This window comes from Eretmochelys imbricata, chromosome 12 (genome assembly GCF_965152235.1).
Source record: "Eretmochelys imbricata isolate rEreImb1 chromosome 12, rEreImb1.hap1, whole genome shotgun sequence".
Lineage (NCBI taxonomy): Eukaryota > Metazoa > Chordata > Testudines > Cheloniidae > Eretmochelys > Eretmochelys imbricata.
In genome coordinates, this window is record NC_135583.1 from 1,082,827 (window position 1) to 1,225,578 (window position 142,752).

At 49.7% G+C, this 142,752-nt stretch overlaps 1 protein-coding gene across 4 annotated transcripts; it reads left to right on the forward strand.

Moving 5' to 3' along the window:
- Nucleotides 1–1,897: 1,897 nt before the first annotated feature.
- On the forward strand, nt 1,898–117,291 carry CFDP1 (craniofacial development protein 1). Of its 4 annotated transcripts, none has more exons than XR_013347697.1 (7): nt 1,898–2,086; nt 9,336–9,444; nt 10,472–10,712; nt 14,416–14,534; nt 46,504–46,614; nt 103,364–103,644; nt 107,841–107,965. XR_013347697.1 is itself a non-coding variant. In XM_077831305.1 (7 exons), exons 1-7 carry the CDS (start codon nt 2,032–2,034, stop codon nt 116,507–116,509), a joined length of 885 nt encoding a protein of 294 aa, XP_077687431.1. In that variant the 5' UTR covers nt 1,904–2,031; the 3' UTR covers nt 116,510–117,291. The 4 variants fall into 4 exon arrangements, 3 of the variants coding, with proteins under 3 accessions (XP_077687432.1, XP_077687433.1, XP_077687431.1); XM_077831305.1 differs by lacking the exon at nt 103,364–103,644 and adding an exon at nt 116,419–117,291 and having other exon boundaries at nt 1,904–2,086; nt 107,841–107,999; XM_077831306.1 differs by lacking the exons at nt 103,364–103,644; nt 107,841–107,965 and adding an exon at nt 79,419–80,128 and having other exon boundaries at nt 1,899–2,086.
- The last annotated feature ends 25,461 nt before the right edge of the window (nt 117,292–142,752 follow it).

Here is a 142,752-nt window from a genome sequence, read left to right on the forward strand (position 1 = left end):
ACAAGCTGAATTCACCTAAGAGCTGAAATCACTGAGTGTTGTGTTAAGTAGTGGGGAAGCCTGAAGATATATTGTGGAGCAGTTTGCGGGACGGCTGGTGAAGCAGTTCGACGTGGAGCAGTGTGTGGATGGCAGGAGCTGCTTGTGGGTTGTGGAGCTGAGCGAAGGAGTTCGTGGGGCAGCTGGCGGAGCGGAGCGCAGCTGAGCGAAGGAGTTCGTGGGGCAGCTGGCGGAGCGGAGCGCAGCTGAGCGAAGGAGTTCGTGGGGTGGCTGGCGGAGCGGAGCGCAGCTGAGCGAAGGAGTTCGTGGGGCGACTGGCGGAGCGCAGCTGAGCGAAGGAGTTCGTGGGGCGGCTGGCGGAGCGGAGCGCAGCGCAGCGGAGCGAAGGAGTTCGTGGGGCGGCTGGCGGAGCGGAGTGCAGCTGAGCGAAGGAGTTTGTGGGGCGGCTGGCGGAGCGGAGCGCCGCTATGGAGCAATGGGGCGGTCAGCTTCAGATCATGTAAGGTGCCTCTTACCCCCGTCCCATTTCCACCCAGGTTGGGAGGTAAAGCTCCGCAGATAAACTTTCGAACTCTGGGGCTGCCCTGACCAGGGACAGAGACTTTTGGGGCATTGGACTTTTGGGATTTTGGGTGATTTGGGGTTGCTGGACTCAAGAACCAAAGGGAAAAGGGCATGCCCCAATTTGCCTGGGGTGGGTTTTTTTTTGCTCATGGGTTGTGTTATGAATCCTGTTGGTGGTGTTTCCCCAACATAATGCCACATTGTTTCTCTCTGTTATTAAAAGGCTTTTGCTACACTCAGACTATGTGCTTGCGAGAGGGGAAGTATTGCCTCTTGGAGGCGCCTAGCGGGGGTGGTATATATTTGTCCCAGGTCACTGGGTGGGGGCTCGAGCCGGTTTGCACTGTGTTATTGGAATGGTTCCCCTAGATATTGAACCCGGCCCTTGTTGCTGCCAACTCTGACGGGCAGAAGGGTTACATAAGCTATTACCAGCAGGACAGTGGGGTGGGAGGAGGTATTGTTTCATATTCTCTGTGTATATATAAAGTCTGCTGCAGTTTCCACGGTATGCATCCGATGAAGTGAGCTGTAGCTCACGAAAGCTCATGCTCAAATAAATTGGTTAGTCTCTAAGGTGCCACAAGTCCTCCTTTTCTTTTTGTCTGAATGGTGCGGCTCTTGCCGAGCGACAACTGCACAGACAGTGGCTAATTCAACCTCAGGCCCCTCTAGCAAGGTGAGCCAGTGTCATTATTCCCAAAGGAAACAGGAGCGGAGAGGCAAAGTCACCTGCCCATAGCCTCTGAAGAAGACAGCGACAGAGCTGGGCACAGAACCCAGGCGTCCGGCTCACGGCCACCTGCTTTAATCCACCGGACCCCACCCCCTTCCCGGAGCTGGGCAGAGAACCCAGGCGTCCGGCTCACGGCCACCTGCTTTAATCCACCGGACCCCACCCCCTTCCCGGAGCTGGGCACAGAACCCAGGCGTCCGGCTCACGGCCACCTGCTTTAATCCACCGGACCCCACCCCCTTCCCGGAGCTGGGCACAGAACCCAGGCGTCCGGCTCACAGGAAAGCGCACAGCCGTCAGGGCTGACGAGTCCCTAGGAACTACAGCCCTCACAGATGTACGGTGCCGACGGGGGCAGGGCGGCCGGCGCAACACATGCTAGGACGTATTGGCCCCAGCAGCCGCCGGTGCTTCTTTCGGACAGAGCGCCGCCCAGCGGAACAGCCACTTCCGCATCCCGCTACCGCCGGATGTTCCGTCTCTCCAAGTGCCCCTCGAGACGCTCTAGCCCCCCAGCTCTATGGTGCCCCCCATCGCGAGAGGGCGCTCTAAGCATTCCGAGCGTGGCTATATGGTACCTCTCCCACGGCCGCGAGCACCGGCGGGCGCTCTAGCCGATCCCCCTTGAGTCTGTAGCTCGGGCGCGAATCGCGGAGGGCGCTCTAGCCTGCGTTGTCACGTCTCTCTGGTGCTGAGTGGCTCGCTTGGAACCGGCGGCGCCGGCCGACAGCATGTCGGGCTCGGAGGAGTATTCCTCCGCCGAAGACGAGGACTATGTGCCCTCAGGTGGGGCGGGGAGCCTCCGCGCACAGCGCCCCGGCTTTGGGGAGCTGCACTGGTGGGGGAGGGGCATTGGGGCTGCGATGGCAGAGGGAGGGGTGGGGGGGCTGCGCTGGAGGAGAGGGGCATTGGGGGCTGCGATGGCAGAGGGAGGGGCGTGGGGGGCTGCGCTGGGGCATTGGGGCTGTGATGGCAGAGGGAGGGGTGGGGCGGCTGCGCTGGGGCATTGGGGGCTGCGATGGCAGAGGGAGGGGCGTGGGGGGCTGCGCTGGGGCATTGGGGGCTATGATGGCAGAGGGAGGGGCGAGGGGGGCTGCGCTGGGGCATTGGGGGCTGTGATGGCAGAGGGAGGGGCGTGGGGGGCTGCGCTGGGGCATTGGGGGCTGTGATGGCAGAGGGAGGGGCGAGGGGGGCTGCGCTGGAGGGGAGGGGCATTGGGGGCTATGATGGCAGAGGGAGGGGCGTGGGGGGGCTGCGCTGGGGCATTGGGGGCTGTGATGGCAGAGGGAGGGGCGTGGGCGGCTGCGCTGGGGCATTGGGGCTGTGATGGCAGAGGGAGGGGCGTGGGGGGCTGCGCTGGGGCATTGGGGGCTGTGATGGCAGAGGGAGGGGTGGGGAGGCTGCGCTGGGGCATTGGGGGCTGTGATGGCAGGGGGAGGGGCGTGGGGGGCTGCGCTGGGGCATTGGGGGCTATGAAGGCAGAGGGAGGGGTGGGGAGGCTGCGCTGGGGCATTGGGGGCTGTGATGGCAGAGGGAGGGGTGGGGAGGCTGCGCTGGGGCATTGGGGGCTGTGATGGCAGGGGGAGGGGCGTGGGGGGCTGCGCTGGGGCATTGGGGGCTGCGATGGCAGAGGGAGGGGCGTGGGGGGCTGTGCTGGGGCATTGGGGGCTGCGATGGCAGAGGGAGGGGTGGGGCGGCTGCGCTGGGGCATTGGGGGCTGTGATGGCAGAGGGAGGGGCGTGGGCAGCTGCGCTGGGGCATTGGGGCTGCGATGGCAGAGGGAGGGGCGTGGGGGGCTGCGCTGGGGCATTGGGGGCTGTGATGGCAGAGGGAGGGGCGTGGGCGGCTGCGCTGGGGCATTGGGGCTGTGATGGCAGAGGGAGGGGCGTGGGCGGCTGCGCTGGGGCATTGGGGGCTATGATGGCAGAGGGAGGGGCGTGGGGGGCTGCGCTGGGGCATTGGGGGCTGTGATGGCAGAGGGAGGGGTGGGGAGGCTGCGCTGGGGCATTGGGGGCTGTGATGGCAGAGGGAGGGGTGGGGGTGCTGCGCTGGGGCATTGGGGCTGTGATGGCAGAGGGAGGGGTGGGGGGGCTGCGCTGGGGCATTGGGGGCTATGATGGCAGAGGGAGGGGCGTGGGGGGGCTGCGCTGGGGCATTGGGGGCTATGATGGCAGAGGGAGGGGCGTGGGCGGCTGCGCTGGGGCATTGGGGCTGTGATGGCAGAGGGAGGGGCGTGGGGGGCTGCGCTGGGGCATTGGGGGCTGTGATGGCAGAGGGAGGGGTGGGGAGGCTGCGCTGGGGCATTGGGGGCTGTGATGGCAGGGGGAGGGGCGTGGGGGGCTGCGCTGGGGCATTGGGGGCTATGAAGGCAGAGGGAGGGGTGGGGAGGCTGCGCTGGGGCATTGGGGGCTGTGATGGCAGAGGGAGGGGTGGGGAGGCTGCGCTGGGGCATTGGGGGCTGTGATGGCAGGGGGAGGGGCGTGGGGGGCTGCGCTGGGGCATTGGGGGCTGCGATGGCAGAGGGAGGGGCGTGGGGGGCTGTGCTGGGGCATTGGGGGCTGCGATGGCAGAGGGAGGGGTGGGGCGGCTGCGCTGGGGCATTGGGGGCTGTGATGGCAGAGGGAGGGGCGTGGGCAGCTGCGCTGGGGCATTGGGGCTGCGATGGCAGAGGGAGGGGCGTGGGGGGCTGCGCTGGGGCATTGGGGGCTGTGATGGCAGAGGGAGGGGCGTGGGCGGCTGCGCTGGGGCATTGGGGCTGTGATGGCAGAGGGAGGGGCGTGGGCGGCTGCGCTGGGGCATTGGGGGCTATGATGGCAGAGGGAGGGGCGTGGGGGGCTGCGCTGGGGCATTGGGGCTGTGATGGCAGAGGGAGGGGTGGGGGGGCTGCGCTGGGGCATTGGGGCTGTGATGGCAGAGGGAGGGGCGTGGGCGGCTGCGCCTGGGCATTGGGGGCTGCGATGGCAGAGGGAGGGGCATGGGGGGCTGCGCTGGGGCATTGGGGGCTATGATGGCAGAGGGAGGGGCGTGGGGGGCTGCGCTGGGGCATTGGGGGCTGTGATGGCAGGGGGAGGGGCGTGGAGGGCTGCGCTGGGGCATTGGGGGCTGTGATGGCAGGGGGAGGGGCGTGGAGGGCTGCGCTGGGGCATTGGGGGCTATGATGGCAGAGGGAGGGGCGTGGGGGGCTGCGCTGGGGCATTGGGGGCTGTGATGGCAGGGGGAGGGGCGTGGGGGGCTGCGCTGGGGCATTGGGGGCTATGATGGCAGAGGGAGGGGCGTGGGGGGCTGCGCTGGGGCATTGGGGCTGTGATGGCAGAGGAAGGGGCGTGGAGGGCTGCGTTGGGGCATTGGGGGCTGTGATGGCAGGGGGAGGAGCGTGGGGGGCTGCGCTGGGGCATTGGGGGCTATGATGGCAGAGGGAGGGGCGTGGGGGGCTGCGCTGGGGCATTTGGGGCTGTGATGGCAGGGGGAGGGGCGTGGGGGGCTGTGCTGGGGCATTGGGGGCTGCGATGGCAGAGGGAGGGGCGTGGAGGGCTGCGCTGGGGCATTGGGGGCTGTGATGGCAGGGGGAGGGGCGTGGGGGGCTGCGCTGGGGCATTGGGGGCTATGATGGCAGAGGGAGGGGCGTGGGGGGCTGCGCTGGGGCATTGGGGCTGTGATGGCAGAGGAAGGGGCGTGGAGGGCTGCGCTGGGGCATTGGGGGCTGTGATGGCAGGGGGAGGGGCGTGGGGGGCTGCGCTGGGGCATTGGGGGCTATGATGGCAGAGGGAGGGGCGTGGGGGGCTGCGCTGGGGCATTGGGGCTGTGATGGCAGAGGAAGGGGCGTGGAGGGCTGCGTTGGGGCATTGGGGGCTGTGATGGCAGGGGGAGGAGCGTGGGGGGCTGCGCTGGGGCATTGGGGGCTATGATGGCAGAGGGAGGGGCGTGGGGGGCTGCGCTGGGGCATTTGGGGCTGTGATGGCAGGGGGAGGGGCGTGGGGGGCTGTGCTGGGGCATTGGGGGCTGCGATGGCAGAGGGAGGGGCGTGGAGGGCTGCGCTGGGGCATTGGGGGCTGTGATGGCAGGGGGAGGGGCGTGGGGGGCTGCGCTGGGGCATTGGGGGCTATGATGGCAGAGGGAGGGGCGTGGGGGGCTGCGCTGGGGCATTGGGGGCTGCGATGGCAGAGGGAGGGGTGGGGGGGCTGCGCTGGGGGGGCATTGGGGGCTATGATGGCAGACGGAGGGGCGTAGGGGGCTGCGCTGGGGCATTGGGGCTGTGATGGCAGAGGGAGGGGCGTGGGGGGCTGCGCTGGGGCATTGGGGCTGTGATGGCAGAGGGAGGGGCGTGGGGGGCTGCGCTGGGGCATTGGGGGCTGTGATGGCAGAGGGAGGGGCGTGGGGGGCTGCGCTGGGGCATTGGGGGCTGTGATGGCAGAGGGAGGGGCGTGGGGGGCTGCGCTGGGGCATTGGGGCTGCGATGGCAGAGGGAGGGGTGGGGGGGCTGCATTGGGGCTGCGATGGCAGAGGGGGGGCGGGGGGGTTGCGCTGGGGCATTGGGGCTGCGATGGCAGAGGGAGGGGCGGGGGGGCTGCGCTGGAGGGGAAGGGCATTGGGGGCTATGAAGGCAGAGGGAGGGGCGTGGGGGGCTGCGCTGGGGTATTGGGGCTGTGATGGCAGAGGGAGGGGCGTGGGGGGCTGCGCTGGGGCATTGGGGGCTGTGATGGTAGAGGGAGGACAGTCGGGGGCGCATTGGGAGGCTGTGGGGGCTGTACTGGGGGCCCCGAGGGCAGCTTTTGCTGGAGTAATAACAATAACTTAGCTCTTATCCAGGCCTTCTAGTGGGTAAATCCCGGAGAGCTTTATAAAGGAGGCCAGTAGCTCGTTGTGTTCAAGGAGCCACGTGAGACCTGCCACAATCCCAAACCGCGGCCCAGAGCGCTTGCTGGTAGCCGAGGAGGGCCAGATGGACTCCTGGCTGCTGCAAAGGGTGTTATTCTGTTGCTCTGTTCTTGGCCAGCCTCAGATTTTTAAGACCCTCAGTTATTGCCTTCAGCACCTCTTTGCTGCTGGTCATAACTCTTCAGAGCAGCTGCAGAGTGAAATTGGCTTCTTTCTAGTCAGTTTTCACTGTTGCCCAGGGCATTCTGAATAGCCTCTATGAATCAGTTTCATTATGCAGTTGCCCAAGGAAGCTCTGAGCACCAGTAGAGGTAGTCTTGTCTGCGGACTCAGGCAGGTATCACTGCATCATTACACTTGGTTCGCATCCGGAAGGATTTCTTGGCAACCATAGTGGCTAGAAACTTACTTTTTTAAAAACAAAAGCTCCGATTGTGCAGAGTGAGGGTGTACACCAATAATGAGATCTGCAGACAGCGTGCAGAGCATCACCTGCAACTCCAAGGTGAACTAGTCTCCATGTGCATCAGCATTTATACTGTGGTAGCACCAAATAAGCTGATGTTTTAGGGATCGTCCATCCGGATGAGATGTCTGTCACCCCCTGCCCTGTAACTTGGAGATGCCTTGGTGCCATGTGGCTGTGGTTCAGATCCCTGACTTTAAGCATATGGTCTCACCTTGGTCCTCACCAATCTCGTTACTTCTGGCAGGGTGACCCCAACAGCTTGGACTCTCCCCAAATCCATCTTCCAAGAGTTCTTAATTACCAGATACTCAGACCATTCTCCTGTGGTTCATCAGTTCTGAAGGTGTGAAACCAGCCCTCCAGTTATCAGTTCATTTTGGTGTATACGCTTCACACAGTTTGCACACCAGAACCTGCATGGGATAAAATTAAAACCAAAAGTTTATAGAATCATAGAATATCAGGGTTGGAAGGGACCTCAGGAGGTCATCTAGTCCAACCCCCTGCTTAAAGCAGGACCAGTCGCCAACTAAATCATCCCAGCCAGGGCTTTGTCAAGCCTGACCTTAAAAACCTCTAAGGAAGGAGATTCCACCACCTCTAGGTAACCCATTCCAGTGCTTCACCACCCTCCTAGTGAAAAGGTTTTTCCTAATATCCAACCTAAACCTCCCCCACTGCAACTTGAGACCATTACTCTTCATACTGTCATCTGCTACCACTGAGAACAGTCTAGATCCATCCTCTTTGGAACCCCTTTCAGGTAGTTGAAAGCAGCTATCAGATCCCCCCTCATTCTTCTCTTCTGCAGACTAAATAATCCCAGTTCCCTCAGCCTCTCCTCATAAGTCATGTGTTCCAGTCCCCTCATCATTTTTGTTGCCCTCTGCTGGACTCATTCCAATTTATCCACATCCTTCTTGTAGTGTGGGGCCCAAAACTGGACACAGTACTCCAGATGAGGCCTCACCAATGCCGAATAGAGGGGAACTATTAAGATCAGCAAGGATTTCACTGTGAAGTCAAGCTGGTCGCCTGCCATATTTACTATTCTTTCTACACATCGGGATGGAGTGTTCCTGCAACCTCAATAAGGATTCTTTAAAATACAGCCAGCTTTCCAGGACTCCTTTCCCCTCATGTTATTCTCTCAGGGGATCCTGCCCATCAGTTCCCTGAGGGAGTCAAAGTTTATTGAGTAGAAAACCTACAGACTCCAAGATGAACTAGTAAGGGAAAGCAAACATGCACAAGTTATAAAGAAAATAAACATATAGATGCAACCCTCAGGCTTTATACTTTTCTATTGTATAGAATCCCTTGTCTAATACAAGTTACTTATTGTCTTTTAATAGCTTTCTGGCGCTCCCACTAAGCTGTAGGGGGGATCTCGGGTTCATGAGTAGCTTCCCGTTGAGAAGCTGTGCCTCAGTTTCTAGATGATCAGCCTCCCTTCCAAGCCTCTTTTTAAAAGGCTTTTTCCTTTGTTTAATTCTCCTGGGTCTGATCTACACTACAGAGTTAGGTCAACAAAGGCAGTTTACATCAACCTAACTCTGGAAGTGTCTACACTAAAATTTTACTCCCACCGACATAACTGCCCCACACCACTGACTTAACTCCTCCAGCGACTTAGAGTCAAGGTTGGTGTAGTTAGGTCGACAGAGTGTCAGTGCAGACACTGTGTTGCTTACATCGACTGTTACTGGCTTCCAGAAGCCATCCCACAGTGCCCCATACTGTGACAGTACAATTGACATACACCACCAACACAATGAGGAAAGTGTGGGCACACACAGCAGATGTAATTACTGCAGCGGCTGTATGCCAATGTAAATTAGATCAACTTAATTTTGTAGTGTAGACATGCCTTTAGATTATGATTGACTCATGGTTATTCAGACTGGGGAAATTCCCTCTTGACATGATACCTGGGGATGTCTCATTGTCTTTCCATTAACTCAAATGGTCCATCATTGTCTTTTCCTGGGCTGGATAATGAATGGGTTTTTGCAGTGGTTTAATGTAAACAACTTGTTTGGGAGGTGCTCCTCCCTGCTTGACTGCTACACCAGTTTGCTGTGATTTACAGCTGAAGCTTATGAGTCCAGTTTTCTATATACATAAATATATAAATTAATCACAATGGTCTGTTACGTATCTAATAATGACTATTAGGTTAGAACTTTCCAAACTCTCATAAGAGATCTTACTTGATGTATTTATATAATATGATGACGAAGTATGCAAACAGTCGGTTTAATGGCTTATATTTTGGATTTAAACTTTCTGTTCTCACCTTGGTGTGTCTGGACATTGATTATCACATAGGCCAACTACGCTGAGGCCCAATTATGCTAGGTGCTGTGCAAACATAGTAAATGTTAGAGTCTAAAAGACAAGTCCTAACAGGTTAAGACAAACAAGTGGCATGAGCACTTCCCTCTGAAGCCTGGCTTCTAAGGAAGCCTTTGAACACAGTATGCCTATAGCTTGTTTCACCAGCATGCTTTCAGTGGGCAGGCCAAGGAGAAGGTTCCACTGGCAAGACTTGGATGTGCCATATACTTATGATTCTAATTTTGGCAAATGGGTTGTTTGAAATCATTTTTTCCTGTGGCAAGAGCAGAATCGTCTTTGTTTTCCTTTGTTTCTTGGGTGATTGTGGGTCCTGCTGCTGTGTGGTTCCAGGTGAGGAATACAGTGAAGATGATGTGAGCGAGTTGGTCAAGGAAGACGAGGATGAGGAGAAACCATACAAAGAAAAAGGCAAAAAAAGTTCCAAAGGCACTATGTGCAGGTAAATGCCAAATCCATCCCACCTTAATGGGATCATAACTGGTCTGTCAGTGGCTTCGCTGCTAAGCCACTGGGATCAGCTGCAGTCGCCCTCCCTTACTTCAGTTATGAAAATGCGGTGTAGTTTAAGCTTTGCTCTTTGGTTAGTATTAAAGGTTACCTGCAAAGACAGTACAAAAAGTGCCAAACTTATAAGGGAAGATTCTAAAAGAGCATTATCTCTGTTCTTCAGGCAGATGTAGAGACAGAGGTTAGATGATTCGCCCTAGGCCGTGCTGGAAGTCAGTGTCAGAGCCAGGAATAGAGCCCAGTTCCTGACTTCCAGGTCCAGGCTCTTTCCTCTAGAACAGTGGCTCTCAACATTTCCAGACTACTGTACCCCTTTCAGGACGCTGATTTATCTTCTGTACCCCAAGTTTCACCTCACTTAAAAACTACTTGCTTACAAAATCAGACATAAAAATACAAAAGTGTCACATGATACTATTACTGAAAAATTGCTGACTTTCTCATTTTTGCCATATAATTATAAAAGAAATCAGTTGGAGTATAAATATTGTACTTACATTTTAGTGTATAGTATAGAGAGCAGTGTAAATAGGTCATTGTATGAAATTTTAGTTAGTACTGACTTCACTAGTGCTTTATGTAGCCTGCTGTAAAACTAGGCAAATCTCTAGATGAGTTGATATACTCCCTGGAAGACTTCTGCATACTCCCAGGGGTACGCATGGTTGAGAACCACTGCTCTAGAATGCTAACTTCCTTACCCAAGTTTTCCAGCCTTTGTAGCATCGGCTTTTGCCATATAATGGAGCATTTAAAGAGATTCTTTGAACCTTGCCCTTCAACTTTCTGACCGGTGTGGGGTTGTGGCTCAGTGTCTCCCCTTGAAGGTAAATGGAAGCCTCATGGTGAGAATCCAGCAGTCTGTAAATACAGAATCGTTAAGTCACTTCACCCATGCTCATGTTTCTACTGGTGAGGCTTTGCCCTATCTCAGCATTTCTGTTGTCATCTGTTCCCAGGAAAAGGGAGAGAGGAGGCCTCTTGTTAGTGCCAGGGGAAAGAGAGGAATCAAAGGATCAACAAAGTGACAGTGAGGAAAAAGAGGAGGCCGACAGTCTAAGGCAGGTGAAAGGAAGCAGAGCGGAGGAGGAGGAGAAAAAGAAGAAAGAGGATGCTCTGTGGGCCAGTTTCCTCAGTGATGTGGGGCAGAAATCTAAAGCACCGGCTGCTGCTCAGCTGACCAGTCCACAGACTAATAAGGTAATGGAGAAACCTGGCTGGGGCAGTTTTTATTATATTGAGTGGGGGAAAGAATCCAGAGGGTTAAAATCTGCAGATGGTGATGAATAGTTGTAGTTAGTATTGAGTGTTGGGTTGAACAGCAAAACAATGGATTCCTCCTATCCCGAATGTGGCCTTGTAAGGCATGGGTGTCAGAAATGGGGTTGAGCTCTTGTCACAAGGTACAAGGCCTATCTCCTCACTGGCTTTGGCATGGACGCTCCATCTAGCCTGTTGCACTGGCTAAGAGTGGTGAAGTCCTGGCTAAACCCTTCAGTATGGTGGTGGGATGGGACGGTCTGGTCCAGCATGGGAAGGAGGGGAACTGGAGCTGCCAGCTGCCAATGGCTTGTCCGGTTCCTGTTAAATGTTGGGCAGGTTGACTCCCTCTACCGTGGGCTGCACACAGCTGCAAATGGCAAGTGTAATTTGCATGAATACTTCTAGTGCAGCACTCTTCCTCTTTGGTTATGTGTGCATTTCAAAAAAGGAAGATTAGGAGGAGGGGAAATACGGGGTGTAAACAGGGGCGGCTCTACAAATTTTGCCTCCTCAAGCAGTTGGTGCCAAATTGCCGCTGCCGCAAGAGCAGCAGAGCTGCCACTGAATTGCCGCCCCCTCCCCTCCCCTCTCCCCCGAAGAGCGTCCAAAAGCTGCCGCGGGACACAGACTGCTGCCCCACTCTCAATGCCGCCCCAAGCATCTGCTTGGAAAGATGGTGCCTGGAGCTGGCCCTGGGTGTAAAACATACCAATATCCTTCACTTCCCCCTGCAATCTAGGGTGTCCTGAAGATGCCACATGTTTGGATTGTCACTCTGAATGAAAGGGGATCTCATCTCTGTGACGGGTTGGATCACGGAAACCCCTGGGGTTGCCACCTGATGTGCCAAGAATACTTCTGCCCCTGCTTTCCCTGTCAGTTTGGGACTCCAGCACCCTGTCTTGTTGAGCCAGACACACCAGTCTGCTCCAGCACAGACCCAGGGTCTGAACCCCGTGCCCCAAAGCTGTAGACTTAACTGAAAACAGCTTAAGAAATGTTCCTGTCTTTGACACTCAGATGCCCAACTCCCAGTGGGGTCCAAACCCCAAATAAATCTGTTTTACCCTGTATAAAGCTTATACAGGGTAAACTCATAAATTGTTTGCCCTCTGTAACACTGATAGAGAGAGATACGCAGCTGTTTGCAGCCCCCCCCCAGGTATTAATATATACTCTGGCTTAATTAATAAGTAAAAAGTGATTTTATTAAATACAGAAAGTAGGATTTAAGTGATTCCAAGTAGTAACAGACAGAACAAAGTGAATTACCAAGCAAAATAAAATAGAACACGCAAGTCTATATCTAATACAGTAAGAACTCTGAATACAGGTAGAAACCTCACCCTTAGAGGAATTCCAGTAAGCTTCCTTTTACAGACTATACTCCTTCTAGTCTGGGTCCAGCAATCACTCACACCCTCTGTAGCTATTGTACTTTGTTCCAGTTTCTTTCAGGTATCCTTGGGGGTGGAGAGGCTATGCAAAGTTCAGCTCCAAGATGGAGTTTTGGAGTCACGTGGGCAAGTCACCTGTCCATGCTTGATTCAGAACTTATAGGTGGCAGCCATGGTTCACATGCTTCCTTGAACGTCCTCAGGTAGACTTCTTATGTGGATTGGAGCCTTACAAGATTCATTGCCCTTTAAGTGTTTCTTGATTGGGTACCTAATTTGCACATTCCTTTCTCAAGAAGCTGACCAAATAAATGCTCTACTAAGGCTGCCTAGAAATCAAGCCGGTATTCATAACGTCGAATACAAAAATGATACATGCATACAAATAAGATTAATAGATTCAGTAGATCATAACCTTTGCATAGATATGTTACAGGGCATATGTAGCATAAAACATATTCCAGTTATGTCATATATATATATATATATATATTCATAAGCATATTTTCATGGGGCACCATCACAATCTCCCTGCTGCCTTTCTTCAGGTTGGTGCTTTTTAACGTAAACTGCTTGGTTGTGTAGTCTCTGACCCAACTGTCCTCTCCATGGCAGAAGTCTGACATTATAAAGTCCATTGATCTTGGATCCTTTGGTCAGGATATACTTTGTTGTAAACATTTCAGCACAAGAACCTGAATGTGAAACTAACTAGAACTAATATTAACGTAATGAAATTGACTAATCCAAGTGGTTTGGCACTTCCTGGTAGCTGGTCACATGGAGCTAGCTCCACCTGGCTTTCAGCTGCTAAATTGCAATACAAAAATCCTTAAAATACATTATTTTCCTAATGTCACTTTTTCATGTACTTGAAGACAATAGGAATGAACAGGAGTCAGTGAGGGCACAGTTTGCCCCCAGAACCTTAAGTAGAAGTGGTGGTGAGTGAGAGGAAGGAACCCAGATTGACTCTCAGATCACAGTGTGAGTGTACAGGGCTGGCAACTAGAAAAAACATTTGTAAACTTGAGCATACGTGCGCTGGAGTCATTGAGAGACACTAAACACTGATCCCCACAAGGCCATTTATACAGAGCCACCCTTCAGAATACAGCTGCATCTGAAGGCTGCAAAATGGCTTCAGTTGTATAATCCTTCGTTTTCATTTGCTCATAACTTTTAGAAAAAAAATCTCCAGTTGGGTTGAAATCTTCATGCTTGGCCTCCCCCCAAAGGTAAAGTAGTGCCTGTTGAACATTTGAGTCTCTTACATTCAGGATCGTTTTAAAAATAAGATGGTGAAAAAAAAATACACTATTCTGATCGCTGCTTTTTTGCAGGCTCATTGCTAAATAATGGCTGGACTTTGAAAGTTCCGCATGCAGTTAATTCTCAGTGTAGAGCCTGGGCTAGATTTGGGAAATCTTGATTTAGGATTTCTTAAAGTCATGTCTGCTTTTAAATGTATGGCACGTGTACAGTGGATAGAAAACAAAGTGTTACAGGCGTGCTTGAAAAGTTGTCATTTGTGTGCACCATTGTAAATTGCAGTTGTTCCTGACTAGGGGGAAGTGCCTGACCAGAAGTTGACCCACTACCTGGTAGCTAACAATCTGGAGACTTCTTTAAAATGAATTATAATAATTAGCTAAGGCAATTAAATGCAAAAACCAGTGTTTATATAAGGATGAGAAATCAGTCATCGGAAAATTCTCAAGAGCTCTACTGCAACAGGAAAGTAACCATTTTGTATAGATGTATTTTCTCTTTGTTTTTCCTGTTTAAAAGCAAACTTTAGTACATTGCTTTTAGTTGATGAAAGGTTATGGGACAGGTGAGTGTAATTTGGTAGTAGAAAGCTTAATTTGGAATTTCCAGATGCTTGCCTAATTTCTGAACTTTATACTGATGCTAGTTTTTGCATTCGGTCCCATAAAAGACAGCCCTGGGATTCTTTGGGCTTTTCTGCTGGGTGTGCAGAAAAGTTTGAGGTTCCAATCCTGGCCCTGCAATGAGGGTTAGAATCCAAGTGGCGAATTTAAATCTGGCAGCTGAGCCACTAGTCTCCTTTGCCGTTATTGTGGGTGACTTGCTCTTCGATAGTGACCAGTGGAGTCAGGATCTGAGCTGTAAAGCCAGTGCCACCTGACTGATGGGGTGGTCCATAGGCCACTTGACATAATTAGGTGGTCTCACTGCAGGATTCAGTTTCTTTGATTTGTTATTGCTGTGTTTCTCAGACTACAGCGGAGAAGAGTTCGAGCAAACTCCAGGAAGAAGCAAAAGAGACAGAGAAGCCAAAAGACATGGCAAAAGTGACAATCACCAAAGTGTTTGATTTTGCAGGTGAAGAGGTCAGGTGAGTTTGCCTTGAGCTGGTATGTCCAAGTTATTGTATGTTGCCTTTGGAAAATGAGTGGCTAGAACATCTGTCTTCCTGCTAAAATGTTGGTGGTGCAGAACAGTGCTAGATGCTCCTTCTGTTCTCACTGTGAAGTTCTAGTTCCATAACTGACCATGGACAACTCTTGTAATGCAAATTGTACTGCAGTCCACTGTGGCTCTAATTTCAGATTAGCAGCCGTGTTAGTCTGTCTCCGCAAAAAGAACAGGAGTACTTGTGGCACCTTAGAGACTAACAACTTTATTTGAGCATAAGCTTTCGTGGGCTACAGCCCACTTCATCAGATGCATAGAATGGAACATATAGTAAGAAGATATATATATATAGATAGATAGATATAGATATATACACACTTACAGAGAACATGAAAAGGTGGAGTAAGGCTAATTAATTAAGATGAGCTATATCAGCAGGAGAAAAAAACTTTTGTAGTGATAATCAAGATGGCCCATTTAGACAGTTGACAAGAAGGTGTGAGGATACTTAACATGGGGAAATAGATTCATTATGTGTAATGACCCAGCCACTCCCAGTCTCTGTTCAAACCCAAGTTAATAGTATCTAGTTTGCATATTAATTCAAGCTCAGCAGTTTCTTGTTGGAGTTTGTTTTTGAAGCTTTTCTGTTGCAAAATTGCCACCTTTAAGTCTGTTACTGAGTGTCCAGAGAGCTTGAAATGTTCTCCTACCGGTTTTTGAATGATATGATTCCTGATGTCAGATTTGTGTCCATTTATTCTTTTGCGTAGAGACTGTCCGGTTTGGCCAACATACATGGCAGAGGGGCATTGCTGGCACATGATGGCATATAGCACATTGGTAGACATGCAGGTGAACGAGCCCCTGATGGCATGGCTAATGTGATTAGGTCATATGATGGTGTCACTTTAATAAATATATGGACAGAGTTGGCATTGGGTTTTGTTGCAAAGATAGGTTCCTGGGTTAGTGTTTTTGGTGTGTGGTTGCTGGTGAGTATTTGCTTCAGGTTGGGGGGCTGTCTGCAAGCGAGGACTGGTCTGTCTCCCAAGATCTGTGAGAGAGAGAGGGGGATCAGGTGACACATGAAGTCTTGTTAAAGACAAGACACAGGGGTAGTAGCACCTTGCTGCTAGCCAACCCCCTTATAAAGCTGACAGACTTAGGGCTGGACTAATGGGTTGTTTTACACTGGGTGTGCTTTGAGGAGCTGGCTCTCTTCAAAGCCTTCCATGAGCAAAGGCCTGACTATCTCTTGGACTGTGTCTCCTTTCACATCTCTGTGAGAGTGCTGGGATCAGCAAAGTAGGCTGCAGTTGCGGGAGCTTAGGACAAAGCTCATAGAATCATAGAACTGGAAGGGGCCTCGAGATCTTCTAGTCCAATCACCTGCGCTCATGGCAGCACTAAGTATTATCTAGACCGTCCCTGACAAGTGATTGTCTAACCTGCTCTTAAAAATTTTCAGTAATGGAGATTCCACAACCTCCCTCGTCAGTTTATTCCAGTGCTTAACTACCGTGTTAATTAGGAAGTTTTTCCTAATGTCCAACCTAAACTGCCCTGGTGCTGCAATTTAAGCCCATTGCTTGTTGTCCTGTCCTCAGAGGTTAACGAGAACAGGTTTTCGCCCTCCTCCTTGTATCAATCTTTTATGTACTTGAAAACTGTTATCTTGTCCCTTCTCAGTCTTCTCTTCTCCAGACTAAATAAGCCCACTCTTTTCAATCGTCCCTCACAGGTCATGTTTTCTAGACCTTTAATCATTTTTGTTGCTCTTTTCTGGACTCTTTCCAGTCTGTCCACATCTTTCCTGAAATGTGGTGCCCACAACTGGAAACAATACTCCAGCTGAGGCCTAATCAGCGCAGAGTAAAGCAGAAGAATTACTTCTCATGTCTTGCTTACAACACTCCTGCTAATATATTCCAGAAGGATGTTCACTATTTTTTTTTTTTTTTGGTGGAACAGTGTGACACTGTTTGACGCACGTTTTGCTTGTGATCCACTACAACCCCCAGTACTCTGTGGTACTCCATTCTGCAGTACTCCTTCCTAGGCAGTCATTTCTCATTTTGTATGTGTGCAACTGATTGTTCCTTCCTAAGTAGAGTACTTTGCATTTGTCCTTATTTGAATTTCATCCCGTTTACTTCAGACCATTTCTCCAGTTTGTCCAGATCATTTTGAATTTTAATCCTATCCTTCAAAGCACTTGCAACCCCTCCCAGCTTGGTATTGTCCACAGACTTTGTAAGTTTGCTCTCTATGCCATTATCTAAATCAGAGGTGGGCAAACTACGGCCCACGGGCCACATCCGGCCCGCGGGAGCGTCCTGCCTGGCCCCTGAGCTCCCAGCCGGGGAGGCTAGCCCCCGGCCCCTCCTCCGCTGTCCCTCCTTTCTTGCAGCTGCGCGGGCAGCACGGCTTGTGCCCGCCCACCTCCCAGGCTTTCCAATAAGCCTGTCCTGTCACTCTGAGCTGCATGGTAAGGGGGCACGGGTTGGATAAGGGGCAGGAGGTCCCAGAGGGTAGTCAAGGGGCGGTTGGATGGGGAGGAAGTTCGGGGGAGCAGAAACCAGGAGACAGGGAGCAGGGGGGGTTGGATGGGGGTGGGGTCCTGGGGGGGTCCTTGGAGGAGGGGATAGGGAGCAGGTGGGGGTTGGATAAGGATGGGGGTCCCGGGAGGGGGTGGTCAGGGGACAAGGAGTGGGGCGGGGGGGTTGGATGGATCTGGGGGCCTCTCAGGGGCGGGGGGTGTGGATACGGGTCAGGGCAGTCAGGGGACAGGTAGCAGGGGGGGTTGGATACGGGGTGGGGTCCCGGGGAGGGTGGTTAGGGGACAAGGAGCAGGGGTGGTTGGATGGGTCGGGGGTTCTGAGGGGGGCAGTCTGGGGGGCAGGAAGTGGGAGAGGACGGATAGGGGGCGAGGGCCAGGCTGTTTGCGGAGGCACAGCCTTCCCTACCCGGCCCTCCATACCGTTTCGCAACCCTGATGTGGCCCTTGGGCCAAAAAGTTTGCTCATTCCTGATCTAAAGCATTAATGAGGACGGGGATAATGGTAGTGGAGGCAGGTTTCTCCGTGCACAGTGATGGAACATCCTTCTGTGGAGCTTAGTCGTTGGCCATCTTCAGAGCACAAGGATAAACTCGATACTTTGCTTAGGCTTTCCCGCAATGAGGGATGCTGGCAAATGGCTTGCCAGCCCCTTCCCCATGGAATTCAACCACCTTGCAGGATGATGTGTCAGGAAGTGCAGGGCATTTGGTCATAGTGGGACAACGATGATGACGCTTACTCCTTATTTTGAATGCTTAGGTGCCACAGTGAGAAGCGTGTTAGCAATGCCCGAAGTTAGTATTGAGGAGCATTGGCTACCCTGGGTTGGTGAAACTTGCATAATGGCTGGCTGGATTATGGCCTGGTAAAGATAATGATGTTGGCAACAGAACAGAATCGTCACTCTGCATAATAAGACAAAATGCTGATTTCTAACCTCATGAAAAATTAAAACGTATGGAATTGAATTCTCCACCAGGGGGAGACAAACCCAAGCAATAACACCCCAGTGTTATCCAAGAAGGGAGGGGGAAACATAGATAAACTGCTCCCAGTGACATTGCTTTTAATTATGGGTGATGAGCAATATGTAAAGACAGTGAGCCGGTCACGTAACTTGGACCTATTTCTCAATGGAATTAGTACTGTTGAAATAATAGATACCTTGTATTTTCTGAAGGTAGCACCTTCTGTTGGAGAATCTCAAAGTGCTATTCATAAAAATGAGGTAAGCCTCCCAACTGCGGTGCCTCACTTTTCCTGTGTATAAAATGGAGATACTGACCTACCCTCTGGAGGGTGGGCAGGGGACTTTCCCAAAAGCATCTGTTGCAGAGTCACAAAGAGAACCTAGGTGCCCTGACTCCCAGTCCTCTACTCTAAATGCTAGGTTCCATTGCTTCTCTCCAGGACTGTTTTAAGACTTGAGCCTTTGCATATATCTTGACTTTAGCAAAGCTTTTGATACGATCTTCTACAGTATTCTTGCCAGCAAGTTTAAAAAGTATGGATTGGGTGAATGGACTATAAGGTGGGTAGAAAGCTGGCCAGGTTGTCTGGCTCAATGGGTAGTGATCAATGGCTCAGTGTCTAGTTGGCAGCTGGTATCAAGCGGAGTGCCACTTGGTCCTGGGGCTGGTTTTGTTCAACGTCTTTATTAATGATCTGGATGATGGGATGAATTGCACCCTCAGCAAATTCACAGATGACACTAAGCTGAGGGGAGAGGTAGATACAATGGAGGGTAGGAATAGGGTCCAGAATGACCTAGACAAATTGGAGGATTGGGCCAAAAGAAATCTGATGAGGTTCAACAATGACCAGTGCAGAGTTCTGCACTTAGGAAGGAAGAATCCCATGCACTGCTACAGGCTGGGGGCCGACGGGCTAAGCAGCAGTTCTGCAGAAAAGGACCTGGGATTACAGTGGATGAGCAGCTGGATATGAGTCAGCAGTGTGCCCTTATTGCCAAGAAGGCCAATGGCATATTGGGCTGTATTAGTAGGAGCATTACCAGCAGATCGAGGGACGTGATCGTTCCCCTCTATCACCACTGGTGAGGCCACACCTGGAGTATTGTGTCCAATTTTGGTCCCCCCACTACAGAAGGGATGTGGACAAATTGGAGAGAGTCCAGCGGAGGGCAACGAAAATGATTAGGGGGCTGGCGCACATGACTTGTGAGGAGAGGCTGAGGGAACTGGGGTTATTTAGTCTTCAGAAGAGAAGAGTGAGGGGTGATTTGATAGCAGCCTTCAATTACCTGAAGGGGGGTTCCAAAGAGGATGGAGCTTGGCTCTTCTCAGTGGTGGCAGATGACAGAACAAGGAGCAATGGTCTCAGGTTGCAATGGAGGAGGTCTAGGTTGGATATTAGAAAACACTATTTCACTAGGAGGGTGGTGAAGCACTGGAATGCATTACCTAGGGAGGTGGTGGAATCTCCATCCTTAGAGGTTTTTAAGGCCTGGCTTGACAAAGCCTTGGCTGGGATGATTTAATTGGTGTTGGTCCTGCTTTGAGCAGGGGATTGGACTAAATGACGTACTGAGATCTCTTCCAACCCCGATATTCTATGATACGTGCTTATTTCTTACCTGCACATATGAGAAATAGAAGTTTAGATGCAGTTGTGCTCTTAAATGAAAAGAGACTAATCAATGGCACTGCAGGTTGCCAGTTAAAAAACCCACGCTGCTACTTGGATAAAGCGGCTTCTCAGCCAAACGAATCATTGCAGAGCCATGTTCCCGCTCAGTTACCAAAGTAATCTTTCCTCCCTTCACATCACACAAAGATCTCGTATTCAGCATACAGCCTAATTAGAGGTATAAGAGGTTTGCTCACCAAGAAACTATTACTGAATTTTTCTGAAATCTGTGGGGTGTGGATCTGCAGTTGCTATTGCTGATTCAAGTCTCTTGTGCATATAGGTGGGTATGATAAGTGTATAGTTTAAAGGAGGACTTTGATTAATAGGCAAATGTACCTTGTAGGTTTTCTTAAGAACACAAGTATTCCATGGGTGGAAGAGTGCTTAAGCATTAATGCCTTTAAAGCAGGGATTGTCAAAGGAGCCTGGCAGAATTATGTGAACTTGTTCTCTTTTGACAATCCTAGCCTTAATTTTTTTCTCTTGTCCCTCAGAAAAGAGCATCTTGCTGAACGGCAGGAGAGTACTGTGAGGGAGACAAGGGTGTTGTAGGGTCTCCAGGCATGAGATCTCTCCCTAAATCTTTCTTGTGCATTTGGAGGGTGCCAATTACCACAATAGCTAGGTCTTGCAAAATGGATGTGAAAATTTTCACTTCCCTCCCTCACCATGTTGATAATAATTTGGGGGAGGAAGAGGGATTGGGCAGGGATTCTTTTATTCCTGCCTGTCAAAAGGAGTGACATGCCCTGGGGGAATAGAATTTAGCAAGGGTGCTCAAATACTGAGCTCAGGGCTTTAAACATCAATATCCACTCATTCCAGCTACAGTTTTTTAATATTACATGCTGAATGCCCTACATTAATTTAAGACCTCTTTTTCGTGCAGGTGCTGCTTTTCTAGCAGCCTCCCATTCTTCAGCAATGGGCTCATCTCCAGGGGGTCTGTTGGTGAAATGAGTTCAGTTACTAATTAAACTGTGACTTCTTTCTAGAATAAATCAAATCTGGGGATTTTGTGTAATCTTGGTGTAATCCTGCAAACCACCAAGGTTACCTTAATTTATATTGTTTAAAGCAAGCCCTGTATCAACAAGTCCCCAAAACTCAGGGTGGCTCGAGATAGACCAGCAGGGCGATGCCATCCATAGCTTGTGGCGATGTTGCAGTGGCATGCAGCTGATTCTTAGCTCCGTGGAACATCTTTCTAGTCTCCTGTCCCTGTTTTTATGAATAACCATGCCTGAAGCTCCAGCCGTTCTGGCATCAGAGTAATTGACACCTCAATCCCCCAGCTACTTGCATCTCAAAACATGCTATTCTGCAGGCTGCCAGTAAAGATTCTATGAACCATGGCTTGAGAACCACCCCTGTGAACACCCATCTGAACAGTGCTAGGTTGGGGAGCTGGGGGCATTATTTTCTTTAAAGGAAAATGATGTTGTTTGTGCACAATGAAACCTTATAGAAAGGGCCTGAAAACTAAACACTGGATTTTTCTTCCTGGGAGAAAGTGTCTGTTATGCTGCATTCTAAGTGGGCTGAGGCTGCATTTTGGGAATGGTTCCTTTTTTGAAAGCTATAGAATTTAGATCAAGATTTAGATTTAGATCAAGGAGGGTCCTCAAAGAATCAATCCTGAAGCACTTACATGAGAGGAAAGTGATCAGGAACAGTCAGCATGGATTCACCAAGGGAAGGTCATGCCTGACTAATCTAATCGCCTTCTATGATGAGATTACTGGTTCTGTGGATGAAGGGAAAGCAGTGGATGTATTGTTTCTTGACTTTAGCAAAGCTTTTGACACGGTCTCCCACAGAATTCTTGTCAGCAAGTTAAAGAAGTATGGGCTGGATGAATGCACTATAAGGTGTGTAGAAAGTTGGCTAGATTGTCGGGCTCAACGGGTAGTGATCAATGGCTCCATGTCTAGTTGGCAGCCGGTATCAAGTGGAGTGCCCCAGGGGTCGGTCCTGGGGCCGGTTTTGTTCAATATCTTCATAAATGATCTGGAGGATGGTGTGGATTGCACTCTCAGCAAATTTGCGGATGATACTAAACTGAGGAGAGTGGTAGATATGCTGGAGGGCAGGGATAGGATACAGAGGGACCTAGACAAATTGGAGGATTGGGCCAAAAGAAATCTGATGAGGTTCAATAAGGATAAGTGCAGGGTCCTGCACTTAGGACGGAAGAACCCAATGCACAGCTACAGACTAGGGACCGAATGGCTAGGCAGCAGTTCTGCGGAAAAGGACCTGGGGTGACAGTGGACGAGAAGCTGGATATGAGTCAGCAGTGTGCCCTTGTTGCCAAGAAGGCCAATGGCATTTTGGGATGTATAAGTAGGGGCATAGCTAGCAGATCGAGCGACGTGATCGTCCCCCTCTATTCGACATTGGTGAGGCCTCATCTGGAGTAGTTTGTCCATTTTGGGCCCCACACTACAAGAAGGATGTGGATAAATTGGAGAGAGTCCAGCGAAGGGCAACAAAAATGATGAGGGGTCTGGAACACATGACTTCTGAGGAGAGGCTGAGGGAGCTGGGATTGTTTAGTCTGCAGAAGAGAAGAATGAGGGGGGATTTGATAGCTGCTTTCAACTACCTGAGAGGTGGTTCCAGAGAGGATGGTTCTAGACTATTCTCAGTGGTAGAAGAGGACAGGACAAGGAGTAATGGTCTCAAGTTGCAGTGGGGGAGGTTTAGGTTGGAGATTAGGAAAAACTTTTTCACTAGGAGGGTGGTGAAACACTGGAATGCGTTACCTAGGGAGGTGGTAGAATCTCCTTCCTTAGAAGTTTTTAAGGTCAGGCTTGACAAAGCCCTGGCTGGGATGATTTAATTGGGAATTGGTCCTGCTTTGAGCAGGGGGTTGGACTAGATGACCTCCTGAGGTCCCTTCCAACCCTGATATTCTATGATTCAAGCCTGGATGGTTTTGAGGTACAGATCTCAATGGTCTTTTCTTGAAACTCTTACTTCCTAGGAAACCATTTAGTTTTATTCTTATACAGATACAGAGAAAACACATCTAATCTGCAACACAAGGTGTTTAATACATAATCACCCCAAGCTTCCTAGGGGATGGGGTGGGGAAGGCACCTCTATGTCCAGCTCATTGTGTCATGTAGGATTTTCCATGATCCCAGGCCCAGGAGAAACTACCCTTTTCTATATTAGATTAATTAATCTAATTAGACTAAGTCTGCTGTTGGATCACCCTTGCTAGTTTAGAGAAGCTTCTTAGTAAGTTCAGAATATTAAAAATGCCAAATAAAGGACCAAGTTTATGGCCTACTCTGTTTTCTAAATTAATAGTTTACCTATTGCATTCAGAGCTGAAGCGTCTCAGTCTTGGAATTATTATGATCATTCCTCGATACCTGATTTCCATTTCTCCTTGGCACCTATTCCCTTGTTCTGACACACTCTCTGTTGCTCATTGTCAGCTTTTCATATCCCTTTTGTGTGTAATAGGCACAGAGTAGCGGGCAATTGTCTCACAGAGAACTGTAAATCATGGACAGTGGGAGCAATTCGCAAATCCTGTTTACCTCTCAATGAAAGTTCAGTGTCATCTCGTACTGGGTGGATAGAAGCCCTTTTGAAGCGCTCTGCTTGTGAACTTGCCTCATGATGCAAGGCATGCGGCTGCATTAATAAGCAGCAGTTCTCTGATGCCAGGGGCTTTTATCTGTAATTGGACTATCGGGATGCTTGTGTTCTGTTTGGCTGCTCCAACTTCTGCGGCTCTTGTCCTTTCTGTCAATTACTGCTGGGCACTGGGTGCAGAAACCAATCTCCAGCTGAAAGAGAGCTGATCCTCATCCAGAATCTCAATGAAACTGACCTAGTGTGACCGGAGCTGGCCCATGGATCCACTCTATCACTGCAATGTGTCACGGGCCAGGTTAGAATCCAGGCGGGGGCGGGGGGGTGTGTGGTCAGAACAGAAGCCAGTTCTAATAACGATCAGAAACAGGGAACTAATCTGAGAGTTCATTTCAGAGGATATTAATTACAGAGAGGAAGGATTGTCTAGTGGGCAGGGCACTTCCCTATCTTACAAGGGTAGGAGGGTAACTGTATTGAAAGAGTCTGTGAGCACCTCACAATATGGTGATAAGGGCTGTAAAAGTACCTTCAGTAGAGGTGATATCCATGCAACTAGAGACATGATCTGGATTGACCTGCCTAGGCTTTGGAGACCAGCTTTCTAGACCCTTGGCTCTATCCCTTTGAGTTTCAGCCACGCAGCCTCCTTAACTTCTCCAGGCTCCCCACTACCGCCACCACTCCTCATCCTGTTCCCAGTCACGCATTTGTTTTAAATAGTGCACGCATATGGGCTATCGAAACAACTGCCTCCCTTAGCTCCCCAGTGGACACCCACATTCAGCTGCCCATGAATGCGCACCCACACGAGACAAGCCAATCGAAAGAACAAATGAGTATCCTGCAGGTCCCCAGTCATTGCAGTGGGCAGCTACCCCGCTTAATTCCATGCACCAGGTGGCTCCATGCAAGGTTATAAACAGTAGCAGTCACTGTACCCTCAGCAAGGAGTGGTGCCTGCTGGATCCAGAGGAATTCCAGAACAGGTGGGACAAAGTGCTCAGTGCTGCCCAAGGCTGCCCCTTCCTTGTGATGAGTGCCCAGGTCTCTGAACCACAAGGGCCAGATTTAAGCAATGTGTTCCCTGCAGTTGATTCCTCTTCCTACCTTCGCGGAGGTGCTCACTGTTGACTTTGTGGAATGCAATTAGAATCCATTTGTATTGCCCCTTGAGTAGTTCTCTTCCCACCCTTACCCCAAGGGACTCATCCTCCTTGGCAGATGGCTCCATCAGAGAAGCTGTCAGGGTTCCCTCACAACTCTGGACTCTGGGGTATAGATGTGGGGACCTGCAGGAAAGACTCCCTAAGCTTATATTCCACCAGCTTAGGTTAAAAACTTCCCCAAGGCACAAATTCCTTTCCTTGTCCTTGGACGGTATTGCTGCCATCACCAAGTGATTTAAACAAACATTCAGGGAGTGGCCACTTGGAGCCCTATCCCCCCCAAGCCCTTTCACCCCTTTTCCTAGGGAGGCTTGAGAATAATATACCAACCAATAGGTTAACAAAGTGAGCACAGACCAAATCCCTGGTTTTTAGGACACTGAAAACCAATCAGCTTCTTAAAAGAAGAATTTTATTTAAAAAAAAAGAAAAAGAATCGCACCTGCAAAATCAGGATGGAAGATAACTTTACAGGGTAAATAAAAAGATTTAAAACACAGAGGATTCCTGTCTGACTCTGCTTCCCAGTTACAAAACAGGAATAAAATTACCTCTTAGCATAGGGAAAATTCACAAGCTAAAACAAAAGATAATCTAATGCATTTCCTTGCTATTACTTACAATTTCTGTAATTTTAGATGTATTATTTCAGGATCTTTTAGGAGCTGGTTTACCTGCTTGATCTCTCTCTCTGTCCCAAGAGGGAACCATAAAAAAGAGAGCACAAACAAACCCCCTCCCCCTGACTTGAAAGTATCTTCTTTTCCCATTGGTTCTTCTGGTCAGGTGCCAACTAGGTTAATTGAACTGTTATATTCATAAATATAAAGGGAAGGGTAACCACCTTTCTGTATACTGTGCTATAAAATCCTTCCTGGCCAGAGGCAAAACCCTTTCATCTGTAAAGGGTTAAGAAGCTAAGATAACCTCGCTGGCACCTGACCCAAAATGACCAATGAGGGGACAAGATACTTTCAAATCTGGAGGGGGCGGGGAGGCAAAGGGTTCCTGTCTACCTGTGTGATGCCTTTGCCGGGAACAGATCAAGGATGCAAGTTCTCCAACTCCTGTAAAGTTAGTAAGTAATTTAGCTAGAAAATCCGTTAGGTTTTCTTTGTTTAATGGCTTGTAAAATTCGCTGTGCTGGAGGGAATGTATATTTCTGTTTTTGTGTCTTTTTGTAACTTAAGGTTTTGCCTAGAGGGATTCTCTATGTTTTGAATCGGATTACCCTGTAAAGTATTTACCATCCTGATTTTACAGAGGTGATTGTTTTACCTTTTATTTAAATAAAATTCTTCTTTTAAGAACCTGATTGATTTTTCATTGTTCTTAAGATCCAAGGGTTTGGGTCTGTGTTCACCTGTACCAATTGGTGAGGATATTATTATCAAGCCTTCCCCAGGAAAGGGGGTATAGAGCTTGGGGGAATATTTTGGGGGAATAGGACTCCAAGTGGTCCTTTCCCTGTTCTTTGTCTAAAACACTTGGTGGTGGCAGCGTTTTACTTAATCCCAGGGCAAAGACTTTGTGCCTTGGGGAAGTTTTAACCTAAGCTGGTAGAAATAAGCTTAGGGGGTCTTTCATGCGGGTCCCCACAACTGTACCCTAGAGTTCACAGTGGGGAAGGATCCTTGACACTGATTAACCCCTTACAGGTAAATGATTCTGTACCTCTGGCCAGGAGGGATTTTGTTACTGCACACATAAAGGTTGTTACCCTTCCCTTTATATTTACGACAGAGGCTCTTGGGACAAACTCAGTCATATGAAGTTTTTCCAAAGTTTGGAATCAAAGACACTTTCATTTGGACACACAGTGAGGAGGTGCATTTATTTTTTTTCCCGAAGCTCAGATCTAACCCACTCCTGGCAGGGATGCATGTGTAGGGAGCTTGCCCAACTTGTGCCTTTACTTTCTGACCGCTCAGCTGCAGCGGCAGGGATGCTGGAAGCTTTGCTGGCACTGCTGCATCAGGAATCCAGGACCATAGAGCTCTGGAAATGAGGCCCATTGCAGCTGCAGTTTTACTGCAGCCCTTGGCTGGGTGGAAATGGGGACAGTGGTTTCTTATCTGAGAAAATATTTGAAGAATCACTTAGTTGACAGCAAGAAAAGGAGTACTTGTGGCACCTTAGAGACTAACCAATTTATTTGAGTATGAGCTTTCGTGAGCTACAGCTCACTTCATCAGATTGACAACAGAAGATGGCTCAGATGTGGAGCAGTACTGACTCAAGATCACCATTTAAGGAGGGGCTCTACAATCTTCCTTAGATGTTCCTGAGCTGCACATTTGCTGATTAATTCAGGATGTTTCTGAAAGCACTTCCTCAGTGCTTTGCCCTGGCTGCTGGGCTGCTCATTAAAGCTTACCGCTGTTTTTAAGCCCATGCTAGAATGTCCACTGTAATGTCTAGGGCAGCGTTTCTCAGCCTGTGGGTTGGGACCCAAAATTGGGTTGCCGGAATGTTTCAAAGGGTTGTGTGGCAGCTCCCATGGAGCTGCTTGGGCTCACCTCCGTGCTCCAGGCACTGCAACCTCTGGGTTCCCAGCACCACTCAGGTTTGGCCCAGCTGTCATGATGACAGCAGTCCGGGTAGGCCAAAGTTGAGTGAGTAGCCCTGCAACTCCACGAGCCAGGTCACAACTCCATTCACACAAATTCGGTCCAATCAGGAGGGTGGGGCCAAACTTTAGCGCTGCAACCTCTGAGGTTGCAACACCCAGAGTGGAGAGCCAAGCCCACAGCATAGGAGCTACCACTGTGGGGTGAGTGCTGGACAGGATCCAATCCCCCCAGGAGGCAGGATCTGACCGAAACCACTCCAGGGCCTCCACCCCCAGACTATTTACTGGGTCAGGACAGGCCATAAACATTTACAACTGGGTCCTGAGCCCACAAAGGTTGAGAACCAATGATCTAGGGCAGTGGACAAGCTGACCCTACTGGCTCTTTCACCAAAAGAGCTGTCCTGTTAATTAAACAGCTGAAAAAAACACCTGCTGGTGCAGATTCTTTGCTCCCAGCGTCAGGAAAACCAGTCATATGGAGTCTGCTTTTTGACATTGTCCCTTTGTTGAGTTTATTAAAATATCACATGTGTGGATGTATAATAGAAGCATGGGTAACGGGCTCCCTGGTGTGTTTAAAACCCTTTCAGACAGGAGGTTTTGCAAATGCAAAAGGAAAAAATGCTTAGCATTTCTACAGAGCTTTCCATCTAACTATGTCAAAGCACTTTCTAAAGGAGTGTAATTCCTATTTTTATAGATGTGGAAACTGAGGCAGAGAGAGGTTAAGTGACATGGTTCAAGGTCACCCAGCAAGCCAGTGTCAGCACCTGGACCTCATGTTCCCCGGACCATATGTAACATGGCTGGATGCAGTCAGTTCTTTGCATCAAGGAGGAGTACAGAGCTGGGGTTGCACCTCTCAATGGGGCCAGTGGTATTTTTATTAAGGTAGGAATTCAGGGAGGAAGAAGGGTCAGACTGAGGCATTTATGTCTTAAAGGTGAAATACAAAGCTTTTTAAAAACTGCCTAGGAGTTCTGATCAGTGACCAAATAGATCTGTGAATTTAACTTTAAAATAATTCCTGAGTTTGGGATTGTCACCTGTGGCAGGTGAAATATCAGATCCTGAACTTAGGACTTGGTAAGTAAAAGAGGCTGATTTCCAATCAGAACTGTTTATAAATGTCTTTGTAACTTTCAGTCGTACACATGAATTTAGTCACTGAATGGGTAGCTCACGGCTTAACAGCTTTTAGTCCACCATAACGAAATAGTGCAGGGATGTTACTCTTGGATTGGGGTCCCTAGAGATGGGTGAGGGTTCTTTTGGAGGGTGAAGGAAGTCAGATTTGGCCATGACTTGTGGTAGGGAAAGCAAAGCCTGGGGGATAGTGGGACTGAGGATCTGAACCATTAAGGGTTTACCTGTTCTGATAAAACCACACATTGAGCCTGATGCTGCAGGCCCCTTGTGTGCAGGCTTGAGGTTGACGCTGGGAATTGTGTCTGCAGAAGTCCAGCATTAAGCCCAATGTATTTGACCCTTACCGAGATGGGGAACTAGAAGCAGGTCAGCAAACCATGGGACTTATGCATAATCACATTGACTAGTGAAGATGATTATGGACAGGTGTGTGGCTAAGCCCTTGGATGTGTTGCTGGTTAGCTCCAACCTTGCTCAAGGCTGTTAACTTTTCACCCATTTCCTGATTAGGCTGCTTAGGAGAGCTGTGCACAACTGCTGCAGGATAGATTTATTCCCCCTTGGTGGTAGGTCTGACCTAAACAGCAGTAGAGCTCGCGTTCTGATACAGGACATGACAATCGCTCAAAGCTGCTCGAATTCTTTCTGGTCTTTATCCTGCATCTTCTGTGGGCTTGGCAGCTAGAATAGATTATCCTCAGCTCCTCCCAGTGCAGGGGTGAGCCATTCATCTGCTCACAGCTGCTCTTGCTGGGCTCCTGCCCTCCTCTCCTCATCCTTCCCGCTTTCAGCCGTTCCCCAAAAGGGAGCAGCTGCAGAACAGTGGATCTGGCCTATGAGAGCTCTTAGCTTGCTGTCAAGAGCTGCCCTCTAGAAAGCACCTTCCCTGCTCCCTGCGTGGTTCTTTAGTTGCCACCATGCAGTAAACCACATCCCTGCTCAGCTCTGCCTTCCCTCTTGGTAACGGCAGTTTCACTTCTGCTGTGCTGGGATAGGGTGGTATCCCTTCTGCCTCCCAGGCTAGGCGGCTGAGTGAAGAGAGAGCCCAAGGGTATTTCTTCTCCCCCTGCCACAGTCCATAGGATGGAATTCTGCCTCTTGGTTCCGTTAGGCTATCCCGACACTTAGGGTGGCATGTAGCGTACAGAACTATACGTGTAGCTACACGCTGTGGTAAAAGGCTCTGAAGCTCCTTTCACTGCAGCAAGGAAAGGCTCTGGCAGCAGGGAATCTTCCCTCCTGGCTGCTGGAGACTTTCCCCCCACCTTCCCCCCCACAAGAGCCTTTCCTTGCTGCAGTGAAAGGTTCTGGTAGTGGGGAGCTACACTGCTAAAAGATAGCAGTGTAGACATAAGAGGTGCTCCTTGGTGTGCAGAGAGCGCTGCAAGGTATATAGCTGGATTTGTGGAGCGCTTGACTCGCCTAAGCCGTCTCACATCATCTACACTTCTGTTTATACCCATTCTAGCTGGCCCTCTACACACTGCCACAAGTGTAGACGTAGCCTTAGTCTGTCAGGACAGCATGCTGAACCCCTATCTTCTACCAGCAACTATAGGGAAGAGTTGGGAAATGCCAAGCATGAGCTATAAAATGAAACGATTTTTTTTTTAAAGTAGGGATTTACAGCAGTGACTTTCAGGATTTAGAGTGTTTTCCCCATCCCCAGTGTTTAAACCACCTGTAATTGTCCAGCCACCCTCCTGCCGTCCAACTCATTGGTCACTCAATATAGCTCAGCCAGATGCCCTCCAACTCTATGGTCACTCACAGTGTAGCTCAGCCAGATGCATCTCCTAAACCTGTCAGGATAGGCTGCGGCTAGAACACATGATTTTGTTGATTCTCTTCTTGCCATACCAGTCAGGCTTCTGACGCTCCTCTGGAAATCCAGGCTATTAGTAGGGAGAAGTTGAGAGAGCATTCAGAATTCTTGCCAGAGATGTTGGTGAGAGTCTTGACGCAGTGTGTCATTCCCAAGGTATTGCGCAGGGATGAATAGAAGAGAAGGACAGTGTCCTTTGATGCCATTCAGAAGTGGGGATCAGAGCTTTGATGTCTTTCCTTCAGTTGCTGATGCTGTAGATAAGGCGCACAAGGCTGATGTGTATTGCTGATCTTCATGCAGATTGGGTTTTTTCTGTAAAGCTTTTGCAGCATCAGTGAATGATGGGGCAAGTAGATGCTAACAGAATTGTTCTTTGTGTCCAAAAGTCTCTGATTCCTGTCACTTTATACAGAAAAGGTTGTAGGACCCAGGGCTTTACAAGGCCTACCTGCAAAAGTGGACCATTTAATTATTAAACCTGCTTCATGGGACTGATCTGAGCAATTTAATAGCAGCCCAGTGCATAGCCAGGCAAGGGTCACCCTCTGGAAACCAAACCCCTTGGCTTCCTTTTGAATTGGCAGGAGTTTGGAATGCCCTGAATTGTCCTAGTTATTCCCTCAAGGTGGATGGCAAGAGATGTATGGAGACAGCTACATACAGCTCTGATAGATGGAGATCTGCTGTTTACTGGAAAGAAGGGTAATTAACCATTGGAACAATTTACCAAGGGCCATGGTGGATTCTCCATCACTGACAATTTTTCAGTCATGTTTTGCTAAAAGATCTGCTCTAGGAATTATTGTGGAGAAAGTTCTATGCCCTGTGCTATAGAGGAGGTCAGACTAGATGATCACAATGGTCTGTGTGAAAACCTTGAAATAAAGCTGCATGGGGGCAATGGGAAGTGGGGGCAGGGGGCGGAGAGAGATACCCATCCTGATATTTATACTGTGCTCCTCACCGTAGCATTGAGTGAAGTGCTGCTAAAAGCAGGGTCATGAACCTCTATAGATTTCCATTGGGATTGAAGTCCTGGGTCTGCTTGGCCAAGCTTTGAGTAGGGTAAGCTCTGAGGACCATCAGGGTGACTAAGGATGCTTTGTCTGGATGGGAGAAGATTGGTCTGACTTGTGTCTGTTTTAATCCCAGATCCTCTAACCTGGTGAAGGGGATCTGGAAGAGCCTATTCTAGTCACTTCCTTGTTGTTTGTGTTTCCTGGGGTTGGTCTCTACATTCCTCACAAGAGCCCTAAGGATCTCCCCACTTGGAATGCCCTGATCCTCAGTCTCTTTGGGATCCGCAGCTCCCATCCTTCCTGCAGAGCGAAGCTAAATAGTATTTCCTTTGGAGCCTGCTCTATCAGAGCTGTTGTTCAGTGACATGTCACTTACCCCCACTGCTCCCCATAGCATCCCCAAAGCTGGGAGCTCTTTTTCTGTAGCACTTCCAAAAATTTGGCCTAGATAGTAAGAGACTGTTCTCTCTCAGAAATTGTGGGTCCTTACTAAAGCCATCCTGGGAATGAAGCCAACCCCAAGTAGGTTCCAGGAATGAATGCCTTCGGTATTGGTATTGCTCTTTAAAACAAAAAAATGACTAACAGCTTTGCTGCAGCTGATGCCTAACCCACTGATCGTGGCATTATGACGTGTCAGCAGCAGCGGTTCTGTGCTGTGTCTGTCCTTGCAATGTTTCAGAGTAACAGCTGTGTTAGTCTGTATTCGCAAAAAGAAAAGGAGTACTTGTGGCACCTTAGAGACTAACCAGATTGATGAAGTGAGCTGTAGCTCACGAAAGCTCATGCTCAAATAAATTGGTTAGTCTCTAAGGTGCCACAAGTACTCCTTTTCTTTTTGTCCTTGCAATGTTATTGCTCTTAGAGGTCAGAGGATACCTCAGACTTGTGCAGTTTATATTGGCTTTTTCCCATTTCAAAAGCAGCTATTGATTTTGGAACTCAGTAAGTGAAAGTATGATACCTCTGAGGAGATGCATAAAGGTTCTGAAAGGGTTTCCTGGCAAGTTTGGATAACCTTTCTGAAACTTCAGGAAATATAGACAAATAAGGAGATTTCCCTGGGGAGGAGGGTTGGGTCTGATTTTAGCTAATAATTGACAACTATTGACCAAAGCTGATGTCATTAAGTGTAGGCATCAGTTATTCTCCTATACATTATGCATGGGGTTCACTGGCGCTTCTTCTGCGAGTAGATGCAGCCGTATATTCCACATAGAGCTAGAGAATTTTGTGCACCGGAGCTAGAAAATTTTGCCTAGCAATACGCATAGGAGGCAATACACCTAGCGGCCATAGCCCTTCGCCTGGCTATATGAGGTGGCGCTGCCTTGACTCCCCTCAATTCTTTCTTACTTTTCCTAGTAACCTTTCATAATATCACCCAGAATTCATACATTCGTGCAAACGGTTTGCCAAATCACCAAAGCCAGTAATTAACCAGTGTGAGGAAAATGAAAGATCTCATGTGTGTGTGTGTAACCCTCAAGGAGGGAGTCTCAGAGCATCTTCAGAATTGTCAGCTGGATCTTTCCAACCTGTGTTGGGTATTTTGAGGGCTCCCATCACCATGACCTTGCACAGTGAACTTGATGATGAACTCTACTCCTCATCTCTCCCCTTTCAGTTACTTTCTGGTGGCGTGTTTTTATTTGCTGCTGGTGCCTTGTCTTCAGTCAGCACTGGAATATTGTAGGTGGTGGGGGGAGGAGAGGGGGGGTTTGAAAAGCATCTTCAGTGTAGTAGAGAGGGAATCTCCTCCTGTGGCTACGGAGGTATTTATACCAAACTCAGGACCACGGCAGCACCCCAGCTAAAGTACAAGGCGAACTTTCTACCCACCTTCTAGTGCATTCATCCAGCCCATACTTCTTTAACTTGCTGACAAGTGGCAGGTGACCCCTGAATCACCAATCTCACGTTTCTGGAAACTCCAGGCAACTCCCACCCCCCTTGTTTATATGGCTGAGAACATTCCCGCCCTCCTTCCCGTTTTCTTACTCCCCATGTTCCTCAAACTCCAGCCTCAGGCGTTTCCTTTCATTCCTGCCTGAGGTTGCACTGCAGTGGGAGTCTGCTTCTATCCCACTGACAGTAACAGCCTTGCATAGGCAGCTGGCCTATCCCGTCAGCACAGGAAGGCCTGAGTCCCTGGCCAGAGTCTGCTTCAGGCCCTCATCTCAGAGCTCAGCCTTTTTCCTTCCACATAAACCTAGTGCAGTGCATCAAGCAACCTGGCCTCCTAAACCAAGGCCCCCTTGCAGGGGCCGCTCAATTCCCTACAGATTTCCACTCCACAGGCCACTTGCCTGAGAGTCATCCACAAACTGGGCTCTGTCCTCCCCGGCCGGAGCTTCCAGCCAGAGGAACCCTGCTCCCAAATGTTCTGTACCAGTCCCCCTACAGGAAGTCCCCCTGCTCCATGGCCTGCCACAGGAGCAGAGCCAACCCACTCCCTTGTAGCTCTCCCCACTGCAGGAGCCTTCCTGCTCCTCCACCCCAACTGGCCTATAGTGCAGCTTTTATAATCACCTGATCCCTAGCTACCTCTCAGCTGAGACTGATCAGCTAACCAGTCACAGGTGAGGCTGGGCCCCAACTCCCCTTAAAGGGCCAGGTCCCAGGGATACCTCCCTAGCACCCATCAGACTCCCTGACCCTTCAAATCCCAGAGCTTCTCCCTCTGGACCACCTGCCAAGGCTCCTCACAAACAAAGCAATCATATACTACTGGGTTACTAGGGGACAGATTTTCAAAAGAGTTCAGCACCATGGGTTCTGAGCTGTTTGGAAAATCTGGTCTCTGTCAGACTTGGGGCAGCTGGGTGCTTTTTAGAAAATCTGGCCTGCTTTCTCAGTCTCCATGTAACTCAGCCACTTCTCCCCTACCTGTCTGACACAGAGCAGCCTTGTGCTTACGTGCAGAGATTAATCTTCAGTGATCCAGCCTGTGGGTCTTTTGTACCAACCACTCTATAGGAAAACAAGTGGCACGGATTTGCTTAGGAGTAAATAATTCCCAAACCACGTTCTAACTCATAAACCTTTAGGACAACTGTCACCTTGAGGGTTGCTTTTCAGAATCCCATTTTCTTCTGAACAGACAAGATCTAGCTGTTGAGGCAGATGGAATTTAAGGACTACATTATTTTCATAGAATCGTAGGACTGGAAGGGACCTCGAGAGGTCATCTAGTCCAGTCCCCTGCACTCATGGCAGACTAAGTATTATCTAGACCGGGGTAGTCAATAGGTGGACTGCAGGCCAAATCCGGACCACCAGAATCTTTTGAATGGAACGCAAAATCTTTTTATGTACTTTTTATTATCATTTTTTAAATTATGATTATTATTTTCTCTGGCGTCTGGATCTTGACTATACCTTGACCAAGTAAGTTAGACCGTGACAAAAAATAATTGACTACCCCCGATCTAAACCATCCCTGACAGGTGTTTATCTAACCTGCTCTTGAAAATCTCCAATGATTCCACAACCTCCCTGGCCAATTTATTCCAGTGCTTAACCACCCTGACAGTTAGGTTTCAGAGTAGCAACTGTGTTAGTCTGTATTCACAAAAAGAAAAGGAGTACTTGTGGCACCTTAGAGACTAACCAATTTATTTGAGCATAAGCTTTCGTGAGCTACAGCTCACTTCATCGGAGGCATGCAGTGGAAAATACAGTGGGGAGATTTATATACACAGAGAACATGAAACAATGGGTGTTACCATACAGACTGTAACGATCGTGATCAGGAAAGGTGAGCTAATACCAGCAGGAGAGCGGGGGAGGGGCGGGAGAGAAAACCTTTTGTAGTGATAATCACGGTGGGCCATTTCCAGCAGTTAACAGGAACTGTGGAAATAGTTTTACTTTGTGTAATGACCCATCCACTCCCAGTCTCTATTCAAGCCTAAGTTAATTCCCAGAGCAGTGTGCAGCGGGCAGGCAGGAGGCCACCGTAGGCTGTGTCTACACTGCCACCTTTCAGCCCTAAAACTTTAGTCATTCAGGGGTGTCAAAAAACACCCCCCAGAGCGACAAACGTTTTGGCGCTGAAAAGTGCCGGTACAGACAGCGCTTTATTACCGGGAACCGCGCTCCTGGCGATAAGCTGCCACCCCTCATTCGGGATAGTTATTTTTGTCGCTGGGAGAGCTCTCCCCGGCTTGACTACTCTGGCTACATCACAGCGTTGCCGCAGCCACTCCGTAACGTGGGCAGTCCCGCTGCACTGCCAGTGGTGAAGGCAGCGGCTGGGGGCCCCTGGGCCCTTTTAAATTGCCCAGGGGCAGCAGCAAGGGCCGGGAGGCACGCGGGGGTGGCAGGCAGAGGAGAGACCCGGCCCCAAACATTGGTGGAGCTGGGCCCCTGGGCCCTGAATATTCATGGAGCCTGGGCACCCCGGCCCCAACCTTTAGTTGGTTCCTTAGCCAAGCTGGGTGGATGCAGTTAGCTCTTGTAGATTTTCTTTGTAAGTCAGTGCAATATGGTGCTCTCATCTTGTAACCTGGATTTGAAAGGGGGTACAATAAAAGCCACAGATTGATCAATACTCTGCTAGTCTCTCTGATTCTTCCTGTACAGCAGATTTACTTTCATTATGGGAAACACCCCTCACCTGAGGGAGGGGTCTCCTGGGTCCAAAAGACCACATGCTAAAACTGCACCTTAAAACTACCAATGTCGGGACAAAGATGGTGAATGCTATGGTAACAGATGCTACATACTATAACCAGAGAGAAAAACATCACCCAAGGGAGAACAGACTAGGCCTGGTTTTTGTTTTTGCCTGACTAATCTAATTGCCTTCTATGATGAGATAACTGGTTCTGTGGATGAAGGGAAAGCAGTGGACGTGTTGTTCCTTGACTTTAGCAAAGCTTTCAACACGGTCTCCCACAGTATTCTTGCCAGCAGGTTAAAGAAGTATGGGCTGGATGAATGGACAATAAGGTGGACAGAAAGCTGGCTAGATTGTCGGGCTCAACGGGTAGTGATCAATGGCTCCATGTCTAGTTGGCAGCTGGTATCAAGTGGAGTTCCCCAAGGGTCGGTCCTGGGGCCAGTTTTGTTCAATATCTTCATAAATGATCTGGAGGATGGTGTGGATTGCCTCCTCGGCAAGTTTGCAGATGACACTAAACTGGGAGGAGAGGTAAATACTCTGGAGGGTAGGGATAGGATACAGAGGGACCTAGACAAATTGGAGGATTGGGCCAAAAGAAATCTGATGAAGTTCAACAAGGACAAGTGCAGAGTCCTGCACTTAGGACAGAAGAATCCAATGCACTGCTACAGACTAGGGACCGAATGGCTAGGCAGCAGTTCTGCAGAAAAGGACCTAGGAATTACAGTGGACAAGACGCTGGATATGAGTCAACAGTGTGCCCTTGTTGCCAAGAAGGCCAATGGCATTTTGGGATGTATAAGTAGGGGCATAGCGAGCAGATCGAGGGACGTGATCGTCCCCCTCTATTCGACATTGGTGAGGCCTCATCTAGAGTATTGTGTCCAGTTTTGGGCCCCACACTACAAGAAGGATGTGGAAAAATTGGAGAGAGTCCAGTGAAGGGCAACCCCCCGCTCAAAGCAGGACCAATCCCCAATTAAATCATCCCAGCCAGGGCTTTGTCAAGCCTGACCTTAAAAACTTCTAAGGAAGGAGATTCTACCACCTCCCTAGGTAACGCATTCCAGTGTTTCACCACCCTCCTAGTGAAAAAGTTTTTCCTAATCTCCAACCTAAACCTCCCCCACTGCAACTTGAGACCATTACTCCTTGTCCTGTCCTCTTCTACCACTGAGAATAGTCTAGAACCATCCTCTCTGGAACCACCTCTCAGGTAGTTGAAAGCAGCTATCAAATCCCCCCTCATTCTTCTCTTCTGCAGACTAAACAATCCCAGTTCCCTCAGCCTCTCCTCAGAAGTCAGCAGGTCCAGCAGGTCTAGGCTGGAGCAGTATCCCTCAGCAGGGCTGGCTGTTGTGAGATGTGACAGGCAAAAGAACGGTAATTTTCCAGCTGAGCCACTCTGAGCACAGAAGGGCGGAGGGAGGGTTAGCACAGCAGTTAGGGGTGTGGCTGGACTGAAGGAGTTCCCTTCTACCCCAGTGTTGGCACACACCTTCTCAGCCTATGCTTCTTTGTTCACCCAACACTTTTGTTGTTTTGAAGAAAGCTGCATTGGCCAGTGTCGCCAGCGTTGTTGTGCTGAGCTGCGTCGGGAAAGGCTTGTGTGCAAATTTGGAGCCCAGTAGCATAAGGGCTGGGCTGGTCATAACCCAGGCGCAGTGCAGAGATCCTCTGCATGCTCTCTTCATGGAGCTTTGCCCATGTGCTTCTCTCCTGGCCTGATGTTATCCTCCCTTTCTAGTGCTGGACACCTGTTCTGTGCCTTTCTTCCTCTCACACACACGGCTCTGCTCAATAGGGACCCCCTTGCTGTTCCAGTACTGAGCTTCATATGATTGCCAAAGCCCCTGAGTCCTGACCTGCAGCATTCTGCATTTCTGGCTCTCTGTGTCCCAGGGGCAGAAGGTCAGATTGTGTAACAAGGTGTGGGATGTGGTCCAGTATCTATCCAGGACCAGGTGGAGAGCACAAAACTTGTTTCACTTGTGCCTGAAGCCAGAATATGGACCAGAGAAGAGCTAGTATGTTATAGCCCCTCTCTCCTATTGAATTCAAGTACTAAGCTTCAGGGTTTAATAGATTAAGTTCAATGTTTTATCCAAACTGACTCAACGTTATAAAAGCAATATTGAAACTAGGCAGTATCGGCTTAGTTGCTGCTGTTGCTAAGAGGGTTGTTGTCACGAACAGATAGCTCTGAAACCCGGATTTATATTTGAAAATCTTCTACTCCCATTTCCCAGTTCGTCTGCTGAGGCAAGGGCTCCTTGGCATGGGAAATGATGGTGGTAGGGGGTCTCTTTTTCTTTTTTACAGCTGCTCAACAACTATGGGTAACTATGGGTATGTCTTCACTGCAGTTAACCTAGCTCTGATCCAGGTATTAGCCCGAGCTCCCCTTGTGTCCACACACACCAACCTTTACATGGTGTCACGAGGTGGCTGATCCCCTGTGATTGAAATAGGTCCAGTGCCCCTCTACCAGAGCAGGTGCTCCCAAAGGAGTCAGTTAACGAGGCAGGGCTGCACTGGGCTGTAAAGGGTCAGGGAGTTCAGTGAGATGAGAGCTAAAGGGGAGCTGCTGGGAGAGAGGGTCTCCTGCGGTTGTCCCTGAAGAAGGGAGATGGGGCTGGGGAAGAACACCCAACTGAACATTTTGTTTTCCTTTGGGAGAAGGTAAGGAAGGCAAGCCAGGCTTTGCATCTTCCCCAGCTGCTCAGACCTTGCGGAGGTGGGGCAGTGCCCAGCTTAAGGCTGGGTGGAAGATTTTGGTTTTGTGTTTGGTTTTTGAGAACTTTGTTAACTTGATGGAGAAACCAGACCCCAAGAAGGGCTGCAATTGGCAGAGAGACAGTGTGGAGCTGGTTTAAGGAGCCCTGAAGAAAGGGAAACAGGAGGCAGGACACTACAGAGGCACCCCTGGCCACAAGTGGGTGCTAAGGTAGCAGCCTCCTTGTTACACCTGGGTTTAGAGATGCTTTAACCCTAGGTTAGCTGACCTTACTGGGAGTATCGGTTAGAACCCAGGCTATACTTTAACTTGGGCTGGGACTAGGGTGACCAGGTAGCAAGTGTGAAAAATCAGGACAGGGGGTGGGAGGTAATAGGGACCTATATAAGACAAAGCCCCAAATATCAGGACTGTCCCTATAAAATCGGGTCATCTGGTCACCCTAGCTGAGACCCACCCACTTTGTAGCGAGGATTCAGCTAAACCACTTGAGTTCTGATAGTTCCACTGCTTTCCCACAATTCCCCCTGAAGGGCAGACAGGTTCTCCCACAATTGACGCAGTTGACTGGGAAAGAATTATAGAGCATCTCGACATAGAACCCTGGGGTACACCCCCAGTACACATGGGTGAGTGAAGCATCAGTGAGGTTCTGGAGTGTGGCTGCTCATACCCAGGCTAGGCCAACCTGGGTGCTGATCCACCTGGGTTAACTGTGCAGTGAAGGCATACTGTACAGTAACTCTAAGGCCTTGTCTACGCACACACGATGTACCACTTTAACTATAGCACTACAGTTCGAGCGGTAAAGTTGCCTTAATGTGGGTGCAGTAGAATAAGCACATTTATACCAGTATAACTGCATCCATGTTAGAAAATGTATCCGCATAACTATGGTGGTACAAAATCTCTGTGTAGACCAGACCAGATCTGTGGAAAGCATTAAGAAATCGTTGTTAGAATACTGGTTTTAGGTTTTGAGTTTGGGGACGCAGAGTGGGGTGGTAAGGTTGCTTGTCTGCCTGCATGAGGCTCCTGGTAAAAACAGGAGGTGCTGCGTTAAGGGAAATTGTATTTGTATTGTCTGTTCACGGTGAAGTTGTGTGAGGCAATGTGGTCCGTAGTCCTGGGCTCTATTCTAAGCTCTGCACCTCACCTGTCTTATGACCGTAGGCAAGTTGCTTTCCTCTTCTTTGCCTTAATTTTCCCCACATGTAATATGGCCTCCTTGTGAAGTGCTTTAAGATCTATGAATAAAATATTATTTATAAAGCTGGATCAAAAGAACTACTAGCCAGATAGGAGGAGAATGTCCTTAAACTTTTTCAGGCCCTGTAGTCAGACCTTCACTAATGACTGGAAGACTTGTGAAGTGCTGGGTTTCACAATTTAACATCTCAAAAGCAAGGTCACTGCACTGCAAAATGTGCTTTATGTGTTTGTTTGACAAAGGTGACTTAGGTTAGTTTTCACATATTCACTCGATCTCATATGTCATTTGTAAATGTTAGACACCCTTACTGTTATCGTTAGTACTGTACTTAGAATGTAAGGTCTTTGGGGAAGCAGCTGTCTTGTGCCCCGTGTCGGGGTTTCCAGGCACTAATAATACCTAGCTCTTATTTAGGACCTTTCATCAGTAGATCTCATACCGCTTTACAAAGGAGGTCAGTAGCATCGTCTCCAATTTAAAGGTGTGGAAACTGAGGCACAGAGTGGGGAAGTGACTGGCATAAGGTCCCCAGCCCGCCGGTGGCAGTCAGGAATAGAAGCCAGGTCTCCTGAGTCCAGTCCATTGCTGTATCTCCTAGGCAACACTGCCTTTCCTTATGCTAGTGCCATACAAACAACAATTTTCTGTATTATTATATTTTGTACAAGCCCGAGGAGATTCATTGCAACACTCGGCTACTGTATTAAATCTCTATGGAGAAATGAGGAGAGGCAGCAGATTTGTGTGTGCAAATTACAGGGTACCTGAGTGAGTGAGACACATCTGTACTTATTTTAATGTTGACAATATATTTATTTTCATGTTTATTCCTAGGTAAGAAAGTGTGAATAGGATCCTGGTAAACAGCCAGGCACATAGTTACTTACCAAGTATTTAGTAGCAAAAGGTCTTGTAATTTTCTTTAGTAATGAATGTGATTTCTTCCAGATGGAGTAGCAGCTCCCAGTTCTGTCACTGCAGAGCAGGGAGTGCCTAGGTTAGCACATGGTGAGCTATTGTCTCTTGAAAACCTGGCCTCCATTATTACTTTCGCCTGGCCAGGGATCTGAGGACGGATGAAATGTACATGCTCTGAGCTGGTGCCCATTAAAGCCTTTTAATATTCTTTCGTTTGTCAGTTACATTGGAATGATGCAAAGTCACTGCCGGCATCCGCCCAGCCGTAAATTGCTGCTGAGTTGCTTTTGTGTCGTTTTATGAGGCAGTATAGCTCTCTTGTGATGGACTTATCTTCGAAGATAATTATCTTAATTTTAATTCGTTTTCTGATGCTTGTCTCCGTCCCCAGCTGTGTGGCGCTGGCAAAACAGGCTGTGCACCGCATCTGTATCTTGGTGCTGCGATGGCTAATGATTTTTTAAAAATAAATTCAGAGCAGCTGTTGACAGGCCAAAGGGAATGGTAAATTATTGCAGACAAAGTGCTTTGTTGTACATCCAGCCACCTCTGCTGTTCCTCTAAGCCGAGGTGTGAAGCAAGCCTGTCTCCTCCCACTGAAGTGCAGAGGGCCTCCTCGGTACTGATCCTGCCTTCGCGTTGAGGGACCTAGCCGTGGCTTTGCCAGATTCAGCACTAGGTGGGGATGAACTGTGGAAGCTCAGCTAATGTGACTGTGCTCACTGGGCATCTCTGCTGTATGGTCTTTGTCACATTGTACATGAGCAAATCTAGTCAGGTATTTTCTTGGGAATCTTAAACTTCATAATGTTCTTTGGCCAGTTTCTTTCCTAATAATCTGGGGCAATGGTGTCTTGTGGTGTGATCAGAGCAGAGGGAGCCAGGACTCCTGGGTGCTGTTCCTGGCTCTGTGACCTTGGGCACGTACTGTGCACTGCAGTTCGCTCAGCAGCGAAGTGGGCATCAGACTTACCAAGAGCACAGTGGGGTTGTGAGGTTAAATGCTAGAGCACTGCCTGAGGCAAAGAGCTCCAGAAATGCAGAATATTATGAGCTGTTTCCCAATTGTGTGTCTTTGAAGGCAGCACCAGTAGGAGAGGATCTATGCAAAACCACCGTACGCTCCCATGCAATCACTGCTATTATTAGGTACACTAACCTAGGACTTGGGAGACCTGGGTTCACTTCCCTCTTTTGTTGCTGGGTGACCTTGGGAAAGTCACTTAGTCTCTCTGTGTTTCCATTCCTCATCTGTATAATGGGGTAATAGGGTTGCCCTGCCTCACGGGTGCAGATGAGGATAAATCCAGTAAAGATTGTGAGGTGCTCAGATACCAGAGTAATGGGGGCCAATCAGGATCAGCGTCTCATTATGCTAGATGCTGTACAAATAAATTGTCAGGGATGCTGTCCCTGCTCCAAAGAGCTTATGGGCCATTATTCTTGATCGGAGCACACAGAGTTAATAGTGGCATGCTCCCAGTTCCAATTTTCCTCCTGTAACCCTTGCTTTATTCCCAGACTGCTGCTCCCTCTTTGCTGTCTCTCCCAGGCCAAGGCTATCAAGTGCCAAAAATTTGCTGGAGTTGAACAGCTAGTTTGGATCCCCAGCAGAAAGCTCCCCGGGGCAGGCTGGAGAACAGGGGGCCTAGAGCCATAGAATTCCGTTCCATGTCTGTTGAACTCCTGTATCCCTTGGGTTGCTTTGATGTTTCTCATGGCTGTTTGTCACTGTCTTTATGCCTTGGAAGCAAGCTTCAGGACTGGGTGAAAGCACGTGCGGGGGTGATAACAGCCAGGAGAGCATCTCCATGAGCTGTCACCTTTGTGCAAAATGCACAAGAACCGATTTTGCTGTACAGCAGTGAGGGGAATTGAGCCGCTTCCTCAAGCTGGTGCATTTGAAAATAGACACTGCAATGGTTTTAATCTAAGACCGGCATTCACCGCTGATAGGGCTCCTTGGGGAGTTCCAGCTAATTGCTGCATAAAGGCAATGAGTTTATTCTGTCTGATGAAATTAATGAAAAGTACAATAACCATTGGTATATAAATACGGCACGACGTGAGCATTAGCTCTGAGGGCTGTGCATGGGTAGCGCGCTCTGGATGTTCTAAATTGTAACGCTGCTGTAACAAGGATTTTGTTTCTTCCTGAATTAATTTTTCCCCTTTCAATCTGATCTGCAAACACTTGTAAATATTCCTTGCTTTGAAACGGCTTCAGTCCACATGACTGCTGCCCATTGGAAATGCAGGTGGCAAAGCTAAATGAAGCTAATTTCTCCTTTCTGCACTGAATGAACAAGGCTGGGGCAAGAATCAATTAGCACAGATGTTAATTTACTTTTCAACATTCCTTTCCCTCCGTATTTGGGCTGCAGGGAGGAAGATGAAGGTCTTTTTCCTTCATCCCCTCACCTTATCGCTTCCTGCTGGCCTTAAGGTGCTGTTTTTGCTGAATGTTGACTCTTTATAAACAGCACTGTGGGAATTCCTCATCTGTTCCCCTGTCAATGTCTCTAAGTCAACAAGTCTGAAGCATTTTTCTCACTGCCAGCCTTGGAAACTTATCCAAGGATCTGAGAGTTAGGCTGGGTTTTCCTCTTGCACATCAACTGTAATAAACGATTGTAACTGATTGGAACATAGGTTAAAGGGGAGACTACAACGGGTCATACTGAAAGGGGAACTGTCAGGCTGGAGGGAGCTTATTAGTGGAGTTCTTCAGGGATCAGTCTTGGGATCAGTCTTATTTAACATTTTCATAAATGACCTTGGCATGAAAAGTGGGACTAAAAGTGCTAATAAGGTTTGGGATTATGCAAAGTTGAAGGCTTGCCAATATGGAGGAGGATCAGAATATCATCCGAGAAGATCTGGAGGACCTTGAAAACTGGAATAATAGATATGAGATGAAATTTAATAGTGCAAGGGAATGCACTTAGGGACTAACAACAAGAATTTTTGTTATAAGCTGGGAACATATCAGTTGGAAGTGACAGAGAGAGAGAAAGATCTGGGTGTATGAGTTGATCACAGGATGACTATGAGACATCAGTGTGATGCGCAGTCCTAGGATGCATCAGGCGAGGTATTTCCAGTAGAGACAGGGAAGTGCTGATATCATTATACAAGGCACTGGTGAGACCTCGCTTGGAATACTGTGTGCAGTTCTGGGCTCCCGTGTTTAAGAAAGGTGAACTCAAATCGGAACATGTGCAAAGAAGGGCTACTAGGATGATCCGAGGAAAAGAAAACCTACCTTATTAGAGGAGACTCAAAAAGCTTGGCTGGTTTAGCCTAACCAAACAATGGCTGAAGGGAGATGTGATTGCTCTCTATAAATACATCAGAGGCATAAACACCAGAGAGGGAGAGGAGTTATTTAAGGGCCAATATGGGCACAAGAACAAATAGATATAACGTGGAAATGGCCATTAACAGTTTTAGGCTTGAAATTAGATGAAAGTATCTAACCATCATAGGAGTGAGGTTCCAGAACAGCCTCCCAAGGGAAGCAGTGGGGACAAAAAACCTAGCTTGTTTTAAGACTGATAAGTTTATGGAGGGGATGGCATGATGAGATGGGCCGCATGGCATTGTAAGCAGTCTGCAACTGCTAGTAGCAAATATCCCCAGCAGCCAGAGATGGGACATTGGGAGGGAAGGGCTCTGAGTTACTACAGAAAATTATTTCCCGGGTGTCTAGCTGATGGTTCTTGTTGACATGCTCAGGATCTAACTGATCGCCATATTTGGGGTTGGGAAGGAATTTTCCCCCAGATCAGATTGGCAGGGACCCTGGGGGGTTTTCACCTTCCTCTGCAGCGTGGGGCAGGGTCACTTGCTGATTTGAACTAGAGTGGATTCTCTGTAACTTGCAGTTTTTAAATCAAGATTTGAGGATGTCAGTAACTCAGCTGGAGGTTATGGATCTATTACAGGAGTAGGTGGGTGAGGTTCTGTGGCCTGCGATTCACAGGTCAGGCTAGATGATCACAATAACCTTCAGGTCTGAGTCTATAGTCAGCAATTGTTTCATGTCCCATGTAGGGACCTGTAAAGGAGCCGGACTCACCCAGCAGCATCTCCTGCTGGTCATCCAGGACTTAGCTCTTTCCAATGTGGAGCGCCGTCTGCAGGCCGGTGATCCGCACAGCTCTGGCCCCCGTGTCCCTCACAGACCCCAGTGCCCCTTTCTCTGGGGTTCTGCCCCCTGGCAGTAACCCCACACTCTGCCTCTGGGTCTCCCCTTCCTGGGGAACCCCCAACCCACTATCCCCACCTTGCCTCAGTCTGGGCTACTGCCAGTCATCATCAAGCCCCCGCTCTCTGGGGCAGACTGCCGTATAAAGGCCACTCATCGTAGGCAAGGGGGTTCGGACCTGTTGCCTTCCTCTGCCTCCCAGTACCTCTATGGGCCTTGGACCAGGCCCTACAGCCTGGGGAGTTGCCAGCCTGGAGCGCCCCCTCTCAGCCTGCTCCTTCCACAGCACAGCACCACCCTCAGTACCTTGTCAGGCAGGCAGCCAGGCCCTGCTCTCTCCCAGCCCGGAAAGAGACTCCTGGGGCCTCTGGCTCCCAGCCTTTTCATACAGGCCAGCTGGGGCCTGACTGGGACGTGGCCCAGCTGTGGCTGCTTCCCCAGTCAGCCATCCCCAGCCACTGCCCTCTCCAGGGCTGCTTTTAACCCCTTCTATTTTAGGAGCAGGTTAGCCACACCGCTACAGGACCTAATAGGCTCCAGCTTGCTCTTCGTAGCTGCGTTGGCTCTGCAGGGTTCTGAGGAATAAAAGGTTAGCAGCAGTGGGTCTGGATTTTCCCAGGGAGCAGGTCTTAGGAATCACAGGAAGAGATTTTTACACAGTCACTTTCGGAGAAGAACCAGCATTTGTGTTGACCTGAAAATGAGTCTGCTCAGCTGGCAGATCCAGCAAACGGAATGAATGGAGGTGAGGTTTGGTGGTAGGTGGCGCTGAGGCTGTACAAAGGGAGCAGTGATTGGCTGCATGGAGGCACACCACTTCCTTTAGGGTGTTTTCAGGCTGTGGAGGCTGAACTGCAAGTAGGTTGTGAGAGGCTTTAAGTTTTGTTTAAGGGAGTGAGGCTTTTAGTTTGACAAACCAGGACAATCTCATTAGGAACAGCTGAGTGCCTGAAACACACATCGCTAGGGGCAGGCAGCAAAAACGAGGAGGCTAAAGTAGCTGGATATTTTGAATGATAAAGTGGTTTTCTGGATATTTTCTTTCTAATATTTGTATTCTCCATAGCAGATGCAATACTGACTTATTAAAAAAAAAGTTCAATATTTTGTATCCCCTAGGCGTGAAACAAAAATAGCAGCTAGAAAATTGTCACAGATTTCTGCTTTCAGCATTAAGTCGGAGCATGGTCTCTATAGACATGTTCCCTGCTCCAGCATCAGTCACGGGGGTAGTCGCCAGCCCAGTCCATTGTTGGGAGAAGTGTGGGTGGGAGAGATGCTATTACAGAAGACCAGCAAATGAGGCAATCAAGCACCCAATTAAAAACCAGACTTGCCTCCAGTGATCCATTTGAGGTATTCAGTAGCTTCCGGTGAGATGGGCCTGTTTGAATGAATAAACATTTCTGTTAATTTTTAAAGCCCTGTTAGCTCTAATTCGCTATCATTTCATTGTGACGTGAACACAGATGGTTTGCAACTGGAATGGGATCTCAACAAGACATGCTGATTCCACCTGCAGTGGTTAATAGAAGAGGAATTAATACAATGCATGTGGTCCAGGATCGCCTTTGATACCGATATTTCCTGTGCTCCCTTGCTGCATCTCTGATTCCCATTTTATGTGAGTCTCTGCTTTGACACGTGGCTTTGTCTCTCCTGTGCCACAGAGTGACTAAAGAAGTAGATGCTGCCTCAAAAGAAGCCAAATCCTTTCTGAAGCAGCAAGAGAAGGAGAAAGTGCAGCCAGCGGCTCCTGCTTCCCTTCCGACAGTCTCTGGGTGAGTGCATGTGTTTTACATATAGGGGGTGCCTGAGTTTGTGGGGAGTAGGGAGCCCCACTTAGTGAGTAAGGCCCAACCCTATGCTGTTAAAGTCAAAGGAAGCTTTGTATCAACTTCAGTGGGAGCAGGACTGAGTGCTGGAGGCCTGATTCTGAGAGGCGCTGAGTATGCACAACTCCCAGGACTCAGTAGTTCTCAGGATCAGGCTCTAATTCTGTTGTTACACCATCTTGTCCCAACAGTGATATTTCTATTACTGATCTTTTTGTTCTGGACCCCTCACCTGGCTGAGCTAGAATGTTATTCTGAGCGTTGATTCTGCTCAAGCGGCGAACTCTGGGATGAGCCCAGCTCTCATTAAAGGTCTGAAGGAACTGTCAGATCCACTCCATGGATCTGTGACGCATGTCCTTATGAATGACTTGAAAAACTCAGGACAACCTTCTTCCCTAGCTAGGGCACAAAAGAAATGCGTCCACGTTCTACTGGGGATTTTTTTCTAGACCTAAGCCATCTCTTAGCAAAAGTGGATGGGAACCTGGGAGGCAGTGACCATGAGATGGATGAGTTCAGGATCCTGACACAAGGAAGAAAGGAGAGCAGCAGAATACGGACCCTGGACTTCAGAAAAACAGGCTTTGATTCCCTCAGGGAACTGATGGGCAGGATCCTCTGGGAGAATAACATGGGGGGGAAAGGATTCCAGGAGAGCTGGCTGTATTTTAAAGAATCCTTATTGAGGTTACAGGGACAAACCATCCCAATGTGTAGAAAGAATAGTAAATATGGCAGGCGACCAGCTTGGCTTAACAGTGAAATCCTTGCTGATCTTAAAGACAAAAAAGAAGCTTACAAGAAGTGGAAGATTGGACAAATGACCAGGGATGAGTATAAAAATATTGCTCGGGCATACAGGAGTGAAATCAGGAAGGCCAAATCACACTTGGAGTTGCAGCTAGCAAGAGATGTTATGAGTAACAAGAAAGGTTTCTTCAGGTATGTTAGCAACAAGAAGAAAATCAAGGAAAGTGTGGGCCCCTTACTGAATGAGGGAGGCAACCTCGTGACAGAGGATGTGGAAAAAGCTTATGTACTCAGTGCTTTTTTTGCATCTGTCTTCATGAACAAGGTCAGCTCCCAGACCACTGCACTGGGCAGCACAACATGGGGAGGAGGTGACCAGCCCTCTGTGGAGAAAGAAGTGGTTAGGGACTATTTAGAAAAGCTGGACGAGCACAAGTCCATGGGGCCGCATGCGCTGCATCCGAGGGTGCTAAAGGAGTTGGTGGATGTGATGGCGGAGCCATTGACCATTGTGTTTGAAAATTCATTGTGATCGGAGGAGGTCCCAGATGACTGGAAAAAGGCTAATGTAGTGCCCATCTTTAAAAAAGGGAAGGAGGAGGATCCTGGGAACTACAGGCCAGTCAGCCTCACCTCAGTCCCTGAAAAACTCATGGAGCAGGTCCTCAAGGAATCAATTGTGAAGCACTTAGAGGAGAGGAAAGTGATCAGGAACAGTCAGCATGGATTCACCAAGGGCAAGTCATGCCTGACTAATCTAATTGCCTTCTATGACAAGATAACTGGCTCTGTAGATGCGGGGAAAGCAGTGGATGTGTTATTCCTTGACTTTAGCAAAGCTTTTGACATGGTCTCCCATAGTATTCTTGCCAGCAAGTTAAAGAAGTATGGGCTGGATGAATGGACTATAAGGTGGATAGAAAGTTGGCTAGATTGTCAGGCTCAATGGGTAGTGATCAATGGCTCCATGTCTAGTTGGCAGCCAGTATCAAGCGGAGTGTCCCAAGGGTCAGTCCTGGGGCTGGTTTTGTTCAATATCTTCACTAATGATCTGGAGGATGGCGTGGACTGCACCCTCAGCAAGACACTAAACTGGGAGGAGTGGTAGATACGCTGGAGGGTAGGGATAGGATACAGAGGAAATTAGAGGATTGGGCCAAAAGAAATCTGATGAGGTTCAACAAAGGCAAGTGCAGAGTCCTGCACTTAGGACGGAAGAATCCCATGCACTGCTACGGACTAGAGACCGAATGGCTAGGCAGCAGTTCTGCAGGAAAGGACCTAGGGATTACAGTGGACGAGAAGTTGGATATGAGTCAACAGTGTGCCCTTGTTGCCAAGAAGGCTAATGGCATTTTGGGCTGTATAAGTAGAGGCATTACCAGCAGATTGAGGGATGTGATCATTCCCCTCTATTCGACATTGGTGAGGCCTCATCTGGAGTACTGTGTCCAGTTTTGGGCCCCACACTACAAGAAGGATGTGGAAAAATTGGAGAGAGTCCAGTGGAGGGCAACAAAAATGATTAGGGGACTTATGAGAAGAGACTGAGGGAACTGGTATTGTTTAGTCTGCAGAAGAGAAGAATGAGGGGGGATTTGATAGCTGCTTTCAACTACCTGAAAGGGGATTCCAAAGAGGATGGATCTAGACTGTTCTCAGAGGTGGCAGATGACAGAACGAGGAGCAATGGTCTCAAGTTGCAGTGGGGGAGGTTTAGGTTGGATATTAGAAAAAACTTTTTCACTAGGAGGGTGGTGAAGCACTGGAATGCGTTACATAGGGAGGTGGTGGAACCTTCCTTTGAGGTTTTTAAGGTCAGGCTTGACAAAGCCCTGGCTGGGATGATTTAGTTGGGGATTGGTCCTGCTTTGAGCAGAGGGTTGGACTAGATGACCTTCTGAGGTCCCTTCCAACCCTGAGATTCTATGATTCTATGATTCTTTGTGTTTGAAGAGACCTAAAATGAGTTTGATTGGAATGTGGGTAGAATGAAAACCACTACATTGTTATTTCTATCAGCTTAAAGCAGGTTTGAAAGGACAGTTTCTTGGTGTGAGTTAATTCTGATATTAACTAGTAGAGCTTGAGTTCTTCAGCATCTGCAGCTGGATCATCACTCTGAAATTATCCATCTGAATATTGTCTTGCCCATTAGCTAATTTGGGGAAATGTAAACATAGACCACTATGAGGACTTGTAATGCTCCTTGGATGAGTCTGGTCCTTAGAGAAATGAATGTGTATATAAGGTTAGTATTGTCACTTGTGACAGAATCATGGAATAACATGCTTGTGATGTAGGGCAGTCTTCACGACAAAGTTAACTCGGGTTAAGGGTTGCCTCTAACTCGAATCCTGTCCACACACATGCACCCTTCACTGGAATGTGGGTACTTTGAACTTGAGTTGGCTGCCTGTCAGGAGATACAGGGCTCAAGTGAGCACAACTTGTCAGCTGTTAACATAAGCAGTGTGCAGCGTGGGTACAGATTAGCACCTCCTGCACTGCCTCCCCACAGTTCCCTCTGAGTGCCAAGAAAGGACAGACAAGTTCTCTCACAATATACTTTGCAATAATGTGTAGTGTGACTCAGTTTACTGGAGTGCAAAGCATCATGGGATGTGCCCCCAGAAGTTTTAGCACCCCACCCAAATATATTGAGTGAGTAATGAGGGCACTCCTTTAAAACTTCCTGCTTCTCGAGTGAATGAAATGGGGCCAGTTGCCCATCACTAGACCCCCGCCCAGTTGAGCGAACAGACCAGAAACAGCCTGCTGAAAACATAAGCCGAGGTTGACGAGTTGGGTGGCATGCCAGCAAGGGGAGGCATGTCATGCATGGTCTGGCGTTGTAGAGTAAAATTTAGCTGCAGACCAGCAGTTTGTGGCACAGCCTAATGACTTGACACAGCCAAAAGCACGTCTGACATCCCCTTTGCTGGCGTGTACGCCCCCAAACACTCTAAACCCTCCAGCATACTGTCATGATGGCAAATACGTAATTTTATGGGGCTTTGTTTAGTTCAGTGTTTGGAACGAGCTCAAGTCGGAAAAAATCAAAGGGCACTAGACTGTTGCAAAGGCAGTCTATGCAAGCCTCTTACATATCCAGTGTGCACTGCTCTAATATCCTAATATCCTGCTGCCCTAAGCGGGCTTCCTGGTAGACTTTTGCTGTACGTGATTTTCTTTGTACATGTCACTGGGGATAATCCATCCTGGTGCGTTTGCTCCGACCATCCATTGGGACTCTTTCCTTTAAGCACGAAGGTAAACATGCTTCAGAGAATTCTGCTCCCAGTTGGGAAACCAGCCAATATACTTTCAGGTAAGAAAATAACTAACAGGCCTGATTTGTGTCTTTAAGCCAGAATAAGGCACCTTTACATTAAGAAAATGGACTCAGTGCCCAGACAGAGTCTGGGCAGTGACTCCATGTTTCTGAAGTGAGGATCTCCAGACTGCTCTGACATGACAGCTCTATGTGTGAGAGAAGGAGCCGTCTGGTTGAAGATGATAACACGGCCCTTCGTCTGGTCTGTTTAGCACACTGTGAGCTCTTTGGGGCAGGGACTGTCTGCCCCCTGTGTATTACATCACCTAGCACAGTGGGACCCTGAGATTGACTCGTGTCTCTAGAAGCTACTGAAATACAAATCCTCAGTAATTAAAGTTGTGCTGTGGTTGGAGCCTTCAGCCTGTAATTGTAAGAGTAACTGATCAATGATCCCAAAGAGGAGCATGTGTCGGTTGTGAAATGACCTGCTCTTTGACTGGATTGTACTTTTAGACCCCTGAAGTGTAAGATACAGTTCTAATAATGAAGAGTGGATTCTCTGTAGGCTTTTCCTCCCTCAGCCTGCAAGCAGTTTATTTTGATTCTGCATGCAGCCAGCCTGCCCCATATTTATTTATTTTCCTTTATCTAAACAGCTTGAAGTAATCCAGGAAAGCAATGGTAGCAAAATCAAACATCCTGTTCTCATCTCCACGTTAGCAAGCCCTGGTAACTAACTGGTCCTGGGGAAGGGACACTTGGGGCTGAAAGTGTATTTCTGGCACGCTTGACATCCACGCCAGACGTGCTATAAAAAGCAATGGTTTACAGTGGGTGGGGAGGGAGCAGTTCTGGAGAGGAGCAAACTAAACACATGGCTTTAATTAAAGCCAGGAATAAAAGGCAACCAACCCTGTTCCCTCAGCAGGGTTTGTTGACAAGGTGAGTCCTTGGGAGCCCTGCTCTTTGGTTCCCATAGATCTGGTGCTTCCCAGCCTCTTCCTTATTGCAGTCCTGATGCATTAGAGTTGTCCCACAATGATGCCCTGCCTTCTGAACTACGATTACAGACAACTGTATGGATGCCCCCGGTGATGTTCGTTAGCGGTTAGCTGGCAAGGTTTCAGACTACCACTTTACACCACTTACCTGGTTGCAGTACCATGGCAGTGCTAGTTTGTTAGGATTTACGGTCACTGCCACGAGTGTCAGCTAGCATTAAGAAGGCCTTCCAGACCTTCCATGTATTTGCCATCACTAAAATTGGGCAAGGGCTCTCAGCCATAAAGTGCCATGCCAAAAAGCCACATTGTTTTTCCTGCAGTATTTCTTACAGCTGTGCATCTGAACTCACACTGGGAAGCCGTTACAGTCTGTCTAGTCAATAACATGCATGTTTAGCCTGTCCCTAGTAGTCTTTGGTGACACAGTAGAGCCTTCGTGGTCTACAGCATGAGTACTCCATGCTCTTAAAAAAGCCCTTCAGTATGCAAGATGAGGACATAAAATGAAGGAGGAACCTCCACACAGGCTGCTGGAATCACACTGCATGTGAATAGCATTGACTTCAAACCAAGGGATTCAGCGAAAGACTGGAAAAGATCATCCCCTAATATCTGTGCCCCGACACTTTCTTGTATCTTCCTCCTCACCTCCATATAGGCAGGTGTGATCTTTCCTGACTCCCCTGCCTTCCACTGGGTCATGTGGCCGCATCCCAGCAGAAGTGCTTCCGGGCCTTGTTTCCTCCTCAGCCTTAAAGGTAGTGGGAGGAGCAGTTTTGAGACTCTTTCTGGGAGGATGTGACTGGGCTGCATCCCAAACCCCCTAAATCTCAGCTAAACTTGCTCCCCAAGCGGGGCTGTTCCTAAGGTTTCTTTCCAGGACTCCTCTGCCTAGAGATGCCTCCAGCCTGCTTTAGATCCTGATTGGAGCTAATTGGACCCAACCCTCCTCATCTCTCAGAGATAATTCCTCTGGTCTTAATGGAGCATTTTAGCATCTGAGCCTGGGGTGCCTCAGTAGAAGAGTCCCAGGATTTTGGTGTCTGCCAGTCTGCTGCAGAGGACGTGCAGCAGTTTGAGCACTGGAGGGGTGACAGGATTGTCCATTTTCGGAGTGGATGTTGGCTAAGGCAGGCCAATGCTACTACACCGTTAAAACTGGAGCAGCAAAGAATGCTGTCCCTCATGGCTACCACATGCTACGGTGTGCCTGGAACACTTTGCTGATTTCACAGCAGCTTCATCTGCCGGTGAGGAGTGAAAAAACGGTCTGCCTGTAACCATCACAGTGGCACAAAGGACACAGAGCTCATGCTTGCTTGGACTTGATTTTCTTTTTAATAGTGCGCTGTGTAATTGCACCACTGAGTCCTCACTAACATTTTCAAGAACCTTGCCTGTGCCCCGACCGTGCTCTAGGGGGCAGTATACACACAGCTAGGCTGAGAAATCCTGGCTCCTTGCACCGCTGCCAGCTGTCTGGAGGCAAATAGTCCAGGACATATATTTTTCTTCTCATAATGAGGTGAGGCTGCCAGGGTGCAACTTGTGCCCCACAGCTAGTTTTTACATATTTCTTATTAATTCCACTTGGGTCTGGAAGATTCACTATTTTCAGTGTGGCATTGGCTTTTCCAATGGAGCGAGCTCTATACAGGTCTCTGGTCTGTTTTTATTATCGTCATTGTTATTTCTTTGCATCTCCCTGGACACTTTCTAATTATTCCTTGTTAGTTTCTGCTGACTATTAATTTCTTGACTGACTCCTCTTTGATCCATCAGGGCTATTGTTTTTTTTAATGTTACACTTTTGTTTGTTTGTTACATTGAGATTAATTGCCACGGAAGGAGCAGTGTTTAAAGGCTGGGGAAGAATGGATGTCATCAGCTTGTCTAAACAAGGGTGTAGCTGTCTTATAATCCTGTTTAGGGCATTCCAAGCAGCTTGACCCCTTGAGCATCCTCCTGTTGAAGTCACTGGGAGCTGAGTCTGCTAGCACTGCACAGGATTGGGCCCTAGCTGAGACTCTACTAACTGGACCAGGTTATTGTTCAGGATCTCCTCCTCCCGCCCCCCCAGTTCCTACTGTGGGTTGTCATTAAGCATTTTCTCAGGACTGCGGGAAAACTGGGGGAGGGGAGTCTCTGAGTTTGGAGAGCTCTCTTGCTTCCCTTCTTTTGTGTTTGATACATTGGGCTCAAAGCAAAGAATGCAGCAAACATCTTCCTCCAAGAGGGAGCTCACAGATCCTCATTCTTCTCTCCCTTGCCCACGTGCAGAATGGGTAAAACTCCACCCACTTGGATGGAGTGATGCCTGAGTCACAGCAGGGTGAGATGAGAATCAGGCCCCCTGGCGCTCTGCCCTGCTGCCGCTTTCGCAAGTGTGTGTGGTGAGGGTTAACTTTGCTTTGGAGGCTTCTTGGCTTAGCAGAGCCCAGGTTGCTCTGTGCCTCGTATTTCTTTGCCTTGATCTGGCTGAGCACATTCCCCAGGTCGAACTAACTGGGATCAGCTGTTTCTTTTCCTAGTCTTGTCTAAGCTCAGCAGAATGGAATCTCAGCTATTTGAGGACTTAAACTCTCTAAAGCATCTGTCTTATAAAATACAAACAACCCGCTCCAAACTGGGTCCTTTGATAGTTCTCTGATGAAAGTTGGGGGGCAGTTTTCCCTCCAGGCAGCAGGGGTTCTGAGAAGCCTGCTCTCCTCTACTTTCATCTCCTGTGTCACGTGCATTTCTCTCTCTCTGAGATCGGTTATGGAAACCAACTGCTAATGGAGCTGGCTGTATTCTTATTCTGGACCATTTGCAAACATGCAGAGGGAGCCCCCTGTATCTTCTCATGCTGGGCGTTGTATTGGAACGGGAAGTGAGGGAAAGCATTGCCTAATGGCTAAAGCACAGGACTGGCAGCTGGGTGCTAATAGTTCCTTTGTTTCAAACTGACATGGCTTAGGGCAGGGGCGGTCAAACTTTTTGGCCGGAGGACCACGTTGGGATTGCGAAACGGTATGGAGGGCTGGTAGGGAAGGTTGTGCCTCTGCAAATGCCTGACCCCCCCTGCTCCCTGTCCCCTGACTGCCCTGACCCCTATCCACACCCCCGCCACCTGACAGGCCCCCTGACCCATCCAACCCCCCACCCCACTCCTTGTCCCCTGACTGCCACCTCCCAGGACCCCCGTCCCTAACTGTCCCCCCAGGACCCCACCTCCTATCCACACACCCCCGCTCCCTCTCTCCTGACCGCCCCCGCCCCGAACCTCTGCCCCATCCAACTGCCCCCTGACTACCCCCCAAGACTTCCTGCCCCTTATCCAACCTCCCCCTGCCCACTTACCATGCCGCTCAGAGCAGCAGGACAGGCTTATTGGAAATCCTGGGAGGTGGGCAGACACAAGCTGTGCTGCCTGCGTGGCTGTGGGGGAGGAGGGACAGCAGGGGAGAGGCTGGGGGCTAACCTCCCCAGCCGGGAGCTCAGGGGCCAGGCAGGACGGTCCTGCGGGCCGTAGTTTGCCCACCTCTGGCTTAGGGTCTCTCCACCAAGGTTGGGATGCAGTCTGTTCTGCTTTTGTAGTGCCTCTTTCCTTATGGACATGGTGCATATTTCCTTCACAGGAAGACAATGTTTTACATTCTGCTTTCCTCCAGTTAACATCTGGGAGCCTTTCAGGCAACAGGAAGCCACATCAATCGTGTCTTCCCTCTCAGAATATAAACTGGGATAAGAAAGGGAGAAGCTGCACCATAGTGTGATAAAGGGACATCCTTGACTGCAGCATATCTAGCATTCCATCAAATGGCCTTTGTCTTGAATTCCTTCTCTTCCCCGTTCGGTTGTAGATAGCCTGGCATAGAGAGCACTGGCTAGGTGACACGGTCAAGTCCGCTTGTTCTCTACACGATTGTTTTGCATCCAAGGTTTTACTCTCTCCTGCTGGCTACAGGTTTAGAAAATGGAACTGATCGGGTTGGCTCGGGTGGCATTTTGAATGAAGTCGGCTTCTTGGATTGAGTTGTGAAACTTGTTGGCTACAAGTGCTGACTTCTTCCTTCTGGGATGAACATGTTTGAAATGTGGTTGCAGATCTTGGGGGGGAACCTGGTTAGGGCTTTAGAAGGGACAGCAGTTAATGCCTAAGAACTATAACCACTTAACTTGGCAGCAGTCTGTGCAACTGTTCTTCTCCGTTTCAGAAAAAGCCTAAGAATGAGCTAGCGAGTGAGCTTGTATCTGCCTTTAACCATGGGGATTTCCTCTTCTCGTTTGCAGCCGTGAGGATCATTAGAATGGCTGGGTCTCACTTGAGCTCTCCTTGGCCTGGCTTTAGGATGAAACAGGATGTTGCCAGTCCAGAGCTTCTGTGAAATACTCCAGCGTTTTCACTCCCTCCCCACACCCCTACCTCCAGAAGCATTGCACTAAGTTTTCTCAGCTGCCCACCTTCATGTTCTAGAACAGGGCTGGGCAAACTTTTTGGACTGAGGGCCACATCTGGGTGGGGAAATTTTATGCAGGGCAGGGGGTTGGGGTGCAGGAGGAGTGCAAGGTGCAGGCAGGTGGCTTAGGGTAGGAAGTTGGGGGGCAGGAGGGGTTCAGGCACCAGCCCAGCGCTGCTTACCTAAAGCGTCTCTGGGGTGGCAGCGGTGCGCACCGGGGCCAGGGCAGGCTCCCTGCCTGCCTGCCCAGGCCCCATGCCACGCCACTCCGGGAAGTGGCTGGGACCAAGACCCTGCGTGGCCCCTGTTGGAGGATGGGGCACAGGGCTCTACGCGCTGCCCTTGCCATGCCTCCAGGTACCTCCCCCAAAGCTCCCATTGGCTGCGGTTCCCCATTCCTGGCCAATGGGAGCTGCAGGGGGCAGTGCCTGGAGGCAGGGGCAGTGCCTGGAGCCCTCTTTCCCCCCCCACCGTGGCCCCGGAAACGTGGTGCCAGCCGCTTCTGAGAGTGGCGCAGGGCCTGCGGCACCATGGGAGGCAATCTTGCGGGCCGGATCCAAAGCCCTGAGGGGCCAGATCCAGTCTGTGGGCCGTAGTTTGCCCACCCCGTTCTAGAATTATACGAGAGTCAGGGTGTTAGAGATAAGCCACCTGGAACATGTCCAGCGCCCTGTGCTGATCGGCTCTGCCAAACCACAGGGGGATTTATTTCCCATCTGGCTGAGTGAGCACTTTCAAACTCTTCCCAGCGCTTTGGGGTCTCAGCCCATCAGGAGCGTCTGGAATTGCTGACGCTCTGCTTGTTAAAGCAGATTTACTGCTGAGGATAGTTGCCATATTAACAGCCCCTCTGTTGAGCCAGGTAACAGGTACAGCCTGGGCGCAAGCTTCCCCCTGCCAGCATGCCTCAGTCCTGATCTGGAGGGGCCTGCAGCTAGAACTCAGCGGGGAATTCGGTCTCTCATTTATCTCGGAGCACCTCTGCTGAAGAGCCTGTTCGGTTCGTGATGTGTATGGCATGGACCCCGAGACTGAGACTCCCCAGCAAGCTTCACATAAGCCTCCAAGCAGCTGTCTGATGCTTCCAACCTTTCTTGACTGCTGGCCTGTGGTAGATTGAAATCAGTGATTTCAGAGATCTTGGAATCATCGTGGATAGTTCTCTGAAGGCGTCCACGCAGTGCGCAGCAGCAGTCAAAAAAGCAAACGGGATGTTAGGAATCGTTAAAAAAGGGATAGAGAATAAGATGGAGAATATCTTATTGCCCTTATATAAATCCATGGTACGCCCACATCTTGAATACTGTGTACAGATGTGGACCCTCATCTCAAAAAAAGATATACTGGCATTAGAAAAGGTTCAGAAAAGGGCAATTAAAATGATTAGGGAGTTGGAACGGGTCCCATATGAGGAGAGATTAAAGAGGCTAGGACTTTTCATCTTGGAAAAGAGGAGACTGGGGGGGGGGGAATATGATAGAGGTCTATAAAATCATGAGTGGTGTGGAGAAAGTGAATAAGGAAAAGTTATTTACTTGTTCCCATAATATAAGAACTAGGGGCCACCAAATGAAATGAATGGGCAGCAGGTTTAAAACAAATAAAAGGAAGTTCTTCACACAGCGCACAGTCAACCTGTGGAACTCCTTGCCTGAAGAGGTTGTGAAGGTCAGGACTATAACAGGGTTTAAAAGAGAGCTGGATAAATTCATGGAGGTTAAGGAATGGTGTCCCTTACCTCTGTTTGTCAGAGGGTGGAGATGGATGGCAGGAGAGAGGTGAACCTGTTAGGTTCACTCCCTCTGGGGCACCTGGCATTGGCCACTGTTGGCAGACAGGATACTGGGCTGGATGGACCTTTGGTCTGACCCTGTATGGCCATTCTTATGTTCATATATGAAATGGCCAAGGGACCAGGCCCTGGTTCAGTTTAATAATGTGAATGGTTTCCCTTTTCCCAACAGCTACAGGAAGGCTGATGGGAGACCCCAGGCCTGTACAGAGTGTAAAAAGGCAAAGTAAATTTGTCCTTCTATTCCTATAGCCGAGGGGGCTCCCAAACAGGAAGCTCTCTCTGATTGGAGGGGAGCTTTTCCACCATACCATGCTGCTAGGGGTGTGGTATGCAGCATGCCATGGTACTTGTGCTCCAATGGGTGATCAGCTGTAATACTTCGGAAGCTATTTGGAGCACGTTTGGCAGCGATGAAGGGGTTAAAAATGAAAAAGAAAAGGCTGCTGTAGATTTCAGCTCATGGATTTCCTAATGCAAAGCCAGTGGGAATTCTGCCAAAAGCTTTAATTTCCCCCCTCCTGGCTAGAGGCAGGCTAACCTTTCCGGCGTTTAAGGAACTCTGTCGCTGCCACTGCTGTTTACTCGGAGAAGCTTTTCAAGGAGGCGGAGGTGTGAACTCATGAAAGAGAAGGGTATTAAATGGGTTGGGAGAGGTGTGAAAGGGGTGCTTTTTAAACCAATCCTACTGCTTGATTGCATGATGGCTGGCATGAAGCATGACCATCTTTACATCATGCAACCGTCTCGGTGCAGCGTCTGGAACAGCTGTTCAAGGCGATCTGATAGAGCATCTAGTGCATAGGGGAGCTCTGTATGGATCGTGTGGTTTGGGGACTGGATTGGGCCTCAGGAGATCTGGGTCAGTTCTCAGCTTTGCCACAGACTGCCTGGATAACCGTGGACCAGTCACTTAATCCCTGTGTCTCAGTTCCCCATCTGTACAGTGCTAAACTCCTGCCCGACTAGAGTAGATTCTGCTTAATAGTAGCCTGGATATTAACATCGTTTTGCCGGGCACCAATCCTGGCCCATTGACTTCAATGTTAATGGAATTCGGATATTGGCAACATCTTTTGTGGAAGAAAGGCCCCACCTGCAGGCAGGTTTGCGAGGCTGCAACCAGGGAGGGGAGCACTGGGACGTGTGGAGCATCCCCTGCAGGCCGGTTTGTAGGGCTGCAGCCAGGGCAGATGGGCTGGGACGTACCTCCTCTGGCCGCAGCCCTGAAAACCTGGCTGCAGGTTCTCAGCCCCTGCCAATGCTGCCATCTGGGGCTGCAGTCCCAGAAACTTGCCTGCACACAGGCTCCACATAGGAGATAAGGGCAGGGAAGGCTGTGGGCAGGGCAATAGAGGCAAGAAGGGCTGCAGCCCAGAAGCCAGAGCTGCATGGTACCTCTCCCTGCAGTTTCTGGGCTGCGTCCTGCCAGGGGACCACTCGAAGAGAAGGAAGCACTGGGACGTGCTGAGCCCCGATTCCTCGAGAGTGCATGGAGAGGTATGGTGCAGCCCCTGCGCCCACACTCCCCGTAGAAAGCCTCAGCACAGGCCTGCAGTGCCTATCCTCTCTGCAGCCCTGGCCAGAAGCGGGTTTGCAGGGCTGCACCTGAGGAAGGCATGTCCTCGCACTTCATCCTCCAGCTGCTGCTGCCTCGCAGGCCTGACTTCCGCTTAATAGCAACTTTCTGCTGGCAACCGAGGAGTTGCTAATAAGAAGAACCTACAGTATATACCATCCTGCCACCCTATGTCCGTTCTGTTTATTTGAAGTGCAAGCCCTTCAGGGCAATGACTGCTTCTCAGTATGTACAGCACCTAGCACTCTGGGGGCCTGCTCTCTGTTAGGGCCTCTAGTTGCTGCTGTAATACAAATCACGGTGCCTTGGTTTCCATCTGCTGCTTGATGCACTAGACTGGGCGTCAGATCCCTCCACTGCCTGTTGTCAATGGATAATACAATCTAGGCCCTTCTGCTTTTTTGAGTTGCAGTTGCTTTAAGACAGCGCCGTGATGGTATTTTTCCCTTCTCCCTCCCCATTACTTTTGGACTAACCCTATGGAAAGCTGGAACAGATCCCTGTTCCCTTCCCTCCCTGACACATGCATGGTGCTTTATTGGAAGGCCTGGCCATGAGTGCCTGGCTATTGCATTGTGGGAGATTTTCCACACATACACACTCGCTCTCCCTTGCTCTCCCCAGTCAAAAGAGCGCTGGAGCATTTGTGTTGGAAACCAAGCTGCTTCTAGAGAATTACATGGACTCTGCAAATAGATTTGTAAAAAATAGGTCAGGCATTTTGGGCCTTCTCTAAAGGCCAAGCCGAGTTGCCCAGCGCCGCTTTCTGTTTCCTCTCTCTCCTGTTACATTGCTGTTGCATTTGAGCACTCCGGAGCATTCTTTAAAGGGGAAGTTGCACATGGCCAGCGCTGTGCAATCAGGATGTGTGGTGGTTCTCTATAGGTCCAGGCTGGATTGTAGGGCAGGGAATAGGATCTCTTTCTGCTCCTGGAGGAATGAGTAGTTTATCTGCCTGGCTGTCTTCCTAAACCTCCAGCGGGATAGCAGAATATTACCATGAGCTTCTCGATCTTAGGCAGCAAATAATGCTGTGGAGCAGTCTGTCCTCATCCTTCTCTTTCAATGCAAACAAATCTCTCTATTGCCGCTCCTGTAAAAAGTGTCCACTTCCCGAGCACTGGACAAGCTCTGGGTTGGGACTGTGCTGCTGTTTTAAGGAATGTTCTGCCTTCTTAATGGGACGGCATGGTTGTTTTCAAACGTAGGCTTGTATCCCAGGTTAACTTGGAGTTCCTGAAATCAGCTGTGATACCTTGCTGCTCTGTACGCTTTAGTGATTGCGTCTGCAACACGTGGGTATCGACAGAGCACTGACTTGGGTCCCTTGAAATCTCATCCTAACTGGTATGGGGTTCAATATAAAGCCTGGGATGGATTCTCTTCTTTGATTGTTCCAAAGCACTGAGGAAGTTTGGAGAGAAGGGACCCAGGATATTGCACAAAGATGCTATTGCCCCTCTTGGCCCAGATGGTTACCCAGCATATGAGGCCAAGTGGGTGCTCCACTAGGAGGAGAAATTGACTGTCGTCTCTGAGGCAGTCCAGTTTATTTATAAAGAACGTACACAAAGTCCTGGTTCTCTGAATACAGTAGGATCAAGCAACAGGAAACGGTTTCCTTGTCCACAACTCCAAGCCTGCCTTTCCAGCTCTACCCCAAAAGCTGTCTCAGGGCCTCACTGCCAGAGCTTTGCTTGCTCTCTCCTGTTTTCAGGCTGATTTCTCTTGGCTTTCTGTTACTCTCTCCGTCTGCTCTTGGTTTCTTTTTCATCCACACAGACAGCTGCAACAAAATCAGTCCCCAGACACTGTGTTTTCATTTAGTCTAGTCTTTGGGCAGTGGCTTCCATTGTTTTAGCTCTCGCTAAACAAAGGGACATTTAATTGTTCCTACATTTAAGGTGAGTGGAAGCCAGCTAACATATCCATCAGTTTCAGCGACCTCTGTGACTGCCTGCAGATGAGACACGCTTGCCGGGAGCCACCCAACCTCCAGCATAACATATCTATTTGGCTAGATCCCAGACTCTTCTTCCACCCACTCCTGTTCACGAATAACTCCTGTCTGGGATGGAAATGTGCACAGTTTCCAATATCCTAGGAGCGTAGTGATCGGTGGGTTATTCTAGGCCACTGCACGTTCCAGCAAGCAATGCCATGGTGTAGAGCACCCTCCAAATGGCTATAAACAAACGGAATGTCCTGCTTGGGCGTGAGATTCTATCTGAACTGTTCCATAAGGAGCCAACAAGATGATGCTGACTGGATTGTGAACCTAAATCCAAATTGTGCTCTGCTCCCATTTAGAGGGCTAGCATAGAGTGAGGCGCCTTGGGTTTAAAAACCCAAACAGAAATGTGTTTATTGCTTGTGCAAGTGCCACTCTTGTTCTAGGGATTTCACTCTCTTAGATTTCTAACAGTCAGGAGAGTGGGATGGTGAGAGATCAGCCACTACAAATATTCAGTCTCCTAATTTTCTGTTTCAAGAGCCAGCTAATGCAAAAAGCCTGAGACGAGACCACAGATTCCCCAGAAACTCTGAAGCAACTCTCAGTAGGGTTCGGTGCTTGTAAAAACTGTTTGCTGTGCGATTTCCCCCAGTGCAGCAGCCACAGGCTGTCGTTGCAGGGCAGCAACGATTGCCAGCTAAGGTTTCCACTTGTTTTATGTGGCCTGTGTTGTGTGTAATTTTACTACAGGGGAGAGCCATTAACTGTAGCCCTCGCAATGTGAGCCAGCTTGGTGGCTTTACAGTGAATGCTTATCAGGCCAGTGTGGAAAGCTTCTCCTTTTAGGGTGCCCATATATTTAGAATTTATGGGTTTGCATCGTATTTCACAGCCAAGTACCATTTAGGAAAAAACCTCTCAGTGTGCTGTTCTGTAGTCAAAGCAGGACTTGATGGTGGGCAGCTCTGCAGAGTGCGAAGCAGAGCCTGGCCTCAAGTGTTCTCTGGATTCCTGGGAGCTCAGCAGCCCTGCTGGCCAGAGGTTGCCAGCAAGCTCAGGGTTAGGCCCTGTCTGTGCTTGGAAGGGTACCTGAAGCAGCTCGGATGCTCTCTAGCCAGCTGGTCTGAATGGTCCTAAGCCACGTTAAATGGTTCCAAGCCACGTTTGAAGCTAGGTCGCTGCCTGAGTGACTTGACTGTAGTTTTGGCACATTCCCTCTCGTTGGCTATGCTGGGTTTTAAACATCTCAGTCTGAAGTTGTTTTAAATGGCCAGTAATGCTGCCTCAGGACAAGCACCCTGCCTTTCCCAAACACACACAGGGCCCCGGGGCTGCCATTTGATTTCTGGAGCTTTTTGAGATGCAACCAAAAAATGATCTTTTTAAATGGGGAGCTGTGCTTACCCCCCACTCCCCCCCCCCCCGGGAGCAGAGTCCAAGCTCTAAGCACCAGCCCATGGCATTATCTTGGGGGTAGAGCCAGGGATGCCTGCCCAGACTTGTGATGCCTGCAGTGATATGACGTTTGACCCGCTGGTTCGAAGAACCCACCATTGGTTCTTGTTATGTCTTTTGTCAAAAACTGGATCCATTTATATCTAAGAGAAAGAAGTGGAGGAGGGGATATAAATACAGCAGGGGTTTCCTAGGACACTGCCCACTGCTTGAGCTTTGCTCTGGTAGGTTTTATTCACATGTCACCTGTTTGTATCTATATGAGTGTCATTCATAAAGGCCTGTTGCTTTGTTTCTCTCTGTTTAACTTTCTCTCCAAATCACTATCTCTGTGTTTGAGGATGAACAGTGGCTGCTCTTCTGTGACACTTCTCATCTTGAGTGTGGAGGGGTGAACTCCGGAGTGATTCATCTAGTCCCTCCTCCTACATGAAGGGCAGGGTCGTAGCAAGGATCAGCTGTCATGCTGTTTTGTGAGTAGATATCTCGTACGCACCTTAAGTGCACATCTGTTGGTCACATGCACATACAGTGTTATGTGACAATTCTAGAAACACAGAGTGTGCAGGAATAAAGGGTTCTGAACATGAAGTGTTGGTAAAACACAAAGCGGGGTTGGGGGTGCAGTCAGTCCAGAGTAGCATAATGCTTCATGTGCACTGGGGCATTCTGATTGAGTTGGGGATTGGTCCTGCTTTGAGCAGGAGGTGGGACTAGATGACCTCCTGAGGTCCCTTCCAACCTCGATATTCTATATTCTCGGATTCTATGATCAGGCTGATGGTTGTGCTGCGCACCCAGGATCCATGGGAAATCTGGTGTTCCACAATATGTAACCAACCATTTAAAAAAGTAATAAGTTCATAGATTTGAAAGCCAGAAGGACCATTGTGATCATCTAGTCTGGCCTCCTGTGTAACAAAAGCCAGAGAACTGCCCCAAAATAACGCCTAAAGGAGATCTTTTAAAAGAACATCCTATCTTGATTTAAAAATTGCCAGTGATGGAAAATCCACCACAACCTTTGGTATATTGTTCCAATGGTTAATTTCTCTCTCTCTCAAAAATGTATTTCTTATTTCCAGTCTGAATTTGTCTAGCTTCAACCTCTAGCCATTGGATCGTGTTATCTTTCCCTGCTAGATTGAAGAGCCCATTGTTAAATAGTTGATCTCCATGTAGGTATTTATAGACTATAATCAAGTTACCCCTTACCCTTCTCTTTGTTAAAATAGATTAAGTTCCTTGAGTCTACCGCTATAGGGCTGATATTCTAAACCTTTAATCATTCTCATTGGTCTTCTCTGACCCCTCTCCAATTTTTCAACATCCTTCTTGAATTTTGGGCACCAGAACTGGACACAGTATTCCAAAGATTGTCACACCAGTGCCAAATACTGAGGTAAAATAACTTCTCTACTCCTACCTGAGATTCCTCTGTTTATGCATGCCAGGATTGCATTAGCCCTTTGACAACATTGTTGCATGTTCAGCTGATTATCCACCAAGATCCCCATATCTTTTTCAGAATCACTGTTTCCCAGGATAGAGTCCCGCATCCTGTAAGTATGGCCTACCATCTTTGTTCCCAGATGTACACATTTACATTTACCCCATTAAAACACACATTTGCTTGCGCCAGTTTACTGAATCAGTGACCTGTCCTCTTCATTATTTACCACTCCCCCAATTTTTGTGTCATCTGAAAACTTTACCAGTTTTAAGATTGCCAGTGACAATCTTATGTTTTCTTCCACGTCTTGATAAAAATATTAAATAGTGTAGGGCCAAGAACAGATCACCCCTGTCACGGTTCCTTCCCCACTCTGAACGCTAGGGTACAGATGTGGAGACCTGCATGAAAAACCTCCTAAGCTTATCTTTACCAGCTTAGGTCAAAACTTCCCCAAGGTACAAAATATTCCACCCTTTGTCCTTGGATTGGCTGCTACCACCACCAAACAAATACTGGTTACTGGGGAAGAGCTGTTTGGAAATGTCTTTCCCCCCAAAATACTTCCCAAAACCTTGCACCCCACTTCCTGGACAAGGTTTAGTAAAAAGCCTCACCAATTTGCCTAGGTGACCACAGACCCAGACCCTTGGATCTTAAGAACAATGAACAATCCTCCCAACACTTGCACCCCCCTTTCCTGGGAAATGTTGGATAAAAAGCCTCACCAATTTGCATAGGTGACCACAGACCCAAACCCTTGGATCTGAGAACAATGAAAAAGCATTCAGTTTTCTTACAAGAAGACTTTTAATAGAAATAGAAGTAAATAGAAATCACCTCTGTAAAATCAGGATGGTAGATACCTTACAGGGTAATTAGATTCAAAACATAGAGAATCCCTCTAGGCAAAACCTTAAGTTACAAAAAAGATAGACAGAAATAGTTATTCTATTCAGCACAATTCTTTTCTCAGCCATTTAAAGAAATCATAATCTAACGCATACCTAGCTAGATTACTTACTAAAAATTCTAAGACTCCATTCCTGGTCTATCCCCGGCAAAGCAGCATATAGACAGACAGACCAGACCCTTTGTTTCTCTCCCTCCTCCCAGCTTTTGAAGGTATCTTGTCTCCTCATTGGTCATGTTGGTCAGGTGCCAGGGAGGTTACCTTTAGCTTCTTAACCCTTTACAGGTGAGAGGATTTTTTTCTCTGGCCAGGAGGGATTTTAAAGGGGTTTACCCTTCCCTTTATATTTATGACAACCCCCGAACCCCACTAGAAACATACCTGCGTGATAATGATTCCCCATTTACAATAACATTTTGAGGCCTATCAGTTAGCCAGTTTTTAATCCAATTAATGTGCCATGTTAATATGTTCTAGTTTTTTAATCAGAATCTTTTGTGGTACCAAGTTAAATGCCTTACAGACATCTAAGTAGATATCAACACTATTACCTTCATCAATCAAACTTTTAGACTCATCAGCAGAAAAGATATCAAGTAAGTGTGATAGGATCTATTTTTCATAAACCCATGTTGATTTGCATTAATTATATTATTCTCCTTTAATTCCCATATCAGCTGCTTCATTATCCTTCTTGGGATCAATGTCAAACTGACAGACCTGTAATTACCTGGGTCATTCTATTTGCCCTTTTTAAATATTGATACAACATTAGCTTTCTTCCGGTCTTCTGGGATTTCCCCATTGTTCCAAGACTTATTGAAAATCAACATTAACAGTCTTGCAATATCGTCAGCCAGCTATTTTAAAACTCTTGGGTGCAAGTTCTCTGAACCTGCTGATTTTAAAATGTCTAACTTTAGGAGCAGCTGTTTAATATCCTCCAGAGATAGTAGTGGAATGGAAAGAGAGTTTTCATAACCATATGATGAGAATACATCATCTGTTTTTTCCCCAAATATAGAAGAGAAATATTTATTGAACACTTTTTCCTTTTCTGCATTATTATGGGTAATTCTACCATTTCCATCTAGTAATGGTCCAATACATTTATCAGGATTATTTTTATTCCTAATATGCTTAAAAAACTCTCCTGTTTCCCTACACTGTGCTAGCCATAGGTCCCTTTGTGTCCCTTTGCTTCCTTTATCAGTTTTCTACAGTTCCTGGATTTTGATTTATATTCATTACTATCAATTTCCCCTTTCTTCCATTTGTTTTATAAATATAAAATTTTTTTACAGTTGCCTTCATTTCCTCTCTAAACCTGGTCAGATTTTATCCAGTATGGCCTTCTTTCTCGATTGTGGCTTTTGGGGCATCTAGAAAACTGTTCGTAAACAATTGCCAATTATCATTCATATTTTTCTGTTCACATTTTTCTGATTTAAATTCTTTCTGCCAGCTGATTTGGCTCATAATTGTTTTCAGCTGTGTGAAATTAACCTTTTCAAAGCACCAAATATATATATATATATTTACTGGTTATCTAAGCTACCATTCATTTTTAGTTCTACAATCAGTTCCTCTTTATCTGTCAAGACTTGATCTAATACAGAATTCCCCCATGTTGGTTGCAACACTTTCTGAGGCCACGTCTACACTACCCGCTGGATTGGCGGGTAGTGATCGATCTATCGGGGATCTAGTGTAGACGCGATAAATCGATCCCCAATCACTCTGCCGTCGACTCCGGAACTCTACCAGGGCAAGAGGCGGAAGAGGAGTCGACGGGGGAGCGGCGGCTGTTGATCCCATGCCGCGAGGACGTGAAGTAAGTGATTCGAAGTCGATCTAAGATACGTCGACTTCAGCTACGCTATTCTCGTAGCTGAAGTTGCGTATCTTAGATTGATTCCTTCCCCCCCCACGCCCCCCAGCCCAGTGTAGACCAGGCCTTAGTTAGGAAATTGTCCTATTATATTATAGAATGTTTAGAAATTCCAAACATGTTTTACTACTGGCAGCGTGAGACTTCCAGCATATGTCACTCAAATTGAAGCCCCCCGTGATCATGTCGCTTGTTTTTCCAGCACATTTTAGATAGGTGGTTGTCCTGTTCCCTTGTGTGATGTGGCAGCCTGTAGCACACCAACTAATACCCTGTCTTGAGCTTTATCTGTTAGGACATTGATCCAGAAGCATACAAGAAAACCAAGCTTAAAGTCTTCTGGATGAACTGATGTGCATCCCCTAGTGCAGTAAATAAAACCAAACTGCACAGATGAGCACTGAAAATTATCGGCCTTTTCATTCCTTTTTATTTAGTTTTCATATTTGTCGGCAAGAATAAAATGTCAGCATCAGCTAGTGCTTCTCAAAGCGAGATTTGAAGGGCTGATGCCAGTTGGTAGACTTCTGAACTGAAGCCCAGTGATTCATTTCCTGAGCGATTGATGGAGAAAGTGGCTTTCTCTGTGGAGTCCTTTATTTAAAAGTAAAGGCCCTGCGTGAAAATCTTTAAAATGATACTGTTCCCAGAGTAGTCTCAGGGGTGTGTGCAGTTTTTGTACTACCTGGTTCGTCTTGAAATGCCTGCTCTGTGTTGGTCAGTTGCTTGACCACACTTTGATTCATTATGAAATATATTCAAGAGGCCAAATAACCATGGTTTATTGCTCTAAGCCAATGATAATATAGTACAGGGAAAAGGTTCTATACGATACCAGTCTCCGGAAAGCCTTCTCATGCAGCGATGTTGCATTCACCTTACATAGAAGGTACGTTCCCAAAGTTACATGCTTCAGCTAGTATTATAATATGTTGGTTGTGCAAGTTACCCATCTCTTTACACATCACTAAAATCCAACCCATCAGTTTGTCCCAACTCCCTAACTTGTTGTTCTGTTCCTTCCTTATCTTTGTGTGGATTCTAGCAGTCCAGTTACTGGTCCATGAAGGTAGTTCCCTAGCTTGTACTAAGACATGGAACGAATGTCTTAATTTTGACAAGTTTTCTATCTGCTTATGCCAAAGCTTACTTCAACTAATGCAAGGAGCTGTGGACTACTTGGCATGAGAGAACAGGATTATAGTAAAGGTTTAGGACAGTTTAGGATATATAACTGCTATACTATTTGTGTTTAATCATACTAATGTCTATATGGTATGGATAAATCATAGAATCATAGAATATCAGGGTTGGAAGGGACCCCTGAAGGTCATCTAGTCCAACCCCCTGCTCGAAGCAGGACCAATTCCCAGTTAAATCATCCCAGCCAGGGCTTTGTCAAGCCTGACCTTAAAAACCTCTAAGGAAGGAGATTCTACCACCTCCCTAGGTAACGCATTCCAGTGTTTCACCACCCTCTTAGTGAAAATGTTTTTCCTAATATCCAATCTAAACCTCCCCCACTGCAACTTGAGACCATTACTCCTCGTTCTGTCATCTGCTACCATTGAGAACAGTCTAGAGCCATCCTCTTTGGAACCCCCTTTCAGGTAGTTGAAAGCAGCTATCAAATCCCCCCTCATTCTTCTCTTCTGCAGACTAAACAATCCCAGCTCCCTCAGCCTCTCCTCATAAGTCATGTGTTCTAGACCCCTAATCATTTTTGTTGCCCTTCGCTGGACTCTCTCCAATTTATCCACATCCTTCTTGTAGTGTGGGGCCCAAAACTGGACACGGTACTCCAGATGAGGCCTCACCAATGTCGAATAGAGGGGGACGATTACGTCCCTCGATCTGCTCGCTATGCCCCTACTTATACATCCCAAAATGCCATTGGCCTTCTTGGCAACAAGGGCACACTGCTGACTCATATCCAGCTTCTCGTCCACTGTCACCCCTAGGTCCTTTTCCGCAGAACTGCTGGCTAGCCATTCGGTCCCTAGTCTGTAGCGGTGCATTGGATTCTTCCATCCTAAGTGCAGGACCCTGCACTTATCCTTATTGAACCTCATCAGATTTCTTTTGGCCCAATCCTCCAATTTGTCTAGGTCCTTCTGTATCCTATCCCTCCCCTCCAGCGTATCTACCACTCCTCTCAGTTTAGTATCATCCGCAAATTTGCTGAGAGTGCAATCCACACCATCCTCCAGATCATTTATGAAGATATTGAACAAAACTGGCCCCAGGACCGACCCCTGGGGCACTCCACTTGATACCGGCTGCCAACTAGACATGGAGCCATTGATCACTACCCGTTGAGCCCGACAATCTAGCCAGCTTTCTACCCACCTTATAGTGCATTCATCCAGCCCATACTTCCTTAACTTGCTGACAAGAATACTGTGGGAGACCGTGTCAAAAGCTTTGCTAAAGTCAAGAAACAATACATCCACTGCTTTCCCTTCATCCACAGAACCAGTAATCTCATCATAAAAGGCGATTAGATTAGTCAGACATGACCTTCCCTTGGTGAATCCATGCTGGCTGTTCCTGATCACTTTCCTCTCATGCAAGTGCATCAGGATTGATTCTTTGAGGACCTGCTTGATTTTTCCAGGGACTGGCCTGTAGTTCCCAGGATCCTCCTTCTTCCCTTTTTTAAAGATTGGCACTACATTAGCCTTTTTCCAGTCATCCGGGACTTCCCCGGTTCGCCACGAGTTTTCAAAGATAATGGCCAATGGCTCTGCAATCACAGCCGCCAATTCCTTCAGCACTCTCGGATGCAACTCGTCTGGCCCCATGGACTTGTGCACGTCCAGCTTTTCTAAATAGTCCCTAACCACCTCTATCTCCACCGAGGGCTGGCCATCTCTTCCCCATTTTGTGATGCCCAGCGCAGCAGTTGGGAGCTGACCTTGTTAGTGAAAACAGAGGCAAAAAAAGCATTGAGTACATTAGCTTTTTCCACATCCTCTGTCACTAGGTTGCCTCCCTCATTCAGTAAGGGGCCCACACTTTCCTTGGCTTTCTTCTTGTTGCCAACATACCTTAAAAATCCCCTTCTTGTTACTCTTGACATCTCTCGCTAGCTGCAGCTCCAGGTGCGATTTGGCCCTCCTGATTTCATTCCTACATGCCCGAGCAATATTTTTATACTCTTCCCTGGTCATATGTCCAACCTTCCACTTCTTGTAAGCTTCTTTTTTATGTTTAAGATCCGCTAGGATTTCACCATTAAGCCAAGCTGGTCGCCTGCCATATTTACTATTCTTTCGACTCATTGGGATGGTTTGTCCCTGTAACCTCAACAGGGATTCCTCCCAGGTGTTGCTGGGGGAAGCCCTCTCTCCCCGCTGTAGACCTGAAGCACCCTCTTGCACCCAAAACCCCTCATGCCCAGCCCCATCTCATAGCCTGCACCCCCAGCCAGAGCCCTCACACTACTGCATCCCAACCTTCCGCCCCAGCCCTGAGCCCATTCCCACACTCCGAACCCCTTGGCCCCAGCCCCACCACATGAATTTTGTTATGTGCACCAATATGAAGGTGTGTCACACATCACCTCCTTATTGGTGCACATAACAAAATTCATTCCGCACACGGGTGGGAAAAATTAGAGGGAACACTGACCAGTGTTTCTCAAATTGGGGGTCCTGACCCAAAATGGAGTTGTATGGAGCTCACAGGGTTATTTTCGGGGGTGGGCGGGGGAGGCAGTATTGCCACCCTTACTTCTGCGCTGCCTTCAGATCTGGGCTGCTGGAGAGCGGCAGCTGCTGGCCAGGCACCCAGCTCTGCAGGCAGTGCCCCGCCAGCAGCAGCACAGAAGTATCATTCCTCCCTTGCTTCTGCGCTGCTGCCTTCAGAGCTTGGCAGTCTGATAGCGGAGGCTGCTGACCGAGGGCCCAGCTCTGCAGGCAGCAGTGCAGAAGTAACGGTGGCAACACCGTACCAGGCCACCCTTACTTCCACGCTGCTGCTGGCGGCCGCGCTGCCTTCAGAGCTGGGCTCCCGGCTACCAGCCGCCGCTCCCCAGCTTCCCAGCTCTGAAGGCAGCACTGCCGTCAGCAGCGGCACAGAAGTAAGGGTAGCAGGACCGCAACTCCCCCCTCCTCCCCCCCCCCACCCCGGTTCAATAACCCTGCGATTCTCCCCACAACTCCTTTATCAGGACCCCTAAAATTACAGCACCATGAAACTTCAGAGTGAAATAGCTGAAATCATGACATTTACTATTTTTAAAGTCCTATGACCAAGAAATTGACCAAAATGGACTATGAATTTGGTAGGGTCCTAGCATATATTGGTCAACATCTGTGTGTGTAACTTATAGAATGTGTTTGTATTATGGAGACATGAGTAACAACTACTTAGTTAAAGTTGCATAGAGATTCACACTTTAAAGAAGTAGGCTGTATGTGTTCCAGTAAAGCATTTCAGTGGTCAGTTCTTTCTTTCTTGCTGCTGCTACTGGTAACATTGAGGGTTGTCACACACTCATATATTTTGATTTTGCTTTCTCCAGCTTTTCATCAAACCCAGAGGTTTTTTCCAGCTCTAACCTGCTCTTTGCAAAGTTCCATTCTGATTTCTCCAAAGTTGGTGGATTTATTCCCTCTCTTTCTCCATTTCTCCCCTCCTCTCCCCAGCTATGATTGTAGCCTGGTGGAAAACACAGAGCACATTGTGAAGCCCAGAGAAAGAGCTGACTCAGCAGTCCTTTCCAGTTAGTCCACTTGTGCTGTTCCTAGAACGTGAGGTTGGGTTTAAAATGTTGCTGCCAAAAATACTGCTGTTGTAACAAAATCAGTGGCCTATTTTAGTAGCTGCCACTCCTCAGCCCTTTAACTTGATTTCTTTTTGTCTTTATCGTCTAGGGTATTTACAGAGAGAATCTTAATTACGTAAAGAAACTTAGCAGTGCTTTGTGACAGGGTAATAGCTCTTGATTGTTCTAGCTTTCAGGAGCACAACATTTCTGGATGCTAAAGGCTTAGGGCCAGCCTACTCTGGCAACGCTAAAGCGTGCTAAAGAACAGCTCCCAGCGCTGGGTCACTGTTTACACTGGCACTTTACAGCGCCGCAACTCGCTGCGCTGTGGGGCATGTGGGTTTGTACACTCCTGAGCGAGAAAGTTGCAGCCCTGTAAAGTGCCAGTGTAGACAAGCCCTTACAAAGCAGCCTATGCAAGCACTTCAGTGGCTCTCCAGACTGCCTCAGCATACAGGGCTCCCTGCTGTTCCAGACTGAGCACACCCAGGAAAGGTCATCTTCTCTCTACATTGGAAAATGCCCCCAGCACATCTGTTGATGGAAAATAAGAGTGAGTGAGTGAGTGAGTGAGTGCTCCTGTTTGATCTCTGTGTGTTTGCATGGTCATCTTGATTTATATACATGCACATGTTAGAAATAAGTTATAGCCTAACACAGGAAAGTGCTTTTACCTAGCCCATCATACCGGAGAAAAATAAATTACATGGAGCCTTAATCTTCTGCAAGGCAGCATGCTGTCTAGAGCAGGGGCAGGCAAACTTTTTGGCCTGAGGGCCACATTGGGTTTCGGAAATTGTATGGAGGGCCAGTTAGGGGAAGTTGTGCCTCTGCCCCCCCTTGCTTCTTGCCCCCTGACGGCCCCCCTCCCCCAGGACTCCTGCCCCATCCAACGCCCCCTGTTCCCTGATGGCCCTCCAGGCAAGGTGGACAGACCTCGCTATTTTACCGCACAAAAACTCCATTGTCGGCATGCAGGGAGCGCCACATTGCTATACAACATCTGCTTTGTACTGCATCCTAAGACCCCCCGCACCAGTGAGGTGCCAGAGGGAACAGGCGCTGCAGGAGAGAATTCTCTGCTGCAAACACTGTGCTGCCAATCCTGGAGTTTCCTCTTGGGGACTGGCAGCAAGAACATCTCTACTGGTTTTACTCATTGCACCAGACAGAGCCTGAGAAGAGAATCATAGAATAACAGGGTTGGAAGGGACCTCAGGAGGTCATCTAGTCCAAACCCCTGCTCAAAGCAGGACCAATCCCCAATTTTTGCCCCTGTTCCCTAAATGGCCCCCTCAAGGATTGAACTTACAACACTGGGTTTAGCAGGCCAATGCTCAAACCACTGAGCTATCACTCCCCCCAAAGCAGCTTCTCAAATGATAAGATTTCAGCCCATCCAGAGCTTTGCAGGACAAACCAGCACTTTGAGCCACGTGCAAAAAGATGTCAGAAGTCTGACAACTGGCAGCCTGTGATGTTAGGTCTCCCTGGCAGCTGAGGCTTCTGGGTGATTCCATAACCAGACTGTGTCTACACTGAGCCTGTATCTGTGGGACCCTGGGCTTGTGGACTCGGTGTTTCCAAGCCTGCATTTGAGAATCCACACTGGTGTATCCCTGGGTTTATGGGACCCAGGACTCACATCCATACTGCACTAGGCAGACCTTCTGACTTGGAGCTGTGGCTTGAACTGTGTCCACGCTGCAGAATGACAGGGCTAGGCCTAGAGTGTCTGTGGGACTTGAGCTCTGCTCCACTCCCCTAGCCTGGTCCTAGGACCTGAGTCCTGAGTGCTTGCTGACCCGAGTCAGACTGATTTGTGTGTGGACAGAAGGATGGTTTGGGCTCAAACCTGAGGGTACGTCTTCACGGCAGAGTTATCGTGGGTGGTTGGCATCCAGGTTGGCCTAGCCCAGCTGTGCACAAGGCAAGGCCCTACCTGCCCTTACAGTATCTTTACTGGTGCCACACGCCCCCATGTGTGTTGCTAGGACTTTGGGGGGCATGCCCCAGGGTTCTTGTGTTTCAGTAAGGTGGTCCACTCTCATTATTTCCCAATGAATTGCGGGAGAACTTGTCTGCCCTTCTGTGCACACAGGGGAATTGTGGGACAGCACTGGAGGACTGCCAGCACTCAAGTGGTTTAGCCTGCACTCTTGTTACAAAGTGGGTGGTTTACCAGCCCAACTGAAAGCCTCACTTGGGATTCAGCTAAAGCATTAGCTTAGCTAAGCCAGCCAGCCAGGTTGAATGTACCACTGACCATGGGTGAGAGGGTTGTGTTGGACAGGAGAGGGGTTGGGACAATGCCCAAGTAAGAGCCTAAGTTAATTGCCGTGAAGACAGCCGCTGCAGCCTTACAGCCAAGGGTTTAGTCTTGTGACATAGACACAGTTCTCATCTGCGCTACAGAGTGTAACCATGTTGTCATTAGATCCCCTGATTCTGTTACAATGTGGACAAGGGCTTTCAGATTATAAAGGTTCACATAAGGGCTTGTCTATACTAACGCGTAGTTTGCAGCAAGCTGGGGTGAAAATCTGCCATGTGTTTATATAGAAAAGCCCTAAGAGGTGACTTGATGGCCCACATGTTCCTATGTAGGGAGAAAATTTTTGGTAGTAGAGGGCTCTTTAATTTATCAACAAAGGCATAACTACATCCATCTGGAAGCTGACGCTAGATAAATTCAGGCTAGAAATAAGGAGCGAATTTTAACACTGAGGGTTCTTAACCATTTATTACAGGACACGGTGGATTCACCATCCTTTGCAGTCTTTAAATCAAGAAAGCATTCTTCCAGCTTGCTTGTTCAGTCTTATGTCCTGGCTTTTAACAAGTGCTTGGTCAGTGGGAAGCACTTAGCACCTTTCAACAAATTCCTTCTTTCAAAAAAAATAAAATAAAATGACGTTTGTTTTTAGAAATATAGAAAATTTCATTCTCTCTCTTCAAGGGAACATCTGGCATCATTGTGCCTAGAAACTAGTTAACACAGCCAGCTGAGCTCATGAAAGAGCTCTCCTTTCTCACAGAAGCTACTCTGTCTGAAAGAGAGAAAATCTTAGCTATGAGAAAGATAGAGGAGGCAGCCCACCATACTAATTGTATGTATAGCGGCTAGCACAGTGGGTTCCCAGTCCTGACTGGAGGCTCTGGATATTACTGTCATATAAATATTAAGCCCAAGAGTTTCAAAAGGGTTTCAGTGGCCAACTTTTAAGACATCTTAAAGGGGTCAGTTTTCTGTGGGTGAGAGAGAACCAGGCCTTTTAGGTGCCTCAACTTCAGCACCATAAAACCGAGGCATCGAAAATCACTAGTCTCTTTTGGATCATCTTGGGCGAAATAATTCTCTTCTCATTCAGAATTTTGCTATAAGAACTGAGGGAAAAGGGCCTTTAAATGGAAGAGAGAGCCCAGCTAGATAACCTGTCAGTCTATTCATTGCTTTTAATTCTCACTTCAAGGCAGATGAACAGTAGGCAAAGCAATTAACCTCTATCTAGAATATTAACAATAAAATTAAATAACTCTCGGCCTCAGCTATTTCCTGCCTGCATAAATTAAAGCTCTGATCTAACTCTTATTCCAGCATTGCTGAAAAGACATTTCCCTTGCTTGAACTTCTCCAGGATTTTTTTTTTTTTTTTTGCATTCAAAAGGTCTAGAATTTAAATATCAAATGTCCTGTTTTCTTTTCCTCTGTCCAAACCTGTGGAGGAAGAGAGTAGTGGATCTCATGGTCTTTATTCTTTTCCTCCCTTCCGTCCCTGACTTCTTAAAAGTGAATAGGAAAGGACTACCTATACTGTAGTTCATTCTCGTGGTAAATTAAATGATACTAAAGCAAGCAGGGGCATATATGGGATTAAGTATGCTGTATTCTGCATGCTTCCAAGGTGACCTTAAAAGGGGGGTGCTTATCTTTTTGGGCTGCTTCTTGCACAAGGCATAGAGGAAGCTGGAAAGCTTTATAAAAAAAATTCCTTCTTGTGGATCATATCAGAAATTCAGTTCTTGTACGCCTTGCGAGATTGGCGAGGGACTGCAGTATTAAGGAAATGACATTGGCAGAGCTCAAAAGGGTGAAAGCTGAGTCACTGAGAGTGCTGCTTAAAACGCTGCTTCTGATCAGGTTTGGGCAGTTAGCCTCAACAACTAATACACATTTTGGAGAAAGGGCATCTTTTTTACAGATGGAACCCTCCAACCTTCAGTTAAGGTGATAAAGATCCCTGAGACCTCCAAGAAGTTCTCCAGCAAAATTAAGCAGGACTAGACTCAACGTTCTTAGTATTTCTAAGAAAGAAATGGGGGGGAATTATTTTGGGAGGGGGAATTAATGTCTTTTCAATTGCCTTTATCCATGAAAAGGGCACAAAACCCCAGTTTAAAAAAAAAAAACCCTTTGCATGTCCTCTCTAAGCATGACACGTGGTATACACAATGACGCTGTCTTTGCAACGGTTGCCGTGGTAGCAATGGGGAATGGCACGCCGATTGCATTCATACCAGTGTGTGCTCAAGAAGAGGGTACTAGCAGTTCCCACATATTCTTTTACAGGGGAGTCTGGAACAATATTTAACATCTTCGTGCCAATCATTCATCCCCATGCTGGTGGGGTGATAGGGATGTGAGGAGGGTTGGTTGTGTGTGTGTGTGGAGTAACAGAGCCTTATTTTGTGGGTGTGGGAGGAGGATTCTTGGTTGGTTTGACACTCAGTGGAGAGGTTACTGGTTTTGGCTGCCACCAGGTCTGGGGAGCAGTCTGCATCAGATGCCAAATGGCTTATTTCCACAGCTGATTTTCGGCCTGCTGGTCTGCCTCCTGCCTCTCTATAAAGAGGGCAGGTTATTGAAGGGGGCCAGGGAAGCTTTAGCCCAAAATCCCACTTTCAGAAATCAAGACATTGTAAAGCCCTGTATCTGAAACCTCCTTCACTTACCTGTCCAACTATGTTTAACCTTTGGGGTACTGATATTGTTCCTCTGGCTTTCACCCACTTTCCCTCGCATAGCCAAAGAGACTTAGACGCGAAGTCCATTTGGGGCATCTCAGTGCTGCTCTTTACATGTACTGGCACACCGACAGCATGTCCAGCCATCCAATTCTTAAAGAAAAACCAATTCCCTTTCAACTTTTTATCCATCCACTTGTCATAGCCTCAGTGCCTCAAATAGCAGCAGATACAAGGAAAGGGAAGGAGGTGGTTTCAGAAGCGAACTGCGAACCAGCTCCTATAGGTTCCATCTCACCTCCATCCCTGACTTTGCTCTATGATCTTACATGTCACTTAGCCTCCCTGTCCCATGGCTCCCCAGGAGGTCTACCTCATAAGGATGTGGTGAGGCTGAGTTCCTTCACACTGGAGCTCCTCTGTTGAAAGGTGCAAGAGAAGGGCAGACCTTTAGTTGAGTGAGTTATTTCAGTTCCTGTGCAGGATAATTACAATTAGAGCTGGTAGAAAAACATTTTGGTGAAATGGTTTTTTTCCTTGGAAAATGCTTTTTTAGTTGAAATCAAAATGTTTTGAAATATACTGATTTGGACACCCTCCCCCCTCAAAAAAAACCCAAAGCATTTCAGTAATGTCAAATCATCCAATTTCACCATTTTTGGAACGGCACATTTTGCTTTTTTGTTTCGGAACAAAATTCTTTTTACATGAAAAAGGGTTTCCAATGGTCAAGATTGGGACAAAATGTTTCAATCGACACAAACCAAAAATGTTTTTGGAATTTTGTTTTGCAGGAAATTTCAAAGTCAGATGAAAAAAATTCAGAATCACAGAATTTCCTGCAAAAGAGCAAATGCATTCTCCCTCCTCCCAGCTTATTCACAACGGCTTAGCCCAGAGTTTCTGTGTTTAGGGCTATTGTCCCAGCATACCAGCCAGTGGCTGCCCTCTCTGATTCACTTATTGTTCTCTATCCTCCTGTTCATGGCTACAGGACTGAGGCAGCCATGTTCCATTTTGTCTAGTGTTAGCATGAATGAATGGGAAGGAGGTGAGGCCTAGCACAGCTCAACATTTAACATAGATTGCAAGCTCTTTGGGGCAAGATCTGCTTGTGTTTGTACAACCCTGGCACAGTGATCCATGGCTGGAGTGATGATGAGCCTAGAGTACCGGTATGGGGATCCATGATTAGGATCTGTTGGCCTTAGTAGCTCACCTGTTAACATAGTGGGAGGAGTCCTGCTGCTCTTCTTCCTGCAGCACCTGCTTTCATCCTTCCTGCCATCTTCAGTCCCATCTACTTTTTCAAATAATCTTTTACTCTTTTAAGACATCTCACCTTTTTCTTGGTCACCATGCAGTCAGGAAGCCAGTAGCATTCAGGCAAGGAAACGCTCGGCCTCAATCATTTTGCAGGGGGCAGATCAGATAAGAAATAGTAGGCGTATTTGTTTTTTTACCTAACTGGTTACTAACTATCAAATTGACACAGCCTGCGTTTCTCCTTTACTGCGTTTCTCAGAGGCATTCAGTGCAGGAGCATCTGCCAACTTTAAGCAAGGACCACCCAGGAAATGCTCAACTGTCTTCCTGCTGAGAGGAAAGAAAACGGAAGTCTTGTTTTCTGCCCATAATGTAAGGATCTCACTTCCAAGCTATGCCTTGGGGCGAATAGTTGGGTAGAAGAGACTGTCAGCTTTACTTCTGTCAAACCTTTTCCTGTTGCTTGATTAAAAGCTGGTTCACCTCTGAAAGGCAACTCTAAATGCACAATCTTACTCTGCAGCTCTGTTCCCTGTAGTGTGTCGAGTCAGATCTGTGCAGGTTTTTTTACTGCTTTGATTTGTTTGTGTTACTTTTGTCAGGCCTGTAAAGCCAACGCAGCTATGGGTCAGATTTTACTCTGTTCCGTTTTTACTCACCAGATTTAGCCAAGTTCTGATTTATTCTTGTACAGCCCTCTTGAGACAGTTGAGTCACATGGGTGCTGCTGAGGACAGTATCTGGCCTGCATACACTTTATCTGTGGTGGTGATGCACAACCCAGAAAGAGCCCAGCTTCACTGTCACATCCCATCGTCATACACCCTAGTGGTGACTGGCTGCCCAGTTTTCTCCTTTTTCTTGTACCCGCTGCTATCCAGTTTTCATACCATGTCTTTGGTACTGATCAAAAGTGCCAGTGTAACATCGCTTCTGTTTAACCACAGAATCAACTTCCTCTGCACACCACCTCCTCCAGTGTGCCACAATCCTGACATGGGGACATCCACTTCTCAGGACAAAAGGGTAACTCGGACTCCGTGGTCTGCATAATTCTTGGCCTCTCTGCTAGGGCTGCCAGAAAGGTGCCAGTTATGACCGTGTGTTTCATGGCGATATCTTTCCACCAAACTTTTCAATGTAGGTGACCAAACAGCTGCCCTAAGGTAATAGCTGGTCTGGATTCTAACCAACGAGCTCAAATTAATAACTTCTGTACCTCATTACAGATCCCTGGAGCCGTCCAGTACCCTATTGAATTTCAAGAGAGGAATGATACAAAATCTAACCGGAGCAATGTTGCCAAGTCTCAAAAAGTTGGGTAATTTTTTTTCTTAAAGCCCCAGCTCTGGAAGGCAAACAAGAATCCCAGTTTTCATTAAAAAACAAAAAGCAGGTTTCTAGCTCTCATGGTTGCAGAGAAAAGCTGGAAAATGAGACCCAAGTGCATCGTAAAAGCACAGAAATCAGAAGGCAAATAAAAAGAACCCAAATGTATTATCTTTTAAGCCAAACTCATGACTTTCTGGGAGCCTGACTCACGATTTTTGAACACTTGGGGTTGGCAGTACTGGAGGAGATGCCCACGTGTTCTTGGTTACACTAGCATTCTGTACTTATAAAACTCGGGGGTATGCTCTGTCTTGTATTGCTCATTATTAGCATGGGGCTGCATAGGTAGCCTTCCCCTCCCCTGGCCTGTAATCTGGCTGAGGCTAATGAATGAGCTCTGTACTAATCTGCCATGAGTTACTTGTTTCCTTGTCACAGAGACTGCATATAGGTTTCAGGTAGTAGACTCTTCATGGGGATTGCTGTTGGGACGATTTTAATTGGCCCAATGTTAATTTAGTGTTCTGGTCTCTTAAAGAGTTGAGTGTTTTGTATTTAATAAGTTGCTTTGTCTTTTGGTTCCGTAATTTATCTAGTTCCTTTCTATTGTCAGCAGAATTGTGTATTATCAGGAAGATTACTGTGCTGATTTTTATACTGTGGATTGGAATAAAACTGCTGGCACTCTCTCTCTGTGTCTCTCACACATACACACATGCTCTCCACCCTCCCCCCATCTCTCCAATTAGTGCTGGGCTAGACTAGGATCAGCTGTCTGGATTTAATAGCCAAAGCGGGGAAAACCGATGCCTTTGCATTTTTTTCTTCAGTGAACTTTAGCTCTGAGGGGCATGTCTCTGCTAATTGTCTGTTAAATGAGATTGCTTGCTGAGGTGCGCTGTCTTGCAATTTGAATCCTTTAAGGAACAGCTCTCCATGCTCAGCTGTACACATGACTCTTAAATATAATCTGTCTAATGACTGGAAGGCTTTGACTGGCTGCTCTGCTGATTATTAAGCAGCCTACGATTTGGGTTACAAAACAAAACCTTTGTGCTTTTATTTCTAAAACAGTAACATTCCAGACAAAGGGCCACTCTTTAATCATGAAGTGAGTCCTAAAAGCAGGGTAATTTCAGGCTGGAGTTTTGGGTAAATAACGCAGTGAGGTCCAGATTTTCAGAATTGTCCACACTCAGTTGCACATTCAAGTGACCAATTAGATGCCCAGCTGTCCATTTTGACGTGCACCTGCAATGACTGTGCATGCAAATGATCCTCTGTAGCAGTGGTTACACCAGGGATGGGCAAACTACGGCCCGTGGGCGGTTTTATGCTGGCCCACAAACCACACCATGTGGCTCGGCCCTGCTCCGGCCAGAGCACTGGGTCAGGGGCTGCACCAGCAGCTTGGCCCCGCTCTGGCCAGGGCGCCTGGTCGGGGGCCAGACCATGTGGCTCGGCCCCTCTCTGGCGCTCCAGCTCGGTCGGGGGCCAGGCCACACCACCCACTTCGGCACTCCGGTCAGTGCGCTGGGTCGAGGCCACACCATGCGGCTCCCAGAAGCCATGGCATGGCCCTGGTCTGGCTCCTACGCGCTCCAATGGGAGCTGCAGAGGCGGTGCCTGTGGAAAGGGTGGCGTACAGAGCCACCTGGCCGCGCCTCTATGTAGGAGCCAGAGAAAGGACATGCCACTGCTTCCGGGAGCTGCTCAAGGTAAGCGCCGCTCGGAGCCTGCACCCCCTGAGCCTCTCCCCATGCCCCAACCTTGATCCCCCTCCTGCTCTCCAAACCCCTCGATCCCAGCCCAGAGCACCCTCCTGCACCCCAAACCTCTCATCCCTAGCCCCACCCCAGAGCCCGCACTCCCAGCCAGATCCTGCACCCCTTCCCACACCCCTGCCCCAGCCCTGATCTCCTCCCCCACCCTCCAAACCCCTCCCTCCCAGCCCAGAGCACCCTCCTACACCTCAAACTCCTCATCCGCAGTCCCACCCCAGAGCCCATACCCTCACCCCAATTTTGTGAACATTCATGGCCCGCCATACAATTTCTGTTTCCCGATGTGGCCCTTGGGCCAAAAAGTTTGCCTACCTCTGGATTACACAGTTCTGAAATCTGAGCCCCAAAGCACCCTGGTTTCATTTGTGTTATAAAAACAGACTGTGTACCAAGCTAGCCCAGTGTGTACTCTGCAGAAGCAGCTTCCAGTCTCCTGCTCCTGCAGCTGGCAGGGTTTTGGAGGTGGCATGCTCAGCTCTTGAGAGGATTCCCGTTACTGAACAAGGACCCCTTCTGCCCATTTCAAGGACGAGCACTGACTGACTCCAAAGGGAATGCTGTCCACACCTACTCAGGCACCAGCATTGTAACTGCAGTGCCCACCCACGGGTTACTGGACAAAATTTAGGATTGACTGAGAAAACGAGGCATATTTAATCCTTCCCCACCCGGATCCCAGGGTAAGAAATAACTGGATCTGTTCCCTTCAGTCCGGCTGCCATCTGCGCAGCACTGTCAGCTGGGAGTGCCCATGTGAGGAATGCCGTGTGAGCCTATGCCCCTTGTCATGGGAGGCTGGGCGAATCCTCGGCAGGGTGTGTGGGGAAGGGACAGATTGGTCAGATTCCTTCCAGCTTTCTACAGTTGTCTGATACGCATCGTGGTAGAAACCAGTGTCATAATGATTGAAGCAGCAGGATGGAAGTGGTGAAAGAGGCACACACCGTGATTGTTTCGTTGCTCTAGGGTAGATACTGCAGGAGCAGATGGCTTTTTTATCAATAATATTACTGCTGGACAAGGGAGGAGAGAATCTGTGGCTAACACAGAGCACCTGGCTTTAACAAATGCCCAACCCAATAATAATTTTGTAAATCACAAACAGGTTTCCCATCCTCCCATGATCTCTGTTCCTTTCAAATATTAGTCATTGATTTACAGCAGTGGTCCCCAAACATTTTTGTTCCCCCTCCCCCCGGTCCCCTGGGAGCCATGGTCAGGAGCCGGGGCCAGGAGCAGAGTGGAGCTGGTGGCTGGGGCTGGACCTGCGGCTGGGGCTAGGGACGGAGCTGGAGTGGAGCTAGGGGCAGAGTGGGGCTGGATGGTGTTCCCTTCCCGCCCTCTGTGGGGGCTGGACACAGCCTGCTGTGCATGCTTCTTTCCCCTCCCGAACATTTCTCTGCGCCGCCCTAGAGGGGTGCGCCCCACAGTTTGGGGACCACTGATTTGCAATGAATTGTGTCAAGTGGCTTAAATTCTGGCTACAGTAGTTTTAATAAACAAATTAAAAATGGTAGCAGCTTTAGAATAGTGGTCGGAGGAGAAATATATAGCGCATAAAATATCTAGTTCAATGCTAATTGCGCAAGCTTGTCAGGTTATTCTGCCTTGAAGAATAGCACAGCCTGTTGTGTTGTACCTAAATGTGCTGGAGTCCAACTGTTTAACTGAGGCTTCATGAAATGAGATCTCTGTTTCCACAGAGCTTTCTGAAGCAACACAATTTTAAATAACAACAAACAGCAGGGTAAGGATGTGAGTAATGAATGATCTCCAGCTTGTGCTTGGTTTCTGTCCCAAACCTCAAAATCCAACCCACAGCTTCTCTTCTTTCTGTTAGATTTCTCCTTCCTGCTCCAGCTTATTTGATCCCTCTGTTCTAGGTAGCCTGAAGGCCCCCTTCCTCTTCAGAGGTGAAAGGCCAAAAAAAGAACATAGGGATCAACTGAATGCAGGGGACAACAAATGAGAAAACTGTGCACGTCAAAGATTCACAATCCGGGTTCTGGAAGGAGACACCAAGCAGAGAATCCTGGAACAGAACCTGCTGCTCCTCCGAGAAGTTCAAGGAGCTGGTATAGGCCACACAGAGAAATTGTCCCTGGACGCCTTTCTGCTCCAGACAATTATCACTGGGGGCATAGGAAATACGTATCTACTTACGCTCCACAGATAAACCCAAGATCTAACCACGAGCCCACAGTAGCTGCTGTGGTAAAAGGAAGCGGTTAACACTGAAACCCAATGACAAGTTAAATATCAACATCCTGAGACGAATAAAGTGAGTTCCACCTGTGACAGTGCTGCAGTAGGGCCACATTTGGAAGGCTCTTTGCACCAGCGGAGATTAAAAGAACCATTCTGAAAAGCTTAGATTCTGCAGAAACTGACCATGCCAGCTGGGAGGTAGCAGAATAGCATCCTACCAAATACTGGCTCAACCCAACTCTTGTTTTGGACTATGGCGGTGTCTGCCATCCATTATCATGAGTTTGGGCCTTCTACCATTGTGCCAGTTCCTCATCTGCTGACATTGATGTGTGTCTTCGCTTTGCAAGGCCCTACAGCTGTTGTGAGTAGGGCTTTTTCCCATGTGAGGTTTGGGTTGAGAGTGGAAGGAAAACTATAGTAGAGTCTCCTGTAGAGGTAGGAGTTTTACACCAAGTGCAAAATGGTGGGTGGCTGGTTCTCTGCCCACTAACCAAGCACATATTGCCATAGCCCTGAGTTTAGCTCCTGAAGGGAACTAGAGGAGACTGATGGAATTAGAAGGCCAGCAGCAGTTCAGGCAAAGAAGAGATAACTAGTGTCTAACATCTAATATGATATTGACTGCATCCATCAAGGTGCAGGTGAGATCCAGATGCAGTCAGCTGGAGACTCTAGGAGCAGAGCATCTCCAGGCTAAGACTGGTGAAGTGAAGCCATCTGTTAAAAGGCACTGAAGGAATCTCCCCACTTTTAAAAGGCACTGAAGGAATCTTCAGTAAGGTGTTTGTTTTAGAATAAGCAAGATTAGCTTCATAACTGTCCTTTCCTCTCCCTGCTCTTTGCTTATATGAGTCCCTTGGAATAAGTTTGAAGTGTTAATTGGCAGGAGGGTGGCTTTTCCAGGTGTGCTGTGGTGTGTTTTTAGAAATCATTGTCTGTTGGACAGCATCCCAAGCTCTCGGCTGGAGCAGGAGAGGACGCTTTTGTAAATACACATGTAGCGCAAGGCCTTCAGGAAACTCTATGATGAGCAGCTTTCAGGATATCAGAAGGTGGTTCATCAGGAGAGTAGGGTGGCCTCACTCTTAGATGCAATCATCACCAACAGAGCCCAGAAGGAGAGGAGAAGCTCAGCTGCTTTGTGGATAGGATTCCTGTTCATTGCTGACATGCCAGGGAATACTCTCTAGGAATTAAGAGAGGCCGGATGTGGTGACGGAGGATTCAGTCAGTAGGAGCCTGGACAGCTGGATCTGGGTGTGCTGTGAGAGCCAGTCTGTGACTTACTATCCAGTCGTAAGGGGACTGTTCTGATGTGAAGTTGATGTTGGGGCACCAGAGGACCTGTGGTGAGGAGACAGGCTCCACTTTAACGAGAGGGGAGTGAAAATGGAGAGACTTAAGGGGAATGGGGGATTATTTAAACTGTCAAATCAGGGGAAGACCACCAGACTGTATGCGAGGCTTGGGTCAGATCATAGAAACTGCAGGGAGCTGAGGCTGTTATGGGAATCAAAAGGGAGCAAGCTTTGAATTTACACTGGTGAGGTTTCTGAGGTACGAGCTCTGCTAAAGGTAAGAATAGAGACGCAGTTCTATTGGGGTTAAAACTGTCTTCATGCTGGGATGTTTGGCCTAGCAAGAAGAAATCAGTGTCACTAATGATCAGATCTCCTATTTCAGAGCACCCATCTGATCACCTGTAAAGTTCAGAGGGAACATTACTTCCATGTACAGCATTCCAGAGCTGATTGGGTGTCTGATGGGCTGATTTCTCCCTACCTCATCCCCCTCTGAAGCAGTGAATTTGCTGATTCTAAAGCCCGGTGGCTGTCCTAGATAGAGCATTGGTGTGAGCTGGTGTGGAAAATCCTGCACTCCCATCTAGACAGTTATTGAGACAAGTTAGGCTCAGACGAGGTACCTCAAGTGACATGTTGGCTCGCCCTAGCCTCAGGTTACTCTTCCTCTTAAGGCCACTAGAGCCATGTACACATCAGTTGCAAACACTTATCTGCAATGCCCAAAGCTTTCGGATCCCAACATCTAACTCGGTCTTCCCCTATTTATGTAACAATAGCAGAGTTCATTCCAACCAATGGCAGAGCCTGGCTCCCAACTGTCTCCTGTGGGAACTGTTCACTGCTTTGTTGGGAGGAAGAGTGCTGCGAGCCACGCACGCTGCTTTGCTATCGTCCACTCTCACCTCCCTTTCTGCATAGTCAGGCTCCGACCCAGGGAGGACAAAATGGCCCACTGAAAAGTCAAGCTCCTGGGGAGTTTCAAACCCATGCCCGATTCTGCTGCCTGTCGAATCCCAGGTGCTGTCCCGCTGCTTTTTTCTTTCCCCTTTCCATTTGAAGGGAGCCTCTATTTTTAAGTGATCCTTCAGGAATGGAGCAGGATTGACAGCTCTGAACTCTAAACTTTTCTGAATCTCGACAGAGCAGGCACAGTGCAAGCAGGAATAGTTTGTCTGAATCTCAGAAGTCACCTCCAGAGGCTAAGAGGAGTTCAGTCTCTAGTGCCCACTTCGTCATGACGTACACCCTGCTGAGCCTACCACTAGGGGGGTGGGTCAGGGATGTGAAGCCATAAGGGGTTGTTAGGGCCATATGGTCTGGGCTACTGCATAGCGCAGGCTGTAGCATTTCACCCAGGGATTCCTGGAGCAAGTGCGATATATTGTGTTGAACTTAAGTGTGTGTTTTCAAAAGAAATGTCCGAACTCCACTGAAGGACTTGAGGGGGCTCCGTCCCATTCCTTGCGAAGCTGTTCCTCTGGTCAATTACGTTCACCATTGAAAATGTGCACTTCTGATACAAGTTTTGTTGTGTGACTGTGACAACCCCATGGCAGGGTGTGTCCTCAAGGCATTCAGCCCTGCCTCACTGATTTCTACAGGAGCTAAAAGATTCGCTGCAGTGAGATTGAACCCAGATCCTCCAAGCTATTTAGGCACCTAACTCCCATTGATTCCAACGGGACCTTGCCCACACTCTCACAGGCTGTTTGTGGGAGAGCTGGGAGTTGACCCTTGGTCTCCTGAGTGCCCAAGCATGGTGGAGGGTTTTGTGACAGGGGCTCCAGTTCAAGAGCAGCGCTATCTCCATCTCCCTGTCAGTTGGTGGCCATTTTCTATCCACTCTAGCTGGTAGATCGCTTAGATGTGAAGCCTGGCATCACACTCACTAGAGACCTGTACAAAAAGCTGTGAGACACTTGCCAGTGGTTCCAGGGCACCGCCCTCGCGAGAGGCTCCGCTTCTTGCCATCCCTGGCTCGGTGGCAATTGGACAGTGCTGGGAGCCTTACCAGATTGCTCTCCCTACACCATGTTTGTGGCTCCGTCTTCCATATCTGCCTCTGGGAACTGGGAAGCTGCCTCTGGTTGCTGAAAGGGAGCCAATTCCTGGTGCCTTTTCTGCCTGCCATTTCCTGGCTGTTGGGGAGTGAGGGAATGGAAGCTCTGCACTTCTATCCCTCCAGATGGCAAAGGAAATCTCAGTTCTTTCCATCTTCTTCCTCTGAGGAATTACGATAAATACATTCCCAATGCAGTTGGTCTCTGCAGGGACACACCCTTCTGAACAGCTGCTGTCAAGCCAGGGAGGAGAACAGACCCACTTCCAGGACTGCACACCCCGAGCATTCAGAAACCATGAGTCAAGCCCTGAAAAATTCATGAGATTTGCCTTAAAATTACTACTAGCAAGAGATGTTAAGAGTAACAAGAAGGGTTTCTTCAGGTATGTTAGCAACAAGAAGAAAGTCAAGGAAAGTGTGGGCCCCATACTGAATGAGGGAGGCAACCTCGTGACAGAGGATGTGGAAAAAGCTAATGTACTCAATGCTTTTTTTGCCTCTGTCTTCATAAACAAGGTCGGCTCCCAGACTACTGCACTAGGCAGCACAGCATGGGGAGGAGGTGACCAGCCCTCTGTGGAGAAAGAAGTGGTTCGGGTCTATTTAGAAAAGCTGGACGAGCACAAGTCCATGGGGCCGGATGTGCTGCATCTGAGAGTGCTAAAGGAGTTGGCGGATGTGATTGCAGAGCCATTGGCCATTATCTTTGAAAACTCATGGCTATCGGGGGAAGTCCCAGACAAAGCCCTGGCTGGGATGATTTAGTTGGGATTGGTCCTGCTCTGGGCAGGGGGTTGGACTAGATGGCCTCCAGAGGTCCCTTCCAACTCTGTTATTCTATGATTCTATGACTGGAAAAAGGCTAATGTAGTGCCCATCTTTAAAAAAGGGAGGAAGGAGACCCCGGGGAACTACAGGCCAGTCAGCCTCACCTCAGTCCCTAGAGAAATCATGGAGCAGGTCCTCAAGGAATCAATTCTGAAGTCCTTAGAGGAAAGGAAAGTGATCAGGAACAGTCAGCATGGATTCACCAAGGGCAAGTCATGCCTGACTAATCTAATTGCCTTCTATGACAAGATAACTGGCTCTGTGGATGAGGGGAAAGCAGTGGACATGTTATTCCTTGACTTTAGCAAAGCTTTTGACATAGTCTCCCACAGTATTCTTGCCAGCAAGTTAAAGAAGTATGGGCTGGATGAATGGACTATAAGGTGGTGTGACAGGGTCGGGCCAGATGGCTATAGGAGAGTAATAGAAGGTAGATATATTAGCCCCAGGCTAAGTAGGTCCCTTTTCCCTGCGTAAGGTAACAGGGAATGTTCCAGAACGATCAGGAACCTTCTGGAGACAATTAAGACAGGCTGATTAGAACACCTGCAGCCAATCAAGAAGCTGCTAGAATCAATTAAGGCAGGCTAATCAGGGCACCTGGGTTTTAAAAAGGAGCTCTCGTCAATTTGTGGTGTGCGTGTGAGGAGCTGGGAGCAAGAGGCACTAGGAGCTGAGAGTGAGAACGTGGACTGTTGGAGGACTGAGGTGTACAAGCATTATCAGACACCAGGAGGAAGGTCCTGTGGTGAGGATAAAGAAGGGGTTGGGAGGAGGCCATGGGGAAGTAGCCCAGGGACTTGTAGCTGTCGCACAGCTGTTCCAGGAGGCACTCTAGACAGCTGCATTCCACTGGGCCCTGGGCTGGAACCCGGAGTAGAGGGCGGGCCCGGGTTTGCCCCCAATCCTCCCGACTCCTGGTCAGACACAGGAGGAGTCGACCTGGACTGTGGGTTCAGAAAAACAGCCAAGCTGAGGGCTGCCGTGAAGCTCCAAGGCGAGCAAATCCGCCAATAAGTGCAAGACCCACCAAGGTAAAGCAGGAACTTTGTCAAAGTGGACAGAAAGCTGGCTAGATTGTCGGGCTCAACAGGTAGTGATCAATGGCTCCATGTCTAGTTGGCAGCTGGTATCAAGTGGAGTGCCCCAACTGTCGGTGCTGGGGCTGGCTTTGTTCAGTATCTTCATTAATGATCTAGAGGATGGCATGGATTGCACCCTCAGCAAGTTCGCAGATGACACTAAACTGGGAGGAGAGGTAGATACGCTGGAGGGGAGGGATAGGATACAGAGGAACCTAGACAAATTAGAGGATTGGGCCAAAAGAAATCTGATGTGGTTCAACAAGGACAAGTGCAGAGTCCTGCACTTAGGACGGAAGAATCCCCTGCACTGCTACAGACTAGGGACCGAATGGCTCGGCAGCAGTTCTGCGGAAAAGGACCTAGGGGTTACAGTGGACGAGAAGCTGGATATGAGTCAACAGTGTGCCCTTGTTGCCAAGAAGGCCAATGGCATTTTGGGATGTATAAGTAGGGGCATTGCCAGCAGATCGAGAGACGTGATCGTTCCCCTCTATTCGACATTGGTGAGGCCTCATCTGGAGTACTGTGTCCAGTTTTGGGCCCCACACTACAAGAAGGATATGAAAAAATTGGAGAGAGTCCAGCGGAGAGCAACAAAAATGATTAAGGGACTGGAACACATGACTTATGAGGAGAGGCTGAGGGAACTGGGATTGTTTAGTCTGCAGAAGAGAAGAATGAGGGGGGATTTGATAGCTGTTTTCAACTACCTGAAAGGGGGTTCCAAAGAGGATGGATCTAGACTGTTCTCAGTGGTAGCACGACAGAATGAGGAGTAATGGTCTGAATTTTGTAGTGGGGGAGGTTTAGGTTGGATATTAGGAAAAACTTTTTCACTAGGAGGGTGGTGAAACACTGGAATCGGTTACCTAGGGAGGTGGTGGAATCTCCTTCCTTTGAAGTTTTTAAGATCAGGCTTGACAAAACCTTGGCTGGGATGATTTAGTTGGGGATTGGTTCTGCTTTGAGCAGGGGGTTGGACTAGATGGCCTCCTGAGGTCCCTTCCAACCCTGATATTCTATTATTCTAATACTTTTTTTAAAAAATGGGGCTTTTTTCTCTGCTTTCTGGTTTGGGAGCCTTTGGGGAGCACTGAGGCTTGAAAACAGGACCTTTCTCCACAACCATGAAGCTTAGAAATTCACTTTGAAAAACAAATGCAAGCCTAGAGTTTCTCCTAATCACATGACTCCAGGAGCTGGGGCTTCCATAAGAATACCAGGTCTCATGAGGCTGGTGATCAAATAAGAAAGTTGATAGCACTGCAGCTAGCAAGGATTTGGAAGTTTGGCCCCGCTGAACCCTTTCTCCTATAAGACGCTTTCAGTCGCTAGCCCTGACTTCTTTCTTTCATTTGAGTTGGACTGTGTTGTTTTATACCTTTTTGGATCTTTAGGGCTTTTCCTGCGTACGTCCACCCCTCAAATATTAGGGTGTGTCCAATTTGTCTATTTCTTAATCTTTGAATGGAACCGTCTTGTAAAAAGAAATGAAATTCTCATGCCTGCAGTGGTGATGTACTCCCCACCCCCAAAACAGTTAAGTATTTTTGACTCCCAATTCAGGTTTTATGTCTGCATGTAGCAATGTACAAATGTTTATCAGCCCCCAAAGTCCCACATGCTGCCAGCGCAAGCTCACCACTAGCTGATACTAGATGGTGTGCAGTCTGCACGATTTGTCTTTCCATGGAATGGCAAAGCAATTGATCCATTGGGTTTCAAGAAACCCTCACTTATTTCTTGTTGTAAAGATACAGTTGTGCTAGGCTGGAGAGGCCTGCTTTAATTCTGGGCAGTCTTTCTCTTCTAGTTCTCTCTTCTTTTTTTGCTGGACTTTGCAAACATCTGCTGATGGGAAGCAGCATGTTTTGTTTTGAATATGAACATTTACAAGCCTGTCAGATGCATTGTTCTTTCAATCCCTTTCTGCCCTGCCCCCATCTTGGCTCTCTTGCCTCGTTTTGATCAGAGTACGTCATTAAACTGACACAGTGGGAAGCTGATCAAAATTGAAGCTCAGGCATCTATCAGACCACCTCTGTCATTTTACGTGGGCACACTGATGAAGCCTGGCACCCGTTTGCTGGAAGATGAGCGCAGGGCATGTTCTCAGGATCGGCTGAGTAGGATGTTACACTCTCCATGCAGTTATACTACCGCAAGGCACATAGGGCTAAAAAAACCAGTGTGGGAATTGCACCAGTTGCTGTATCATCCAAAGTCACTCACTTTGAAATCCCTTTAGTCTTGGAACAATTCCATTACCGTTACTTTTTATACGCGATTTGAAGCAGCTTCTCGGCTGGCTAGAAATGAGTCAAGGCATCAGTCTGGAGGGGATATCGTAACCAAGCCATTCCCAGAATACTTCAAGGCTGCTTAGAACTGGAATTCTAAACAAAGGAGCTGCTATTAAACAAAAGGGGATGGAGTTTGCCTCCATGAAAAGAGAGGAAGAATTTCTGTTCTGTGCGCCAGCAATTTTTTTTTTTAATAAACTCAATTAGCAATTAAAATCTGAATAGTATGGCAGGAAGGAATATAGATGTTTTTAAGGTAGCACAGTGGAGTAATTTTGTGCAGATGATTACAGCTGCTCCTACCTTTCTCAGGCAAATTCCTTTTAAGTAAATTCTGTTCCAAGCTTAATCTCAGCCTAGAGCTGTGGTGGCTGGTGGTTTGATTTTAAACATTTGACCAAACTCCATTGGTCTGCAGGAGCTGAGCGCTTAGTAGCTTTGAAAGTCAATTCTCGTTTATTTCCATGCCTAGCTATAGACGTCACTGAAGGATGTTACTCAAAATTGTCACCAATGTTAGTGAGCTGAATTTAGCTAAAACACTAACAGAGTCCACTGCTACCTTGTGGTATATATGCCAGATTGGACCGTGTAATGAGAGCCAGGGGAGGTTTTTTCAGCAAATAATAAAATTTCCAAAAATGCATTTTGTGGGGCACAGAAATTAATTTGGCAAATGGTTTCAGCTCAAAAAATGATTTGTTTTTAAAGTTGAGGGGGTGTGTTTTGACCATTTCAAAATAAAACATGTTGACTTTTCATTTCAAAATGTGTCCTCTTGATTTATATTTGTAGATTTATATATATATAAAAATCTAGATTTATATTAAAAACCCAAACAAAGGGAAACAGACACCCGGAAATGAAACACAATGATTGATTTATTGGTTTTTTGGGTCAAATAAAACATTTGTTCAACCTACAATGAAATTTTGAGTGTGCGAGGATTACATTACAGTGAGGGAAAAAAAACCCAAACGATGCAATTACAGCTCAAACTGAACAAAAAAAAAATTTTTTTTAATATTTCGGTTTCCCTGCCCCCTTACCAAAAACTTGATGATTCGCTCAGCTTTACAGGCAACAAAATACCACTGAATCTGTCCTTTTTTTCTGTCTGCCATTGGTATACCAGTCTTACATGGACAGCCATATAAGAATACCAGTTATCTGACCCATTGTGTAAACACAAGTGTTTGTACTGATTTAACTATGTTAGTTTAGAAACAGATCTAGTTAATTCAGAACACCCACTAGCATGGACAAAGTTATAGCAATCTGAAGGTGCTTACACAGATAGCTTATTGTCTTAATATGCCAATGCAAGCACCTTCATACATCCATATTGGGGGTCTGATCTAACTGTATCCGTTTTCTAAACTGGTATAGTTAAATCAGTACAAAACTGGTGGGTTGACCAACCCACAGAGTTTATAGACTAAAAGGAAGAAAAACACCTTGATGGTGAAATTATCCCACGAATGGTGAGAGCAATGAAATTCAGCACTTCTATTTGACATGTGCCATTAATTTAGAGGGTTGTTTTTTTCACAGTTTATTTTTATAAATATTTTAAATACATCACAAAAATATAAAGGTTTGGGTACACCAATCTGTGCATCTCACCCCATCTGTGCATATAACATAATAAATCAGAGGATTATTTATTTCCCTTTTATTTAAAGTGGCTGGTGTCCACCCAGAAGTTGCATTGATACAAGTAAAGGTGTGATGTTTCACTGATTTAGTTTTAAAGGGGTGCAGTGGTGTGTACAGGGCAGACCCTAGAACCCTGGTCAGGTGTGAGAGGAGGAATAGGTGGTTAGTAGTGGGTTGGAATCATTGCTGTCCTCACAGGATCTAAAGCCAGGGCTGCTTCACTTAAACCCCCATTGATGTGCCTACACAATCGTTATAATGCGGTTAGCTTGCCTGCCGTGTCTGTTGTAGAAATCTCTGCCAATCAGAGTATGTCCTCACTGCAGAGTTAGCCTGGGCTAACCTAGCCCGGGGTGTCCCCACTGCAAGCCCTACCTGGGCCAGATCCATGTAACCACATCCACAGTGTCTCTGGACTAGCTCGTGGGCTGGGATTGATGACTGATGGGATATCCCATCGTTCTTAGCAGCATATGAAGCTGGGCTGCTCTGTGAATTCGTTTGCTAGCTGTTGCCCCTTATCCCCTCTTTCATCCACACAGGAAAATCTCTTTCCCAGGCTTGAGCTGGGTTTCTCTTTGGCCCAGCTGGCCACCTGCCTACTTTGCAGTGAGAACGTAGGTTATAGCAGCCTCACGCACCATCCTGTAAAGGAGCCAGAGTTGGCCCTGGCCTATGTGCAGTTTTTGTCTTCCCTACCAATGTTAAAGCACTGCTGCGGCAACACTTTTATGTGGCTGTGTAGTCACAGCAGCTCTCCCAGCGTTGTAAAACCCACCCCCACAAGAGGCATAGCTACCAGCCCTGTCTACACTGCCACTTTACAGCACTGAAACGTGCATCGCTCAGGGGAGTGTTTTTTCACACCCCTGAGCGAGAAAGTTTCAGCTCTGTAAAGGGGCAGTGTAGACAAAGCCTAAAGGTGGGGGTGATTTTGCACCAACATAATGATACCAGTATGGTGCCCCTAGTGTGGATGTAGTTATACTGGTATAAAGGGGCCTGCTACCAGGATAACTTATTCCCCTACACCGCTGGGAGCACCTTCTTGCCACTTTAACTGTGTCCACACAAGGCTTTAACTGTGCTGGGGCACTTTGACCGTGTAGACAAGCCCTTAGCAACTATTTTTAAAAGGCTCCAGGGAAATATTTTCCTTCGTCCCGCCGGCAGGAAGTGTGCTCTCCATGGCAGCAGTCTCTTCCCAAAACATTCTGAGCTGGGCAGGAAACTCCCATCCATTCCCTGATGAGGTTTTCCTGCTGAGAAAGGAAACTTGCAGGTCAGAGGCTCACAGACTTTAAGGTCAGAAGGGACCATCATGATCATCTACTCTGACCTCCTTCACATTGCAGGCCACAGGACCTCACCCACCCGCTCATGTAATAGGCCCCCTAACCTCTGGCTGAGTTGCTGAAGTCTTCAAATCATGATTCAAAGGCTTCTAGTTGCAGAGAATCCATAATTTACTGTAGTTCAACCCAGCAAGTGGCCTGTGTCCCATGCTGCAGAGGAAGGCGAAAATCCCCCAGGTCTCTGCCAATCTGATCTGGGGAAAATGCCTTCCCACCCCCAACTATGGCTGTAGTTTGAGCTATGTGTTTGCCACATAGCTTTCCAGAACCGTGCTTCCGAAAGGCAAATCAAAGATGGAGGGGGACTTTTGTAAAGCGTTTATAAAGCTTGAACGGTCGTCTGCGCTCATAGGGATCACTGGACTGGGAGTGAGAACAGGGATCTCTGCCATTTGCTTTCTATGTGACCTTTGGCAAGTCATGTTGCTGCTCTCTGCCTCCGTTTTCCCCATCTGTAAATTGAGGGTGATGATGCTGACCTTTTTAAAGCACTTTGAGATCTACTAATGAAAAACACTGTAGTTTACCCCTCTGCCTCAGTTTCCCCATCATGTCAATGGGGATCATGCTGTTTATCCCCCTTGGTGAAGTGGTTTGAGATCACAGGAGAAAAGCACTATGGAATAGCTAGGGTGCATTGCATATCTTGAAAAGTACCATGTAAATCCCCTGCACTGGATTAATATATAAATATAGCAATAAAATACAAGTCTGAATCTTAGCGTGGCAATCTGACCTTCTGTCAGTCGCTACCACCAGGAAGTTGGAATGACATTTTGTCTTCCTGTAACAAATCTTTATTCCCCGCTAACTTGACTTAGACAAAAATACATCCAGCTCTGACTGTGCCACTAGCAAGCTCTGCCACTGCCTCGAGCAGTCCTCACCATGTCAATGATAGCCTTGCGCTTGGCTTGTCATGTCCTTCCTTGGGTCTCTGTGCTGATGAAGCCCACATGTCATCATGTCCGAAGCCTGGCCACTGGGCTCTCCAGGTGTAGCAGTACGCCCGTCACAGCCACCTTCTGGCAGCCCCTTTTATTATTGTAATGATGGTGAACGATCTAAACTCTCTTCCTCGCAGAGGTGACAGGTTCCAGGGTGTGGGAAGGAGGAGTGGGGAGATATTGATTCCCAGTCCTCTGTACTAATCACTGGTTAGACTGCTACTTTTGTACTTCTTTTAAGAGCCCTGGTGAGATTTAACCCAAGGGGAAAAGTCTGTGTGGTTTTGATGGTTATGCAAACGTTCCTTTCTCTGAGTCTGGTAATCCACTAGGGTTTCAGCATTGCACATTCATTTTTGTTACCATCATTATTCATTTGGAGAGGAGCATTCATTCGATAAGTGACACGTCTGGGGAGATGGGTTTGTATGCCTGCACAGTCTGTCACCACTGTTCAGCATATTGCAGTAGCCCCTCGTGGCCTCGACCAGGTTGGACCCCATTATGCAAAGCTCTGTACAAAGACATACACATATAAAATAGAATTGTACATATCTCATACCCAGAATCCCTCCTGGCATTTCCACGGTATGTGCCATTCAGTCCCTATGCCAGGGTGGATTGATTTAAATCAAGGCAATTTAAATCATCAATTTTTTAAATCAACTTTTCTGTTGTGCGTCAGTTTTTTTCTAAAGAAAGGTGTGCACTCTCATTAAAACATGTTGATTTACAAGTAAGTAGATCTTTTACGCTATATTTGGTACATCTGTTTGCTTCCTCGGCGGGTTCACTATAACTATGTCGACTTATTTAGGTAATGATATATCACGAAGTCACCGGGCAATGCTTTGGAACTACTCCATACGAAGCCAGTCAGGACTCTGGGGGAGCATGCCCCCTCTCTCTGAGCATACTGTCTCCAGGGCAAGAAGTTTACACAGCTTCGACCTTCCTGGGTCTGAACCTCGAAGTATTCAGCATCCTCTTCTCACACTGTGCGCTTCCTACAGCGAGTCCTCACAGACAGGGCTCCTGGGGAAGCCAGAGGGCCCTGCACCTCAACTCTGCAGTCAGACGTGACTCTCAGCCAGCCAGTAAAACAGACGGTTTATTAGATAACAAGAACATGGTCTAAAACAGAGCTTGTAGGTACAGGGAACAGGACCCCTCAGTCAGGTTCATCTAGGGGGGTAGGGAGCCCAGACCCCGGTTCTGGGCCTCCCTCCATTTCCCCAGCCAGCTCTAAACTGAAGCACCCTCCAGCCCCTCCTCTGGCCTTTGTTTCTTTCCCGGGCCAGGAGGCCACCTGATCTCTTTGTTCTCCAACGCCTTCAGTTGGCACCTTTGCAGGGGAGGGACCCAGGCCATCGGTTGCCAGGAGACAGGGTGTCAGCCATTCTCTGTACAGACAGCATCACGTCTGCCTACTGCTCTGCAACAATCACGCACCCTTATCCCACCACCTACATACTTAAGAAAGGCATAGGGGAAACTGAGGCACCCACACAGTATTCGGAGAAAACATTAAGAACATTTCCGCTTCGTCACATGATATAACTTAATATTTTCAGATTCTTGTTAATTGTGCATTTTTAGCATGTTAGAAAATGGTGAATGAGATATTGCTTATTTACTAGATAATTAACTTTTTGCTCATGGTTTGTGTCAAGCTGCATAAGGATGGTAACTGGAATTTAAAGAAATACACAAAACAGCATATACAATTTGTTTTTATGAAATATAACAACCTTAAATGTTTTGAATACATAAACATCTCTGATCAAAACACATTTCAGATATACAACCGAATTATAATAAGTTTAGGTCTTAACATTTTTTTATTAAATTCAGATTTCATTTTAAACAGATTTATTTTAAAAAAGAAAAAACTGATTTTAATTGAAATAACAAAATAAAAAAATCCAATTCAAATTAAAAAATACTTTAAAAAAATCTTCAATTTTTATCCACTTTGCTCCGATCGCTAGGCTTGGACACTGCATCCATGTCCTGCTCTTTTTTGTCTTTTTCAATTGCAACCTCTTTGGAGCACAGCAGCCATGTTTTCCCATATGCCTGCACAGCACCTAGCACGTTGCCTATTATAGTCTTAAAAAGAATGAAATGTAACCTTTTTTATTCATTGAGTGCCGAAAAGTGAGCCTGGCAGCATGAAGATGCTTAAAATAAGTCCCTGGCTCAAAGGGTTTTCAGTCTAGTAAATTACATGATGGAAGAGAGATAAAATGGGGGATGGGAGTGGGGCAGGGAGGAAGAGAGGACAGTAACAAGACTGTACAGTTAATTATCAGTGTGTGCATAGCACAGTAGATGTAAGAGGACGTTTTCAAGAGCACAGGGCACTTCAGTGCCCAAGTCCCATCAAAAGTCAGAACTGCCCTGTACTTTTCAGTATCTCCATCTTAAAAACAAACCACACAGACCTATCAAATAAATGACCTACGAGGAAGTTGTCTTGGCCAGCTCCCATCCTGAGTGTGTCGTGGTAGTGGCAGGTGGTTCTGATGGGGTGAGCATGTGTGGGGGCGCAGCGTGGAGATAGGCTCCAATGCCTCACACAGAACTCACCGAGGCTGGTATCATTAGTAGAACAGGGGGAAAGGAGGCAATTTCTTCTCCTGTTGAAGTAAATAGCAAGGCTCCCATTGGGCTAAATTCAGTGGGAGGTTTGCTACTTATTTTGATGGAGCCAGGACTTGCATGGGGAGTAGCATGGCTGTGGTTGCAGTAGTCAGAATTAAGTGTCTCTCAGCTAAGACACATCCAGCAATTTCCTGCAGTGTCTTTGGGAGATGCAAATGAATTAAGTTTAAATAGCTTTGGAGTCCATTGTATTCTAAATGCAAAGTTCATGTGTTATTGTGGGATTGTGTATAACTCCTCTAGGGGAGAGATGTGGGCACTGGAAACCTTAGGAAGTATTGTGAGCTTCAAAGCATGCTTTTAAACAATGTGCCAGATGAGAAGGAACTTTCAAGACAAACCACGGTAAGTGGGTTTCCTAGAAAATACCTGGGGGGAGGCAAATGCAAATTCTCACCTGGACTCAAACTTTTGAAGCTACGCCTGAGGAGAGAAACATTGTCTCGCTGATTGCACCCCACTGTATGAAGGAAAGGCTAATCTATGAATGGGTGTGTTTGTTCTAAAAGCTGTTATGAACTTGCAATCACAGAAAAATCCCGTGGTGGGGTTGGAAGGACTGTTCATCTGCCTTTGTTGGAGTTGGGATGATCTCTAGTGAGTTTATTAGCATGTGTGTAGGTTCTTTTACTGTTTTAAATGTGTTTTCTATGCAGTGCTGACAAATAAATGTGCTTGCTTTAGAAAGAGCTGTGTGGTAACTTGTAACTCTGGGCAATTGTCCTGTTTGTAGCCTCTGAGGAGAAAAAAAAGCACAGACAGCAGAAGGTTGTCTAGCTTGCTGCGGAGCTCACAGTGTAGGCAGGGAACTGCGCAGCCTGGAAAAACCCCGTTCAGGAGGGAGAGAGACGTGGGTCTCTGCCCTAGAGAGGTGACAGCTGAGAAGCCGGGACCATGCTGTACCATGAGGGGAGCAATAGAGGTTGCCCTGAACTGTGACAGAAGCAGTGTAAATTCCTTTTTCTCTTGAATTCTTAGTGTGCAAAGGCCAGATCTTCAGTAAGTCAGTGCTGATCCTCTGAAGTCAACTGAGGCTCTGAGCCCAGGTGTTTAGAGTGATGCCCCCCTCCCCCTTGAGATAACGGCACACTCAAATGACCAGACGACTGTCTGGGATCTCAGTAATCAGGCAAGCAAATTATGTTACAGATGTTTCTAAAAACACCTGCGCCCAAATATGTGACTGTTTTTCAAGTGCTGCTTAGCCTTTGCCGCTGCTGTTGAATTGTTCAGGTGATTGTGCATCACCCGAAGCACTTTTCTGTGGGATCAAAAGGTGCCGTCGGTGATTGGCTTGCGGGAGGGGTGGTAGATGAGCCCTTCATGGCTGATGCCATAAAAGTAGAAGGCTGCTAATAGACAGGGGGGCTATTAAAGTAATGGAGCTGAATGCAAATGTGTGGGTGTGCAGACACGACACACCTGGGCGGCAAGGCAAATCAGATGTCTCCCCTTTTCCTTAATTGGTGCAGGGGACTTCCCCGCACTTCGGGGAGGTTATGGCCTCTCTTGCCCCAATAGCTCTCTGACTTAAACATTCATTTTGGCCCGCAGCTATTCCGCCTTGTGCTGTGATCCCGGATTATCCCCTAAGCTAAGCAGGTCAGGTCAGCTCTTGCGTGAAAGACCTCCGAGGAGTGCACTGGGACTGCAGGAGGAGCTGATGAGTCACTAGGTGGCAGTCTTCCCTCTAGAGCCAGTGCTCCACCATGCTGCTTTGGAGGGCACTGTCCTGCTGGCAAGGCAGGCTTGTCAATGGAAAATGCTAACCACATCAGTTGCCAGACACCCCACTGGACTTTCAGTAGAAGTAAAAAGAAAAGGAGGACTTGTGGCACCTTAGAGACTAACCAATTTATTTGAGCATGAGCTTTCGTGAGCTACAGCTCACTTCATCGGATCTGTAGCTCACGAAAGCTAATGCTCAAATAAATTGGTTAGTCTCTAAGGTGCCACAAGTACTCCTTTTCTTTTTGCGAATACAGACTAACACGGCTGTTACTCTGAAACCTGTCATTATGCAAAGTAGAAGTAAAGTTACTCTGTTGGTGGGATTACAGGCACAGAATTGCACCCACTGGGTTCTGAGCATGTTCCTTGACTTGATCTGTCGGCGCTGTCAGGGTATAAACACTCGACAGCTGCTCCCACCTGGGCAAGCAGAGTGTGTGGAAAGGCACAGATATCTGACCTGGCAGGGTTTTCCTCTCGCTACGCTGCCCTGACCGACCCTTTCCTTGCTGCCATGCTTGGCCGGCGTCCCCTTCATCCTACAGTCTGGGTTCCAAAATAAACCTGTTTAAAACCTGCCAACTATGTAACTGCATCCACCCTCTCCCTTTTATCTCAATTTCCCTCTGAAGTGTTCCATCTCCACCCACAGCTTAAGAGCACGTTGGTTGGGTTTGGGGCTTTTTAAACACCTGCTGGTCGGAGAACGTGCTAACCCCTCCTCACGCCCCAGCCATTGCCAGTTTGGGAAACAATGCCAAGCAGGGAAAAGAAATGCCAGCCAGTTTCGTCTGTCTCTATGAGCCTCTGGGTTAGCACACGTACAACGCGCTTATCACTTTGGTCTGGGAACGCAGTCTAGAGCTGCACCTGACGGGCTTGATACATCACCAGGGCAGCGCGTGGCGATTTGCCATCCCGGCAGAGAAGGACTCTTTGCACCTGTTGGTGGGGGAGACTGCTACAAGGCAGCTCACAGAGCGGTAGAAGCCAGTGCTTTGCCACGGTGGCCTGGCACCTTTCTGCTGCACCCTTGCTGTTATGGGGCACATCGGAGCTTGAACTGGTCTGGGAAGAGCAAAGGAACATTTGCTGTCACTTGTGCCAGCATTGTGCGGGGCAGGATTTGATCACAGAAGAGTAGGGTTGGAAGAGACCTCAGGAGGTCATCTAGTCCAACTCCCTGCTCAAAGCAGGACCCACCCCAACTAAATCATCCCAGCCAGGGCTTTGTCAAGCTGGGCCTTAAAAACATCTAAGGATGGAGATTCCACCACCTCCCTAGGTAACGCATTCCAGTGCTTCACCACCCTTCTAGTGAAATAGTGTTTCCTAATATCCAACCTAGACCTCCCCCACTGCAACTTGAGACCATTGCTCCTTGTTCTGTCATCTGCCACCACTGAGAAGAGCCGAGCTCCATCCTCTTTGGAACCCCCATTCAGATAGTTGAAGGCTGCTATCAAATCTCCCCTCACTCTTCTCTTCTGCAGACTAAACAAACCCAGTTCCCTCAGCCTCTCCTCATAAGTCATGTGTCCCAGCCCCCTGATCATTTTCGTTGCCCTCTGCTGGACTCTCTCCAATTTGTCCATATCCTTTCTGTAGTGGAGGGACCAAAACTGGACTCAATACTCCAGATGTGGCCTCACCAGTGCCGAATAGAGGGGAATAATACTTCCCTCAGTCTGCTGGCAATGCTCCTACTAATGCAGCCCAATATGCCTTTGGCCTTCTTGGCAACAAGGGCACACTGCTGACTCATATCCAGCTTCTCGTTCACTGTAATCCCCAGGTCCTTTTCTGCAGAACTGCTGCTTAGCCAGTCGGTCCCCAGCCTGTAGCGGTGCATGGGATTCTTCCGTCCTAAGTGCAGAATGTGAGAGGCCAGATCCTCAGCTGGTGAAAATCAGCCTATCTTCATTGCCACCAGTTGGCTTTAATGAAGCTACATCTCTTTGTACCAGTGGGGGAGCTGAGTCGAAGCGTGCCCTGTGCACTGCCAAGGGGAGGTGCCTGGCACAGGGAGGGTGCAGGGAGCTCCTGGAGGCACTTATTGAATTGGGGGGGTGGCAGGTGTTGTAGTGGCTGGCTGTATGGCTGTAGGGGAGCACTCTGGTGGGTGCCGAAGTGATTGGCTCTGGGAGGGCTTTAATCGGGAGGGAGGAAAGGAAAGTGTCTGGTTCTAGTGGGAGGGGGTGGCAGTGTGGCTCTGGGAGGTAGGAGAGGTGGCTCTCCAGGGTACATAGATTTTTTGTTTCGTAAGCGGAGTGGTGAATCTGGAGGGGTTTCTGTGGAGAGCCATGCAGGCAAAGGAGGTGAGAACCTGGCTGCAGGATAACTGTTCCCTTGCACCTGTGCTGCCTATAGAAAGCCGAATTGATGCTCTGAGGATGATGATTTGGTGCTGTGAGAGCAGACAGACTCAGCCCACTGCCCTGGAGGCTTGGGAGCAGAGGAGAAGCAAATCCAAGACAACTTGGTTTTCCCTTTAAAGGTGACAGCTCCCTTTCCAGTGCTTCCTCTGCCTCCTCTACAGAGCTGCCTGGCTGCCTCTTGACTGAAGAAATATAGCTTCTGTACGAAGTGTCATTTCCCCTCACACACAACCCTCCCAGGCAGGAAGTAACTGCTGCCGCCTCCCCACTGCAGTGTTCACTGGGTCTGTGCTCAGCACACCTGAAGAAATTGCTTTGGCAGGTGATGCCCTGACAAGCTGTCGCAAGATTCCCAGCATGTTTTGTGCTTACACCAAGGACAATGAGTGTGTCCATTCATACTCCCTTTCTTTCAGCTTCCAGGGAGCACAAAGACGCTCCTAACTCTCGCTCTAGGTTGTTTTTAGAAAGCCAATGTGACTCGTGTTTCAGGGCCTCAAAATCCCTGTCCTGCTTTCCTGAGAGCTTCTCAACTCGCTGACCTGCTTGGTAGGAGCCATTTGTATCTACTCCCATCATCTGATGGTGAGCACACGTTTCCTCTTGAAGTCTGATGGTGTAACCAAATCCCTGAGCTGCAAGAAATGGACACACTCACTGGAAATCCCAACCCCCCACTGGAAGATGGGCTTCAGCTCGAAAAACAAAGGCCAGTCCAGCTGAGCTGCGAGAGAGCCCCCATGTCTGTTGTAATAACATGTCTCTCACCCTCTTTAGGGAAAGCTGGCAGAGGGTCCTGTGACGTTCCTACAGACAAAGCTGGTACGTTAGTGTAAGTCGGGCAGTGGCGCATGGGAAGCAGTCGCCAACTCTTGGTGATGGGACTTAGACATTTAATAAATTTAAGGGAAACTCTTGAACGTTGGCCTGGAGCCGCTGCCCTGCCCCTCCCATGCCTCCAGCAGCGTGAATGGGACTCTAGAGCCGGTCCTTTCCAGAAAGGCGTGACAGGATAAAACGAGCCCGACCCCACCGCTTCCCAAGCATATGATCAAACAATCCATTTCAGTGGCTGCAGCTCTTGGGGGAATTCAGGGCTGGGCAAAGGTGCTGGGTGGCAGGTCTGGAGACCGAGTACCTTTGTCTGCCCAGCCAGAGGGCACAGGCTGGGCAGCAGCAGTGCACACAGCTCCACACCGTTCCATCCAGGGGCTCCCCGGGCCTCCATTCTGGGTAAGAGGAGAGAGCCCTCGTGTGGCCCTTCCACCCTGCCCTCTGCTCAAGGTGAATTTAGCAAATCTAGACCGGCATGGAGACTTCGCTCTTTCACACAGGCCACTGCTCAGCCCCCAGGTGGTGAGGCTGGGGCACTGCTAATCTGAACTAGAAAATTTATTTAATTAGACTTAAATACATAAAAATCCACCTAAACTGAGGCCGTCAGTGCCTGGGAAGAGAATTAAAACTACAATCAATGCAAATACCGGCTGATGGCCTCCCCATCCTTCTCTTTCACCCCTTCACCAAGCAAAGAGCCAGTCCTCAGTAGTATCACCCACCTCACCTGGAAGCCCACTGAGATGCCCACCTACCAAAATCCAGGCCCTCCCCCCACAAGGATCCTCTGCCACACAGACGAGGAGAAAAGGCTATGGAAGCTGCTCTCAGATATTGGTACCTTGAGCCACATGTGGGAGTAGAACGGCCAGCCACCAGCCAGAGTGGCCATGAAAGAGGAGCCTGGAGCTGCTGATAGCACTGGACCCACCATCAGGCAAGAATCCAGGAGAGGAGAGGACCAGGCGGCAGGTGAGCCTGAGCGGGGAAGCCAAGGGGAGTGGGAGATGAAATGGGGAGTTTATTTTATTAAACCCAATCAGCAATCAGTGTGTCCTCCGTGCCAATGATCTGTGTCAGCCATCGCTGTGGGTAGCACTGGGATGTTGCATCATGAGTGGCATTGTTACTCGCAGCCTGCACTGTGAATGAGTTGCAGAGCCCTTTGCGTCCAGCTGAGCTCAGCCTGCCATTGCCTTTGTGATTAGTCACTGTCCAAGCTGGAGCGATCCCAGCCTGGTTCATTTCAGCAAGTTCCTAGCCCAGGACTGGGAAAACAGGGCTTTTCTCTGAGAGGGTAACCCAGCCGTCCCACATTGCTGTGCGGGGAGCGGCTGCCCTGTGGTGAGTAATGCCCCACTCATGCTCTGTCCCTAGGGCGACCAAGGCCCCAGCGCTCCATTTGTAAGAGGCAGATTCAGAGACGTCGCCGACCAAGAACCGGCGCTGGTTTCTAGGCTGCGAGCCAGAACTGAGGATTTCTACACAACTTCTCTCTTTGTGGTGGTGTTAAGACTGCCTCTCACACGCAGGCGCATTGTCCTGGGACAGGAGGGGGTGGGCTTGCTGGTCTGCAATGCATTGGGTAAGCATCTTCCATCTAGGACAGAGAAAGTATTTACTGGCTGCATAGCTTGCCCAGCTGTGGTTGGGGTCTAATGAGAACCATTTCCTGCAGTTAAGGAAACTATTCAGCTTCACAGCAGCCCCTGCTAGGCACAAATATTTCTATTTCTTAACCCCTCTGCGCCCTTCTCCTTGCAAAATGATGCTGTTCCTCGCCTCACCCACCTTTTCCCCCCACATTTAGGGATTTCCTGCTTGTTCCGCTAATCCCAGGCAGCCTGGCTCTGCCATCGCCTGGCGTATCTGCACCTGTGGGAGAGCCAGGGGACAGAGCCCCTCTTTGCCCAGGCTTCTGCAGAGGTGACTGCGCTCTGTAGCAATTACTGGGACAAGCCTGCTCTGTCAAAGCTGGGTGGGAGGAAAGGCAAGTGACTGCACTTCATTAAACTGGTCGGTGCCATTGGCAAGCGCTGTGGTGGGTGGAGGCCAGGAGTGCAGCTTCCTCGACTGCACTGCGAGGGAATAACATTGCAGACACTAATTCAGCGGAGGGCTAGAGAGGAGCGTAGCAGCAGGTCTAAGGTCTGATAATACACACAGCCTCTGCGGTGCCGCCTGATATAGCTGTGATGTTGAGCAAAGTGCCATCCCGTTGCTCCCCTTCGCTTTTGATCGCCAATGTCCCTGTATAGACCATCAATATGGGATGCCCCCAAAGCTTCCTTCCTCTCCACAAGCAGCCAGCAGGAAAGGGGTTAATCTGGCAGTTTGGGGTTGAGTTTTCTTGTGGTTGGGACTCTGCAAAGCCCTTGAGCCCTTGCGTTTCCCCAAGAGTCTTGTGTCTACCATCCCATGCAACAGCGAGGTAAATGGGTCTTCTCGGAGGGCTTGAATTGTGCAGCCTGCCGTCCTCAGCAAACCGGGAACTGAGGGTGGGATGTCCTCTCTTGTACCTGGGCAGCGCTGTGCTCCTGCTTGTTTCAGCTCTCTCGCTACCTAGACCATTACAAAACTGACCCCCAGAATTACTTGATTGAAGTGTTTTCTCTTTAAAAATGGGGACTTGGCCCATACCTTCCCCGAAGGTTTAGAGTGCAGTTCCAAACCAGCGTTTTTACCAGTAAATCTCCAGGTAAACTAACTTCCAGAGGCTCTTGTGGGTACAGAACAGCACAGGGCCAGGGGGAGGTTCTGTGCCTGGCTCTGGCACAGGTTCCCTTGGTGACCTTGGGAAAATCAGTGAATCTCTCTGGGTGTCAGTTCTGCCCTGTGTGAAAACAGGAGAAAACCCTCCATCACAGTGGGTCTGGGAGACGTACACCGCGACTGTCTAGCCACGCCTGGACATCTTTGACTGAAGGTGCTAGGGAGGGATACAGTATTCTCTCTGCTGCAGGAGGTGGAGAGGAGTCTGGGAGTGCTTTGTGGGGGATGTAAGGTGCCCATCACCTTGGTATCAAAGCCCCACCCTAGGGCCTGAACTGAATGTGGCTCAACAACATCCCATGCTGGTGTGCTCCATTAGGTGCTTGTAGGAAAGTCCTGGTGAGCTGGGAGATGGCCCATGGTGGAGGGACTTTCAGAGTTATGAAGGAGGCTGTAGGCTAGAGCTGCATTGGTCTAGGGTGAAGTTGTACACACCTGTGCTGCTTCCCAAGTCCTTTGTTTTATCTTGTGCTCCCTCTGCACTTGGGAAGGAGAAGGGGTAGCCCCCCAAAACACTTCGTGTGTGGCTGGAAAGGTCTTGTGCTGGGAGGGAGCTGGTGAAAAACACATGGAAAACACGTCTATAATTATAACGGGACTTTAACAAAACCACTGCGGCTCCGTGCTTCATAACATAGATTCACCTGCCTTCACCCAAGTCCTCGAAATCTCCCCCTTCCACAGCCTTCCAGTGAACCAACCTGCATCGGCCAACCATGTCTCAGGTGAGCAGGAAGGATTGCTCTGTGTTCTGACGCAGAGTGTAATTCCCCATTGGCTCTCTTTGCCAGGGCAATGCCGTGCCTTTAAAGACTTGCTAGGGCTTGATGGGCTTTTCCAAATTGCTGAGGATGCAGCAGCACAAAGATCTCTCCTAAAGTGGATTCAACAGAAAAGTTGGGCCAATTAAGAGGGCAAGGCAGCACCTGGGGGGTTATAAAAAGGGCAGGCAGGGGATGAGAGCTACCAGAGAGACAAGATGGCTCCTGGGAGAAGGCTGAAGGCAGGGGAGCCGCAAGAGGGATTTGCTGGCTGATGTCCTCAAGCCAGAGAGCCAGGACTGGAGCAGCAGCAGAGGTAGATGCTGGCTGGCTCTGAGCTGGAGGGACCCAGAGAGGGCTGAAGGAAGGGGGAGCAGCAGAGGAGCTCACCGGCTGATGTCTCCTTGTTGGAGAGCTGGCCCAGAGTAACCATGAGAGGGTTGGGGGCAGAGGGATGCTTCCCTGGTAAAAAGAAAAGGAATACTTGTGGCACCTTAGAGACTAACCAATTTATTTGAGCATAAGCTTTCGTGAGCTACATCAGCATCCGATGAAGTGAGCTGTAGCTCACGAAAGCTTATGCTCAAATAAATTGGTTAGTCTCTAAGGTGCCAAAAGTACTCCTTTTCTTTTTGCAAATACAGACTAACACGGCTGCTACTCTGTTCCCTGGTAAAGATGCTCTCCCAGCAGAGAGGCTGCAGGAGTTCCTGCAGGGGAAAGTGCGGTTGCACCCTAGAAGGAAGGGCTGGGGTGGAATAGGATGCATAGGGAGCCTAGCTGTGATGGAAAACCCTGGGGTATGGTCAGAGCAAGGACTGCTTGCACAGGGGTGATATGGATTATACTTTGGGACTGTCTGCACTATGTATTGTTGATGGCCTAGATCTGCTTCCATGGACTTATTGGGGTCTCAAAAGGAAACTGAGGTGAGGGACCACTTGCAGGGCTGCTACGAGGCCACAAGGAGGCATGCAGGAGGAGATCACTGGTTTACAGGGAACTGGCCAGCTGCTCCTTCCTAGTTATATCATGCTTCCCGTTTCTTATACTTATATGGCAAGCAGCCTCCTCACTTCACTGCAGAGGTGGCTATGGCTGATATGATTCATGCCACTGTGAGTGCCGCTGCTGTGGAAGCCTCAAAGGGCATCCCAGTCTCCATGCTTTTCTCTCTCCCCGTCTCCTCACAAACCAGAAGACCCTGCTGTTTCGTTTATTCATGTATTAGAAGGGGACCCTTAAGCTCTGTGTCTGCCCCAGGTTGTGTATTGGTCTCCTGAAGCAGTGGCTGATACCGTTAGACCCTTAAAGCAGGGTATGGAGCCATGCCCCTTTCCCTCTTCCCGCCCCGCTGTTCGCAGCGCATTGTGAGCTTGCAAGGCAAACACAGAATCTTTTCACCTCAAAGAGCTTCTGCCCATCAGATCTGCATGGGATGAGAGGCTCCAAGGAAATGTGGCTTGTTGGCTGGAGTGTCTCTGGCGCAGGGGTTGATATGAGCAAAGGAAACCGTTCTCCTTAGCCATGACCACCTGGTTCACACACAGCATTTCTCATCTCTGTTTTCATTTGAGGTGGTAATGATGTCTTCTCCCAGTAAATAATGAGTGTCTGCTTCGTCGTCTCTATCAGGGTGAAGAGGCCAAGTGGCATAAGCAGCCTCCTGGGAAAGATTGGCTCCAAAAAGCAAAAGATGAGCACGCTAGAGAAATCCAAACTGGACTGGGAGAACTTCAAGGAGGAGGAGGGGATCGGGGAGGATCTGGCCATCCACAACCGAGGGAAAGAAGGGTAAGACTGGCTTTATTTAGTAGCAGTCAGGGTCTGCCAAGCACCCAGGAAACCCATCACTTCCTGCAGAGAAGCAACCAAACCCCAAAGCACTAGGCGGCTGTTGCGAGCCCAGCAATTGATCTCTCTCTAAGGGTCCTGGGGATAGACTGTTGAAGGATGTCTGGCTGTCCTGAGCACTCCCACAGTCCCCTAAGACATCACTAGGATTTTCAGGCCCACCCTTATGGACTCTGGCTGGCATGGCTCCTGATAGGGTGGCAAATGCAGCTTGACCAGGTTCTTTGAGTAGCCAGTCCAGCAATCTACTGACAAAAGATGGTGGCCCCCTGTACTTGCCCTAAGATATCCCACTTTCATAAGCACATTTTTTTCCCTTTTTAACGTCACCCAGGGGCACCATACAGGCTCCTCAGGCTTTCCTCCTCTTCAGTACAGACGCATACAAATACAGAACAGCTGTCAGAGCACATTGCTGTTTATGAGAGCGTTGGGTATTGATTGTGTGTGTCTAGCAGTGCTCACTCCAGTGCAGTTAATGTCATAAAAGTAAGTAGCGGTGTTGTAGATAAAACAGTTCATAATGCACGCCATGGGGAAGGGAATAAGATCAGACATGGCTTCCCTACCACAAGTGCTTCTCTAGACTCTGGGAAAATCTCCCCAGCTTAGTGGACTGCTCATAAAACGTAACCTATGCTAAGCTGTTCTTATGCTTTGCCTGCAGGAGACCTTGCAGTCTCAGGGCTCCACAAATCTGATTTTCTGTTTCAAATGGATATTTTATTACCCTTGTCTTTTCTCTTTGCTGCCTGGCCTCTAACATACCACTCACCCTATTAGATCTGCCCTGTTGGCCTCTCCAGCATAGACAGGTGGGTGCCAATAGAGCAGGGTGGGGGTGGGTGGGTCGGTGGCACTCCATCAAGCCAGAGCAAGTCAAAGGAGCTGCATTGAGTTACACCAGCTGTGGATCTGGCCCTCCAGATTAAGACGCTCATTTATCAGGCTCTGGTGACGTGAGAGCAGGATGGGGAAGGGGCTTTTGTGCAAGACCTGACAAAACACCTCAACACATCGAACTCCGTTAGTGCACAGAGCTGGACTTCTCCTCTGGGGAAAAGCCCCTCTGAGGAAGGCTTACAGTTCAGACGGCATATGTCAGCATCACCAGGAGTGACAGATGTCTGCAAGCAAGGCTGTGCCAGAGCCCTCTGCTCTCTGATGGGCTCTGCTCCCCAGAATGGGTAGATGACGAGCAGTGCCAGCTTCCTACATACAGTGTCCCACCAACGTCCCTTCCTTGGCTTTGCAGGGTCTTGCCTTCAGAAGGATTCAGAGGGGAGTTGAATCTCCATTGCCCGTCAGCCTTTGAGTTCTCTGTAGCTGCCTCTGGTGGCGCCAGCTGCTTAAAATGGTGGTGTCCAAGCGGTGGACACTTTTTTACCAGGAGCTGGACTAACAACCCACCTGAGAATTCATTTCACACGGACAACTGGGCAGCCATCAGGGCTTAGGCTGCTATTGATCTGGGCTGTATTCAAACCAACGGCATCAAATGAAAGGCTCTGAAACCTTCTACCAGCCCTTAGACACTCTTCTTACGTCGAAATGCATCCTTGGTGTGTGGGGTGCAGCTCAGCTCCATTGACTGCAGTGACCCTGCACCTGCTGACACCTGGGCCGAACAGGGCGCCGGCTGCTTCAGAGCCATTGCATTAAACACACTAGTTTAGCAGCATGGGGACACAGAATCTTACCGGAAATCATGAAGATCCTTCAGCCTCTTTAATTGCTTGGTCCTGATTACGTCTGCATTGAAGTTACAAACTGAAAATGTCCCGCTTTCTTGGAAAGTTCTGATTTCTTGTTCTGGCCCATGTACAGGGGCAACGAATATCCATAGACTTCACTCACCGCTGGCAAACCTCTCCAGTGGCATGGATGCAGTAGTCTTTAAAGACTGGAGAAGAGATCAGTGCATAGGAAAGATGAGCGAATCAGAGTAGCATCTTTAAGAGTATCTGCAAGCTTGACTAGCCTTGCTTATTAACTGCTCGAGCAGATCTCAGGTCCACTGAGCTATCAGCCGGTGGCTTTGTCATTACACAGAAGAGAAACATGGTGCCATGAAAGCACGAGACTCTTCTTTTAAAAAAATCAATACTAGTCAAATGCGTAACATCAGGGGGTCACCAGATGACCCAGCTCACCTTTAATCACATCCACCTCCAAGGCAGAAAGGCAGGGAGTCCAAGCACATAAGTGAGCCAAAGCTACTAGTAAATGATGGGGGTGAGAAGGGGGTGAAACTGCAGCTGTCAGCCTGGCATCACAAGATCACACAAACACCACTATCATTGGCTGCTTTTGCGATCCGGCCACTTTCTATGAGCCACTTTTTCTTTTACGATCCTCTCCCTCCCCTCAGATATTTGTCAAGTGACCTTTGTCCACAATTCAGTGGATAGTAATTGACACAGCTCATTATAAAAATCCGGACAAGAACTATTAGGATGAGGAATGGTGTCTGTACCTGGTGCCTGCCTGGCGCTGATGAACCATGCTTCACATGTCTTTTACTAATCTTTCTGCTGCTATTTGTCACACGGGCAGTCTCTGCAGATCTCGCTGTGTAACTGAAGATGGGTTCCACCTGATTAGGAAAGCATTCAGTCACCCATGGCAAGTCAAGGCCCAGATTGTTAAGCACCAGGCAAACCCGAGATGCTATAGAAATAGTAATCGTATGTCTTATGGCCAGGGGGAGGAAATTCTTCCTTTAAAAAAAAAAATAACCTTGCCAAAGTCACCGTTCACATCTCAGGGCAGCTCCTTGGGCCTTCGCTTGCTTTCTCAAGTTGTTAGAAGTTGCTCCATCAGCACTCTTGTTCTGGCTGAGTGATGGAATTGCAGTTTCCCTCCTTTCATAACACAGTTCATTCTGCCCTCCGCAGCACAGCCTGCTGTAATCCCAAAGCTAAAGGGGACAAGTGGTACCCTCCGGCTACGTCTAACCTGCCATTGTCTCTTTCCTCCCCTCGTCATCAATTTTCAATCTGCGGGTTTATTTTTCATCAGCAATGGAATGTGGGTTTATGGGCAACCCAGATTCTGTCAGATCCTCAGGGCCTGTCCTGCTTTTGAAAAGGAGACACTGAGACGGAGCAGGGGAGGAGACATCCTTTTTGCTGTAAATCTGTCACTCTACCATATTTTATAAACTTGAACACGTGGCACAGCTTCTTAACTGTGCCACGTTATGTAGGGCAAGCCCGGCAGGGGATCTGCACTAGATCTCTCCTCCTCTCCGTGTCCCGGGCAAACCTGGGGCTGTCACACTGTGCGATTGCAAGTGCCTGGCAGGGGACCCAAAGTGCCAATAAAATCTTCCCAAAGGGAACTATCAGCTCTCCTCATTAGCAGACTTCTTTTACAGCAAATGTGCCTTTATCTGAGATAGCTCATGGTTACCCCACTTCCATTATTGCAGGTTATTTATAGCAAATAATGAATTGGGCAATGTAGGTTATTTTTTAAAAAAACAACCCTTCCCTAGCATGAGTAATTCCATGTCGTTGTGAGTTTCCAGTGCTATTTCTCATTGAATTCCTGTTCTGAGGTCTTTGTCCAACTTGCACTGTGGCAGGCTGGGAGCTGTTAGTTCCAGTAGTTTCTTGTTTTGCATGCATATACTCTGAAAAGCGGCTGTGGACAAATGGGTTTGTGGGGTTCCATGTTCATCTCTCAGGGACTCCAGATCAGACATGCTCCGTTTACAGGCAACACGTTGGCTTTTTTTTTTTTTTTGTCCTTGTTGCCAGCCGTGCAAACTCAGCCTGGAATCGGAGTCAGGGTGGGCTAACTCCACCCAAAGGGTTCTCGGACCTGCTGCTGCACTGAGTGACCCGTGCACAGCCCCCTAGCTTTCATTAGGTGTGCACGGGTGAAATTGTTTAGACTGTCCTAATCAATCCTGCTGCTGCACAAGAAGGAATAGGCCAATATGAGGGGGCAAGGAGTCCAGGAGAGCTGGCTGGTTTTTAAAGAAGCCTTATTGAGGGCGCAGGAACAAACCATTCCGGTGTGCAGAAAGAATAGCAAATATGGCAGGTGACCAGCTTGGCTTCACAGTGAAATCTTCAGTGAGCTTTAACACAAAAAGGAAGCTTACAAGATGTGGAAACTTGGACAGATGACTAGGGAGGAGTATGAAAATATTGCTCAAGCATGCAGGGGTGTAATCAGGAAGGCCAAAACACAACTGGAGTTGCAGCTAGCAAGGGATGTGAAGGGTAACAAGAAGGGTTTCTACAGGTATGTTAGCAACAAGAATAAGGTCAGGGAAAGTGTGGGACCCTCACTGAATGGGGGAAGCAACCTAGTGACAGATGATGTGGAAAAAGCTGAAGTATTCAATTCTTTTTTTTCCTCAGTCTTCACAGACAAGGTCAGCTCCCACACTGCTGTCCTGAGCAACACAGTATGGGAAGGAGGTGAACAGCCCTCAGTGGTGAAAGAACAGGTTAAGGACTATTTAGAAAAGCTGGACATGCACAAGTCATGGTTCCAGATCTAATGCATCCGAGGGTGCTGAGGGGGAATTGGCTGATGTGATTGCAGAGCCATTGGCCATTATCTTTGAAAACATGTGGTGATCAGGGGAGGTCCTGGACGATTGGAAAAAGGCAAATATAGTGCCCATCTTTAAAAAAGGGAAGAAGGAGAACCCAGGGAACTACAGACCAGTCAGCCTCACCTAAGTCCCTGCAAAAATCATGGACCAGGTCCTCAAGGAAACCATTTTGAAGCACTTGGAGGAGAGGAGTGTGATCAGGAACAGTCAGCATGGATTCACCAAGGGCAAGTCATGCCTGACCAACCTGATTGCCTTCTCTGATGAGATAACTGGCTCTGTGGATATGGGGAAAGTGGTGGATGTGATCGATCTTGACTTTAGCAAAGCTTTTGATACGGTCTCCCACAGTATTCTTGCCAGCAAGTTAAAAAAGTATGGATTGGATGAACGGACTATAAGGTGGATAGAAAGCTGGCTAGATTGTCAGGCTCAACGGGTAGGTTTTAAAGGCCCAGCTTGTCAAAGCCCTGGCTGGGATGATTTAGTTGGGGTTGGTCCTACTTTCACAGAATCATAGAATATCAGAGTTGGAAGGGACCTCAGGAGGTCATCTAGTCCAACCCCCTGCTCAAAGCAGGACCAATCCCCAACTAAATCATCCCAGCCAGGGCTTTGTCAAGCCTGACCTTAAAAATATCTAAGGAAGGAGATTCCACCACCTCCCTAGGTAACGCATTCCACTGTTTCACCACCCTCCTAGTGAAAAAGGTTTTCCTAATATCCAACCTAAACCTCCCCCATTGCAACTTGAGACCATTACTCCTTGTTCTGTCATCTGCTTCCACTGAGAACAGTCTAGAGCCATCCTCTTTGGAACCCCCTTTCAGGTAGTTGAAAGCAGCTATCAAATCCCCCCTCGTTCTTCTCTTCTGTAGACTAAACATCCTCAGTTCCCTCAGCCTTTCCTCATAAGTCATGTGTTCCTGTCCCCTAATCATTTTTGTTGCCCTTCGCTGGACTCTTTCCAATTTTTCCGCATCCTTCTTGTAGTGTTGGGCCCAAAACTGGACACAGTACTCCAGATGAGGCCTCACCAATGTCGAATAGAGGGGAACGATCACGTCCCTCAAACTGCTGGGAATGCCCCTACTTATATATCCCAAAATGCCATTGACCTTGGCAACAAAGGCACACTGTTGATTCATATCCAGCTTCTCGTCCACTGTAACCCCTAGGTCCTTTTCCGCAGAACTGCTGCCGAGCCATTCGGTCCCATCACTGCCACCAGAATTTCCAGGCACGGGGCCCTCAAGTTAGGCACCTGGATAGAGCTGATTTTCCAGAGGTGGTTTAGGGGAGGTGAAGCCCACTGAGCTGCCTCTGTAAATGTGGCCCCTCATCCAGGTGTCTCAGTACAGATGCCAGTATGCCACGCTGACCCCCAGGCTTTCCTGTTTTGGGGTGTGGGCGCCAGTGTGGGTGTTTGGTCTAGAAGTGCCTCTAGTTTCTGTTCGCAGCCAGATAACTCTTGGGCCCCGTGGACCTCCTTCACAAGCCATGGCTGGTCCACTCGGTGACTGCTGTTCAGCTCTCAGGTGAGAGGGTGCCTGCCAGAGCCATGGGCAGCAGTCAGGGGAGAGTCCAACAAGCTCCTAGAATTGCACTGGGCCTGCTCCCCTTGACTTGCTCAGCTCTGGGCCATGTCGTCTGGCTAACCCCTTGGCTGGTACCATTCCTGCCCCTTGCCCCAGGGCCAGGCTGACTCAGCAGAAGTTCTCACTGGTGCTGCTGCTGCGCCATTCTTCCTGCCTACTGGAGCATTCGCAGGCATTCGCAGGCACTTGATCCACAAGGCCCTCTGACCTCGCTCTTTAGCAGGGGAGAGCCCAGCCCAGGAGCAGTTAAGCTCTGTCATGGCAGAATGGCCACTCTTGGGTGTCCCTGGGTTCCCTTTGCTCTGAGCCCTCCCAGCTTCGGCCCGCAGAATTGTTTGCTGTGATTGGAAGTTTGTTCTCTCGGAAGCAAAGGGCTAGTGCCATTGGCATAGGGTGGGGACAGTGCCCGGGGGCTCTTTTCAAGATTTCCCACACTCCATTGCAGTGCACCCCCGTTCATAGCCTGCAGCACCTAGCATGGGTGGCCACCCCCACCCAGTGAGCTATGCCACGCATCTCACCTCTGACTCGCAGCCCCTGCCTCTGCTGGGACAGGCCTTGGCTAAGCAGACACTGTGAGGAGGATCTAGCTGAGTGGCAGCTTGTGACTGGTGAGAAACAGGAACTTGGGAGAGGCAACCCAACTACTGGGACTTGTGAAGTGAAGCGGGTTCTGCAGGCAGGTCCCCCCAGGGGAGAGACCAGGACTAGCATGCTGGGCCACTACCCCTCGGCAACATTTACCCAGAGCTGACCTGTGTCTGTCATCAGGGTGCAGACCCATGTAGGATAGCCCCAGATGCAGCACAGCACTTCTGTCTTTGGGGCAGGGCTGGAAGGGGCAAAGACACGTCCCTGAATGTGCAGGCTTGCTGGCAGGCCAGATAGCACTGCGCTTGGAGGAAGCTGCTCACCGAACCTTCTGAGTGGGAAGGTCTGATGCTGCCCAGTCACTGCAAGAGGGAAGAGAAATCTGTTATCGCAACTTGAGTGCTTGTGAAAGGGGGCTGCCAGCCAAGTATCCCTGCAGCGTGAAAGCAGGCACAGCCGGGGCAGCAGCAGAGTGAGCTTCCCAGCCCTCTGCCAACGAGCTACCTCCTGTCCTGGCGGGACCATCCTAGGGCTCAGCCTCTGTAGCCCTTCAGTCCCTGCCTTCACTGCCACCCAGGATGCCAGCTGTGCTGCTCTGCTTGCTGGCCAGCTGCCCTGGGAAGAAGACTGACAGAGCCAGCTCAGCCAGCCAATAGCTTCTAAACCGGGCAGAGCCTTGGGATATTTATTCCCGCACTGCCCTGTGGCTGGCTCGGCTGCAACCTTCGCCGTGGCTTTGGAGCTTGGCTTTCTGCAGGTGGTGAGCACTCTGCCCGCTATGTGGGCCAGGCCTATCCAGGGGGGCGATGTGAGAGGACCCAAGCAAACCCACTCCTCTGTGGCCCTGGGGCTTGGGCTTGTCGTGGCATCCCCATGCTGAGTGCAGTGGCCTCGTGCTGAGCGCTGAACGCGTTCCACAGTGGAACAAAAGGCAAATGAGCGTGATGAGTCAATTACAGCTCCCGCTTCGCTCCAGCGATAGGCTAATGAGTAGCGCAGCCCCCAGGCTCGCTGTAGTACCGTTTGTGGCAGAGTGTATTATAATACAGCCGCAGCTCATTAACAAATGGCAAAGTGCTTTGCAGACATTGTCTCTCTGCCCAGCAGTGTTCTCAGGCACTTCTGTGAGAGCTTCGGGAGATGGGGAAATAATCTGGAGGGGGAGCGGGGTGTAGTTAGGGCACTAGGTTGGTTGACTGGGGTCTGTTACCTGCTCAGCTGCAGATTGCCTGGGCAACCTTAGGCAAGTCACTTAGTCTGGCTGTGCTTGAGTTCTCCCTCTGTACAATGGGGAGAACAGCCCTGCCCTGCATTCCGGGAGGGGCAGGGGGGTGAGGGAAGTCCGGGAGAGATTGCGAGGTGCTCAGTAATGGAGGCTGGGTAAAGACATAGACAGGAGGGTTTGTCATGTAGCGTATACTGCCCGCCCCGAGCTGTTCGCTTTGGCCACTTGGGGACATGTGAGAGTTGCTCTGGAATGCTCCCAGAACCTTTCAGTCAAGGCAGCATTCCACATTGCAGGCTCCAAGCCTGGCGTCCCTCCAGGGCAAGTCTGTGCTGACCCTGCTTCTCTCGGCCTCCCTCTCTCCTGCAGGTACATCGACAGGAAAGCGTTTCTGGAACGTGTGGATCACAGGCAGTTTGAAATCGAGCGTGACATCAGACTGAGCAAGACAAAGCCATGAGACTGGGCGTCTTGCTCCTCCCTCTGTATCCAAGAACCGGCCGGCAGCTGGCAGCTGCTGAAAACAAAATGCAGAAACAGTTTTTCTTTCCAAGACTCAACCTGTATATCCTGTGGGGTTTTTCCTTTTACTGTAAAGGCAGGGAGGGGGTTTGTCAGCAGGTGGGGGCACTTTGGGGGTGTTTTGCCTAGCCGATGGCAGTAGCATATCTCTACTGGCATGATCCTGATGGGAACTCTCTGAGCGCCAGTCCCCACGAAAGCCATGGGCAGTGTCCCTCTCCCAGCCCCTTATGCTGCTGACAGTGGGAGCAATCAGACGGAGCACGCATGGGCTGCTGGAGCTGGCCGCTTCCTGCCTAAAGACAAGGCCTTGCCCTGCCTGTGGGTTGTCTCGGGGCACCAGCGCCCAGCAGCCTGGGAAAGTGGACGAGGGGATCAAAGTTCACCCCACGTGCGGAGCACAAACTGGACTCCTGCTGATGCCCCAGCAGTTTTGCTGTTGAAGCCTCTCTTCGAGGGTGCTCTGGGCTGTGGAATTCGGGTTGTAGCCCTTCGCTCCACTCTTCCTGTGGACCCAGCTAGGTCCCAGCCCCTCCGTGCTGGGCCTTCCTCCACACGACTCTGACCGGTCTGGGTGTTCTTGTGATTTTATTTTTTTTTATACAAGAAAACCTCCCTCTGTCTGGTTTCCATTCAGTCTCCCCAGGAAGGTGAGAGCAGCAGCAGGTGGGGGAGGGCTCGCGTCCAGTCGGTCATACTAATAAAGGATTCAATCCCTGCGCTGTCGTGTGTTTGGCATGCGTCTCATCATTTCTGTCCCATGCTGGGCACTCCATACGCTTAGGGAGACACAGTCCTTGCCCCAAGCAGCTTACAATCGAAGCAGATGAGACAGACACCATTTCAGAGGTGGGGAGCTGGTGAAAGGTGCAACAAGGAGTCTGGGGTGAACCCAGTTCTGCTGGGTCCCACTGCAGTGCCTCAGCCGTAAGATTAGTGGCATGCTGTCTGCACACATGGGACTCTGATATTGAGGGGAAGGACAGCTCAGCGGTTACAGTGCTAATCTAGGGTTCAGGGGACCTGGGTTCAGTTCTCTGCTCTGCTACAGCCTTCCTGTGTGCCCTAGAGTAAGTCAGTGAGGGTTCAGCTACACTGCATTGTAAACCCAGGACTTCTGGACTCAGTGTTTCCAAGTCTGAGCATGTGCATCCACACTGCACTGTAAACCTGGGTTTACAGCTGCTGGCCCTGGGTCTCTCAGGTGTGCTAACGTGTCTGTACTGCGCAGACCTTGTGACTCAGATGTGTGGCTTGAGCTGTGTCCACACTTCAAAATGACAGGGCTTGGACCTGAGTCACAGCAGGGTGTGGGCGCAGACCCAGGCCCCTAGTGCTGGTCCTGCTGCTTGCTGACCCCAGTCAGACAGATTTGTGTGTGGATGGAAGGTGTGGCTTGTGCTTAAACCCATGACAGAGCCCTGTGTAGACATACCCTTAGTCTCTCTGTGCCCCGGTTTCCCATCTGAAGAATAGCAATGACAGCACTGCCCTACCTCACAGGGAGGTGTGAGGTGCTCAGCTGCTGCATAAGGGGGCCCAGCGAAGTACCTCTGCTAGATTTCTAGGCTCTCTTTCCTGTTTCATACAAGTCCTATACAGACTATGTTGTCTTATGGCATAATCATTTGATCCACAGTCGTTATGAATGGCTCACATAGCTCACTCCTGACTTTATGCCCCTCAGTAATGCAGCCACCCTGGGTTTGTGCCGATAAAGACTCTATAGCATCCTGCACCATCACGGATGTTGCTTATGCCATATAATTTTTCTGTAAATGGGCTGGAGAGTTTGGGGTGCTATTTTCACACCCCTGTAACTCAAGCTTCTTGGTTCCCCAAGTTTAACTGCACCGGTGTTGAGAGAGGAAGAACAAAGTAATGAATAAAGTTCTACAAATGATCTCTAAATCATAGCTCGGGCTATAAGAGCTGGTGCTGCGAGGGGCCAATGCCCTGGTTTGCCGGTGGTGGAGGCAAAAGCATTTGACCATTTGAAAGGGGCAGAGTCTGAGCTCCTCTCCAGTGGTAGAAAGCATTCACTCATTTGTAGAGCTGATCACCGCTGAGATCAATGCTGCAGAGTGGGATTTGCTTCAGCCCTGATTTGTTTGGGAGGGGAAAGTTGGAAAAGCAGCAAATGTTTCTGACCAATTATCCTGCTCCACTCCCTTTGTTGGAAGTCAAACCAGTAGCTCTTTGAAGGAGATCAGAGCTGGATCAAGGAGCAGAGCTCAGGAGAAGCCATCAAAGGAGTGTAACAAATGCATTGTGTCCCGTGGTCCTTGCAGAGGCCGTGCATACGGAGGGAGGAGTTTTCAAAAGCACTCTGTGTTGGCCTAACTCCCCTCCCCCAGAGTCAGTGGGAGCAAGGCTTGGCCAGTGCTTTCCCAGATCCTGCCTCCGGGAATGCAGGTTGGGATGGTGTGTGGTGAGCAGGGGGCCATAGGCAGGGCAAGCCATCCCAGACAAGAGCCAGTAACACCTTGATACCACGTCACACAGCCCTGCCCCCGGATATCCCACCTGCCAGCAGCTACCGAAAAACTGCATGGATGGCAATGCTGCGTAGAGTTGTCAGACTTGTTCTTGGGATTATTTTTTCTGGCCTGCCGTCTGTAAGGCCAGAAACCTTTATGACACACAGAGGGAACCATAAAACCGTCTAAACGGAACCCCCTCTCTCCTGCAAATTCCATGACCTCCTATCTCTGGCCCTCAGTTTGTACTGGGCCTGTTGCCAAATCTGAAGGCTCCCTGCTTTTCCAGTCCTGGAGAACTCCTGGTTCTGGTCCTGCAGAGGGGAGAATTCAGAGACTCGAATGCCATGACATTTTGAGGTCTGGCAAAGCTATCACCGTGCCCAGATTGAATGTTAGCTCTTCTGCAGCCACTGTCCTTTGAGGGGTGGGGAATTCTGCGGGAAAGAGGAGGAGGGAATGTTTGTGGCAGGCTATTTTATTTCCAAAGCAGCAGTTTGAAGCTGCTCCGAGGTGTGGGACATTAGGCTAAGGGCTGATCGACACTTAAAACGTACATTGACCCAGCTGCGTCATGTAGGGATGTAAAAATTTTACACCCCTGAGAGACGTAGTTAAGCTGACCTGAGCCCTAGTGTAGACAGTGCTGGGTCGACGGAAGCATTCCATCCATCAGCCTAGCTCCCACCACTCGGAGAGGTGGATGGACTAGAGTGAGGGAGGAGCCTCTTCCATTGCTGTAGGGAGTGTATAAGCTGCAGCTGTGCCACTGTAGCGTTTCTAGGGTAGACATACCCCCAGACCATGCGTGGGGAATCAGTGAGCAGAGAGGGCCAAAGAGACTTGACCATTTAGTCCATGGTGCTGCAATTTAGTGTGTGTGCATGTGCGTGCATGCACGAAAACGTGCCCCTGGGAGTGGTATAATCCTAGGGTGCTGCAATTTATCACAAGGACATTGGGTGTGGGTGTGAAAACCTGTCCCTGGGAGTGGTATATACTCACTGCTGAAATTCTGGCCATATTCCATATCTCTGGGGGGAAGGGGGCATGTGTATACTGGGACTACAGTACAGGGCTGGCTCCTGTGCTGGGAGCATGAGAACAGCCCTCGGGGTCTTAGTTTTCACCTGAAAAGAGGGAAATCAGTCTCTGCTGAGATGTGGACAGAGACTGTCTCCTAGCCAAACGGGTAACAGCTACTTGAACTGAAGGAGAGCAGCCCTTTCAGGCTGACGGGCCCTGCCGAAGGATCTGGGATGCTGCCAGCAGCAAAGAAGGTTGCCTGGCTTTGGCCAGAGTTGGCGGTTGCATATGCATAAGTGGGTCGTGCTAAATTATGCCTCAGCAATCTGGCTCTGATGCGTCCCTATGACTAATGCTTAGCACTCCTTTAACACGGTCTGTTTTCAAAGCACTGGTGAGCATTTGCTGTCTAATAACCCCATGCGAGGCAGCTCGCTAAGTAGTATTAGGCCAATTTGGGGAAACTGAGTCACAAAGCAGTTACATGATTTGTGCAAGGCCACACCCCAACTAAGTGCCAGAGGTGAGGGTAGAACAAAGGAGAACTGGGCTCCTCCCAGCCTGTGCTTGCACCACTAGTCCTCACTGTCCCTAAAAGGAGGGATGGAGAGAGAGAGTCAAAAACAGTCCTAAGTCTGGCCTTGCAGCCCTGAACAGCCAAGCCCAGAGCTGCTCATTTCAACTATCTCATCTTTCAGGGTCTAGTTCCCAGCAGATTCAGAACACATTTGTGATCTGCCTTCGTCAAACCCTAATAAGGTTGTCACATAGAATCACAGACTTTAAGGTCAGAAGGGACCATTAGGATCGTCTAGTCTGACCTCCTGCACAACGCAGGCCACAGAAATCTCACCCACCCACTCCTGTAACAAACCTCTAACCTATGTCTGAGCTATTGAAGTCCTCAAATCGTGGTTTAAAGATTTTGAGGTGCAGAGAATCCTCCAGCAAGTGACACGTGCCCCATGCTGCAGAGGAAGGTGAAAAACCCCCAGGGCCTCTTCCAATCTGCCCTGGAGGAAAATTCCTTCCCGACCCCAAATATGGTGATCAGCTGAACCCTGAGCATATGGGCAAGATTCACCAGCCGCCACCCAGGAAAGAATTCTCTGTAGTAGCTCAGCTCCCACCCCATCTAACGTCCCATCACAGGCCATTGGGCATATCTGCCACTAATAGTTGAAGATAATCTAATTTTGGTAATTAATTGATCCCATCATATCATCCCTTCCATAAACTTATCAAGCTTAGTCTTGAAGCCAGATAGGTCTTTTTCCCCCACTGCTTCCCTTGGTAGTTTGTTCCAGAACTTCACTCCTCTGATGGTTAGAAACCTTCATCTAATTTCAAGTCTAAACGTCCCAATGGCCAGTTTATATCCATTTGTCCTTGTGTCCACATTGGTACTGAGCTTAAATAATTCTCCCTCCATGGTATTTATTCCTCTGATATATTTAGAGAGAGCAATCATAGCTCCCCTCAACCTTCTTTTGGTTAGGCTAAACAAGCTTAGCTCTTTGAGTCTCCTTTCATAAGACAAGGTTTCAGAGTAGCAGCCGTGTTAGTCTGTATTCGCAAAAAGAAAAGGAGGACTTGTGGCACCTTAGAGACTAACCAATTTATTTGAGCATAAGCTTTCGTGAGCTACAGCATCCGATGAAGTGAGCTGTAGCTCACAAAAGCTTATGCTCAAATAAATTGGTTAGTCTCTAAGGTGCCACAACTACTCCTTTTCTTTTTTCATAAGACAGGTTTTCTATTCCTCGAATCATCCTAGTAGCTCTTCTGTGTACCTGTTCCAGTTTGAATTCATCTTTCTTAAACATGGGAGACCAGAACTGCACACAATATTCCAGATGAGGTCTCACCAGTGCCTTGTATAAGGGTACTAACACCTCCTTATCTCTACTCGAAATACTTCGCCTGATGCATCCCAAGACCGCATTAGCTTTTTTCACATCATATCACATTGGCTGCATCTTCAGTGTCTCAGGCACCGGCAGCTTCTCTGGCGGCCGGCAAGAGAGTGGTCATCCATTTGCATCTTCGCTGTCGCAGGTGGTTTAGAATCATAGAATCATAGAATATCAGGGTTGGAAGGGACCTCAGGAGGTCATCTAGTCCAACCCCCTGCTCAAAGCAGGACCAATCCCCAATTAAATCATCCCAGCCAGGGCTTTGTCAAGCCTGACCTTAAAAACTTCTAAGGAAGGAGATTCCACCACCTCCCTAGGTAACGCATTCCACTGTTTCACCACCCTCCTAGTGAAAAAGTTTTTCCTAATATCCAACCTAAATCTCCCCCACTGCAACTTGAGACCATTACTCCTTGTCCTGTCATCTGCTATCACTGAGAATAGTCTAGAGCCATCCTCTTTGGAACCACCTCTCAGGTAGTTGAAAGCAGCTATCAAATCCCCCCTCATTCTTCTCTTCTATAGAATAAACAATCCCAGTTCCCTCAGCCTCTCCTCATAAGTCATGTGTTCCAGACCCCTAATCATTTTTGTTGCCCTTCGCTGGACTCTCTCCAATTTATCCACATCCTTCTTGTAGTGTGGGGCCCAAAACTGGACACAGTACTCCTGATGAGGCCTCACCAATGTCGAATAGAGGGGAACGATCACGTCCCTCGATCTGCTGGCAATGTCCCTACTTATACATCCCAAAATGCCATTGGCCTTCTTGGCAACAAGGGCGTGCATGTTTTTTGCTCTACATCCTGGCTCTCTGTACCAGCTCTCCCGAGACTTTCAGCTTGGCACGATTTGTCACTTGTGGCTGCCGTGCCTGTCCATCAAGCCAAACGTGCTGAACCGTGCGGGAGCTCCAAGGTGTGCAGGGCCCTGTGAATGTGTCACAGGTACTTCCACACTCAAGGGCTGGTGGAATGCCTGTGACATTCCCCTGGTGCTATCTGGACCGGTGATCCGCTAGGCCTCTCCAATCCTCAAATCTGGGAGCCAGCCTTATCCTTCTCTGCTCTGAGAACCCCCACTCCCGGGCTTTTCACACACAGCCTCTGGCATGTAAGCTGCTCCCAGCTACGTGAGTGAGCACTTTTGGCCAGCTGCTGCCAGACACAATCCTAGGAACCTGCGTCTTGCAATGTCCAGTTATGCCTGCTGGACGCTGCAAGCTTATATGAGTTCATCAATTTAAGAAAGAAATTGATATGTACCAGGCTTGTTATCTCAAGGGGAGTCTCTGACACGCTTCAAACCAAACGAACTGCTTCAGGTAGAACAGACAGATTTATTAACTACAAAGAGATTTTAAATGTTTATAAGTCAAAGCACAAGAAGTCACATTTGGTCAAATGAAATAAAACCAAAACGCATTCTAAGTTGATCTTAACACTTTCATTGCCCTTATGAACTTAGATGCTTCTCACCACAGGCTGGCTGGTTGCCCTTCAGCCAGGCTCTCCCCATTGATCAGTGCTTGTCACTTGGTGGTGGTGTCTGTAGATGGAGGTGGAAAAGAGAGGAAAAGCATGGCAAATGTCTCTTTCTTTTATCATGTTCTTTCTTCCCACTTGGCTTTGCCTCCCCCCCCGCCCCTTCAGGGTCAGGTGAGCATTATCTCATCGTAGTCCCAAACTGATCAAGGGAAGGGGGGAAGGGGGGTGACTCACTCGAGAGTCCAACTGATCCTTTGTTGCTGCCTAGGCCAGTATCCTTTGTTCCTGTGAGGCTGGGCTGGGTTTGTCCCATACATGCCCTGATGAGGTGTGAACTTCCCCTCTGCTCTTGGAGAGTTTTTGTCAGGGCTTGTTTTAAGCCATGAGGACACATTTTCAGCCTCATAACTATATACATGAAATTACAACCTATAACATCACTATAACAACAATGCTCAGTGCATCGTGAGCCTTCCGAAGACACCCGACATGACAAACTTTGCATTGGATCCCACACATAAGAATGAACATGGGGGTGCAGGGTGTTCTCCTGAGGTACAGAGCGGCATAGTGCCACTTCAGGGAGTACAGGGAGGAAAAGCATCTCGTTCAGGCCAGATAGTGGCTCAGAGCTGTAGGGAAATGGCTATGCAGCACTTCCTAGGCTCTCACTTGGGCTCTCTGGCTTTGGAAGAGCAGGGCAGCAGAGGTAAACACAGAAACGTAGGGCTAGAAGGGACCTCAAGAGGTCATCAAGTCCAGACCCTGAGCTGAAGCAGGGCCAAGTACAACCTAAACCAGCCCTGATGTTTTCCCACCTGTTCTTAAAAACCTCCAGCGATGGGGATTCTACAAGCTCCCTGGGAAGGCTGGTCCAGAGCGTAACTGCCCTGAGAGTTCGAAAGGGTTTTCCTAACACCTAACCTGAATCGCTCTTGCTGTAGATTAAGCCCATTACAGCTTGTCCTGCCTGCAGTGGACACAGAGCAATTGATCCCCATCCTTTTTAGAATGATCCTTATTTGAAGACTCACCCCCTCAGTCCCCTTTTCTCCAGAGTAGACATGCCCAGGTTTTAACTTTTCCTCACAGATTAGGGTCTCTACATCTTTGATCATTTTTGTTTTCTTCTGGACTCTTTCCAATTCGTCCACATCTTCCCTAACTCCTGACACTCAGAAATGGACATAGTGCTCTTCTGAAGCCTCCCCAGTGCTGAGTGGGACACTCCCCTCCTGTGCCTTACATACAACACACTTGTTTATACACCCTAGAAGGATAGGAGTCTTTTTCACGGATGCCTCACATCTCATATTTCATTTGTGAACCACTAGACCCCCCCCCCCGAGCTTTTGCAGCAGTTCTGCTGCCTCCCCAGTTATTCCCTGTGGTGTACTTGTGCATTAGATTTTTCCCTTTAAGTGCAGTACTTTGAACTTGCCTCTATTGAATTTCATCTTGGTGATTTCAGACCAATTCTTCAATTTGTCAAGGCCATTTTGAATTCTAATCCCATCGTCCAAAGTGCTGGTGACCCCTCCCAGTGTGGTGTCATCTGCAAATTTGATAAGCACTCTCTCCACTCCGTTATCTAAGTTATTAATGAACATGTTGACTAGTACCAGACCCAGGACAGACCGCTGCAGGACCTCAACAGATATTCTCTCCCCATTTGACAGCGAACCATTGATAACTACTCTGAGTACAGTCTTTCAATCAGTTGTGTATAGTACAGTTATAGTCCTTTCCTCTGGACCGTGTTTCCTTGTGAGAATGTCATGTGGGACTTGTCAAAAGCCGTACTAACGTGAAGATACAACACATCTCCTGCTTCCCCCAGTGCACTCGGCCAGTAACCCTGTCAAAAGGGATAAAGGCACTGCTCATTGCTGAAAAGACACCCATGCTAGCCACTTCTAGGCCAGCCCTGCTGGAGCTTGGACGACACTCCTCTTCGGAGCCCTGCCTCATTCAGTCCACCCAGTTCTCTTGTCTCCCAGGCATGCACAAGCTCCTGGCCTTCTGCTTTGTAAACTGCTCTGGAGACGCTGCAGAAATTGCCCTGGCAGGACAGACCTCGCTGCCTCCCTTGTCCTGTTGATTGCTCTCAGGCCATGCTGCCACCAAAGAGCCCACAGCCTAGGTTAGGGGTGGCCAGAGCCACATGTGGCTCTTGAGAAGTTAATATGCGGCTCCTTGTATAAGCACCGATTCCGGGGCTGGATCTACGGGCGCCAACTTTCCAATGTGCCGGGGGGTGCTCACTGCTCAACTCCTGGCTCTGCCACAGATCCTGCCCCCACTCCACTCCTTCCCGCACCCTCCACTGAGCCTGCCATGCCCTCGCTCCTCCCCCTCTGAACCTTCCTGCACACCACGAAACAGCTGATCGGGAGGTGCGGGGAGGGAGGGGGAGGCGCTGATTGGCAGGGCTGCCAGTGGGCAGGAGGCACTGGGAGCAGGGTGGGGAGGGGAGTTGCTGAAGTATTACTGTGGCTCTTCTGACAATGTACATTGGTAAATTTTAGCTCCTTCTCAGGCTCAGGTTGGCCACGCCTGGCTTAGAGCGACTGGTCTCAGGCCAGGGCCCAACTGTCCCCATCCACAGACCGTGGCAGCCCAGAGGAGCTGATTCCCCTCCCCCACCCTGGCAGGACCATGTGGGGGAAGCCTTGGTAGCCTCTAGACCTCAAGGACTCTGTAAGGCCAGCAGGAAACACCAAGGAGCCCTCTCAGTGCCCATGTGCACAAGTGTCTGGGGAGGGGAGAGCACCCACTGGTGAGGCAGCAGGGGGCTCAGTTTGCTGTCCCCCACAAAGCCAGTGTACCCCTGAAGAGGGCGCAGGATGAGAGGGTCCAGGTGCTTTTTCAGCTAAGCCAGCAAGGAGCCTGCCACAGGAGAATCAAACATTTCCATCTGCCGCTTTGTTCTGTTTGCTCATTTAAGTAGGTCAATAATAATGTCTTGTGTATGGAACAAGCCAGCGTGGCTTCAGCTCCCATTAACACACACCTTCAGCCGAAGGATGCACCAGGATTGGGTTACCTGGACATCACCTCTCTTTTGGTCTGCTGATCTCCACCGGGGAGAACTTTTCAACGGGAAACGTCCAGGATTTTTCCTTGCTTGTTGTAGCTCAGAAAGAGCCATCTTCGAGCCCCAATTGGTCCCGCCCCTGCATCTGCCGGATCCTGCCTGCCCCACCAGGTTAGCTAAACCGCCAAGTGCCTCTAGGCTGGGCCACCTGCCCCACTGTGGAACCCCAGAGCCTGGTCAAGAAGGGTGACAGGACCAGGCCCTGGATCCCGACCCTGGGAAGGAGGTGAGCCCCACAGGGAGACACTGACTAATAGGCTAGCGCTGTGTCCCAGTCCTGCACCAGCCACCCTGCCAACATGACAGTGAGTGCGAGACTGCCCCGTACCTAGGGTGTGAGGTCACAGGTACCAACTCCTGTACCCCTGCCCAAATACCTCCTCCAGCACCCCAAATACCCTTCCCAGTGCACACACCCTGCAGCACCCACAAATACCCTTCCCAGTGCACACACACATAAGAACATAAGAATGGCCCTACTGGGTCAGACCAGTGGCCAGTGCCAGGTGTCCCAGAGGGAATGAACAGAACAGGTAATCATCAAGTGATCCATCCCCTGTTGCTCATTCCCAGCTTCTGGCAAACAGAGGCTAGGGACACTGTTTCTGCCCATCCTGGCTAATAGCCATTGATGGACCTATCCTCCATGAATTTATCTAGCTCTTTTTTGAAACCTGTTATGGTCTTGGCCTTCACAACATCTTCCGGCAAGGAGTTCCACAGATTGACTGTGTGAAGAAATACTTCTTTTTATTGGTTTTAAACCTACTGCCTATTAATTTCATTTGGTGACCCCTAGTTCTTGTGTTATGAGAAGTAGTAAACAACACTTCCTTATCTACTTTCTCTACACCAGTCATGATTTTATAGACCTCAATCATATAGAATCATTGAATATCAGGGTTGGACGGGACCTCAGGAGGTCATCTAATCCAACCCCCTGCTCAAAGCAGGACCAATCCCCAACTAAATCATCCCAGCCAGGGCTTTGTCAAGCCTGACCTTAAAAACTTCTAGGGAAGGAGATTCCACCACCTCCCTAGGTAACGCATTCCAGTGTTTCACCACCCTCCTAGTGAAATAGTGTTTCCTGATATCCAACCTAAACCTCCCCCACTGCAACTTGAGACCATTACTCCTCGTTCTGTCATCTGCTACCACTGAGAATAGTCTAGAACCATCCTCTTTGAAACCCCCTTTCAGGTAATTGAAAGCAGCTATCAAATCCCCCCTCATTCTTCTCTTCCGTAGACTAAACAATCCCAGTTCCCTCAGCCTCTCCTCATAAGTCATGTGTTCCAGACCCCTAATAATTTTTGTTGCCCTTCGCTGGACTCCCTTCAATTTATCCACATCCTTCTTGAAGTGTGGGGCCCAAAACTGAACACAGTACTCCAGATGAGGCCTCACCAATGGCAATGCTCCTACATATACATCCCAAAATGCCATTGGCCTTCTTGGCAACAAGGGCACACTGCTGACTCATATCCAGCTTCTCATCCACTGACACCCCTAGGTCCTTTTCTGCAGAACGGCTGCCTAACCCTTCGGTCCCTAGTCTGTAGCAGTCTCCCCTTAGCCATCTCTTTTCCAAGCTGAAAAGTCCAAGTTTTATTAATCTCTCCTCATACGGAAGCCGTTCTATACCCCTAATAATTTTTGTTGCCCTTTTCTGAACCTTTTCCAGTATATCTTTTTTGAGGTGGGGCGACCACATCTGCACGTAGTATTCAAGATGTGGGCGTATCATGGATTTATAGAGAGGCAACATGATATTTTCTGTCCTATTATCTCTCCCTTTCTTAATTATTCCCAGGATTCGGTTTGCTTTTTTGACTGCCGCTGCACAGGGAGTGGATATTTTCAGAGAACTATTCACAATGACTCCAAGATATCTTTCTTGAGTGGTAATAGTTAATTTAGACGCCATCATTTTATATTGTGACAAAGCTCCAAGCCTGTACTGGTGGGTCCCGTGCTTCCAGGTGGATTCAGTGGCCTCAGAAGCTCACTAAGACCCCCAATATGACCTCCATTTCCCAATATGGCAGCAAAGATCACAGCTTATTCGTCACAGGCCAGTCTGGAAGGTGTAATACCAACGGTCTCTGTTGCTCCTTAGAGCTCAGTAGCCTCCTGCCTGGACCAAAGTCTGCTTCCCCTCTCAAGGGGATCTCTGTAGACAGGGCCGACTCCAGGGTTTTTGCCACCACAAGCAAAAAAAATTTTTGGCCGCCCCAGCTTTTTTTTTCGTGCTCCCCGCCGGCTCTGCCCCAACTCTGCCCCTTCCCCAAATCGCTGGCCCCACCTCCTCCCCTGGGCATGCCGCATTCCCCCCCCCCGCATTGCTTCCTGTGGCTCCCCCCACAACCCCCTGCCCTAGCTCACCTCCGCTCCCCTGAACACGCCGCCCCTCCGCTTCTCCCCCCCCTCCCAAGCTCGCTGCGCACCAAACAGCAAGCCAGGGGGGAGGGGGGGGGAGCCAGCGGCTGCAGGCTCAGGCGAGCAGGTGTTGGGGAGGCTGCAGGGGCACATTCCTAAGGGCGACCTGGCCAGCGCCGGAGAGCCGCCCCTAGAACGTACCACCCCAAGCGCCTGCTTGTTTTGCTGGTACCTAGAGCCTGCCCTGTCTGTGGAACATGGGGGAGAGGGGACCCAGGCCCGCCCTCTACTCTGGGCTCCAGCCCAGGGACCCTAATGGTAGCAGCTGTTGGCAGCTTTTCCCTTCACCACTGACGCTGCTTAGATTCCCTGGGCCACTTCCCTGTGGTCCCCTTTTCCCAGCTTCACCCTTCCCTCAGGATTCAGCAATACTCCCTCTCCTCCAGCTCCCTTCATCAAGGCTTCTCTCAAGAGAAGGCTGGAAAGGAGAGCTTTTAAGCAGTATGAGTAGGACCTTAATTGGTTCCAGCTGTCTCTATTAGCCTAATGGCCTTAACTGACCCTTTGCCAGTTAATTGAGGTCAGGTGCCAGCATTAGCCTAACGACCTTAACTGGTTAAATCGGCGTCAGGTGGTTTGATTGGCCTGGAATAGCCTTTGTTTGGCTAGCCAGGGACCTGCTCCTTCTGCGGCTGATCTCCCTGCCTTCCACTCTGGTGCAAAGGAAGGGGGCTGCTCCTGCTACTCCCCCCTAGTTGGGCCAGACCGCCCCCCTCTGCTGCCTGACTGCTGGCTGACTACTGGACCCCCCGCCCCCAACCCTTGGTTGTTGTTGTTCTTGCTGCAGCCTCTTGGGGGGCTGCTGGCCTGTGCCCTAGAGGAGGGGAGTGAGGGACCCCTGCTCCAGCCCCATCTGTTACTACTGCTGTGGACACCACTCCTGCCTGTGGGGGGTCCTTCCTGCCTGATCACCTCCAGGAGCTTCTGGAGCCTCGAGGAGGGAGAAGATGAAGAGGACCTTCTGCTGTTGGGGGAGTGCACAGAGACTCTGCAGACACTGTGGAGGGGGCCATCAAGGACTGAGTTGCTTTCGAACTGTGCTCTTGTGGTGGGGATTTGGACTGTTTGTGGGGACATAGTGAGTGTGGCGTGGAGCCTGCCCCCTGGTCTATCTGTGTCCCCCCAACCCCCACCACCATTGTTGCCCCCTCCACGGGCTGCTTACTATCTGCCTCAAGCTCCTGCCCCTGAGACTCAGCTGCTTGCCTGGCTTGCCTTGCCTGTTTCCACCCTTGGGGCCTGCAGCAGCCAGCCCAAGCATTGACTTCTTGTGCAAGTGCACATGGGCGCATGTGCCCCCATTGGACTGCCCCCCCATCATTGCAGCAGTCTCCCCCTCTCCCCTTGTGGCCCTTAATTCCCCCCCTTTTCTGCCCCAACCTCTATCTAGCCCCAGTTTGTTTGCCTGCGCCACCCTTCTCCCACTGCAGCTTTTGTTTGTCCAGCCCCAGCCCTGAAGCTAGCCCCTTGGTTCCTATGCCCCGCTCCCAGCCTGGTTGTTCCACTCCCCCTGCAGCCCCCTGGCCCTGATTAGCCCCTCCCCTCATACGCCCATGCCCCCTCCCATGTACTTGTGCCCCCCCCTCCTGTTTTAGCTGATCCCGGTATCCCTGCACCCCCCCTCATGTTATTATAACCTTCCCTCCCCTACTGCAGCTAGAGGAGCCGGAATCCCATCCTGAGTCGGTGACTGAACCCCCCTGCAAGTCCTTGATAGGCCCCCCCAACCAGCCCTCCCTTGTGGCGCCCTCCTCCCCTGCCTGCAGCCTGGTGGGGAGGAGTGGTCGACCTGCCTCCCCTTTCCCCTCCTCTCTCTGGCGTTTTCCCCTCCTTCCTCTTCCTCCCCGCTCATTATGGCAGGAGACAGGGTGAGTGGGACCCCTTGGGCAGACCCCACCGCCCCTCCCCCGCCTGCCCCCAACACCCTCCCTAGCCTCTACCTCAACCTCCGCTGCTGACCCACCTGCTATCGTCCCCACTGGGGTGACCTCTGCTGCTCCCACGTCCCTCCCCCCTCTGACTCTGGGAGACCCCCCCCAGCTGGTGGGAAGGGCCAGGGTAAAAAAAAGGGTAAGAGCCCCTCCAAGAAGACTAGGCCCTCCATGGCAGGGCTGCCACGGCCCCACCACTGGCCGCAGCGTCCCTCCCCATTGCTCCCTCCACCAGCTCTACAGGTGCCCCTCCCATGGCCCCCAGGGGGTACACCCAGGTGGCAGCAGCCCCCCCGCCTGCCGCTCCGTCATCTCTCCCACCCACCGCCTCCGCGACCAGCTATAGCGGCCGGGGCCCCTTCCCGACCTTGACCAGGAATCACGGCATCCGTTGCCTCCTGGTGCCCGCCTCGCCCCACGTGGAGACCTATGTGCGGGCGTTGGCAAGGGTGGTGGGGCCCACGGCCATTGTGGCAGCCTCCAAAATGTACGGGAAGGTCGTCTTCTTCTTCGCATCCGAGGCTGCCGCCCAGGAGGTGGTGGAGAAGGGCCAGGCGGTGGCGGGGTGTTCGTCCCCCTGGAGCTGCTGGAGGACCTGGGCGTCTGAGCGGTCCTGACCTCTGACCCTCCCCAATGCCGCCCTGCTACCCACCCTCTCTACTCTGGGGAAACCATCTCCATTATCTGCCCTCTCCCTTTGGACTGCAAGGACCCCGCCCTCCATCACGTCCTCTCGTTCTGCCGGCAGGTGCAGCTTCAACTGCCGCCGGTGGCGTATGGCAGAGAGGCGCTCGAGGGGTCCTTCCTGGTCCCCTACCGGGGGGCCATTACCGGGTGCATTACTCCATGGGGGGGCCCAGTGCTACCTCTGCCGGGCGATGGGGCATGTCCGGAGGTACTGCCCCTTGGCCCGGCAAGGAGGAACGTCAGGGACCCCCGAGGCCCGGCAGGGCACCAGCCCCGTCATCGCCGGTGCCCCTGGCTGCCCGGTGCCAGAGCCACCCCTCCTCCTTCCCAGTCCACCACTGCTCCCGCTCGGGCCCAAGGGGCAGCTCCCCCACTACGCCCAGACGAGCGGGAGAGCCCTGCCCCCGCTGATTGCAATCTGGCGGGGCCTGTGGAGGAGGGTGGGGCAGGGACACTGCCGGGCATGGGAGAGAGCCCGCCCTAGGAGGAATCTTCCCTCCCTCATGCTGTCCCACTGTTACCCCCCCGAGTCCCTGAGCCATCGCCCCACCCCCCGACCCGACCCCTGTTAGCCAGCCCCCAGATGATGCCATGGAGGGCTGGGCCCTAGTGCAGGGGAAGCGGGACAAGCGGAAGGCTCGAGCTCCGCTCCTCCCATCCGATGCGGAGGCCCCCTGGAAAACCAGGAAGGGGGCACCGACACTGAGCCTTCTGCCTTGCCCACGGGTGTGTTTTCCATCCACCGGTGCCGGCTGGGGAAGATGTGGCAGCACCGGAGGGGAGCACTGGCCCTCCACTGGAGTCCCTTCTCACGGAGGCCCCGATGGAGTCCCCCCTGCCCCTTTGATACCTAAGGCCCCAGCGAGCCCCGAGGAGACAGCTTTGGGCGCTGTCGGGGAGGGCCCTGGGGTGGTGGGAGGTGATCTCCCCTCCATCTGTGAGGAGATCGAGGCCCTGGGTCTGACCCCAGTCACCCAGGGGGAGGACAACCCTCTGCCAGTGGGCCTGGATATGAGTGACCTCACCCCGGTCCCCCTTTCCCTGTGCTCCCTCCCCATAACTGCTGCTTCTGCTCCTGCCTCCAAAGGTCCCCGGACTCTTCCACTGTCCCAGCCACAGGGGCATCCCTCGCTGGTGCGGGGCAACCGACCTCCTTCCCAGACGAGGGCCCCACTGAAGATTACCCACCTCCTGATGCCGTGGCTGCCACACCTGCCATGGAGCCTGAGCCCAGCATCACTGAGGGCCCCCTTCCCACTCCCCAGACCCCTGAGCCCGACTGAGAGGTGCCACCCCACAGCGGTGCAGCTACTGGGGCCCAGGATCTCACCTCTGCCCCTCTCCCTGCCCCTACTCCTGACCCCAGCCCTGTCCCTGATACCGGCCCCATCCCTATCCCCTCCAACTCCCGTGATGCTATTGCCACCCCTGGGGTTGTTTCCTTCCCCTTTCCAGCAGATGACCCCCAGGGAGCAGCCTTCATGTTTCCCTGTCCCGAACCACTAGGGGCTGCTATCTTCCCTCCGCCGCCCCCTACTAAGCTGGGGTCTGAGGCGGGCCATGTGGCGCCCGCCCATTGGGCGCCACTTCGGGGGTCCGCCCCTTGCCTGCCCGTCTCAGTGGGCCACGGGGCTGTGCCAGGGGCCCCACCGGAGGACAGCCGGGGGCCAATGTCCCTGCCCCCGCCTACGCTGCGGGAAGAGCTGTGAGAGTTTCTCAAAGACGTCCGTGGCTCCTGCAATAAGGTGCAGCTCACTCTCCAGCGATGGGGGGATTTTCGTCAAATCTTCCGGGCCATGAAGGCCCTCATGGGGGAGGGTAAAAGGACCGGGAAGCAGGGCACTGCAGCTTACCATCAGGCCCGCGGCTTCCGTGACTTCTTGCTTACTTTCGGGGTAGGTCAGGGTTTGCTGTGCAACCCAATGGGGGCCGTGAGCATCCCTGCCAGCGAGGATCCCCCCGAGCCCTCCTCATGGCATCCATCATCTTTGCAACATTAAACACCCTGGGCTGTAGGATAGGTCTCCGCAGTTGCCAGGTGCTCTCCTTCCTTTGGGAAGGAGGGTACTGTGTAGTTTTCCTGCAGGAGATCCATACGGATCAGGATGCCGAAGATAGCTGGCGTCTGGAGTGGGGGGACAGGGACTACTTCACCATCTGATACTTTGTACAGCTGGGAGTGGCGACCCTGTTCTCCCCCAACCTATGGCCCGAGGTTCTGGGGGCACCGAGGCTGTGCCGGGTCACCCGCTGCACCTCTGGGTCCATATGGAGGGGCTCGTGGTCAACCTCGTTAACGTCTATGCCCCGACATTGGGCCAGGATCGGCTCCATTTCTATCAGCAGGCGTCCGCCTTCCTCAGCACTTTGGATCCTCACGAATGCCTGGTCCTGGGTGGGGACTTTAATGCCACCCTTGAGAAGCAGGACCGCTCAGGGACCGAGCAGTGCCTGGCTGCCGCAGACGTTCTCCGGGAGATAGTTGAACACCACTCCCTGGTGGACGTCTGGTGCGATCACCACTCAGATGATGTCTCAACGTTCACCTTTGTCCAGGTGGAGGCCGATCTGTCGCGCCATCCCAGTTGGACCGCATCTACCTGTCATGCTTCCATCTTTCACAGGCCCACTCCTCCAGCATCTGGCCAGCCCTGTTTTCGGATCACCATCTAGTGACCATGACGGCCTCTGCGCAGAGAGGCTGGTGCCGGCCTATTGGCACTTTAATAACAGCTTGTTGGAGGATGTGGGCTTCGTGGCATCCTTCAGGGAGTTCTGGCTGGCCTGGCGAGGGCAGCGGCGTGCCTTTCCCTTGGCGCGGCAGTGGTGGGACCTGGGGATTGTGCGCGCCCGGCTCTTCTGCCGTGACTACACCCGGGGTGCCAGCCAACAGAGGGATGTGGCAATAGGGCAGTTGAAACGGGAGGTTTTAGAGCTGGAGAGGTATCTGGCCAGCAGCCCTGAGGATCCATTCCTCTGAGGAGCATGCCAGGAGCAGTGGGAGGAGCCCTCGAGGACTATCAGGCCCAGGAAGCCTTCATTCGATCTCACATCCGCCTCCTTTGGGAGATGGATCGTGGTTCCCGCTTCTTCTATGCCCTGGAGAAAAGGAGGGGGGCCAAAAAGCACGTCACCTGCTTCCTGGCAGAGGACTGTACCCCCCTCACGGATCCGGTGGAGATGTGCGAGAGGGCCAGGGCCTTCTACACAGGATCGGTCGGATCTGGGGAGAAAAGGCCTAACGCTTGCAGAGTGCTCTGGGACAGACTCCTGACGGTCAGCACGGGCAACCAAGACCGGCTAGAGCTGCCTCTCACTCTGGCCGAGTTCTTGGAAGCCCTCTGCCGCATGCCCACCAATAAATGTCCGGGCATGGACGGGCTGACCGTGGACATCCCGTATTCTGGGACATCCTCAGCCCGGACCTAGTCACCGTCTGGGCCAAGTCCTTTCAAAGCGGGGTCCTCTCTCTCTCATGCAGGTGAGCGTTCTTGCCTTATTGCCAAAGAAGGGGGACCTCCACGACTTACGGAATTGGTGTCCCGTCTCTCTCCTCAGCACGGACTACAAAGTCATAGCGAAGGCCATCTTGCTGCGGCTGGGGTCCGTGCTGGCGGACGTGGTCCACCCAGACCAGACCTATACCATCCCAGCCGTATCATCTTTGATAACCTGTATCTGGTCCAGGATCTCCTGGAGCGTGGGTGTAGGGATGGTCTGTCATTCGCCCTCCTGTCTCTGGATCAGGAGAAGGCATTTGACAGGGTGGACCACGGGTATTTCCTGGGCACTCTGCGAGCATTAGGCTTCTGACCCCAGTTTGTGGGCTTTCTCCAGGTGCTGTACATCTCCGCAGAGTGTCTGGTCAGGCTCAACTGGACCCTGACCGAACTGGTCAGCTTTGGCCGGGGAGTACGGCAGGGATGCCCCCTCTCAGGCCAGCTGTATGCTCTGGTGATCGAGCCCTTCCTCTGTCTCCTCAGTCAGAGGTTGACGGAGTTGGTGCTGCGAGAGCCGGAGCTGCAGCTGGTCCTGTCAGCATATGCTGATGACGTGCTCCTCGTGGCCCAGGACCCGGGCAAGTTGGTGAGGGTGGAGGCATGCCAGGCCATCTACTTAGCAGCCTCCTCTGCCTAGGACACCTGGGTCAAGAGCTCTGGCCTGGTGGTCGGGATGGGTGGCAGGCAAGCGCCCTCCCACCCACGCTTCAGGCCATCCGGTGGAGCACGGGTCTGCTGCTCTATCTTGGCATTTACCTTTCTGCCACACATCCATCTCCGCCAGAGAACTGGCACGGGGGGAGGGATAGCTCAGTGGTGGGGGGAGGGATAGCTCAGTTGTTTGAGCATTGGCCTGCTAAACCCAGGGTTGTAAGTACAATCCTTGAGGGAGCCATTTAGGGATCTGGGGCAAAAATTGGGAATTGGTCCTGCTTTGAGCAGGGGGTTGGACTAGATGACCTCCTAAGGTCCCTTCCAACCCTTATATTCTATGGTTTACAGGGCAGGGTGACAGAGCGGCTCTGGAGATGGACAGGATTATTGTGGTTCCTCTCCCTCGGAGGGAGGGCACTGGTGCTCAGTCGGCTAGTCCTGTACATGCTCTGGTATGGGCTCAACACCCTGGTCCTGGCCCCGGGCTTCCTGGCCAACCTCCGGACATCAATTCTGGAGTTCTTCTGGCCAGGACTGTACTGGGTCTCTGCAGGGGATTTCCACCTGCCCCTGGAGGAGGGAGGGCAGGGCCTGCAGAGGCTCCTTTATGGTGCAGGTAGTCCGGCATGGAGCGTACTGGTGCACGCCTTCCTGTGCCACTTCAAAGGGCTCCAGTATGACTGGCAGCTCCTTTATCTCTATCAGAGAGGTCTTCCGTGAGACCTCTCTGGGCTGCCGGTCTTCAACCAGGACCTCCTCCGGACCTGGAAACTGTTCTCAGTGACCAGGTCCGTGGCAGCCACTGAGGGGGCAGATCTCCTCACAGAGCCCCTGCTACACAACCCCAGCTCCGTGTGCAGGTGGTAGAGTCCTGCTTGGTGCACCAGAGGTTGGTCCTGGCAGAAGTCACCAGAGTCGGAGACCTCCTGGACTACGACTGGGGAGACTGGCTGGATCCCCTGACACTCGCTCGGTGCGTGGGGCTCTCTAGGCCACGTACTCCATGGCGCGTACTTCAGGAGGCGAGGGCCACTTTACCGTCCACTGCTCGGGCTTACCTCAACCGGGTCCTGCAAGAGGGCACCCCCCGCCCACCCTCCACCCAGGGCCTCCAGACCTTTTCATTGAGCCCCTGCCCCGTGGACCTGACTGCCCCCCACCCCCGCCACCCCTTCACCATGAGCTGGCCGCACGATTTGCAGCCAGTTCATTTCCAGACCACACCAAGGAAACATATATGCCACCCTGGTCCTGGGGCCCACTCGGGATATCAGTTGGCAGGTCCTTCACAGAGCCGTGAGCACGGGCATGTACTTGGAACGGTTTCATAGAATCATAGAATAACAGAGTTGGAAGGGACCTCTGGAGGCCATCTAGTCCAACCCCTTGCCCAGAGCAGGACCAATCCCAACTAAATCATCCCAGCCAGGGCTTTATCAAGCCTGACCTTAAAAACTTCAAAGGAAGGAGATTCCACCACCTCCCTAGGTAACGCATTCCACTGTTTCACCACCTTCCTAGTGAAAAAGTTTTTCCTAATATCCAACCTAAATCTCCCCCACTGCAACTTGAGACCATTACTCCTTGTCCTGTCATCTGCTATCACTGAGAATAGTCTAGATCCATCCTCTTTGGATCCACCTTTCAGGTAGTTGAAAGCAGCTATCAAATCTCCCCTCCTTCTTTTCTGTAAACTAAACAATCCCAGTTCCCTCAGACTCTCCTCATAAGTCATGTGTTCCAGTCCCCTAATCATTTTTGTTGCCCTTCACTGGACCCTCTCCAATTTGTCCACATCCTTCTTATAGTGATCACTACCCGTTGAGCCCGACAATCTAGCCAACTTTCTACCCACCTTGTAGTGCATCCATCCAGCCCATACTTCTTTAACTTGCTGACAAGAATACTGTGGGAGACCGTGTCAAAAGCTTTGCTAAAGTCGAGGAATAACACGTCCACTGCTTTCCCTTCATCCACAGAACCAGTTATCTCATCATAGAAGGCAATTAGATTAGTCAGGCATGACTTTCCCTTGGTGAATCCATGCTGACTGTTCCTGATCATTTTCCTCTCGTCTAAGTGCTTCAGAATTGAGGACATGCTCCATGATTTTTCCGGGGACTGAGGTGAGGCTGACCGGCCTGTAGTTCCCAGGATCCTCCTTCTTCCCCCGTCCCAGACACCTGCCCCTTCTGGGCGTGAGGGAGACTCTGGCACACGTTTACCTAGAGTATGCCAGGTTGCAGCCCCTATTCCGGCTGCTCTTAGATATCCTCTTATGTTTTTAGTTGCACTTTTCCCCTCACCTTCTTATGTATGCACTCCCTATCTGTGGCCCCACAAAGTCACGGGATCTCCTGGTCAACCTCCTCCTAGCCCTGGCTAAAATGGCCATCTACAAAACCAGGGAGAGGAGGTTGGCCGACGGGGTCTCCTGTGACTGTGGGGCCTATTTCCGATCCTCCGTTTGCTCATGCATCCGGGCAGAGTTCCTCTGGGCGGCGTCCATTGGCTCCCTTGACACCTTTGAGGAGCAGTGGGTACTGTCCGGGGTTCTCTGCTCCGTGTCGCCATCAGGTTCCCTTCATTTGACCCTTTGATCTCACTCCTGTCCCTGTTATTTCATTAGTTGTCCCCCAGAATTATTGGGTTTCCAGGTCACGTGGACACTCCTCTTAGGCTGAGGGGGGGTCCTTTAGCAGTTGGCGGGCTTCCGCCCACCCACTTCCTGGATCCCAATAGGACTACTCTCTTATCCTTCTCGTCTGAGTTCATCACAATATGTACAGTTGGGATTATGCTTTCCAATGTGCATCACTTTGCATTTGTCAACATTACATTTCATCTGCCATTTTTTTGCCTAGTCACCCAGTTTTGAGAGATCCTTTTGTAGCTCTTCGCAGTCTTCCTGGGTCTTAACTCTCTTTAGTAATTTTGTATCATCTGCAAATTTTGCCACCTCCCTGTTTACCCCTTTTTCCAGATCATTTATGAATATGTTGAATAGGACTGGTCCCAGAACAGACCCCTGAGGGACACCACTATTTACCTCTCTCCATTCTGAAAAATGACCATTTATACTCTTTGTTTCATAGAATCATAGAATATCAGAGTTGGAAGGGACCTCAGGAGGTCATCTAGTCCAACCCCCTGCTCAAAGCAGGACCAATCCCCAACTAAATCATCCCTATCTTTCCTATCTTTTAATCAGTTGCCAATCCATGAGAGCACCTTCCCTCTTATCCTGTGGCAGCTTACTTTGTGTAAGAGCATTTGGTGAGGGACCTTGACCCCCACCCCTCCAGCACCCCCCTAAATACCACTGCCAGCACTCCCCCATTGAGAACCCCTGCACTAGGTCACTGACTGCAAATGCTCTGACTTTCCTGCAGTTGGGAGCAGGGGATGGGACTAAATGGCCTCCCAGCAGGCTCTGAGGGGCTTGGAGGAATCAGGGGGAAGAGCTGTGGAACCGACGGCCTGCCATGGATATCCCAGAGCAGCTTCAAGCTCAGACTAACTCCCTAGAAGTCAATGATGTTTCTCCAGGTTTACCCTGGTTTAACTGGCAGAATCTAAGCTGGCCTGCCAGCCCCCAGCTGTCCAAAGCCAGGGCTTGCTCACACCCCTGGCTGGGAGCACAGGGGTAGTGTCAGGTGTAGAATAATGCCCCAGGACTGTGGTAGCCAGCAGGGCCATATCAAAACTTCCCATGGGGCCTGCTCATCAAGAGCTGGGAGGAGAAGCGTGGCCAACAGAAGCCAGGTGTGGACCCGTCACCATTCTGTGCCAGGGGAAGGTTAGATAAACCTCTTGGCCATAGCTGTTCTGTGGCTGTTTCAGAGCACTTTGACCCCTGTGGGGATCTGCCCACAGTTGCTACGTGTGTTACTCACATCCATATTCATGGATTTCAGAGCTGAAGGCCAGAAGGGACCATTGTTATCATCCAGTCTGGCCTCCCGCGTAACACAAGCCACAGAACAGCCAGGGGTACCTGCACTCCGCCCAACAACCAGTGGCTGGACCGGAGCGGCTCTCTTAGACAAACGTCCAGGCTCCAGTTCAAGACTCTGAGTGAGGGACAATGCACCACATCCCTTGGAAAAAGATTCCAGATTCTCCCTGTTCAGAGATTCAGATTTAATTGGGGATTGGTCCTGCTTTGAGCAGGGGGTTGGACTAGATGACCTCCTGAGATCCCTTCCAACCCTGATATTCTATGATTCAGAGGATCAGGCTCTGGGCCCTGGACAGAAACCTCCATGCTGCAGTTCCAGCTCTGGTTGCCAGAAATGCCTCGACTTTTTGTTTTGTTTTGTTTTGTTTTTTGTTAAAGCTCACTAAGCAAACGTGGAAATTTTGAAACCTTGGAAGCAACTTGACCCTCTAGAAAAATAAAGTATAAACTTGGCAGCTCAGGCCTGTGCTCTGCACTGTGATGGCTCGGGGTGCCGTCTGTTGCTCCCATCAGCCCAGGCTAGCAGTGCTCCATAAGCAGACCCAGATCCAGAGGCTCTTGGATCAAAACCTTTGCTAGACCTACAGGACTCGACTCTACTTCTCAGCCACCCCGTTCCCTTCTTTCCCTACAAACCAGGCTGAGCAGTGACCCTCTGTGCTGTAGCTAATCCCAAAGATCATCTGGGAATGCCAGGCTAGAGATGAAGCCCTGGGCTCCTGAGGGTTCCTAGCCTGTGGGGTCCAGTGCCATGAAAGAGATGCAGTCGGGCTTCTTAGCGCAGGACTGCCAGGAAATGTCTTAAACATAAGAGACTCACTCCAGGATGGTGAGCAATTTGACCGTCCACAGCAGGTCAGGCCACAGCCCCATCTGCCACCTCTCCTGAGTCAAAGGGGATTTGCTCTCCTCAGTGTGCTGAGATCCATGCGATGAGCTGCCTGTGGGTGTGATGGCCAGGAGACATGGGGCTGCAGCGGGGATAGCTTTGTCCCCTGAAGGCCTTGCACCTGAGCAGCCTCCGACTAGTGGGAGAGATGCCAGTAGAAAGCAGCGGGGACTTAATGTTCAGTTGCTTTGAAAACAGACCAGGGTTCATGCCATGCAGCCCCAGGATGCGCTCTGTGCAGCAGGTGCTGATAGCCAGTGGCAGCAGGATGCTGGGATTTATGGCCCAGTGGTTTGATCCATTGTGGCAGACCTCCTGTTCCTAGACTTGTCTTACCTGCTGTGCTTGAAAAAGGGAACCCAGTGGCTGATGAGTGCCCCCCACTTTTCTCTGACACCTTACATGGAGAAGGCTGACCACTGGCCCCAGTCTGGATGAGCCTGTCCCAAGGACGAGGGGACCTGGGAAGAGGAATAGGTGAATGTGATCCTCCCAGTGTGATGTAGCCAGCGAAAGCCAACCTGTGAGAGGCTGTGGACCTCGGGGAGGGAGCGAGAGCCCCACATTCTTACAGACCCAAGAGGAGGAGAGGGACGGGCGCTTGCGTGGGTGGATAGAACAACCAACCCCAACACATGTTCTCCCTGCCATTTGCTGGGGGCAGCTTTCCCTGGGGGCACGTGAAGGGCCCAGCCCTGCTCCCAGTGACAGATCTCTCGCTGGCCTCAGCAGGGGCTGGATTGGGAATTGGTTGCACTAGGGCTAGGGCATTGTGCAGCCTAGGCCCAGAGCCAAGGGCCAGACACGTTGGAAACATGGAGCAGGCCAAGCAGTAGAGGTGGTGTGGGCGTGAGAGGATCCTAGCTCCCTTCTGAGTGTGCCGCGAGCGCCGCGTTCCTGATCCAGATCCAGATCTCAGGCTGGGCCTGGGGGCTCGGTCAGCCCCACCCCTACTGCAGCCACTGACTCCAGCATTGAGATCAGGCATCTGCCTCTTGGTGAACGAAGAGCCCTAGGGAGGCACTCGCACACCGACCATAACGTCCGTGCGTTTGAGCCCACCTGGCGAGCTGTGGTGCCAGGCTCCACCCTTGCTCTCTGCTGTTCAACAGGGGTTCCTAGGCCGATCGCCTCATCAGATCTGAGGCCCAGACCCTCCAAGCCATTCCCGTGCCTCGCTCCCAGTGAAATCCCGGAGGGTGAGGCATGCGGACACCTTTGGGGCTGCCTGGGCACCCCGTTGGGTGGATGTTAGCAATGCGGATGCTGGCAGCTCAGGCGAGGTGGGTGGATGGCACAGGCACAGAGTGAGAGACAGGACAGGCGGGGATGGGATGCACCCAAGGTCACCCCGTAGGCCATGGCACTGTCAACTAGAACCCAGGATGCCTGAGGCCCAGCCCTCCCCGCTGGGCCTTACTGCCGCGTTTTTACCCTGTTGCCTGTCATTCACTCCCTGGCTTTTCAGTATCCCTCAGGCATGTCACTGGCGGTGCAGGTGCAGCTCTCAATGACTGAACAGCAGCTCCTGGGAGAGCGAGAAAACGGCAAAGGGCCGCAGGCTGGCCATGGCTGGGAGAGGCCATTGCTGACAGCCACCTTCCGGCAGCTGTGGAGAGCCCATGCGTCAGCCCCGTGGTTATACAATGCTGGTCCCAATCTGCTTGTCAAGGCACCTGGTGGGGGAGAGAGTTGGCAAGGAAAACGGGAGCATCTTGTGTCTCGGTGAGCACACACGTTCCAGTGATTGCTAGCGGGCAGACCTCGTGTCAGTTTGGGATTCGGTTCCAAATCACTCGGCAAATTTGGATCAGGGTTGGGGACAGAATCCACCAGTCCTGCCTCTCTGTTCCCCTGATCTGACCACTAGACCTCTCCCTGAGCCAAAAATGCTGGCTCCCAACCCTATACTTTAACCACTTGACCATAGTCCTTTCCTGGAGTCCTGTTTCCAGTCCCCAGCTTTAAAAACTGCATCCTGACCAGTGGAGCTGGAGTCAGAGGCCAACGCTCCCTGGAGACACAGTTATGAAGGGGACACCAGTGGAACAGAGAACGCAGGGAGTTGGGCTGGAAGCAACGCAGCCGTGTGGACAGAGCAGTGCACAGGG

What these genes read in the sequence shown, in the direction of transcription:
- CFDP1 (XM_077831305.1), top strand. Translation starts at nt 2,032, where the DNA reads ATGTCGGGCTCGGAGGAGTATTCCTCCGCCGAAGACGAGGACTATGTG. An exon ending in TTTGCAGGTGAAGAGGTCAG is followed by an intron (nt 14,535 to 46,503) that starts GTGAGTTTGCCT and finishes CCTGTGCCACAG; the next exon opens with AGTGACTAAAGAAGTAGATG. An exon ending in TCCCTTCCGACAGTCTCTGG is followed by an intron (nt 46,615 to 107,840) that starts GTGAGTGCATGT and finishes CGTCTCTATCAG; the next exon opens with GGTGAAGAGGCCAAGTGGCA.